At 39.0% G+C, this 144,179-nt stretch overlaps 3 long non-coding RNA genes across 5 annotated transcripts; 1 reads left to right on the top strand and 2 right to left on the bottom strand.

Moving 5' to 3' along the window:
• Positions 1-3,393: 3,393 nt before the first annotated feature.
• LOC115930530 (uncharacterized) lies at positions 3,394-13,272 on the bottom strand. The gene is made up of 3 exons (XR_004067160.3): positions 12,576-13,272; positions 9,781-9,820; positions 3,394-4,413 (listed from the first exon to the last, which is right to left on the bottom strand). It is a non-coding gene; the product is annotated as an uncharacterized lncRNA (long non-coding RNA).
• LOC109023203 (uncharacterized) lies at positions 11,310-103,996 on the top strand. 3 transcript variants are annotated; one of them, XR_008671462.2, is made up of 5 exons: positions 11,310-11,432; positions 38,061-38,189; positions 97,830-97,909; positions 103,029-103,331; positions 103,884-103,996. It is a non-coding gene; the product is annotated as an uncharacterized lncRNA (long non-coding RNA). The 3 variants fall into 3 exon arrangements; XR_010130808.1 differs by lacking the exon at positions 11,310-11,432 and adding an exon at positions 13,345-13,393; XR_002002577.3 differs by lacking the exons at positions 11,310-11,432; positions 38,061-38,189 and adding exons at positions 87,580-87,702; positions 88,275-88,414.
• LOC129526728 (uncharacterized) lies at positions 81,478-88,328 on the bottom strand. The gene is made up of 3 exons (XR_008671463.2): positions 88,141-88,328; positions 86,270-86,348; positions 81,478-81,933 (listed from the first exon to the last, which is right to left on the bottom strand). It is a non-coding gene; the product is annotated as an uncharacterized lncRNA (long non-coding RNA).
• Positions 103,997-144,179: the final 40,183 nt, after the last annotated feature.

Here is a 144,179-nt window from a genome sequence, read left to right on the forward strand (position 1 = left end):
ACAGAGTGAGACTCTGTCTCAAAAAAAAAAAAAAAATTGTTTTTGTGACAATAGGTTGTCTGTTAAAAACCCTTATGAGTTCAGTTGACAAAATGTTTTGCTTTGCTAAAAACATCAGCACGCTCCTGAGACGCAAATAGTCTCCTGAAGACAATTTGTGAGTCTTAATTGTGGAATTTTCTTTTTTTTACCATGTGCTTGCGGCAATCGCAATTGCTTCCTAGCTCAACATCTGGAAGCACATTTGGCTTCATTGTTAGAAAATAAATTAGCATCCCTGTTCATGAGTAAGAGACTGGACAGTGGGGACTGTGTCTCTGGTTGACAGACAAGTCATCCTTGACAATAAGGAAAAAGCTGAAATGCATCTCATTTCTGGCATTCGTGCACATCTCTCAGAACACCGAGTCTACTCCATATAAAATGGACTTTTGCCCTAGGATGTGGAGCAAAAGATGACACTAATTGGAAATTGGCATCCTGGAAAACATTGTCAGAGTCATCTCCTCCAGGAAAATAACCATTATCTTGTGCCAGCACTGAACTGTGGGCTCCAAGGACCTGCCCGTGTCTGCTCACACCTGTTCCAACATGGATGCCAATAAATGGGGGGTCAGGAGGAAATTAGACACACAGAAAAGCCACCAGAAGCCAGAGGGCCCTTTGAAAGTCTTTTGGAATTGTAATAGATTGGACAAATAGGGGATGACCTATGTAGGTGTATTTGGCTGTGGTCATGACCATTGAGAATCCTATATCAATAACTAATCTGAACAAACTGAACTGTAAAAAAAGATTTTTATGGAGCCAGAAATAGATACTATGAAAGAGACAGAGGATTTAAGTAACCAATATGTTTTTAAAAATACTGCAGCCTTTTCTTTTTAAATTAGGTGTGATATACAAATATGGAGATTGAAATATGCATATGTATTTCCATTAGTATAAATAGATTTATACCCACTAGTATCTTGTGCCATCTCATGAATTTGGGCAGATTGTAAGTCAAATCATGTCCCAAGAAACATAAATTATGCACACATATAAAATGGAAAACATCACAATTAGCATAAAAGAGGATGTTAATTCTAACTGTTAAGCACCAGTAATATAAAGTGATTACACATTGTGATCACACTTTTCTTATTTTATCTCCCTACCTTACTCTCATACAGGGTTCCCAAAACTTTTAATTTTATGACTCCATAAGATGCAGAAGTGAGAAACAGATATAGATAACTGTTGGGTAGACAGCAGAGATGCTGCTTGTTTTTCACTGTGGTATATTAATTCTTTTTGCTACTATTTAATTAGTTAAACAAATGTTTAGGTTCAGAGACTGTGCACTGAGCACTTGGGATACAAGGTATACAGGCCACTGTTAGCTGTTTATCAGATTATTGTACCACTGCCTTCGCCAAGGGTCTTGCTTCTGGTCTCACCACTTCATCATTACACCTCCTCCTAATTCGTTCTTTGCATTACAGTTTGTTATATTTAAAAAATGCAAATTCTATTATGTTACTTGCATGAATAAAACTCTTTAGTGGTTATCAGTTGGACTCAGGATACAGTGCCAACTCCTTGGCGGAGCACCTGAGATTCTCGTGAGAGGGCTTTGGCTTGCCCTCCATCCTCACCTTGGGCCACACTCAGCATACCTCTGATTTGATGTCACAGTTAAACAGAACTACTTGCGATTACCTGAAAGCATCACATGGTTTCTTATCTCTAGGTCTTTGAAAAAGGTGTTACCCCGACCTGGGCTGCCTTCTGCCCCTCTTTGTGTAGCTAATGCTTACTCATCTTTCCTGTCTCAACCGAGATACCATTTCCTTTGGGAAGTCTTCCATTACTTTCTTCCTGCATTGCTTCAGTTCACATTGGCTTAATCAAGTACCATCTCTTGGTAAATAAAATGATTTATTTCACAATTCACTAGAACATGAATCATACCTTTATATCTTTCTCAGTTAAGTTTTAGATTAAAATATAATAAATCTATGCACCTCTCCTTATTTGTTTTGTCAGTGTTTGTGCACACACCACCAGTATTTTATTATAGCTTTGTTCAGATTGTCATATTTATTTAGCACTTACTATAGGCAAGAACAACTTTTCATCATCATCATCATCATCATTTAATCATTAAAACAATTCTTTGAAGTAGGTATTATCACTGTCATTGCATTTTCAGCTACATTTAATTAATTTTCCCAGTGTTATAGAAGCGGCAGCACTAACATCAGAGCCTACTCTCTCATGATACAGTATTATAAGTTTCTTCTTCTCTCTCTCACAATTTAAGATTTAACTTTCTGAGGTAAGGAATAATGTCTTAATCATAGTTATGTCTCCCATCAAGCAACACATTTTGAGAGCATAGAGAATGATTGAAAATAAAGTTCTTTGCACTTTTCCTTAAGTTACTCATAGGACTAGAGGGCAGACACCTAAAATAATAATTTGATATAATGAGATAAATGTGTTATTATAAATAGTTGCAGGGCCCTATGATATGAAGAGGAGGGATACATAGCCCAGACTTCAACTGCCTGGCCTTGTAGAAGAGACAATGCCTGAATTGAATATGAATGCACTAACTTATGATAAACATTTTCACTAAATTTGTATCTAGTAGGAATTCAGGTAAAATAATCCCCTTTATGAAAAAAATTAAGGATAAACTTCAGTTATATTTTGGTAAAGTTGACAGATGGAGTATGGAGCTATTGATCATGTTTTTGAAAAAAATGTTTCATAAGCTGATATAACATTGTCAAGCTATTGTTAAAAAATGGCAACATGTTATTATCAAGGGCTAGATTTTTCTCTAGCTTTTTTGTTTTGGCACTTTTTCTTTAACTTTTTTGTTTTGGCATTTTTTATTTCACGAGACTCTCAGGTGCTCTGCCAAGGAGCTAGCACTGTATCCTGAGACCAATTGTTAACCAATAAAGAGTTTTATTCATGCAAGTAACATAATAGAATTTGCACTTTTGAAATATAACAAACTGTAAGGCAAAGAATGAATTAGGAGGAGGTGTAATGATGAAGTGGTGAGACCAGAAGCAAGACCCTTGGCTAAGAGACTGGTACAATAATCTGAGAAACAGCTAAACAAATTATGTACACATATAAAATGGAAAACATCACAATTAGCCTAAAAGAGAATGTTAATTCTAACTGTTAAGCACCAGTAATATAAAGTGACTACACTTTGTGATCACACTTTTCTTATTTATCTTCCTACCTTACTCTCATACAGGGTTCCCAAAACTTTTAATTTTATGACTTCATAAGATGCAGAAGTGAGAAACAGATACAGATCACTGTTGGGTAGACAGCAGAGATGCTGCTTCTTTTTCACCATGGTATTTTAATTCTCTTTCCTCTATTTAATTAGTTCAACAAATGTTTAGTGTCAGAGACTGTGTGCTGAGCACTTGGGATACAAAGGGTTTTTATGGTTTTAGGTCTTATATTTAAATCTTTGATCCATCTTGAGTTAATTTTTGTATAAGGTGTAAGGAAAGGGTCCAGTTTCAGTTTTCTGTATGCGGTTAACCAGTTTTCCCAACAGCATTTATTAAATAGGGTATTCTTTTCCCATTGCTTGTGTTTGTCAGGTTTGTCAAAGATCAGATGGTTGTAGATGTGTGGTGTTATTTCTGAGGCCTCTGTTCTGTCCCATTGGTCTATATATCAGTTTGGGTACCAGTACCATGCTGTTTTGGTTGCTGTAGCCTTGTAGTTTAGTTTGAAGTCAGGTAGCGTGATGTTTTGTTCTTTTTGCTTAGGATTGTCTTTGGTATACAGGCTCTTTTTTGGTTCCATATGAAATTTAAAGTGGTTTTTTCTCATTCTATCAAGAAAGTCAATGGTAGCTTTATGGGAATAGCATTGAATCTATAAATTACTTTGGACAGTATGGCCATTTTCACGATATTGATTCTTCCTATCCATGAGCATGGAATGTTTTTCCATTTGTTTGTATCCTCTCTTATTTCCTTGAGCGGTAGTTTGGTCACTGGCACCTACGTTAAACTGAGAGCTGCTGTCTTTGGTCCTGATGGCAGTTTTTACAGAGATGCTCATGAGGGGTGTGGAGAAAGATGGGAGAGCCTGAACATTTTCTAAGATTTAGAAAAAATTCTCCTCTCTCATTCATTTAACTAGTAAGCCTTACCTTTATTCTGCTAAGCCTATGAACATAACTTGGGAGATTTTTCTGATATTCTTGCCTTTTTAATACTGACCATATTCTTAGATGAGTGGTTCAAAATGCTTTCTCCCTTAGTTTTGCATTTTCCACATTGATTTCTCAATAGTCTTTGTATGTGTATCATGTTAGGGAGTTTCATATTACATTATTCCTTCGTGTTCTTTTCTCCACAGACATCAGTTCAGCCTCTGTGAATTTAAAAATAAATCAAGCTGTAATTAACCTATTTATGTAAATGAAAAATTCTCTATCACATCTCCTTTCCTCCCCTACAACAAGGTATCTGCTCCTCCTGTTTGTTCTCAATAACAAACAAAATTCCTTGTGTCGATGATATTATTTGTCAGCCAGCATGGAAGAATACTGTGAGTCATTGTATTTCCTGCTATCTGTTTCTATCCTTTTTAAATATATGAAGCTTTTGCTCATCTCTTTATTTCCTTAATATTTCCCTCATTGTAGGTCAGTAAGCTTCACACCAGACACTATCTTTCTCGCCAGTTTACTCACTCCTCCTTTAACTTTCTTTAGACAAATCACAGATTTATTTTTGTTTCCCATTCTTTTCCAGTTATCTTAGAAATATTTTTCTCCCTCTCTTTGTTCCACTTGTGAGAAAAAGGGGGCTAATCCAGACTATTCTATATAGAGTATTGCTGGCAATATCTCTATAGTAAAGAGAGTGAAACCTGGAAGCTTTGATGTGGAATTAGGGAGAATAAAGAACCAGTGCCTTGAACTTTTAAACCCAATGAAAATACACAGTAAATGCATTCAGGGTCTTTGAAAGTCAACGTTTGCTTCCTTATCTTTCTCTAATTAAATCTACTCTCACAGAACAGAATCTTGATTTTTGTTTTGTGTTTCTCTTTGCTGTTTCAAGAATATTGTTTGCTACAATTGTTCTAACACAATTGTACAATATTTCAGTTCCCATTGAGGTTAAAAATGCTTTTGCTAAGTGGACCCTTACAGATGATGCATAACATTTCATTTTGTCTTTGAGGTCAAAGCAATCAGCATATGACTTTTTGAAAACATTTATTTCCATCAAGGGACTACTGTGTACTAATTTCTTATGCTTGATGAATTTTATTAAATATTTTATTGCCAATCGTTTATTTTCAAAACTGAATGCCTCCACTTCCTTTGCATCAAACAAATAACCACCTTAATAGGTAGGTTACTAACACTCCAGTTTTTAATGTCTATTCATTTATTCATATGGCAATTCTTTACAACAGTTATTCGTAGAATGATTAGTACATACCAGGCATCATGCTAAGTCCTGAGACAGAGATATTTAAGAAATCCAAATTTCAGGTGCTCACACTCTAGTGGAGGATGTCAGATGAGTAAAAAGAATTATAAGATAGTGACAATTATAATATAGTGAATAAATGATAACAGAGATACAAAGTGCCCTAGGAACACAGAAGAGGGTACTAACTTATGCACTGGGGTCCAGACCTGGAAACTTTACTCTCAGAAGGGTTTTACTTGTATGGTAGGCGGTGGAAAGAAACTAACAATTGTAATGTAACCTTGAAGAATTAACCTCATTGGACTAATAGCTGAGCAGTGATTTCTAGGCCTGATTGTCATACATCTGGTGTAGTAGTGTGGGCTTTGGAATTAGACACTACTTACTAAGTAGTGGCCCCTCTATGATTCAGTTTTCTCATCTACAAAATTGGAATGATGACACCTGCCTCATATAATATGGCTTGAATGAGATAATGATGTTTCTATCTTTTCTTTAAGCCCTTCCTGATGGAATTTAGAAATAACAAGAGTAGTGGAAAAATTGAACTCTGATAATCACACTTGGTAAACTCAAGCCCCAGGTTAAGCAATTTACATACCTAATTCTTTAGATCATCATCACAACCTTATTAGGCACATATTATTATTTCTATTATCTTCAGTTAACAAGAATGAAAATGAGGTTTACAAATTTCAATGATTTGCCCAAAGACGTGGTTAGTAAAAGATATTGCAGGAGCTTGAATTTACACCTACATGGCACTGAAGTCCAGGTTCTTACCCACTCTTTTGCTCTTGTTCCCTGTCTTGGTTTATTTTGATTGATGAATATGGCCACACTTGTCTCACATGTTTTGTTCCCAGACAGAAGATTATGGTAGACATTGGATTATACTTTCCATGGGGACATGCACTATGTGTGTTTTGCTAAGCAGAATTGTCATCATATTGCACAGAATCTAGTACCAAGATGGCACACCTATTTGTAAAGGTGCAGGCTATGCTGATGTAACAAAGGGACTCTAAAACACAGATATTTATTTTCCTCTCACATAATAGTTTATGGCTGGTGGGTAGGCTTGACTTTGCCATTTTCAGTAAGTAGGCAAGAGTGAGAAGTCCAGGTCAAGTATTTTCTTCAAGGTAAGTGATGCTGAAATTGCCCCCACTCTTTCCACTCAGTTGCCATTAGTGCATACTTAGGTCACACACCTGTAAGATCAACTGGAAAATGTAGGTTCTAGTTGGACGCTACCTGCTCAGGAAGGAAGTGTGATGGTTCATTTTAGGTGTCAACTTGACTGAATTCAGGAATACCTAGCAACTTGGTAAAGCATGATTTTGGGGTGTGTTTGTGGGGGTGTTATCAGAGGAGATTAGACATGAGTCTGAAGGATTAGATGGAGAAGATCTGCCCTCAATGTTGGCATGAACCATCCAATCTACTGGGGTCTGGGAGGAAACAAAAATAGAGAAAAAGTGAGTATGTTGATTTTGCTGCTGGGGCTGGGATAACTTCTTCCTCTCCTATTCTAGGACAATAACTCCGGGCTCCCCAGCCTTTGGACTCCAGTGCTTAACAAGAAGGCCCCTTCAGGATTCTCAGACCTTTGGCCTTGGACTGAGAAATACACCATTGGCTTTCCTGGTTCTGAGGCTTTTGGTCTTGGACTGAGCCACGCCGTCAGCATCCCAGGGTTTGCAGCTTGCAGATCGCCTGTCATGGGACTTCTCAGCCTCCATAATCACGTGAGCCAATTCCCCTAATAAATCCCCTCTCATATATTTATATTTATCTATATATATCCTATTGGTTCTCTCTCTCTGGAGACCCCTGAGTAATACAGGAGGTGAGAATAGATTTGAGGATACTACCAGCAATTTCCATTACAGTGCTCAATGAATATTTATGGAATGAATGAATGAAGACAATCAAAGCATGTAAGTCAACCTGGGCCCCAATGAGATCAAGGCAAAGATGTTAGTTTGATCCACTAGCTTAGAAATCTATGCCAGCATGCCAATGTGTCTTTCCAGCTAATTCTTGCCAAAACACATCTTTAGTCAGAGCTACCTATTGTAAATATCTCTTCACTATAGAGTTTTCCTTTAATCTATGGCTGTCAACTTTTCTCCTGAATGTCAGAATGGGATCGAAGCCACAGAAGAGTTTATGTGAGCTCCATGGATTATGCTGCCCTCTTAAGGAAGATAAAGTGACAGGTTATACAGTACTTATCTATATCACCTGTCAGAGACTCTGTATCTGGGGGCAGAGAGAAGATCAGGAGTTTTAGCTGGTTATTTGTGATTCTCTTTCACAACTACCTTGTGAAACTACCTTGTGTATCTCTGACATTGGCAAAATATAGTTTTAGTTCTCCTAAAGAAAGTGCTGGAAGTTTATTCCCTGTGAACTTCTAGACTCTATCAGATCAATATTCTAAGTGGGAAGTCTATCCTAGCAACTTCTTTTCTGCAATGTGACATTATCTTGTTAGAATTTTTTTTTAACAGCCAGTGTAGGAGCCTATATAGTGTGATGTCCAACTGGTGGCAGATAATTTGTCCCACATAGAGTGTGACCACTCTTCTTTGTTGTCCAAGTATATGGCAGAGTTTTTAAAATTTCACTGAGTCAGTAGTCAGAATTACAATAGACTTTGTGAATGTAGAAGAGGCAAAGCCACAGATCTGGGGGGGGCTTGTAAGCGAGGCGGTATTCTTCAAAACTTACCAAGGTGGAACCTTTCTCACTTGTAAGGCTGAAAAAATAAAGAATAACTACGGAAACCTTATATCTCTTTAAGCTCTTTCATTCCTAAGAGCTTAAAGTGACACTCTAGACCTACATCTCATTTATTTTCACAACATCCCTGTGGAGTCAGAGGCTAGTTTTTCTTCACTGTTCATGCTGTTCAGAGGGAAGCAATGCCCTGAGAACTCAAATGACTTGCATTCAAGGTCAAAAAGTGAGAAGTTGTAAAGCCAACGCTTGAATTCAGGTGTTCTGACTCTTCCCCTAGTAGTTGCTTTAAGATGAATCCATTTGGGAAAGAAATTTAGCTGGGAGAACTAAAAATGTATCATAAATAAACATGATGTCATGATACATGAAGGTTCAGATCTGGAAATGTTTCTTAGTCTGCAGATTAAAAAATGCTTTTGATGAGTCCACAACATTCAGTGCTGTGAACTGTTCTTACTCCATCAAGCCATAGGTACAGAGATCATCATTCTGTATTTAGTTTGGAATGATGCCCCAGAATCAGAGTTGCTAAATAGCACTAATGATTTCACAGATTTCTGGAAGAATAGGGGACATTGACCATGACACATAACGATTCTCATTACATGGTTGCAGAATAGAATACTTGTTATTACCAATTAAAAAGTGGGGTGAACAAAATCTAAATTCATGGACATGTAGGGTTGGAGCAGAGTCTCCTTAGCCCTAATGGTAGCTTTATGTGAATCAGAAAATGTGCTTTTCTTCCAGGTGGACACAACCTTAAGCCAGGGTACACAGGTTAGTGAGCAAAGCTCTGGCTGGATTCAGCTTTGTTTATTCATCTCCTCACATGGATGGTCTTTGTGGCCATGTAAGATAGAAAAACACCCTTCAAAGTCGCCTAACTCACTTTCTCACATTCAGGTAATATAATATCATGTCTACCTCACAATAGAAATTAGTTTGCTTTTTAAAAACTCTTGGCAAAAATATTTTCACAACTGCATCATATTGCTTCTCATAATACTTTGAACTCCTTGATGTTAGGATATGTTGAGGAGGAGGAGAAATAGATGCAACTATAAAATAAAAAATGGTTTGAATATTTTGATTAGCTTTTTACTGGAAAAAAAAAAAAGGACTTAAAAGATACTTGAGGTGACCTTGCCTGAGTTGTCTGAAAATTCCTTCTCTTAAATAAAAAAATATGGGTATGGTTCGTCTTTATATGAAGGAAGATATCATGAGTGTCCAATATTGAGAGGAAGCTGACATTTACATGTAATTTCTTAGGAAGTCAACCTTAGGCAGGACACAACTTTCAGCATTGGAAGGCCAGAGAGAGGGAAAACTTACGTTGTAGTAGGTCGATCTGATACATTCATCCTTGTAAGTAAAGGGATAATTTGTCCTACTTTTCTGAAAATCTAAAATTACCAACTTTCACTTGGGACCTGAGTTAGTGTGATCAATCATAAAACAGATGGGACAAAAAGGAGATTAAAAGAAATAAACTACATTAAAAGTAGACACAGCCAATCTCTTTGATCCCACTTACCTCAAATTAAAGCACTATATGATGGACAGTGACTTCCTCTCTGAAAAGACAGCAACAATCAGTTTTATATAGATTATGAATTTGCAGCATATTTAAGAAGCTTCACAAGAGGTGCGTTTATAATGTGCTCCCCGTTGAAAGTGAAGAACAGCAGAGGGAAGTGCTGGGATATAGATATGTAACCTGGACAAACTTCAGACAGCCCAATAAAAGAAGAGGGCCTAAATTTTCCATGAATCAGGATTTTAGATAAATGTAGGCCTGAAGATCAAGAACGACTAGCGCCTCCAAAATATAAGTAGTTGTGATAAACAAAACAAAACAGAACAAAAAAACCCTAGTTCCTACAAAAGTTGCTCTCTTTTTTAGACTCTATTATTTTTGTAAGAATATTATTATAAACATGTGGTCATGCAAATGTTTGATGGGTATATCATAATTCACAGCTTAAGAAAAGGAGGTGGGCAGAAATTAATTGATTTGTTCAAATGGCATTAGCAAACAAAATTTCCAATTTCTGATTTCCATATGTTTCCATAAACTTGACAATTTCTAGAGTTTGCCAAATAAATCCATGAAATACCAATAGGTACTATTTGTTAAGCGGATACAATATACTAAGGTTTGTGTCCCCTCCAAATTCATATGTTAAAACCTCATCATGAATGTGTTGGAACTAATAGGTGGAGCCTTTGGGAGGCAATTAGGTCATTAAGGAGGAGTGCTGGTGAATGGAATTAGTGCCCTTATAAAAGAGATTCCAGAGACCTAACTAGTTCCTTTCACCATGTGAGGACACAGCAAGAAGGCACCATTCATGAACCAGAAAATAAGTCTCACCAGACATCTTAATCTGCTGGTACTTCGACCTTGAACTTCCCAGCCTCCACGACTGTGAGATTTTTCTGTTGTTTATAAGCCACTCAGTTTATGGTATATTGTCATAGCATACTGAACATTCTAAGACATTATGTGAATAATTATTATGTGTATTAATTACTATGCTAAATTCTTTACATAGTATGATGGACTGAATTATGTCCCCAGTAAAATATATATGTTGAAACCCTAGCCTCCAATGTGACTGTTTTTGGAGATAGGGACTTTAGGCAGGTAACTAAGATTGAATGAAGGGCTGGGTGCAGTGGCTCATGCCTGTAATCCTATGCACTTTGGGAGGCTGAAGAGGGTGGATCATCTGAGGTCAGGAGTTCAAGACCAGCCTGGCCAACATGGCGAAACCTCTACTAAAAATACAAAAATTAGCCGGCTGTGGTGGTGAGTGCCTGTAATCCCAACTACTAGGGAGGCTGAGGCAGGAGAATTGCTTGAACCTGGGAGACAGAGGTTGCAGTGAGCTGTGATGTGCCACTGCACTCCACCCTGGGCGACAGAGCAAGACTTTGTCTCCAAAAAAAAAAAAAAAGATTGAATGAGGTCATAGGGGTAGGGCCCTAATCTGATAAGGCTGGTGTCATAATAAGAGAAAAAGAGACTCCAGAGATCTCTCTCTGTCTCTCCTTGCATGAGCACAGAAGAAGAGCCACATAAGGACACTGCAAAACAGAGGTCCTCTGTAAGCCACTACAAGAGGCCCCACTAGAAACCAACCCTGATGACACCTTGGTCTTAGACTTCTGCCTTCCAGAACTGTGAGAGTATATATTTTTGTTGTTTTAATCACCCAGTCTCTGGTGTTTTGTTATGGCAGTCCCAGTAGACAAATATATAATTAGCTCAATTTAGCTTCTTAATGGAAATGTGGTATTATTTTAGAAATTCAATATAGTGACTAGCAGTAAGACTGTAGATCCCAGTTGCCTGACCTCCAATCCCAGCCCTACCACTTTCTACACATGTGATCTGGAAAAGTTCTCAATCTCTCTATTCACATGATTTTTTCATCTGCAAAATGAAAGTAATAAGAAGTATCTTTCTTATTGGGTATGGAGAGGGTTAAATGCATTAATGTTTAGTATGATAGTGACAGGCATAGAGAAAACACTCAATATGAATAAGCTATTTTATTAGCCCCATTTTCAGATGGAGAAACTGAGGCCTAGGGAGATTAAAGATCAAGATCAAGATTATTCAGCTACTAAGCTATTAATCTGGGAAGTACCATTATTAGAGCCAGATTCCTTATTTTTAGAAACCAAGGCCTTCATCTTTATACTATGTTGACCTTCAGGCAAAGCACAATCAAATGAGATATTCAGTTAAATTTTTTTCTAAATAGACTAACAATCTAAACATTTTGCAATTTGCCTGCTTGCATTGCAGAGCCAGAGCTCTAGTGGGGCATTTTGAACCACTTTACCTTGCTAAAATCACCAGGGCTTTGAATGTCAGGCAGGAAGAAATCTATTATTTCTCCCCAACATAATCCCAGCTTGCTTTCTCTTGTTTCAGCAGTTCTAGGAAATGTCCAAAATATAGGCTAAGCACTCTGGTAAGTGCTTAAAGTATACGAGGAAATTTAGCTATAGAAAATGCTACATAAAAACCATGCAGTGGGCACTGAGAATTCCAAGGTAAACTTAGTCTACTAAGTTTATTGTATTTCATTCCATTGGGCAGTGAGACCTAGATGGGTTTGTAAGACATTGAGAGATGTTGGTCTTTTGGCAGCTTATTCATCTCTATGGTAAGTACTGCATACTGGGAACAATTAGGAAATTCCTCCCATCTTTGTCTCAGGTAAACCATTATCTCTGCCCACTTGGTTGGATTTCTATTGGCTCTGGCCTTGGTTCTTTGGTTGCTTATGGTATGATTTGTAAGACATGACTCACCTTCTGGAAAGCTAGAGGCCACATCACTGTCAACTGTTGAATATACTCTTGACCTGAGACCACGATGCATGTTAAATGCTCTTTGGTGTGGCCGGAGGGAGAGGAATTTAATTGCTTTGGCTTATGATGGGCCATCTTCTCTTTGCTCTTCATGTTTTGCCAGAGGCACTCAGTTGATCTTCCATGATCTCGTCTCTGTACACAGTTGGTCCTCCAACTCCTACTTCTCTTCATAGTATATCTTTGTGTTTCCATCATTTTGCACATAATAATTATTTGCTGTACTTCGAGGTCATTGAAGGTAGGAAGTATATATATATATATTGCTATATATATTCATATATATGTACACACACACATATATTAGTGTAGATGCTATGGGCTATGCTGGGCATTGGAGATAGTTTCAAGGCACTCAAAATGTATTTCCTGAATGAATGCACCAGTGAAGGGATTAATGGGTTCTACTCAGTTGCTGTTGAATAAAGAGGACCTAGCAATATACATTTCCATGTTATAGGATATTGGAAGATAAAGGATTGAATAGATATTTATATATGTGCACTTCTTTGAAACATGGCCAGAAGTCAATATCTTCTCAGGCCAAATGGCAATACTTAAGAACTGGATAACTTCCAAATTTGTAGGTGCTGGAAGATACTAAGTATGTTGGCTTAGTGGAAATTCTCCAGCTTCTTCAATTGTCAGAACTAAATGCTATTCTGAGAAGGAGCTCTGATGTCCCCATGGTAACAGGGCCCCATTAAAGGCATGACATCACAAAGCTGTCCTTGTTTGAAGACACTTGGGAATTTCAGGTATAAACGGAAATACTGTTAAAGGCAAATTATACATACATATTCTGTGTAATTATGTGCACATGTATAGATATGTCTAATTTAGCCACATCTCTCATTTAGTTTTGTTTATCATTAGGCTTTTTAGTGACTTAAATCTCAGACGTGGATATAGCTCCAGGTGCTTAAATAAAAGCTCATTTAAATTTTGGAGTAAATATCAATTCCTTTGCTTATTTACTTATTATTACTCTTAACACAGTGAAGAGAATGTTGATTCTTAACATAACCTCTGAAATGGACACATATACTGTCTGTATGCAAAATCACCCAGCACCTTTGCTGGCCATTCATAGCCTGGGCCAGTACTAGCAGCATGCCCAAAGGAGGGTATTTTAGAGTTAAGAGAAATAATTGTCTGGACAACTTGGGCAAGGTCACTCAAATACCATTTTTTTTTTTTTTTTTGAGATAGGGTCTCACTGTGTCACCCAGGCTGGAGTGCAGTGGCATGATCTCGGCTCAGTGCAATCTCTGCCTCCCGAGCTCAAGCGATTCTCATGCCTCAGCCTCCCAAGTAGCTGGGAATACAGGCGTGCACCACCATGCCCAGCTAATTTTTATATTTTTAGTAGAGCTGGGGTTTCACCATGTTGGCCAGGCTGGCCTCAAACTCCTGACCTCAGGAGGCCCGCCTCGGCCTCCCAAAGTGCTGGAATTACAGGCATGTACCTCAAGTATCGTTTAAGTCTTTTTTTTTTCCTGATAAAAGCTAGTCAAAATATTTAAAAAATTATTTTGTAGCTGCATCTACTTTGCAGTGTCAGAAAAAGAACACAATTTTTTTTTTTAAAAGAAAGAAAACATAAGGTCCATGGATTTGGGAAGGGTCTTGATTCCCTCACCAATAGCATTATCCCTTTGCCTAGTTATGGATTCCCTTTCTATCAGAGACAATGCTTTTAATGGTTCCATTTTTCTGTTATACAATGCAGCCAGGAAAGATGTTAGGCAGACTGGATTAGCTCTGAAAATGCGGAAAAATATGACAAGGTGAAAGGCTAGCCATGAAGCTGGTTAGCTCATAAATAATAAAAACTTGACAGAACTTGTAAGAAGAAAATGTGAACAATTTGCATAAGTGTGTTGTAGGAACGAGTGTGTCTAAGTGTTTATGCTGGCTAAAGAGATGCTCTGAGCTGGAGTATTTGCCAAGGTGACTCTTCTCTCTATGGTGCTTTTTTAAAGGTTCTTGATGTACTTCCCTCCACCGGCCCCACTCTCACCCTCCCACTGGCCCAGCAAATTCTTTGGAATTGTTAAAGATATGAAGCTGAATGTTTTTGCCTTTGCTTATGAGCTTATGACATTGAGCCACACTAAATTTTTCTGAATGAAAGTCTAATGGTGTTTTTCTAAATAATATCTATGTATTGTTCCTTCATTGACATTCATATAAGGAAAAATGTTTTACATTTTCTGTATTTCAAATGACTCCAGAGAAGTGGGCTCCACGAGGATTTTCCTGAGGGCTAGCGTGAACAAAATACCTGAGGATCAAAAATCACTTTCTCTATATCTCTTAAATCCCATGCAATTATAAATAAATTTCTGTTTCTTCCCAGTGGAAAAAAGTTCAAATAGGAAGCTAAAGCTGGGAGGAAACTTAGAAAACATATTGTTCAATGCCCTCATTTTCTAAAATGAAGAAATGAAGCCAGAAGAAGAAACTAAGCCATGATATGAATTTGTGGCAGAACCAGAGCAGGAAAATAGGAATCCCAGCTACAAATTTATTGCTAGCATGAGGGAATATCTATATCTATATATGTATACATGTAATATATGCATATGTATGCATACAATATATGATACATATATCCCCGCATGTTCACAATAAACTAACTGTACATGTATATGTGAGTTCACATATATGTGAATATAGCTTAAATTCTAATTTAATCTAACCTCCCTTACTACTCAAAATGTGATCTGGGGACCAGCAGTATTGCTGCCACCAGGAGCTTGTTAGAAATGCAGAATCTCAGGCTGTACCCCAGACCTACTAAATCAGAACCTGCATCCTAATAGGATCCCCAGGAGATCCACATGTATTAAATTTAAAAAGCACTGTTCTAACAATTCCTGATTTTTATGTTAATAAAGTATAGTTATTGAGAGTCCCCCAGATAATCCAAACTTTCATTTTATGTGTTGATTTTGCATCTATCTTTTCTCTCCTTCACTAAATTTTACAGGCACTTTAAACTACTACAAAATGAAATGGTATTGAAATTTGTCACTTCCATTCCATCCTTGCCTTTTAGTAGAAAGGGTTATCTTCAGTTCAGATTTTGCCTCCTCCTATTTAAATAATTGTTAATAGTATTGCATGTTTGTTCTTCTCTCAAAAGTGTGCTAAGTACATTGTACCCATTATCTCATTTAATCCATGCAACAATGGTAAGAGGTAATAATGATCACAGTCTCCACTTTACATAAGAGAAGACTGAGGTTGGAAGAGATCAGCTGACAGCTGCAATGTGTCAGAGCCTGGACTCAAACCTTGATTTAACTTAGTCCAGAGTATGAACAATAACTACAATATTTATTGCTTCTGTAGTACAAAATTCTAATTTTTAAATTTTTTTCAACATTTATGCCTCTAAAAAATTTAGTTATCTTACCAAGTAAAAATTAGATATCAAATTTAGCACAGTTCCGAGTGCCTAGTGGCTACTTGAGCAATATTTGTCAGATAAATGTGTGAATAAATGAAAGACCCAAGTCTCTCTGATAAGAAAGCGCATGGTCTCTTCATAACACCAGGAGAAAGAAGAGATGTCCATCAGAACAGACGTTTCCCATTTGGGGGTTGTGTTCACTTGTTGTCTCTAATCCTTCCACCCCCCTTTCTGCTTTTCCTTACCTCTGACCTATATGTTACTGCAATACCCTATAGTTCTACTAAATTTTCAGGTTTTACTCTCCTATTGTAGAAAGTAGCCTGCCTGGGGAACTAAGGCCAAATCTAGTGACATCCTTCCTTGGAATCCCTGAACTACTATTTTAGGGATTCTCAGAAAACCCTCTGAAGTCTGAATCCTCTTTCATCTCCTGGGAATTTTACAGCTAGAGCATCAGGCTTTAAGGCTTTGAGACCTTTGCACTCTAGTGTCAGTAAAAAGATCAAGAACCAATCTCTGGGGAGGGAATAAAAACATGGGGACCCTGAATGCATAGGGCCTGAGAGGGATGGGGGATGAGGAGAAACCAGGGCTGAACCATTTCAGAGTCATTCCATGAGGACTGATGATAAGTGCAGGGCTGGCTTTGACAGGGTAGAAGGTGGCAGGAGTCAGGGCAGTGCTGGGAAAGCCCTGAGTACCCAACTCTATAGCTGCCACTTTCCAAGGATGTGGTACAGGAAGACAAGGATCATACCTCTCTGAGCATTACTTCTTAATCTAAAAAGCAATGGGCTAGGGTGTTTTCAGTTCCTTTTGTTTGGGAAGGTGTTTGTTTGTTTGTTTTTGGTAAAGGAGCAAGACGCATTCTGGAGACAATTTCCCTGGAGCCAAGTGAGCTGTGTACAGCTCGATTTGTTCTGTGGTCTCTCCTCTGGCCTGGCCTTTTACCCTCATCAGTGGTTCTCTTGATTCTGGCGAACAGCCTCAGCACCCTATGATGCCCATTGCACCAGCTGATTTTCAGACCTTGAAAGGCATTGCAGTATGTATGTTTCCACCTCCTGGGGAAACAAGAGAACAGGTACACCTAGCCTAAAGGGATGTTTCAAGATTTGCTAAAGGAATTTTTTTTTTAAACTTCTGAGCTGACAATGGTGATCTGAATGTCAACCATTATTTTACTATTTTATTTTGTAAATGATTAATATATTAAAGAGTCCTTGCCACATATGCACTCATTGATTCCGTGTGTGTGTGTGTGTGTGTGTGTGTGTGTGTGTGTGTGTGTGTGTGTGTGTTTGATTTGATTTAGTTTCCAGAGTGGAAAAAAACCTCTTTGCTTACAAATTTATAGTCCTTCAGCAAGGAATATATGAGAAATTGATTTAGGTATCCTCATTCATTCAACCCAGATATGTGGAGCATCAGCCATGTGTAGATATTATGCAGGAGTTAGAGATAAAGATAAACAAAAAATACAGCCTCTGGTTTTAAGGAACTCCTACTACAGTGGAGAAGAGATAGATATGCAAACAGGTAATTGTAATACAAAGTCAGAAATCATATAGAGGAGATGGCAATAGAGTGTTGTGGGAACACACAGGAGGGTGGAGCAGGCTCTGGGAAATTAGCTGAAGTTTCATGGAGGACATGCTATCTGCAGATGGTGAAGCTGCAGAAGTGGAATTGTACATTATTTCTCTAACCTTGAGATGACATTTGATGCATAAGGGCTTAGTAATGACTCTTTCTCCTTCTCTGTGCTCTCTCTGTTCAGCAAACAATTCCAATTAGCTGAAATGAAACAAAGTAAATTGTGTAGAGTTAAAAGTAAACGCTACCGTTTGTCAACATAGGTTGGCTCCTGGAAGCTGCAGAGAGCACTCCATTTTATAGTTTTTGTGATTAAAGTTTTCTCCAGCAGTCCCTTTACTGGAAATAGGTAAGCAAAGCAAGTGGGCTAGCATGCAACATCACAGATCCTAGTATTTCATTCTTCCCTGCTTCTGGCGGACTTAGCAAGATGTCATCTGCCCAGCGCACAAGGAAAATAAAATTGCTTGTATGAGGCCCTGGTTACAGTGAAGAAGAGAGGAAGAAGGAGGAATTCAATCTTTGGCTTAGAAAAATCTAATTCTCTCAAGGTATATTGAAGTTTGCAAGGCAGTTATCTTTCTGAGCAGCTGGATGTAACCTGGAAATGTAGCTTCTAATAGCCTTGGTGAGATTAAGTGAAGTTTCTGCAACTGTGGTCATTGCACACAGGTCACAAAGGTTTTGATGCCTTTCTCCCACTCCCCGCAACCCGAGTCAGCTGTACTTGTGGTCTCTTCCAGGCTCCTCCACCCCATGCCTTCCACCTCTTCCCCGCTTCCCCCAATCCACTGACACTCTCCATAGCAGGAAGGAGAAATAAATGGCTAGACAGCTTTGAAGCGTCAGTTTAATAGAAATTGATGGAAGTGGTTCAAGAGGGCCACCATTCTATTATTCTTGCTGCAAGAAAGGTTATCAGGGCTTGATGGAGCCATACTCTCTTTCTGAAGTATTTTGTGACTGAGGAGTCTTGATGTTTACTGGACTTGCAAGGGAATTGGGACAGAAGGGAATTGTAAAGGAAATTGAACTGTAATTGATATAAGGTCAGTCACAGGATGGTGGGAGGGAATAGAGCTATGGGATGGTTTTTGGATGGAGTGGGAAATTACTGCTCCAAAGTTGGCATGAAGACCCTTTGTTGTAAAAAGTGTAATTTGAGAAGTTAATTTGTGGGTCTAGTTTCATGATAGAGGATGTAGTCTTTCAAACTGAAATATATATTGGTAAATATGCAAACAGACTTGGTGGCACTATCTTATGTCTAATATTCTTTGCATGTAAGTTAATCTCTGAAGAAATTTAGGCTTCCTAGACAAAAGGCACTTTAGCAGCCACCGCCTGGAATTCTGTATAATTGTATTTGGATTTTGATTTAAATTTAGTGTTTTTCTTCTTTTGTTTTTACTTATTTCCTTCCTTTCGTCCTCTCTTCCTCACTTCCTCCCTCTTTCTCTCCTACGTCTATGTTTCTTTCTTATTTACTTATAACTTCAGTTGCCCTTTCCAACCATACAGAAGGGATAATGCTTTATAAGTATACCCCCAAAGTCCTTGCCTATACCACAATTCAGGCTGAGAAGTGACCTTCCTGAAAAACGAGATACCCGCAGACTCACAAGTAGCATAGCTTTTCTTTTTTGATCATTTGCAAAACAGGGATAAACTTATTATTACCTAATGATTCTTGTAATTCTCAATGAAGGAAACCAATTTAAACTGCATAAGAAAGACAAAGGGAGAACTATTGGCTTACAAAAATGGGAAGTTCAAAGATAGCTCTGAGGTTCCCTCTGCTAGAGGGAAGGTCTCCAAGTATACTGTTGGGGCTGTCTCTGCCATCGTCTCTAGACTCTCTTTCTGTTTGTATTCTTCATGATGATAGGCTGATGGCAGTGTTAAGCTCATATCCCAGTTTTGGAAGTTTTGGAAGGAAACTGACATGCTCTGACTGGCTAATGTGCCCACGGTGGCTTAGGGAGTGGAGGACAGTGATAGGTCAGGTCTTTATTCCACTCTTACAGCCAGTGAACAGGTGGGCATTGTGATGAACAGTCTTGCTGGAATCAAATGGGATAGGAAAAAGACAGTGCCCAAAAGGAAAGAGCAGGCTAAAAAGACAAATATAGCAGATGTCTACTATTTTACTCTCTTGGTAGTCTCTCTTTTACGTGGCTTTCACTCTGGGGAAGGATAACATTCTCTTGGTAGGAATATACTTTGGTTCTTCTCTTTAGAAATCCAAAGTCTTATATAGACTCTGACCTCAACTTACCTTTTTGCCTTTATTTTCTTTTATTCCTAGAGTCATATCTAGGCTCCAGCCAAACATGATCAGTCATTATTCTCTCAATATTTCCTTTTCCATAGCTTTGTTTTGAGGACTCTAGGTTGTCAGACTAGGGTGCTTTCACAAATTAAAGAATAGAATTTTTAAAAACTTCTATTTTTTTATTTCTGAAATTGTACCAAGGGTTAGGATTTTTTTCAAGATGCAATAACCCTGACTGGCATTTGAATAATGTCATTTTTTTCTGGTTCTTTTGTTGCTCTTCCAGCAAATTAAAGACTGTTGTGTTATATACCGCATTGTCCTAATTTGTTATATGGCTCTCTAATTAATTTTTTTCATATTTCTTTTTAGAAATATTTTTATATCTTTTTTCTTTCATTATAAGTATTCTGAACAATAGCAAAATACATAAAAGACGTAAATTATTGTGTTGTCAGAGGAGACTGAAATAGAGATAGTGCCCATGAATGTCTAAGAACAAAATCAGGCCCTAGATAAGAAAATCCCCCAAATCTTCTGTAGCGTTTTGGCTAATAGTGCCTGTTTTTCACTTTTGAGTGTGGATTGCCACTGTGACAGATGCAACAAAAGAGGTAGGAAATTCAATAAATATATTGCAAAATTAGGATCTGGGGGAACTCCTTGGAAAGTTTGCTTTTTTTGAGTTTTTCAAGCAATGTGAAAATGGGAATATCTTCATTTCCTGTATTGTATTCTTAGATCTTTAATAACCACAATAGTATGGGGGCAGGGAAAACATTTTGCAGTTTTAGCTTATTAACTAGTACCTTCTTTGGTTTCTAATACCCTCTTTCTCTTATTTCCCACGCTGCAGTCTTCAGTCCTTCAAGATTCAATTTGTGCTTGACAGTCTTAGTGAAGCTATCTCTGATAGCCTGGGCTGAAAATACTGTTTCTGTCTGTCATCCTCTAAAACAGTTGTTCTCAAACTGTGGTCACTGTGTCAGCAGCATCAGTAACACCTGGGTACTTGTTAGAGCTGCAAATTCTTGGGCCTTGCTCCAGACCTACTGAATCAGAAACTCTGGCGGTGGGGCTTGGCAATCTGTGGTTTAACAAGTCCTCCAGGTGATTCTGATGCACACTAAAATCCAAGTACCCCAACTCTAAAACTTAGCATTCTGCCTCATATTTACTTGGGGAAAGTATTATATTTGCCCTAGTAGATAACATGCTACCGGGAGGAGCTTTATGTCCTATTGCTTTTTTAGGCCCGTGTAAAAGGTAGAGGACATTGCAAACTGAAAGTCTGTAGACGAGCGGGCATAATAGGGTGTAGGGCTTACATAAGAAAGGGATAAGGGATCAGGATCCTAATCCAGTTTCTCAATTTTCCAAATTGCCTTCTTCTTTGACTGAATGGACTGGATAATTATTAAATTCCTATTAAACTTTATGGCCAAATCCCTATTTTGCTTTATGTGGTGTCTGCCTGAACACAGAATAGATGTGCTCTCATACTGTAGGCACTAGGTATACATTCGTTGATGATAATCTGCTCCATTTTTGTATTCTAGCAATTGCAGTACTATTGTTTAGAGCTTTTGTGGAGTCTGCTGGTCAAGTTTAAGTAAAGGGCAAATCTCCTTTAATTTAAATATATAGAACAGTCTATTAAACATTTTTGTTCTTCAGAAGACACTGTTCCATTCCATCAAAATAGACTTTCACTCATTACAGGTGTTGCCGTAAGGCTACTGAGCTCTCTGGCTGTCTAACCTTGCCTTCTTGTCATCAGCTATTAAAACTACTAAAACAGAAGAATGCTTAACCACTACAGCTGTTAAAACATTAGTACGTGCTTTTGTGAGTGCAAATTTAAATACTTTGAATGGCCCTTTAGGGGATCTTCCTTCTCTTTTTTAACTTACAGTTCCATCAAAATTCAGCCATAATGTTACCTTTTTCACTCCCTGAATGTACTCATATTTCTCCACTATTCCCAGAAAAGGTTCAGTTAGCCATTGGTCTAAGGAATAGTGTTTAAGCTGTTAGTTTCTTATTTAAAATTCATCAGCCAAAACTTCAGTGACTTATTGGCATTGCTTCTGTCTTTGACTCCAAGCTTTTATTACCCTAAAATTTCAAATGATGCTTATAGAATGGGTCAGGATAAGACTAGCAAAAAGGGAATCAAAGGGGATTGTTTTTCGTCTTACCTGTCTTATAGAACTGTAGTGCAATATCCAGCTCACAACCTATTTCTGATTCTTGAATTCTACATTTATCCCTGTTTCTCTCTTCTTATTTTAAATTCACATTCTGTCTTATACAAATGTTGGCTTCTTATACATTGTCTACTAAATTTTATAGGATTTTCTTCTAAACTCTCTGGTTTGCTAATTCTTCTATATTTTCTCAATTAATTTGGGCTTTAAGGAATATATCAAATGTTACCAAATTTTATAACTCAGTTTCTTACCTTTCTATACAGCTCTAGATCACTATTTTAACTATAATCCACTTGGTTAACTAAGAACTTGCTACTGAAAACATGGTCTGTGTAGCGGTATCACTGACATCATCCCAGAAATGTTGTTAGAAACGTTAACCCCTGAGCCCACCGAAGACTTAACTGAATCAGAACCTGAATTTTAAAATTTGAGAAAAACAGTTCTAATGGGCACCTTCCAATTAATGAAGCCTAGACAGAATTTTTGACTTTGTTCTCCATCCAGTTCCCCACTGGGTGTCCTCCCTTCCTTTTCCCCATCTCCCGCTGTCCCAGCCCCATTTCTTTCTTTCCTTCACTCCTCTCATACCATCTATTGAAAAGTCTTATGATATCTACCTGCAACGTACATTGCAAATGCATCCATTTGTATCATTCTTCATGATAACCACTTTCTATCACTGTATGGTATTTACTATATATGGTCACTCATCATGAATTAAAGTTATATTTCTACACTTGTCTTTCATCTTCAGTGCCTCCCTTCCTCTCGTCCCAACTAAAACGTAAAATCCTTCAGAGCAGGATCTTGTCTGCCTTGTTCACCTCTGTATCTCTAGTAAATAGAATGATAAATGGTGTGGAGAAGATGGCCAAAAAACATTAATTGAATTACTAAATGAATTGTGAGGGTTTTCACTTTCTCAAACAGCATCGATCACAAGTTAGATGCTCCATGATAGTAGGGATAGTTGAATTGGGACTCAACAGTGGCTTCTCTCTGGGTCTCATATTCTGATATGGAGAAATGATTCCACATTGAAAAGGGCATTTCCATTATGAGAAAACAAACAAGTAAATTAATAATCAATACAGAGGATAAAAAGATTTGGGTCATATCCATATTTAGTAATGCACCAACTGTGTGACTCGAGATGTTATTTAAGTTTGGGTTTCAGTTTCCTCATCTATAAAAGGAAGACATTGCACTACATGCAGGCTGTTTACCATGTGTCATCCTGACCAAAGGTATTCTATGGTAAATGTTTTACCTACCCATCTCCCCCATTTTTCAAAACTTTTCTGACATACGTCAATGAGTAGGTCATTTGTGCTCATGTGTTATTGCTATCAGGGGTCATGTTAGCAGCTTTGAATCAATTACAATTTTTAATTGCAGCTGAATGTATTTAATTATATAATTTTGAGCTGTCCAGTTTTAATTCCACCAAAATTACCTCAAGAAACTGGGACACTATGAAAGATGACTGACAAAGAGAAAAAATAGCATGACTAAAGCTTTTATATGCACGAACTCATATGTTATGTCCTATTTTTGTTATGTGTGCTAGGGGTGAGATTTCTCTATTTATTAATCTTATCAACAAAATAAGCTTAGTGTAGCCCACATACACAAAGATTACTGATCATCTAGCCTACAGTTTAAAAAACAATAAATTTTGAAGCCTTTGGACTGAAGATTCTCTAGGATCTCTCTTTTGAAACACATAAACATGTACATACATAAACATACAAATTGCTTTCAACGGTTTATGGAATAGCAAATTAAAGATGAGTCTGTTTGTCATTCAATTATGAAAGGTGTTGACGTAAATATATTTATTCATATATTTCAAAAAGTATGTAGGGCTTCCAGCCAAGGTAAAGAAACAGAGACCACATTTACTGTCTTCCCTATAATAAAAAAAACCCAGAAAATTTATGAAATGACTGTTTTTTTAGACATTGGACAACAAAGAACAGTGACCTCTGAGACATAGGATACAAGATGAGCCCTAAAAGTGCCCAAGATTACTGCCTGTTGAAAGCTTCAGGCTGTAGCTCAGGGAAGGGGAGACTAACTAAGCACAATAACCCCCCAGAGTTGAGATGGAGCTGGGAGTCTGGGGAGACTAAGGCAGCTGGAACAATGGAAAGGGGAGAGCTGCATAGAAAGGAGCTTTGGAGATCCAAAAAAGACTCTATCGAGTCTTCATCTGAATATTGAGCAGTGTATGTATGAGGAAACTAGTCAAGACTGGGAAAATAACCATCCAAAACGATTAGCAGGAAGCATGCTGAGAACTGACACAGGACCAGAAATAGTTCCTGCCCCATTAGCCAAAGCAGAAAACTTCATAATTCATGGTACATTGGATAGAATACTCAGAAGAGTTTTGCTTCAATGGTGGGTTAAAATCAGACCTAGCCCTACATGCTGCAATGTTACTGCATAACAAAGCTTAAAAGTGGGTCAGAAAGTTGATTCTCTGTAACCTAACTTTGTCCCAGAACAAAGCTCAAGAATATGTACAGGAATACCAAAGTCTCCAGGACTCAATGAAATAAAATTCACAATGTCTGGCATTCAATAGAAAATAATTAAGCATGTGAAGAAGTAAGGATATACAGTCCATAACCCAAAATGTCACAGAAGACTGAATTAGTAGATAAGAATATTAAAACATATATTTATTTTTTCAAAATAAATTTTATTGGGTATATTTGAGGCTTAAAACATGACGTTATAGGATACATATAGATAGTAAAATCTTATTAAAGTGAAGCTGACTGATACATCTATCATCTGACATAATTCCTTTCTTCTTGTGTAAAGTGCTGCTAAATTCTACTTACTTAACAGAAATCCCTAATGCAATATAATTTTATTAACGTTAGTCCTCATGTTGTACACTTGATCTCCAAACTTGTTCATCCTACATATCTGCCATTTTGTATCCTTTAACATACAGTATTTCATATTTTCAAGAACTTAGAGGTAAGATTGTAGATGTTAAGTAGGAATATAGAAGATATAAAAAGATCCAAATTAAACTTCTGGTCATGCAAACTATAATGTCTGAGATTAAAAAAAAAAGAAAGAAAACTGCCCTGGATGTGAGTAACATCAGATTAGGCATTGTAGAAGAAAAGATAAGTAAATTTAAAGATTTAGCAATAAACACTATCCAAAATGAAATACATAAAAGGCAAAAAAAATGAAAAATTCAAGATAACTTGAAGTTGTTTAATGTATGTGTAACTGAAATCCTCCAAAGAAGAAAGAAAGAATTGAGACAGGCAATTTTTAAATAAATAATTGTGGAGGAATTGAACATGGACACAAACAACGGTCATCAAGTCCTGGAACAGGTAGCCGCTTGAGGCATTTATCTGGCACTGTTTCAGAGAAATCTTTATTTCAATCTATTCCTGTATGTTAGTTATTGAAAAACAACAGACAGTCGCAAAACAAGTTGATCTTTTTGTGTTCTTTGAGCCCAGTCACGAAGGGCCCTAGTGACTGGGCCTCACACCAAGCAAATAGTTACAAAAGAGCTAGGGTCCCAGACTATGCCAAAGCTTCATGAGACCTCTCCTCATCTGTGCACGGACGGGCAGCTGACTCTGGAGCCCAAGCTGTTGCTTCCTGGTCTGGTGATGCTTCCTCCATAGTCTGGTGAGTATATATATATACATATATATATGTGTGTGTGTGTATATATATATACATATATATGTATATAATATATATATGTATATAATATATATGTATATAATATATATATATGTATTTTTTCTTTTCTTCTCCCTTTCCCACTGTGATTTGCTTATTATATCTGTATTGACATATACTTGGGATAAAGGCTGTTTACCCTCATACATTTCCAGCACAGAACAATAATGTCTGTTAATTTTTAGAATTTGAGGAAAACTTTAAACCCACAGATACAGGAAGTTCAAAGTATAAGAAACCCTAAATACGTCATAATTAATTATTTAATGATTTTCCAGAGAAGAAAAATCAGACGCTGGAGTCCTAGAACATTATTGAACCTACAAGTGGTTTGGAGACTCCTGACACAATAAATCTCAAAAATAGTATGCTGAGTGACAAAAGCTAGACCACCCCTCCCCACTAAAAGAGTACATACTATATGTTTCCATAAGTATAACATTCTAAAGAATAAAAACTATAATGACAGAAATAAAATAATTTGTTTCTCGAGATGCAATGTAGGGGAGCGATGGTGAGAACAGAAGGAAAGAAGTAGAGAAAAAGACACAAGGTAACTTTTTGGGGTTGATGAGCGTGTTCATTTTTCCAATTGTGGAGATGGTTTAATGAGCCTATACATATGTTAAAACTCATAAAATTGTGCAACTTAAATATGTGTAGTTTATTATAGGTCAGTTATACCTGAATAAAGCATTTCCTTTAAGCAAAAGTATATGGTACTTTCTATGTGTTGGTTAACATGTTAAGCACTTTATGTGGAGTATGTCATTTTGTCTTTATAAAACCTTGTGAGATAAACACTATTATTATTCTCAGGAAGCTTAATGATATTGTTTGGCTTTGTGTCCCCACTCAAATTTCATCTTGAATTGTAGTCCCTAGGAGTTGAGGGAGGAACCTGGTGGGAGGTGATTGAATCATGGGGGCAGTTTCCTCCATGCTGTTCTCATGAGAGTGAGTGAGTTCTCACAAGATCTGATGGTTTTGTAAGTGTTTGGCAAGTTCCTTCTTCACTTGCTTTCTTTTCCTGCTGCTTGTGAAGATATGCCTGCTTTCCCTTTGCCTTCCGCTATGATTGTAAGTTTCCTGAGGCCTCCCCAGCCATGTGGAACTGCGAGTCAACTAAACCTCTTACCTTTATAAATCACCCAGTCTTGGGTATTTTTTTTATGGCAATGTGTAAACAGACTGATAAACTGAGTCTTGGCTAAGCAAAGTTACTAACCAAAGCACACAAAGTCAGAGAAAATGTCTAGACCTCAACTCAAGTCTTGCAGAATTCCAAAACATCTTCCCCATCCACTATTTTACATTCTAGGGTTAAATAACTGAGAAATTATTTTTGGTAATTATTTAAAAATTTCTCTTCTATGAAAGATCTTCCATTAGCATTTCAGTTTGGGGATTATAGGACATTATTAGTTTCCATTCATATTCTCTAGCTCTTCGGCTTTTTCAACGTTAACTGCCCTGCCATGATGGCCTTGGGCCTTTGGGCCGGCAGAGGCCAGTGGGTTCTGTTTCACAATTTGCTTACACTGACTCCTGCCTGTACTTTATTCAAGGTTTCCTACTCTCCTCTCCTGCTCCTTCTCTCCTTGATTCTATGCTTCAAGCCCCAATTTTTGGTTCAGATCTTCTATTGAATTATTGCCTCATTAGGTCTCATTTTCCCAGAAAACTATCTTTGGCCCTCTCCACCTTATATTTTGACTATTGATTCCATGGGATTCTTGGCGGTGACAGCACACAATGCTCTGGGCAGGAGACCCTGTTTCCACCAACCTAGGCCATGCACAAATCCCATGGCTCAAATATCTCCAGAGAACAAAAGTCAGATACTGGAGTCAGTGAACCAGATAAACTTTCAGAGATTAAACAAATTTGTTTTAAAAAAGAGTGTCTGCTATTGTGTTTTGATGGCTGTGACATTGCTGTTTGGAGCTATGCTGTACATCATCTGCTGTTGTTACATTTGTTATATCAATCAATCAGAGGCAATTATGAAACTGCCATCTCCATCCTTTTCATTTAGCAAGGCTGTCTAATTCTGCAACTATTAATAACCTTTTTATTCCTCTTAGTGTATCATCCTTCTTTTCTCTGCTGCTTTTTTGCAACTTTTTTGCTGGTACTGACTTGGCTTATGAGACAGTTGCATGTAGAGGATGTTAAGAAATTAAAGAAGGCCGGGCACGGTGGCTCTCGCCTGTAATCCCAGCACTTTGGGAGTCTGAGGTGGGCGGATCACAAGGTCAAGAGATTGAGACCATCCTGGCCAACATGGTGAAACTCCGTCTCCACTAAAATTACAAAAATTAGCTGGGCATGGTGGCGCGCGTTTGTAGTCCCAGCTAATCGGGAGGCTGAGGCAGGAGAATCGCTTGAACCCGGGAGGCGGAGGTTGCAGTGAGCTGAGATCGCACCACTGCACTCCAGCCTGGTGACAGAGGGAGACTCCGTCTCAAAAAAAAAAAAAAAAATTCAACAATATTGATTGCACCAGCTTGAAGTAATAGAGAATTATTTTCATAGTGGTGCCTAGTATGTACGTGACACCATCAATTATGTAAAGTATTTTTAGATGGAGAAAAAAAGATAATTTTCTTAAGGTCTGGATCTGAATATGATCATTGGATTGTATAAGAAATAATTTCACTGGTAGAGGAGAGTTGGGTGATTTCACCAAAAATTTCATGTCATGTCATAAACTTGCAGTCTGGCCAAGAAGCAGACAGTTCACATTTATCTTTCTCATATCTAGTATACTAAGGAATAATAATGAAAATAAATGTTTGCTTCAGTAGCATGTGGGATTTTGAATTGGCACCTAAAATTCTGCTTCAAAAAGCTTCATTTCTGTGGAGTCAGAGATTTTAGAGATGAAAGCCAAATGCTAAGTGTGTGCTTACACCTGGGCTGTAAGTCTCTCTGCCCAGTGTTTTGCTTTCACTTATCAAATGCTATGTAGGAAGAGAGGGATGCAACTTCATGGCAGCTGATAGGAAAGAGGAAAAATTGAATATCTAGAATTACAACTGTCCATCTTGATTCTTTTGTTTATAAGCCATTAGACATTAGATGAAGTCCTTAACCTTTATAATTTTGTTTCTTTATAAAATAGTGGTATAATACGAGTGGGCTTCAAAAAGATCATGGGAATATGTATTATGAATGGATTTCAAAAATTTTTTGCACTCAAGTAAACTCATGCTAACATCTTATAACACGTCTGAGCAGAATCTAGTTTGAAACACTCAGGAGGATAAGGCATCAGTTTGAAAAGAGCCCCTCTAAGTGTAATGTGAATTCTGCTAAATATTTTTATTTATTTATTTTTTAAGACAAGTTCTTGCTCTGTCATCCAGGCTGGAGTGCAATGGTGTGACTATGGCTCACTGCAGCCTCAAACTCCCAGGCTTAAGTAATCCTCCCACCTCAGTCTCCTGAGTAGCTGTGACTACAGATGCATGCTACCATGCCTGGCTATTTTTTTTTATTTTTTGTAGAGAAGAGGTCTCACTATTTTGCCCAGGCTGATCTCAAACTCCTGAGCTCCGGTGACCCTCCTGCCTCGGCCTCCCAAAATGCTGGACTTACAGGCATGAGCTACCACAGCTGGCCAAATTCTGCTAAAATTGAAACAAGAATGAATGTCAAATTTATGGTCAAGCTTGGGTGGAAGAGTGGCAAAATCATTGATGCTATATGAAAAGTTTATGCAGACAATGCCCTAAAGGAATGAGAAGTTTACAAATGAATGATTTGTTTTAAGATGTTCACAGCAGCATACCATCCATATCAGTTTTTGAGGAAAAAATTTATCTTTTTCATGTCCTAATTGAGGAGGACCAATGATTAACAACATTAACAATAGCCAACATCATAGACATCTCTGTTGGTTTGGGTTACACAATTCTGCCAGAAAAATTAAAGTTGGGCAAACTTTCCACTCGATGGGTGCCAAAACTGTTGTGTCCAGATCAACTGTAGACAAGAGCAGAGCTTTCAATTGACATTTTAAAAAAGTAGGGTTAAGATTCTGATGCCTTTCTTCAAAGAATTGTTATAGGAGATGAAACATGGCTTTACCAGGATAATTCTGAAAACAAAGCACAATCAAAGCAATACCAAGAGGTGGAAGTGGTCCAATCAAAGCAAAAGCAGACGATCTATGAGGAAAGGTTATGGCAACAGTTTTTTTTAGGATGCTCAAGGCATTTTGCTTGCTCACTTTCTGTAGGACCAGAGAATGATAACATCTGCTTATTATGAGGGTGTTTTGAGAAAGTTAGCCAAATCTTTAGCAGAAGAATGCCCAGAAAAACTTCACCAGAGACTCCTTCATTATGACAATACTCCTGTTCATTCTTCTCATCAAGCAAGGGCAATTTTGCAAGAGTTTTGATGGAAAATCATTAGGCATTCACCTTGCAATCCTGATTTGGCTGCTTCTGACTTCTTTTTGTTTCCTAATCTTACAAAATCTGTGAAAAGCATCCATGTTAATAATGTGAAGAAGACCTCATTGGTTAAATTCCCAGTACCCTCAGTTCTTTAGAGATGGACTAAGTGGCTGGTATGATCATTTATGAAAGTGTCTTGAACTTGATGGAGCCGATGTTGAGAAAGTTTATGTTTACATCTTTCAATTCAATTTTTCATGGAGTTTTTGAAGTTCCCTTGTATTATCTGAAAGATTAAATAAATGAATATATTGTTGAACAGATAATGGGCACTTGATGATCAGTAACTAAAATGACAATCATATTGACCTATCCTGGTGCTTTAAAAAAACAACAACAATTGATTGAATTCCAAAAACACATCCACCATGGAACATGTTTTCTTCTCTACTCACAAAGAAAATGGTTAAAAAGTAGATCTTAGGTTTTTATTCTCTTCTGCCTGATTTACATTTTAGTGATTGCCTCATCACTGATTTTATACTAAATTTAGAGGTGTGACTAAATAATTCTGTTTTGCAGCATAAATTAAAAAATAATATACTTAGAATTGTACTTCTCCTTATTTTTCTCTTACTTCTCCTTATCAACATAAAATACCATTTACTGAACGCCTACGCACAGTGCATGGCAGACCATTCCTTGCTCTTTCTTAATTTTATTGGCTTTTTCTAAAATGTCTTCTATTAGAGAAAGGAAATAAAATTATTGAAATGTATGACATTTCTTTAAATAAATAGGGATTTATATAACTCTTGAAAAGAGATAGTATAAATATGTATTTTAGTAACATTTTTTCACAAACATTGGTGACAGTAGTTTCCTAAACAGTAACCATATATTCAAAATAATGAGCAAAACTGTTAGATGTTGGAAGAAAGAGGCAACTATTGTTTGTTTTCTAGTTTTTTTGGGTACTCATCAAAATATGATTTTTTTCTCCTTAGTGTATCATCTTGCTTTTCTCCTAAAGGAGAATTTTACCAACTTCCTTAAGAAGTAAAAGCAACAATATAAAAATATTATGGTGTGCCTCAAAGTTTGACTGTTTGAAAAGGTAACTGAAGTAGTTTCTGATAAAATAATGGGGGATCAGAAAATGGAGTTTCCTTCTTGTTTGATCAAAAGGATGATTGGGAGATAATATTTAGCTGAAAATATGGAGAACACTAAATGGAAGCTTTATCCTTTAACACAAAATGTGGAAACAACCCATAACATATTGCTTAATTGTTCTGATTATGTACTCAAAACCAAAATTTCACTTAACCTGCAGTGGGTAATCTATGGTCATGTAAAACTTGCTCAAGTAGACTAACCATGGCAGACTTTCCATTTGAGTTTCTTTGGCCTATATTCTCTAAAATCGTGCACCGAAAGGAGAATTGACTATGTCTGCAGGAGATTTTGGCTCTAAAATTGGCTGCCAGTATGTAACTGTGGGAAAATTACCTAGGAAGCAGATCCATTCTCCTGATGATCTGTTAACCAAATAACCAGTTCTGATAGTTTTAAACAACAATGTTAGTCAGCTTAACAGGAATATGAATTAAACTAAGTCTAATTGTAACTGAGAAAAATGGTCAAGAATTTAAAAAACATAAGAAGTTCAATTAAAAATGCTATTTTCCAGCCAACATTTTGACTTTTATACATGTTAGAATTGTTTCAGTTATTTCTTTTGGATGTGAATTTGGATGCTTTTGAATGTCATTTTATATTTTTTCAAACTTCAAGCACTTTTAATATTCTGTTGCCAATATCTCAAATGGCATATCAAGTTTCAGTTTGTATCTGTAACAATTTAAAATTTAAATTTAATTCAAAAGCATGTGAAATAATCACAATTTCAAATTAAATTAAATTTTAATTTTAAATTGAGCTTCTATTTTAAGTGGAATTAAATCTTTATTTTAATTTAAGTTCAATTTTCAGTTATTTTGATTAAGGAAAGATTGAATTACATTAACTGTTTAAATTAAATTAAGATTTTAAAATTAAATCCAAAAGCATCTTAAATAAACATAAATTGGAGAAAAATCTCATCAGATGGGAAATGCAGAAATTCTATTTGCCAATAAGAGACAATTGGGATAGTTATAAGTTAATTGACATACTGGACATAAAAGGGTTAAAAATTTCAAAGTGTGTAAAGAAAGTGGAGCTGTTCAGAATATTTTATTATAGTAGATTACATGATTAGTACCTCTAATATTCCTTGACTATAAATTAATAAATGCAAAGAATTTTAAAAAATGACTGAAAAATTCCTGAAACTGCTAAAATCTGACGAAACAGAAATAATGTTAAAATGGATCTAGAGATCAACAGAAACTGAGAAATTCCCATTATAAATGTTGACATTTCTGTTTTGCTAGATCGTTTATCGTGAGACACCAAAATTCAACCTTCCTTTTAAGTTCTTAAAATATTCCTGTTTGATTTTTAGTTTTCTCATCACTTAAAGGTATAAAAAGCATTTTCACCAAACCAGTAAACTTAGTAAATAAAACGAGTTAGATGTTTAGAAAGTTGGGTTTTGCGGAGTTAATTTTCAGGAAAACATGCTGCCGGTTGCTAACATCTCTAACCACTGGTTTTTGTATCTGTAAAATGAGAATGATGATAACGTTGCCATCTTCCTTCATATCCGACATTGTGAAAATGCTGTACCTAATTAATTGTCTCATTTAATCCTGACCACCAGCCAGTGAGAAAGGTATAAATGAGGAAATAGATACTCAGAAAAGTGATTTACGAAAAAAGAGGCACAGGTAGCAAATGATGGAGCTGAGCTTCAAACCCAAATGGTATCACTCCAGAGATCAGGTCTTTAGGTGTTGGGCTAAGGTCAGGCCATGTTTTTTTTTGTTTTGTTTTTTTGAGACTTTTTTTTTCTCTGTCGCCCAGGCTGGAGTGCAGTGGTGCAATCTCAGCTCACTGCAAGCTCCGCCTCCTGGCTTCACGCCATTCTCCTGCCTCAGCCTCCTGAGTAGCTGGGACTACAGGCACGTGCCACCACGCCTGGCTAATTTTTTTCACCTTGTTAGCCATATGGTCTCGATCTCCTGACCTTGTGATCCACCGGCCTCAGCCTCCCAAAGTGCTGGGATTATAGGTGTGAGCCACCGCGCCCAGCCTCTTGGTCAGTCCATGTTTTCTGTATTGAATTCCTAATGATACCAATAAGCTAACTCTTTTTTTAGTTGGATGTGTATATGCACATATATATATATCTATATATATCCATGTGCCTATATGTATATGTGCGTGAATGTAAATGTACATATATATATACACATATAAAACAGTACTATTAAATTTTCTGGTCATTTTTTTTCTCTTGAGACTAAAAATCTCAAATGTAAGCCCTCTCAAGAGGCTAATATGGTACATGAACACAGACATTTCCTCTGGTGTGTATGTGGACCATGTGAAGATGAGGGAGAGGGAATGGTGGGATGGATGATAGAAGCAAATCATTAATTACAAGGGAAAATGAAACACCTACCAGTGGACAACTACCCAAAAGCGTGTATGCCTTGAACAAAGTAAGATTGGCATGGATTATTCTGAAATCAAGAGAACTTCTGGGCCATTAGTCCTCATTGCTTCTCATTAGCTTCTGTGGAGTTACATAAACTAGATTTGTCAAAGATGTGTGATGAGCTAGGGCCACAGACATCTCTGTTCTCTCTGTTTGCAGGGAGTTTTCCTTTGCCATCTGCAGTTTACTGCTATGTATATGGTGAACTTACCATGTTCTGAAAATTAACAGAGAATACCTGGCTATTTTTTTCTAGGCTGAAAATCTGATGTAAAATGTTAGCTTGACCAGTGAAAAAACTCTTTCATCCATCTATCCCTTAAAAATATAATGTATTAGTACTATGTTTCAGATACTGATAGGCTTCAGGGCTACAAAGATGAAAATGATATAGTCTCTGCCTTTTGGGGTTAATAGTTAATAGGAAAATCAGACAAACAGAAAATTGTAGTATAATCTGATAAGTACAATGTAAAAGATACAAGGTAATAATAATATCTAACGTTTATTGAGTGCTTACTTTGGGTTAGACTGTCCTAGCATTTTGCGGTACTAAGCGGTAGTTACTCTTATTATACTGAATTAAGATGAGAAAACCAAGACACACAGATTTTAAATTACTTGTCAATACAGATAGCAAAGAGATGGACTTACATTTGAATCCAGATAATCTATTACCAAAATCAGGGTACAAGAGACACTTTGCAATATTGCCTCTTGTATCGGAGTATAAATAAAGGCCCTGATAGAAAGCACATTATCATTATGTTCAAGTTAAAATGAAGGTTGGAGACTTGAAATAAATTTCTGCCTTTGGGAAAAGAAATACAAAATTAAAGAAGCATGCCTCAATTCAGACAGTAATGTATAGTGCTTACGAGTCAGACTGGTCAACTGAATCTGGTTCAGCCACTTACTAGTAGCTGTGCGACCAAAAGAAGTTATTTAACCCCTCTAAGCCTTAGTTTGCTCATCTGTAAAATGAGACAATATATAGTATATAGTATATGGTTTGTGAGGATGATTATATGAGATCATATTTGCAAATACTTAGAAAGAGGATTGGAGATTAGAGGGAGTGACCAATAAATATTAATTTTTACTAAATGCAGCCAGTGAATTTACAAATTATTTCTTTATATCACAGAAACTAGTACCATATCCATTCTGTCTGATTTCTGAGGGCAAGTAAAGTATGTCAGTGGTGAAGTAACTTATAAGGTGGCTAGTGGAGCAAAATGTAAAAGAAAAATACTGCAACCTAAGAAGGAAAATGGTTCTAAGATAAATTCTAAGCTAAATATTAATAAGCTAAACTTCACACTTAATGAAACTTTATACATTTGTATTGGCATACATTACTTAAAAGACAGGTGTTCAGCCAATTATTTCCAAAGTGGCAGAATAAGTTCAGAGAACCCCAAGAATGATAAACAAAAAAGATCTGAATCATACATATCACAGTCAAACTGTTGAAAGCCAAAAACCAAAAGAGAAACTTGAAAGCAGCAAGAGAAAAATGACTCAACATGTACAAGTGAACAATAACATGAAAAATGCCTTATAGCTCATCAGAAACAACAGAGGCCAGAAGGCAATGGAATAACATATTCAAAGTGCTAAAAGAAAAAGACCTGTCAATCATGGTTTGTATAATTAACAAAACCATCCATCAAAAGTGAAGGCAAAATTAAGACATTCTTCCATAAACAAAGACTGAGCCAGTTCCTTGCTAGGCACTTTACATACACCATCTGATTTAATCTTGACCACAAACTTGTAAATTTTCTTTTCTTATTTCTCTTTTACAGTTGGGGGAACTGTGAAACCAAAGAGAAGTTGAGTAAATTGCTTGAGGCCATAGAGCTAGTGAATGGAATTTGAAGCCAGATCAGTCGTCCACTGATTCTACCTTCCCATGAAGTTTCATTGTGTTAGATTCTCTGCCTACAAGCGACTTTTCTTTAAATGAGTCTACCTAATGCTGATAGATGGATCCTCCTAAATATTACTTCTTGATGTTACTTTACTAAGAATCCTTGAATGGCTTTTTATTATTTGTAGCGTGAAGGCCAAATTCTTCACTCTGATGGCTTTTAAATTTCAGCACTAAAGTGTCATTTAAACATGATTTCTTAATATTTCTCAATATTTCTCAAGTTGACTGGGTTATTTCATATCTGCCAACCTCTTCTCCTTCAGTTGAAATCCTCCCTGTCATGGGTTGTGACTGACTGGGGCTGGCAAAAGAATTTACCAAGACAGTAGTGAGTTAAAGAAAGCAGGTTTATTAGAGAGAAAATATGTTGCAAGGAAGCAATGGGCAGCACAGCAGAGAAGGGGTTGTTTGAGAAGAGTCAAGGGCTTGAGGGAAGTTTTATAGGGTCACGCTTTAGGGGCCATATGTGGTTAGGGTCATGCTGCTTTGCTAAAAATACATTGGGGTGATTTTTAACTGGCAGGCCTTTCCACCCCAGGCATCCTGTGACAGGGTGTTTGTGCAAGGGTGTTTAGTCAGCCTTCTTGCGAGAAATGGTTTTCCTCTCCCCCTTTTCTTCTTTCTTCTATCTCGACAGCTAGTCTCCATCCTTGTTGCTTATCAGGACTCCACGCTCTCCATTAAAAAAAAGTATCTATTTTTTTGTGTGTGAGTTGGGGCTCATATCTTTTGATTCTTCTCTGATATTTCCACTCTTCCTTTTTACATATTGCCATTCACCTATTGGAGCCTGTATGCTGTCTTATATTGTGAGTTATTATAGCATCTATCTGTCTGTCTGTCTGTCTGTCTGTCTGTCTATCTCTATCTATCTATCTATCTATCTATCTATCTATCTATCTATCTATCTATCTATCTATGTCTGTCTATCTATCTAGCTATATCTATCTATCTATCTATCTATCTATCTATCTATCTATCTATCTATATATTTTTCTCTCTATAGAGTGAGAAATAAAAATGAAATTCTGTTCTATCCAACCAATTGAACTGACCCCCTCTTGGCCAAGGGGACCCTAGGGAAACCTTGAAAACAGAGTTCCTAGCCATAAAGTGATAAGAGGGCAGATTCAGCTCGTTATACACCCTTCTTTGCTAACTGCCATTAGACTTTTTTCCTTGAGGGTTAAACAGAAACCAGCTCTTTTGAAAGATTCACTCTACTGCTGATTTCAACCAACCCCTGAGGCTGCTTCTCCCTTTTTGTGGTTTTAATACAATGGCTGAATGGCATTCCTTGCTGATAAGAGACCAGGGACCATGGAGTGGTTCTGGCCAGTCTATAGAGGGTGTACAATGAGGATTTTTGTGTCCTCTGCTTTATCTTTTGACCTCAGAGGGCTGAAAACTCCATCCTCAGATCATGCTGATGCCATCACTTTTTGTACATGTGACCCATGAAGGGACGTAAATCTCAATTGCACATGTGCATCTTTCTCCATTCATAAATATTAATGACTCCTCCTATAGCTTATTAAATGTGTATACTTGGCCACTCCACTCAGCATAAATTTCTGTTACCTTTAAGTCTCCCTCAAAGTTCCTGTTTTTGGCTTGTGACTGGATGCTACACTTTCTGGCCTGTCAGAATGGCCACCTGCAGGCTGCAACCATTTAGGAGAAATAAAGCTCTTCTTTCCAAATTTGTGAGCGTTATTATTCTTCAGTTGACAATAGACAATAGATATAGATACATATATACGTACACAAAAATGTGTGTGTGTGTATATATGAGTGTGTATATATATATGAATAAAAGTGGCATATTTAAATATTAAATAATTGGATAATGGGACATATATATATATATAGAGAGAGAGAGTTTGCTTCTAGTTCATTTATGCTATCACATATATTTAACTGCATTACATGTATATGAAATGGCATAACTGGATTGGAAACAAGTCATGTTTTATTTTCCTTTACGTCTTCAGCAAGACTTAGCAGGGTACTTTCTATATTATAAGAGCCTATTAAATATTTATTGAATAATGCCTTGTGGTTCCTAGTTAAAAAGTGAAATACTAAAATCAAATAGTAAGAAAAAATCACCATATCCTGGTATTTAAATTGGTCCCACTTGGTTGGAAAATCATGTCAGTCTGGAATCTTGTTAAAATGAAATCTGAGAGAAACAGAAACTTCCTCTCTTTTCTTACTCCAGTCTCATGAGGCCAACACAGTACTTCAAAACCAAACACTTATGAATTTCTTCTCAACCATCATTGCTGCAGCCCCAGGGAAAATCAAGACAGCTGTGAGTGGTCATGGAAGTTCACAGATCATAAATTTGGTAAGCTAAGATGGTAACCAACTGATGGGGCAGATATGTAAGGTTCCTTCAAATTTGGAGTATAAAATATTGTGTAATGCTCATGCTTATCATGAAGAGTGAGCTGATCCAATTAAATGATCCAATGATAGACTCTATCTTAGACAAGTTGGAAGAGTACAGGACAGAGTAAGTTTACTATTCAGGAAAAAGTAATTGATTTCACAGTGGAAGCCAAGGAATTAAAAAATTGCTGTTTGGGAGAGTTTTGTCTGTGGGTCTGCCTGCTTCTCAAAATGTGTTCTATCTTTAAAGATACAACTGGGTCATTTCTTAATACAAATGTCTCTTTCTTTTTTTCTCTTTGATCCCTTTCTCACTTCTTTTTCTCTGAAAAAAAATTCAAATCATTTTGGGAATATTGTTTGTCTCAATATATACCAGTTTCATTTAATATGTTAAATATTAAACATGCCACTTTTATTCATCTAAGTCATTCTTTTAACTCTATATTCATTTAATTTACCAATAGTAAAACACAGTGAGTATTGGTAATAAATATTGGTCCTCTGCTCAGTCCCTGATTGGATTTCTTATCTTCTCAGGGAAAGAGAGGAGACTCGTTAGAAAGGGGAGGGTGAGATCAGGTGAAGAAATGGCAGGGAATGCAGGCTCTTTTTTGGTTCCAGATGAATTTTAGGATTGTCTTTTCTAGTTCTGTGAAGAATGATGGTGGTATTTTGATTGGAATTGCATTGAATTTATAGATTGCTTTTGGCAGTATGGTCATTTTTATACTATAAGTCCATAGTCACCATGACAGCATGGTACTGCAATAAAAATAGACACATAGACAAATGGAACAGAATAGAGAACCCGGAAATAAAGTAAAATATTGACAGCCAACTGATATTTGACAAAGCAAACGAAAACATAAAGTGGGGAAATGACACCCTATTCAACAAATGGTGCTGGGATAATTGCCTAGCCACATGTAGAAGAATGACACTGGATCCTCATCTCTCACCTTATATGAAAATCAACTCAAGATGGATCAAGAACTTAAATCTAAGACCTGAAACCGTAAACATTCTAGAAGATAACATTGGAAAAACCCTTCTAGACATTGTCTCAGGCAAAGACTTCATGACCGAGAACCCAAAAGCAAATGCAACAAAACAATGATAAATAGATGGGACTTAAGTAAACTAAAGTTTCCACACAGCAGAAGAAACAATCAGCAGAGTGAACAAACAACCCACAGAGTGGGAGAAAATCTTCACAGTCTGTACATCCGACAAAGGACTGATATCCAGAAGCTACAGGGAACTCAAACAAATTATCAAGAAAAAACCAAACAAACCCATCAAAAAATGGGCTGAGGACATGAATTGACAATTCTCAAAAGGAGATATACGAATGGCCAACAAACATATAATAAAATGCTCAACGTAACTAATGATCAGGGAAATGCAAATCAAAACCACAATGCAATACCACCTTACTCCTGCAAGAATGGCCATAATCAAAAAATTTTAAAAAATAGATGTTGGTGGGGTTGCAGTAAAAAGGGAACATTTTTACACTGCTGGTGGGAATGTTAACTAGTACAACCACAATGGAAAACCGTGTGGAGATTCCTTAAAGAACTATAAGTAGAAATACCATTTGATCCAGCAATCCCACTACTGGGTATCCACCCAGAGGAAAAGAAGTCATTATATGAAAAAGATACTTGTACATGCATGTTTATAGCAGCACAATTTGCAATTGCAAAAATATGGAACCAGCCCAAATGGCCATCAATCAATGAGTGGACAAAGAAATCGTGGTATATGTATGTATGTATGTGTATATATATATACCATGGAATACTATTCAGCCATAAAAAGGAACAAAATAATGACATTTACAGCAACCTGGATGGGACTGGATACTATTATTCTAAGTGAAGTAACTCAGGAATGGAAAACCAAACATCATGTGTCCTCACTCGTAAGTGGGAGCTAAGCTATGAGAATGCAAAGGCGTAAGAATGATACAGTGGACTTTGGGGACTTGGGTGAAAGGGTGGGAGGGTATGAGGGATAAAAAACTACACTTTGGGTACAGTGTATACTGCTTAGGTGATGGGTGCATCAAAATCTCAAAAATCACCACTAAAGAGCTTACTCATGTAACCAAACACCATTTGTTCCGCAAAAACCTATGGAGAAAAAAAAAAAAAAAGAGACAGTAGAGAAAGTTTTTCTTGGGAAGTGTGGAGCCAGAGAATGGGTCCTCATATTTCCAAAGTTCTTTATTCCTACCAGATAAGGAGGGGAAAAGGTGCAAAGATATGTCTATAATTGTATTTCCCATCCTGGAAATCTCAGCCAGCCAGAAGACCTGGAATCAATATTTAAGCCAGAGAAGATGACAATGAAGTGGGACCAAGTCACAGCCATGGGACTAGATGAATTTAGATTGCACACCCAACAGCCTTGAGCTAGCAAACTGCATAGCCTTTTCCTTAATCTTGCAATAATGCAATCAGGCATTTTATGGAAATCATAAAATGGAATCACATCCATCATTGGAAGAGTTTTGCTATACTTACTAAACTCCTTCTATATTCCAGGCTCTTTACTATGTGCTAGAAATGCCCATTGGTGTACAAGATAGACATAGGCCACTCCTACCATGCTTGAAGTTTAGTGGAAAAAGGAAGTGCTACTCTCCTCTTGAATTTTTTTCTGTATATCTCAAATTAAGGAGAACAAACATGTCTGCTTATAATCAAAGTTTATATTATTGTCTGCATTACTGTAATCACATAGGCATAAAAGCATATTCGGTTGGGGTAATCTAACAGTAACAACTACAACAAAATGCATGTAGAACTTTGGGATTTACAAGGTACTTTCACTTGTACTACCTCTTTTAACCTCACTGAGTTTCTTCTTTCACACTTGAAAGATAAAGAATAGCAATGTCTTTCTTGTACCGATGACATAGCTAGACAGCCAGGCAAAGGTTGTGCCTTCAATTGTGAGGATATGCATTTTATAGATGCTGAACCTGAGCCTCAGAGAAGAAACGTGAATTGTTTGTAGTGGAATATAAAGCTGAAAGAAAAAGTGGGACTTAAAGTATAGTCTTTGGACTCTGAAGTCTATGATTTTTTCATTGTATGTCAGCTGTTGCTCAACTGACCCATCAATCAAGTGGGAGCCAGGAGTATCCCCTCAGAATTTATCCAGACTTAATGTTCCAGGAAAGCTGATCACACTTTACTCCTTTTGGCAGCCCATATAATGATAGTGCAACCAAATAGGAAAAGAATAAAGAGGAGAGACAGAGAATATTAAGGTAGTAATAAAATTCATCCACAAGCTGACCACCCAGAAATAATCAATTTTGTGCATATCCTTTTTGTCATTATTTTAGAATCCATTATATTTCCTGGCTGATATTATTTCCTTAAGTTCTAATCATGGGGAACTATTTTGGTCTTTGTTCCATAGAACATTAGAACAGAAAGTGACCTCTGAGACTATTTAGTCAAACTTCCTTAATATTCAGATGAGGAAGTCACAACTAGAAAAATGTATCTATAGACCAAAGCAAAGTCCTAAGAAGAAAAACAATTAGGAATTTAATGAATTATTTTCTGTAAGTAATTGCTTACAAAATGAATGCTCTATGGCTTGACCATAAGATAATAACTAAGATTTTGCCTGAATGTAAATTTAGATGAGATTTTGATGTGTTACATCATTGTTTTGGGCCCAAAAGAGATTTTTCAGGGCTTAATATACGGTAGGCTTACAGCTGCATGAATGAATGAATAAAGCACATATGATTTACCTGTATACTTTGAAAATAATAAATACAGTTTACTAATCTAAGACCATTATGTTCATATTCAGTCATATTAGCATCGTCATCATCAAGGAAACTTTATTGAATGCATCCCATGTGTGATTGTTATAGGAATGGAAAAGAGAGGATGTGGTGTTGAAATATTGGGCAGTTGAAGTTAGAAAAGATTTGTGTAATGACTATGGTTTGAGTACTTGTGTGTATGTATGTGTGTGTGTGTTTATTGAGTAAGAAGATGGGGGTGGGACTAATTCAGGGGAAGAAAGAGTTTAAAATATTACCATTTGTGGATATGATGGTGACATAAACTGATAAAGAAAATAGAAGTATAATGATTAATATTATGCAGTTCTGTTCCTGTTGTTTGTTGATAACAATTTGTCCACATGTAGGAGTCCATTTACAGGTGACGGTGAGATAGTAAAAAAATGTTAATTATTTTACTATGTAACAGCTCACGTACTGGACTGATCACCATTACTTGAATACCATGTACATAGAATCCTAGTATAATAATTGCAATCACTTACTGAAAACTCATTATTTTCTGTCCTTGATTAGAAGCACTTTGCATATATTAAATTATTTAATGCTCACCACAGCCCTATGTATTGAGTGCTTTAATTATCAACCCCATTTCACAGATGAGAAAAATGGAGCACAGAGAGATTAAAGAAATTTCTGAAGGTCCTTGTGTATTATGTGAAGGATACAGCTTTTGAACTTAGGCAGCCTGATTCCAGAGTCTGTGCTCTTTAACACATTGTTGTACTACCTACTAGAAGTTTGCAATGGAAGGAAATTTGGGTTCATTACATCTGAGAAACCCAAGGCTCAGAGGTTAGTTACTTGCCCGGGGTCACATAGTTATTTTGTGACAGATGTTAAACTATGACAGTTTGTGCTCTTGTGTGCAAGGCTGAATTAACTGGAGACAGGGTATGCTGACATAAGCCTGCAGGTACCATGCGCTTTTATCATCACTGTCCTTCATAAACTAGTCTTGAAAAGATGGGAAATGGGGTGGTCTACAGAAGTTTTCAAGCTTTCTTTTCTTATGAAGCATATACATAATTCTGTGTATGGAAACATCATTTTGGCTTGCTCTGGATAAAATGTCAGTGTCCTTGGAGAAATACGTAGCATCAGTTTATTGGCTACTCAGGCCTCTTGTATAGGGAAAGACAACTTCCTCCAAAACGAATTGGTGGCTCCATGTCAGGGGAATTAACAAAAGATGCAGGAGATTGAACCAATTATCTCTTTCCTTCTTCTCCTCCCAGGTAGTGCCCTCCACCTCCTGTCACTCCAGAGGGAAATCTGTCCACAATCTTCCTGGGAAAGAGATTCTACCACTTTCTTTTTCATTGCTGACAAAATAGTAAGGAAGATGAGAAGGTCATATCTGGTACCATTTCATTCTTCCAACTAGAAAAGCTCCTCTGGTAAATGTCTTGAGGCTAACTGGGACATGCGCATCAAAGAGAATTTGGCTAACCTGAAATGTCATATTTCATGGGGAGTTCAACAGGGCCATTTATCACAATTGACCCCATCAGAGAAGGACCAACCATCCTTAGTAGACCCAGGGTTGCAAAATGCCACCACATTTGGCCATAAAATTTATCATGTCAGGAGATCTATAGTCAACACTACGCACTGTGAAATATGGCAGTACTGCTGGGATATTTATCTTGGTTGGTCCTGACAGATTAGCCCTGCATTTCCACTTAGTCCACATTCCTACCCCAGTGCAATCTATTATGACCCATCATGGCAATCTGCTTGGAAACATGACTTGCAGCATCAATAAGCTAGATGCGTACAGGAAGAGCCCACATAAATGCACATATTTGTGGAGTGCTCCTGTTAAAATGCTGAAAAATTATTCAGTGACTTTCTTCTTTTCCGACAATTATTTTAAGAAAAGTAACACATTAAAAGGGGATTTGGACTCTTTACAAATTAATGCTGTTGGAGACATGTTTACCTTTCGGTTTCTTTTTTTCATTTCACAGAAAAGATGCAAAAGTGACAGACATGGTGAAATTCCTCTTTCATTCCTGAGTCTCTCCTTGGGCAGGATTGTGAAGGAGGCAAAACTGATTATCAGTGCTTCTGTCTTACAGCTCTCTACTTGTGCTGGTGTGGTGCCCTGCTGTCCTTGTGTTCTTGGCATCTCTGCACTATCTACCTTTTCCTAAGCTCTGCTCAAGGGACAGTCACTTACCCTACTACATTGTAAGGGATGGATATAGCTTCATAATCCCCTGTGTGTTTTTATTTTAATAAATACAGTAGATATAAAATCATTTAAATAGAAGAATTTTGGAATCCCAGTCCTTATCTTCTTCCTCTTAGTAACAGTGATCAGATAGGAGGTCTATCAGTTTACCCCAGAGCACGGCAGCTTGCATGCTAGGAATATTTCAGGGGAAACTGCATACGTGGGTGTTATGAATTTTGGGTTTTAACCCTATCTTTATGATTTGTTCTGATTGATCTTGGGCAAGTCCTGAAACCTCTGAGAGTCTCAGATTTGTGAAACATTTGGATAAGTAAAAGCAACTCTTTCTTGGGATTGATGTGAAGATTAAATAGAATTTTATACATCTCTGTGTAAATAGACACAGATATATATGTTTTCATAAATTGAAGAGCATAATATAAATAATTTTTTTGTAGAGGCAGCAGAGAAAGTTGGATTTGCAGTCAGAATTTTTGTGTAAAACTCATTTTTCAATGACTAGTTGGATTGTAGGACTCACGTCCTTTAAATAACTTTCCCAATGACTATAGCACTAAGAAAAGAATACCATCTCCTCCAGCGGAAGATCCTGGTCAAAGATGATCATTCCTTGAGCATGTGGCTTGTATCTCCATCCATGACATTTATTTTATTCTGCCTTTTCTTAGAGTTGTATACCTCTGTTTCTTCTTTGAGTGAAATCTTTTGAGTATAGAGATTTAATTTCATTTATTTCTGTATTTCCCATAAGGTGAACTATATGTGATTGAATAGTAGGTACTTAATAAACATTTGCTAACTGAATAATAGCATGTTGGCTGTTGTGCATTTGAGGAATGTTATACATGTAAAAAAGCCAAAACAGAGACAATGCAATTTTCTTTGTTTTGATTCATATTTTCTGCCAGGCAGTAACATCTGGATTGAGACCCATTTTTGTGAAAATTTATAGCTAAATAAAACAGGGTTGGAACTGCAGGCTTGTAGAAAAGTGGTTACTCTTTGAACATAGTTCAAAATTCTTGAACATAGTTGCATTTAGCCCTGGCTCTGAAAGGGTTTTAACTTGTCTGTTCCTTTCCTTTCAGCCTATTTAACCTTAACACTGGCAAACAGAGAAGAAAGTTATGACGGGAAAGGAATTTATTAAGTGTGCACATCAGCTCCTTTATTTCACAGAAGTAGAAACTGAGGCTCACAGCCTTTAAGCGATTGCCCAAACTTGTACTATCATTTTACAGTGATCCAGGAGTAGAACCTGAGTTCTAGTTTGGTCCAGCATCTGTTCTCCAGGTCAACATTGCCTTCTTGCCTTCTTGGATGACTTCCCTTTCTTTGTATCATTTCTTTTTTCTTTTTCTTTTTCTTTTTTTTGAGACGGAGTCTTGCTCTGTCACCAAGCTGGAATGCAGTGGCGTGATCTCCGCTTACTGCAACCTCCGCCTCCCGGGTTCGAGAGATTCTCCTGTCTCAGCCTCCCAAGTAGCTGGGACTACAGGCACGTGCCACCGTGCCCAGCTAATTTTTTTTTGTATTTTTGGTAGAGCTGGGGGTTTCACCATGTTGGCCAGGACGGTCTCCATCTCTTGACCTCGTGATCCGCCCGCCTCGGCCTCCCAAAATGCTGGGATTACAGGCGTGAGCTACCGTGCCCGGGGTAAACTGTGACACAATCTCTGTGAAGTAATTGAAATAAAGGTACATTTTCCTACACAAAACTTGGAGTGAGTCCTTGCTTCTCAAACTAGTGTTTATATGCACCCTGCAGAACTCCCTGAGGCCACCGTTTAAACATCTTACATTTTCCTGGGAGTATGTTTTTTTTCCAAAAGATTTTTTTGGGGCTGAAAACTACTATTTTCATACTATAACAAACATAAATTTAAAAGAATTACTAGGATAAAGCTAGAGAAAGTTTGTAGTTGTAGGATCCTATACCCCTAGACATGCATAGATTCCCACCCCGTTTTGCTATAAGCAATATTTTGGTGGGAGAGTCTCAGAAGTACTGGGCTAGGTCATACCTTTGTTACATGGTTTGACCTTGCTAGGCAGAAACCTAAGCCACAGCTAAAAATAGTCTATCTTTGCTATTTTTAACTCTTTTACAATCTGACCTTTGCCGCAGCCATTCTTCAGAAATGGCTCTGTAGGTGGCTGCTAAGGAGAGAACCTTACTACTAAATCCAGTCCTTCTTCCTTCCCTCCCTCCCTTCCGTCCTTCCTCCCTTTCTCCCTTTCTCCTTTCCTCCATCCCTTCCTTCCATTTTTTTTTCTAACAATAGAGGGCTTTTATTGCATTTAAAAAATATCATAAATAGGTCTTAGAAATCATCCAGCATCTTCTCGTTTCCATAGCTGGATAACTCTTAGACCTTATTCATCAGACAGCGGAACTGTTCCTTTCTTAGAGACATAGATACCATATCCAACAATTTTTTGGTATTCTTGTTTTTAACTGCTGTAACTTGCTAAATCAAAGAAGCTGAATTTGGTACAAGTTTACTGTTATTACCTTCAAAAATGAACTCCTCTTTCTGGGCTTGACATACTGATGGAACAAGCCACACTTGGCCTCATCTGAACCTTGCAGATGTATTTTTCACTTAAGAAATTTCTAATGTCAACAAGAGACCCATTCTCCTGAATGACAATGCTGAGGAGGAAGTAAGCATACACAGACTTCATCTTGTAGCATACACAGACTTCATCTTGTAATGGAAGCCTAGTGTAATGTTCTGGATCCTGTTCTGTACATGACTATGGATAGTGTGAACCAGAGCAAATTCCTGTCTTATTTCTCCACTGTGTCAACTTGAAGCCTCTGTTTTCTTTCCAAGTAGACCGAGTTCTACATTAATGTGAGTGAAGTCTCTCTGCAGAGTTCCTCTGGGGCCCTTCGTAACTGTGAGTCCATTCAGAGTGATATTGACATTTTCTGGAATGTTTAATCTGATTCCTGAGAATGGTCTTCATTCTCATGTAGAAGCAGCAAAGACAGAATGTCTTAATTCTTTTTTGACCTCTCTACTGTATTTGACACTGCTGACTCGCTCTTCTTTGAAGACGTGCTTGCGTCTTTTGGCTTCACAAGGGTTCATTCTCTTTCTTTGTGTCCAGATGCTGGAAGAAGACTTTTCATGCCTTTTCTTAGAGACAGGGTCTCACTCTGTCACCCAGGCTGGAGAGCAGGGGCGCAATCAGAACTCACTGCAGCCTCCAACTCCTGGGCTCAAGCAATCCTCCCACCTCCACCTCCTGAGTAACTGGAACTACAGGTACACACTATGACATTTGGTTATTATTATTTTTTCTTTTTTTGTAGAGATTGGGTCTTGCTATGTTTCCTGGGCTGGTCTTGGACTTCTGGCCTCAAGTGATTCTGCTGCCTCAACCTCCCAAAGTGCCGGGATTATAGGCATGAGCCACTGTACCTGGCCATGCCTTGTTTTTTAAGGTGCTTTTTCTTTCCTGTTTACTTGAGCTCCATATTCACATACACAACTGAGTTCTGCACAGTTTCTCTTAGAACTTGCAAAGGCATTTTAAACTCAGTAATTGAACAAACACATTCTTTTCCCCCCTTTCACCACCATACCCCCTTGTTTTCTGGACTATATTATTCTGGCCCTTAATTACTATTTCTCTATTGGTTCCTATTTTGTGGTGTAAGTAACCAGTGCCCAGCCAGGTATCTGAGCATTTATCTGCACTTTTCCTTGCCTCTCACTCTCCTCATTCATGCCATCATCATGAACTACTTCCTAAATATTTTTCAAAGCCATTTGCCATAACCACAACAACTAACCCCCATGTTCAGACTTTTATCTTTTACCTTGTTCCCTTCAGCAACCTTTTCATTTATTTCAGTCTCAGGTCTTGCTCTCTTCATAAATGTAGGATTTGGAAGAAGAAAATTTTCTAGGAACTGTTAGAAATGTAATAAAACTGTCAAAAGTGTTAAATCTCAGTCTACTGTTTTGTGACAGTTTGTTAAGAAAGTAACTTAAAAAAAATCCAGGTAGGAAACACAAAGAAAAAAATACAAACATTTTGATATATTAACTGATAATGGCACTTTAATTATACCACCCTGTGAAGACAAAGATAATTATCAAATCCAAGTCATCTATGTATCCATAAAATCTTAAGCACACCCTGTCTATTCTCAATTACACTATGCTCTTCAAATCCAGAGGGAATCTTTCTAATGTGCAAACCATATCTGATCCCCTGCCCTACACCCTTCAGTGGCTCCCCATTGCCCTCAGAAAAAAATTCTTAATGTCTTAATTTGGCTTACAAAGGGCTACATGATTTGGTTCCCACTTGTTCTTTATCCTCATAACCCCTTCCTGCTCTAGCTCAGACAAATGCCTCTCAGTTTCTCAAATCCACCATGCTCCTTGCTTCCCTCCACATTCCTCCTTCAGAATTTGATTGGTTAAAGCAGTGTTTTGCTGGTAAATATTTAACAACTGCCTTTGGGAGAGGGGAAGAAGAGGACCCCAGATTTGCAGCATTTGATGGTTTTCATGGCATAAACATTCTCACCATGACTTTTATCAAGCTACCCATGTGATGTGATTGCACACAAAATTGGGTAGAAATTTGCACAGTGGGTCCTAGAGAGTGGGCGTGTGCTGGCTTCAGTACACCACTGGGTAAAATCCTATAAATCCTTTAGATTTTGGCTCATCTGTCCACTTCCCTGATGAGGCTTTCTTGATCATGATCATGCCATATGCTTCCGTTGCTCCCTGGAATCAGGAAGTCTGTTTGCACACTCATCACATGAGATTGTGATTTCTTGTGCATGTCTTGGACTTTACTGCAAGATGGTAAGCTCCTTAGAGGCAGGGATTATGTCTTGTTGACCACTGTCTCTCCAGAACCTTCCAGAGTGCCTAACACATAGTAGTTCTTCAATAAGTATTTGTTGAATAAATGAATGAACAAGTAAAAACCAATAACAATAACTGAGAACAAGTGCTTACTTTGTGCCAGCTATGGTACTAATTAAGTGGTATGCATTACCTTATTTAATTGTCCTCAAAACCATATGGTAGAGTTATTTGGTTATCATCATGTTACAGGTAAGAATGACTGAGGATTAAGGCAGCTACATAACCTGCCCAAAGTCAGTCAGAAAATAGTGGAGCCATATACAAATTCATGCAGCATCATTCAACCCTGAACACTTATCCTCTAGGTTATACTGACTTCTTTCACTTCAGGTTGAATAAAGCTAGCCCTTTTTGACTAGTTGGCTTCTGTCAGGAAGATTCAACATCTAAGTCACTTTTAATCAGGGTTCCAACACAGGGACAGACTCACTCAAATGCTGTCACTGACATAGTAAATTAGTGCAAAAGTAATGGTAAGTAATTGGCAATAGGGCCCCTTAAAGTATTCATTTACTTTTAATCAGTAATTCCAGTTCTCAGAAAATAATCAGAACTATGGACAACTCTTTGGGGCCAAAATATTATTCTTAATTGTTTAAAACATAACCATTTTACTTTAGAATAGTTTTAGATTTACAGAAATATTACAAAGATAGTATAGAAAATTTCCATATGTACTACATCCATTTTCCCCTAATATAAATATTGATAAGGTCCTTTGTCCCAATGAATGAACCAACATTGATGGTAACTAAAATGCATACCGTATTCAGATTTCCATAGTTGTTACCTAATGACATTTTATTGCTCCAGGATCCTATCTAGGCTATCATTACATATAGTCATCATGTCTTTTTAGGTTCTTCTAAGCTGTGAATTTTTCAGACTTCCCTTGTTTTTGATGACCTTGACAGTTTTGGGAACTACTGCTCACATGTTTTTTTTTGGTTTTTCTTGAGATGGAGTCTCGCTCTGTTGCCCAGGCTGGAGTGCAGTGGTGCGATCTTGGCTCACTGCAAGCTCTGCCTCCCAGGTTCACGCCATTCTCCTGCCTCAGCCTCCCGAATAGCTGGGACTACAAGCGCCCGCCACCATGCCCAGCTAGTTTTTTGTATTTTTAGTAGACACAGAGTTTCGCCATGTTAGCCAGGATGGTCTCAAACTCCTGACCTCGTGATCTGCCTGCATCAGCCTCCCAAAGTGCTGGGATTACAGGCGTGATCCACCGCATCCGGCCTACTGCTCACATGTTTTATAGGATGTCCCTTTATTGAAATTTTTCTGAGTTTTAAAAATGTGATTAGATTGAACTTGTGGGTTTTGGAAGGAAGACCACAGAGATAAAGTGCCATTATCATCACATCTTTTCAAGGGTACTTACTATTAACATGGCATCACTGTTGAGTTTGACCTTGATCACCTGGTTGAGGTAGTGTTTATCATGTTTCTCTACTGTCAAGTTACTCTTTTCTTTCCCCTTCTCCCAGTGTACTCTTTGGAAGAAAGTCACTGAAAGTAGTTCCCATTTAAGAATTAGAAAATTAATTGTCAAATGTAAGGGCAGAATATTTACATAAATTACTTGGAATATTTCTTTATGGAAGATATATCTATTTTTCTCCTATTAACAAATTTATTTAACATTTATTTATAATAGTATAGATGCATAGATAGTTATTTTATGTTTTGAGCTAAAAATCCAATACTACTTTATTTTGTTAGTTAAATTGTTTCAGCTTTGACCGCTGAAAGCTCTTTTAGTTGATGCCTGTGTCATTTTGACATATCATTGTATTTTTTAAAGCTCTTTCTTTGTGGTATGACTGTATGCTCCAGGGTCATCTTGTGTATTTCTTGCCCCAGTCCTAGATTCAGCAATTCATCCAAGGAGCCCTTGTCCTTTTATTGAAGAATAGTATTAGAAACCAAGATTTGGGCACTAGGTGGGCTTGTTGCTACTAAATGTCAGTGTTTCTAGGTTCTTTCAGTTGACAGAGCAAGGAAATATATGTGTATATACTAACCCCGATCATATGCATAACTATAAATAATAAATATGTAACCATCCGTATCTGCATTAAGCTAAATTTGAGTTCATGCTGATGTCTTTAATCTATTGCTTCATGGATCATTTTAGTTTCCACCTCTGGTTTATTTGTAACCTTACACTTTAACAGTGAGAAACCTGATTCTCATCATTCACTATGTATTTATTTAATTTCTTCAATTCCAATATATATATATGCCAGGTCAGACCTGCAGACCCTGAACCAGCGACAGATGAAAGACGTGCACTGACACAGATATTTTGCCTGTCAGTGTAGCTACGGGTCTCTGCCGCCTGCGTCCACAGCTTTGGCCTCAATTAGCCGGCGAAGTTTGCATTTATTTAGTACAGATTAAATGACAAAGGTCTCGGGTAAACACCACTAGAGGGTAATTAACATTGCCGACCTCCTGAGTAGAGAGCAATCATGGGCCCACAGATGATCAAAGGTCAGTCTTAGGACCACATGAGTAAACAAGCTATTTAGATGAACTCCCCCGACATTCCCTTGTTATTTGCTCTTCTGCTATCAACTCAAGATAAAGAGGATTAGGCTGCCTTCAGCCAAATCTTTTACTGAAGCTATGCAAACCTCCTGGCCTTCCAAGAAGATTTGTGTCTATTTTCTGTAACTTTATCCTCATAATTTCTCCCACCACCCTGACTGATCCCCTACATATGTATAGTGGTTTTAGAATTGTCAATTCACAATCCCCAGAGACAATTTTATCAGTGAGAGTAGAATGCTTTTGTGTATTTTCTTTTGACTTCAGTCTTACAAGGTATTTAGGTCATTTCTAATTATTTAGGTCAGAACCTTTCCCCCTACCTATTAGCAAATATACATTATGAATTTAAGATTCATCCATGTCTTTTCAATGACCTTGATATCTGATTCCTTTCATTGCTGGGTAGTGTTATATTCTATAGATGTACCATAGTTTATCCACTCACTTATTGAAGGACATCTTAGTTGCTTCCAGGTTTGGTGATCATAAATTCCCAGTGGTTTTTAAAAAATCATTGTGAATCATTGGAAAGAACAAAAATATTTAACATTGAGCTATTTAACACAATATTACACCCATACCATGATGTATTAAGAGAGTTTTTAATGGCAATGGAAAAACAAATGTAGGACATAAAACTTGTATATTTAATATGTTCTCAATTACATAAAACATGAATATGTATCTATATCTGGAAGGATATACAGCACAGTGTTCATGGAAGTTATCTTTGGGGATTTAAATAATGGGTAATAGTTACTCCTTAAATTGTTTTCCACAGTTTTCACACAGGGGAATTATGACTTTCACAATGAGGAAAAAACAAGCCCAAATTATTTCTAAATCATGAATCATGCTCTAGGTTTGGTAGGGAATTGCAGTTACACATATTCAGGGAAATCTTTGGAATTTTCCTACACTTCTCTCCATGTCTTGCAGGTTGTTTTTCTGCATCAGTTCTTCTATGCTCCAGGTTAATTTTTATACTTCTGGCTCTCTAAAAACTCTAAGGGTTTTTATGCAACTTTGTTTTCCCTTCATACCTTCCTCTCCAACTCTCATTAAAACCATGATGAATATTACCAGTCAGACTCTCTCCTTTTCCCAATAGCAGCAATACATTTGACCTATGTGGTAGTTAGAACCCTCATTTCCTAGAATAACTTACATACCATATTTGTAAATAAGATTCTTCACGTTCTCTTGGCACTGGGTGTCATAGAACTTCTGATCCATTATGTTTTTAGGTATTTTTGATGACTACTTTTGTAGTGATGGGTGGAGAACACAATTTCTACTATCCCGTGGAAAGAAAAAGGATAAAAATGAATTAAAATGAGTACATGTAAACTTAGCATACTACTTTTGAAAGGATAAATGCTTCAGTCACTTCAGCCAGCTATATTTTCCTGTCAAGGCAAAACTAATGAAGAAAATTCATCATGGGTATATAGCTGGATGATTACAAGATTAACAGAAAGTACAGGCTCTCAATTCTTGCACTTTTTAAGGAACTTTTAAATTTCTGTTTGAAATAAGTTTGGTATAGCATTCATTTCCATGGAATATTGCAAAACTATTTAGACAAACCTTATTTCTTATTGTAATATTTATATAAACCTTATTTCTTTTGTAATATTAAAATTTTATTATGTCTTCACCAGATATTAAAACTTTAATTTTAAGATTTCTTCCTTCTTTGTGCTAGAGACACTGGGAAAAAATTTTTACATTAATTTTATCTTGCCAGCCTAACCACCTTGGAGCTTCTACAATCGATGAAAATAGATACATACAGATGCTGTCAACACCTGGGCTCTGCTCTCAGCAGATTCGTTTTGAAAGAACCACTTTGAAATGGAGAGAGAGGGCAGGCGCAGTGGCTCATGCCTGTAATCCCACCACTTTGGGAGGCTGAGGTGGGCGGATAGCCTGAGGTTACGAGTTTGAGACCAGCCTGGCCAACATGGTGAAATGCTGTCTCTACTAAAAATACCAAAAAAAAAAAAAAAAAAAAAAAAATCAGCCGGGCATGGTGTCACATCTCTGTAATCTCAGCTACTCGGGAGGCTGGGGCACGAGAATCACTTGAATGCAGGAGACGAGGTTGCTGTGAGCTGAGATCACGCCACTGCACTCCCAGCCTGGGCTACAGAACAAGACTCCTTCATTAAAAAAAAAAAAAAAAAAAAGAGAGAGAGAAAGAAATGGAGAGAGAACCACATGCCAGTAGGACATAAAATGATTCTTGCCAATTTCTGACTCAGCAGTGATTTTCCACAAAGCCTAATTCTTCTGGAAACCATGATTTCAAGCCAATTTTGGTTGGTTAACATTTTCTGAGCTTCTACTTTGTTACAGACAGTGTGTTAATTGCTGGATTTCACCTGTTGGAAGGTGAAAAAACCTTAGTTAATTATTCCATTCAAGAAGTTTATTGTCTGGTAAGAGAAGTAGAAACACAAATAGCTCTCTATAAAAGTAGGCAATAAATGATATTCTAGAGATGGGAAACTTGGCTCTATGATATGCAAAGGAGACAGACATCCCAACATGCCTCTAAGTCTTTCTTCTATATATATTTTTTGAAGTTTCATGGAAGAAGAAAACTATTCTGTTGTTTCCAGTTCAAAGCTGAACTTTTGGGCATAGGTCATTGCCAGTATTTTACCATGTGTCAGAAGTCAATTTGTCAATGTCGTGGCCACCGTTTCTGAGGAATTAAAGGCACTGGAAAGGATTCCATAGAGCCATTACCAACTTCGCCATTACCAAATAATTACTATGCTTGTCCATAATAATTCTTTAATTTTATATCATTTCTGGTTGATAGAGATGATCTTGGAATGACATGGATGATTTGAGGACTGCTAAGCATTTGAGTAATTTTATAACTAAATGCTGAGAAGTCCTTAAACATTATAAATTGCTTTTGAAGAATGACATCTACTCTTCGGAGTCTGGAGCAGAGACTTAAATTTGTTAGAAGGAAAGGGAGAGAACTACCTTAAGTAATGAGGCTGGTTCATGCTTCACAGTACAAACTCCCCCACCCCAGGCATACACCTTTGTTTGGGCATCTGGGTTATGCTTAGAAGTTCAAAAACAAAGTGCAATGGGAAAACGCTGGCTATACATTACTACACATACATGTTCAGAAATACTTGAAGTGAAAGACTGATGCACAGTAGTTTTAGAGACATCTTCTATTGGTCACAGAAGGCCAGGACTTAGGTCAGCAGGTAGAAATGATTCAGCAATATCAATAGGTAGAGGCTTATGTAAGAAAGATGCTCAATAGGCATAAATGCACCTCTAGGTATATTATGGGCATATCCAATTTCCCGCCTAAAATTTTCATATAACATGTTTCCATTGATATACATTAATAGACATTATTAATTGCTGTAAGCAAGAAATCCTATCATTATTTCAGCTGTGCTTTGACAAGCACTCCCTAACATATAATGCCTCTGCTTTCTAAGAGTTAAAATGAGGGCCACTGTTTGGACTTTATACAAAATTTCCTTTCATTAATAATACTGGAGATATGAAAGTGGAAAGTGGAGGTCCTTATTTACTGGATTGATCTATGCATTAGTCTGTACCTCTCTTAAGTTTTGTTATGCAAATTTAAACATAGCATAAAAGTATAAAGAATATTATTTAGAAAAGCAATTCTGTTTAAGTAAATCATAACATTTTGCCATATTTGCTTCAGGTTTAAAAAAGCTCATTAAACATCATAAGAAAAAGTTGTCTTGGCAAGAAACAAAATTCCTTACTGCTCATGACATATTCAAAAGCAACCTTTTATTGCTAAGTTCCTCCAGACTTTGAAATTGGCTTAAGTGAGCTCTCATGATTTGGTTCTGCATTACCTCTCTACTTTCATCATTTTCCACCTCTGCTTCTTATCAACCCCAAATATACTACACTCCAGCCATATTGCATTTCTTTCAGTTTCTGGAAGGCACATCTTTCTCACTTCCTCACTTTCTCTCTCTGCCTGGACATTCTCTCTGCCTGGAATGTCTTCTCATTTGCCTCCCCTCCTGAGCAATTTCTATCGAGATCTTAGTCAGTATATCTTCTGAAAGTTTCATCTGACATCTAAGTCAGGTGCCTTCCTAAGGTTCTTCCTCCAACGGAATGTTTTCTCTTTTCCAAGTCAAATACTGGCTAAAACAGCGAGGATAATAAATATGGTAGATAACACTTAGTAAAGAAACAAAAATATATGTTTTGGTATTTATAAGCATTTTTTAAAATTTGCTTTTGGTAAGTTTATTTAATAAGCTGAAGACTACTGATCCATTGAAAGTTACGTGTAATATCAACTTATCTTATAATATTCTTGTAACACTTACTGTGCACTACCTTGTATTTGTCTTTCACATACCTGTCTCACATATGTATATACATATATACATAAATGTATGTGAAACCACCTTTGCAAAAATGATAACTAAGGAAATTATAACAGTAAACGAGATCAGACCTGATTGACTCCAACTTGCTTCTAACCTTTAAGCTGTCCTTGTTCATTCTTAGGCACAGGCCGAACTAACTTTGGGAAGGAATCCAGTTCATAGTTTGAAATAAAATTGATAATAGCCCTTTACTGAAAAGACCCCCTTCCTGCCTGGGAACCAGTCTGCCTTTGCAGGACTAACAAATAAGTTATAAGATAGAGAGTATGGATTAGGGGCTATGTAGCCTCTGATTCCAAGAGTCTGAACCGCCCCCCCCCCCCCCCCCCCCCCCACCGCCAGATTGCTCCTGGGGATAACATCACTATTGTAAAACCTAATTTCAGTGCCTGAGATATTTTGCAGACCCTGCACTGGATGGATCAGCTGACACTACCCAGACGGGTAATCTGGCTCAACCAGTTCTGCCATCCCACCCAGGAACAGAAGACAGCAAGAAAACTTTACTTCAACCCCTTATGATTCCATCTCCAACCTGACGAATCAGCACTTCCCACTTCCCAAGCCCCTACCTGCCAAATTATCTTTAAAAACTTCAATCCTTGAATGCTTGGGGAGACTGATTTCAGTAATAATAAAACTCTGGTCTCCCGCACAGTGGGTCTGAATGATTTACTCTTTCTCCACTGCAATTCCCCTGTCTTGATAAATTGGCTCTGTTTAGGCAGCGGGCAAGGTGAATCCATTGGGCAGTTACATATGTATGTTTATATTGTGAGGGGCAAGGCTGTTGGCCTCCTGGAGGTTTGCTGAAAATCACTTACATGAGAGATTGATTAATAGGAGAAAAAGCATACAAATTTATTTAATGTGTATACATGGGAGGCTTCTGAATAAAGAACTAACCCCTTAATGGGGTACAAAACCTCATATACTACCTTGAGGTTACAGAAAAAATTCAGGCTCAGAGCATGGCCAAAACCAGGTTATAGTGGCAAGACAGGTAATGGGAGGGAGAAAGGACGGGTCTTGGCTAGCGAAGGTGGTCTTGTTAGGTAGATGAAGCCTCATAGGCAATAGCCCTCAGAGAGAATAGATGGTAAATGTTTCTTTTCAGACCTTTAAAGGGGTCAGACTCTGTTAAGCTCTCCTAGATCTGGGAAAAGCCTAGAAAGGGAAGGCCTGGCTGCGTTAATGGAAATTCTATACAGATGCAAATTTATCCTGCAAAAGATAGCTTTGCAGGCCCACTTCATTCTGCTGGCTCTATGGCAGCCATTTCAAAATATGTCAAATAAATTTATTTCGCAGTAAGATTATCTATCTATCTATCTATCTATCTATCTATCTATCTATCTATCTAATCTATCTACCACAAAGTTTAAAACAATTGAAGACCTAGAAACATACTGGGTATTTCTCATCCTTCTCCTATGGTACCACAATGCCATCTTTTCTATCTCTAGAATATCATTTACTGCCTTATTTTATAAAGGATGTCTGAGTATATATTATAAATATAAATAGAATGTAAGATTTTGAGTATATATCTCATGCATTTACTAATATTCCATGTAATACCTGTATGATATCAGCACATAATAGTTATTCAATTTATTAATTTACAATTAAATTAAAAAAATGAAAACAAAGGTAACTAAAGTAAAAAACAAAAAACAAAAAAACAGAATTTGAAAATAAATGATTATACTTTTTTTTTTTTTGAGATGGCGTTTCACTATTGTTGCCCAGGCTGAAGTGCAATGGCGCGATCTCAGCTCACTGCAACCTCCGCCTTCCAGGTTCGAGCAATTCTCCTGCTTTAGCCTCCCAAGTAGCTGGGATTACAGGCATGTGCCACCATGCCTGGCTAATTTTGTATTTTTAGTAGAGATGAGGTTTCACCATGTTGGTCAGGTTGGCTGGTCTTGAACTCCTGACCTCGGGTGATCCACCTGCCTCAGCCTCCCAAAGTGTTGGGATTACAGGCGTGAGCCACTGTGCCTGGCTGATTATACATTTTGAAAAGCTTAATAAGATACTTTTTGTAATCAACCTCAGGAACAAGTTTCTCCTTATATTTTTGAACTTGTTCATTCTCTCTCCAAATATTTATTGAGAATTCTGTGGTTTGGTCTTGAATTTACAATGGCAAACAAAACAAATAAAGAACTTTTAATTTAGCACAGACTCAGAGATTAAGAAAATAAATCAATTATTTAGGCCAAAAACAAGATAAGAACAAATAAATAATAAATGAAGTGCTTCTTTAGATTGAATGGTTGGGAAAGGCCTCTCTGAGGAAGAAATATGTGACTTGGGAACTGAGGTAGAATGGAAGAGAAGTGCCTTTAGAGAAGGAAATTTTTTTTTGTTGTTGTTAATTTTTACAAAGGGAGGGAAAAGGGAGCCCTATTGAAGCCAAACAGTATGGAGGTCATACTGAGCTTTTCAGACAAAGTTAAAGAGTATGTAGGGGAAAAACCACAAAACCAATCCTGAGGTTCTATGATTTAATGCTATTTTTCTTTCTGTGGGTGTTTGTGTGTGTGTCTCATATTATTCAAGGTATGCCTTTAGTACAATAACAACCTAATGTATATGTTTATGTTTTTTAAAAGTGACATATACGATTACCATTTGATATAGTTTGGCTTTGTGTCCCCACCCAAATCTCTTCTTGAATTGTAATCCCCATGTATCAAGGAATCACCTGGTGGAGGTGATTGGATCATGGGGGTGGTTCCCCCCATGCTGTTCTCATTATAGTGACTTCTCATGAGATCTGATGGCTTATAAGTATTTGGCAGTTCCCTGCCCTCTCCTACCTCCAAGTAAGATGTGTCTTGCTTCCTCTTCACCTTCCACCATGATTGTAAGTTTCCTGAGGCCTCCCCAGCCATGCAGAACTGTGAATCAATTAACCCTTTCTTCGTCATAAGTTCCCCAGACTCAGGTAGTTCTTTACAGCAGTGTAAAAATGGACTAAGACAGAAAATTGGTACTGGGAGTTTGGGGCATTGCTATATAGATACTTAAAAATGTGGAAGCAACTTTGAAACTGGGTAATGGGCAGAGGTTGAAACAGTTTGGAGGACTTAGAATAAGACAGGAAGATGTGAGAAAGTTTGGAACTTCCTAGAGACTTGTTGCATGTTTTTGACCAAAATTCTGATAGTGATATGGACAATGAAGTCCAGGCTGAGGTGGTCTCAGATGGAGATGAGGAACTTATTGTGAACTGGAGCAAAGGTCACACTCTTACTATGCTTTAGCAAAGAGACTGCTGGCATTTTGCCTCTGTCCTAAAGATCTGTGGTACTTTGAACTTGCAAAAGATGATTTAGGGTATCTGGCAGAATAAATTTCTAAGCAGCAAAACATTCAAGTTGTGACCTGGCTTTTTCTGAAAGTGTACAGTTACATGCATTCACAAAGAGATGATCTGAAATTGGAACTTACGTTCAAAAGGGAAGCAGAACATAGAAGTTTGAAAAATTTGTAGCTTGACCATGTAGTAGAAAAGAACAACTCCTTTTCTAGGAATAAATTCAAGCCTGCTGCAGAAATTTGCTTAAGTAATGAAGAGCTGAAGGTTAATAGCCAAGATAATGGGGAAAATGTTTCTAGGCATTTCAGAGATCTTCATAGCATCCCCTTCCATCACTGGCCTGGAGGCCTAGGAGGGAAAAATGGTTTCCTAGGACCCAGGTGCTCTGTGCACCCTTGGGACATGGTGCCCTGTGTCCCAGCCATTCCAGCTTTAGCCATGGCTAACAGGAGCCAAGATACCACTCAGGCCATTGCTTCAGAGGGTGCAAGCCCCAAGCCTTGGCACCTTCCATGTGGTGTTGGGCCTGTGGGTGTGCAGAAGACAAGATTTCAGTTTTGGAACCCCTCCGTCAATTTCAGAGGATGTATGAAAATGCCTGGATGTCCAGGCAGAAGTCTGCTGCAGGGGCAGAGCCCTCATGGAGAACCTCTATCAGGGCAATGCAGAGGGGAAATATGAGGTTGAAGCCCCCATACAGAGTCCCCACTTGGGCATTGCTTAGTGGAGCTGTGAGAAGAGGGCCACCATCTGCCAGGCCCCAGAATTGTAAGTCCACTGACAGCCTGCATCATGCGCCTGGAAAAGCCACAGGCACTCGATTCCCACCTGTGAAAGCAGCTGAGGGGACTGTACCTGGCAAAGCCACAGGGGTGGAGCTGCCCAAGACCTGGTAGCTCACCCCTTGCATCAGCATGTCCTGGATGTGAGACATGGAGTCAAAGGAGATTGTTTTGGAACTGTAAGATTTAATGAGTGCCCTGCTGGGTTTCAGACTTGCATGGGGCCTGTGGTCCCTTTGTTTTGGCCAATGTCTCTCATTTAGAACAAGAACATTTCCCCAATGCCTGCTCCCTCATTGTATCTTGAAAGTAACTAACTTGTTTTTGATTTTACAGGCTCATAAGTGGAAGGGACTTGCCTTGTCTTAGATGAGAATTTGGACTTGGACTTTTAAGTTAATGCTGGAATAAGTTAAGACTTTGGGGAATTGTTGGGAAGGCATGATTAGTTTTGAAATGTGAAAAGGATATGAGATTTGAGAGGGGCTGGGGTGGAATGATATGGTTTGGCTCTGTGTCAGCTCATCTCGAATTGTAATCCCCAACATGTTGAGGGAGGGACCTGATAGGAGATGATGGGATCATGGGGGCAGTTTCCCTCATGCTGTTCTCATGATAGTGAGTTCTCATGACATCTGATGGTTTAAAAAGTGTTTGGCAGTACCTCTCAACCACCTCCATATAAGATGTGCCTTGCTTCCCCTTGTGCTATGATTGTAAGTTTCCTGAGGCTTCCCCAGCCATGTGGAACTATGAGTCAATTAAACCTTTTTTTCTTTATAAATTACCCAGTCTTATGTAGTTCCTTATAGCAGTGTGAAAACAGACTAATACACTATTTTTATGTCTAAATGAACTGAGACCAGATATTAAAGCCAATCTCACGGGGTTAACAAGAATTCTTGACAGAAATTTAGTTATGATTAAGCATTAATGAGGCTTTACTTTGACCCACTTCCTTGGAACTGAAAGTCAGGTAATGTTAGATACTAGCCATTTGCATCCCCGTTGTTCCCATAGATAAGATTTCTGATGTTAGATAGATAGATCTCTGGTGTTAGAATCGTACAGCTTTTGTTTAAGAATTGCTTCAGTGGATCTTGAATTCCAGCAGAACAGCTGATGGATGTTTAAAGACCCTCACAGAAAAACGGACTCAGCATGAGAATGCAGTTTCTTCGTCTCCTTGTCCTATGACTTTACCCTGCACTCCTCAACCAATCAACAATCTCCACACTTGGGCCCATTCCCAGACTCTTAAAAACCCTGGCCCCAAACTCCTGAGAGAGATGGATTTGAGGTTTCCTCCCATCCCCTTGTTCTGTGGCCCTACAATTAAAACCTCTTTCTCTGCTGCAACTCTGTCTTGGCATATTGACTTGCCCTGCACATCGGGGAATGGACTTCTATTATGGTTACAATAGGAGGAGTTTAAATGTTGAGGAGAAAATCTCATTGATAACCATTTGGGAAGTCGCATCAGAGTTCTCAAAGATGCTCCCAATTTTTGTCTTTGTTATGTTGTATGTGGATTCCGCCACATTCAACAAATTGATGAGGGTTTAGAGCACTCTTGGTAATATAAGAATGTTTTAATGACTTTTGATAGAATGTGTTTTGACTTCTGCTAGTAATTAATGCAATCAAATTAGAATACCTGTATTGAGTATTGGTAAGGACTTTTAAGGTCTTGTAAACCCAACAACAGATCTGTTTAAGAATCCCCATCAGGTCTCTCAGTTTCTACTTTTATGCTTCTAGTATTAGAAGCTTATTACTTCTCAAGTTTGTCTGTTTTATCACCTGGCAACTGTAGTTTGAAAGCCTTTTTTATGTTAGTGTAAAATCTGGCCTTTTGTAAACTCCACTCATTTTCCTCTTGGGGCAACACAAAACAAGGCTACTTCTTCTCTTACTTAGTGGAATTTCAAATATACAAATGCAATTCAATTTCTACATTCTTTCTTTCCTAGCTAAACATTGTCTTAGCTCCTTTGAATTTCATATGAAATGGTCTATCTCTTACTGGGTAAATCATCTTCCTGTATCTTACTCTACTCTTGAGTTTTATAGAATTACCCTTTTCAGTCACTGTAAAACCTCTGGTTAGCTCCAATTATCATTCACAAGTCTCAGGCACTTGCTAATTTCCTCCTAAGGAAATGTATTTTATTTCCAAAGGAAATGTAAATATTTTCACCTGTAGAGAGCTATGACTTTTTAAAGAGTTTTGTGGGTTTCACAACAATAAGTCCTTCCTTGATGCTTTTTCTTTTCTTCAATGCTATAATCTTCCAGTGTGTTCACAGGTTCTACCAACTTGAGATTCCTGGTGGAGAATCTCAATCTCCTGGTTTTATCAATGGGTATGTCTAAAGACATAAAGGCAATATTTCCCATAAAAGTGTATTTCAACTGTCATCCAGTGAGTGAAATCTTATTAGATGGAGATGATTTTCTGTAGAATGGTTTTAAAAGGAAAGTTAACGGGCCTATTGTCAGTGAGCATAAATACTTCATCCATAAGACAACAATATATTGTGTGTGGTTTAAATCATTGGTTTCCAAACTGAGCTTGGCAAGCACCCTGAGAGTTCCTTGAAGTTGTTCACACAATCACCCATGGGGAATGGATGTGTGTACAGTGGGTAGCGTCTGTCTTAGCTGGGCTGCTCCACTTCTCCACTGTTTTTTTTTTTTTTTTTTAAGAGAGAGATAGGGTCTCACACTCTCTCCCAGGCTGGTATGCAGTGGGATGATCACAGCTCATGGCAGCCTTAACCTCCCATGCTCAGGTGAGCCTCCCACCTCAGCCTTTCAAGTAGCTTGGACTACAGGGGCCTGCAACCATGCCTGGCTACTTTTTTGTTATTTCTTGTAGAAATGGGGTTTTGCCATTTTGCTCAGGCTGGTCTCAAACTCCTGGGCTCAAGTGATCTGCCACCCTTGGCTTCCCAAAGTGCTGGGATTACAGGCTTGAGCCACTGTGCGTGTCCCGTTTTTTTTTTTTTTTTTTTTGGTTGTTGTTGGTTTTGTTTTATTTTGAGGTGGAGTCTCACTCTGTCACCCATGCTGGAGTGCAGTGGTGCGATCTAGGCTCACTGCAACCTCCACCTCCTGGGTTCAAGCAATTCTCTGTGTCAGCCTCCCAATTACCTGGGATTACAGTTGCGCACCACCATGCCTGCTAATTTTTGTATTTTTAGTAGAGACAGGGTTTCACCATGTTTGTCAGGCTGGTCTTGAACTCCTGACCTTGTGATCCACCTGCCTCCGCCTCCCAAAGTGCTGGGATTACAGGCATGAGCCACTGTGCCTGACCCTTGTTTGTTTTTTTAATTTGTCATAAGATTTAGTTGAAGAGATGCTAAAATATTTTGAAAACTACTGGAATCTTTTGAATATTTTGGATACTGTCTTGGGGCTTTTTTCCTTATAATTAGTGGAATATTTTCATTAAGTATCTTGCTAAACCTGGGATCCTTTGTGACATTGAAGTTTTATGTGTAACAATTAATAAAGATGCCACCTACAAGGGCTAATGATGCTAAAGGAAGAAATAAGGATTAGGAATAGGTAAACTCAGGAACTGTTAGGGCCCTGCTGTCATGCAAATGTCCTTGATAATGAAGAAAGGGGAATGAAATTACAGTTCACATGGTTGTGTAGAAACAGAATTGTTCCTATACAGAGTGCTTTCTAAAGGCTCCCCAAGGCTGTGCAGCTCTTTAAATCAGCAAGCCCTTTTTATTTTCAACCACAAAGTGGAAAAAAGCACCTTCTTTTTTCTTTTTCTCTTTCAAGAAATCCAAACTGTAAGTATTGTTGAGTCACCTTATCTCTTATTGAGGAAGGAAATGCCAGTCCTTTGTAGGTGAATGTAGAAGATTTATGAGGAAAAACCACCAAGAAAAGAGTAGAGAAATGGATCATAAGAGCATTGGATTTAATATTTTCTTCATTTTACAATGTTCTGTTTTGCTTGACATGTTTACTTTACAAACACTTATATTCCTGGCTTGGAGTTGCTCTCTAAACATCATGGTGCATAATTAATGTCAAGGTGGAAGGCGATTATGCTGCAAATGCTGCTCCCTCAGCTCTAAAAAGCATTTTGAAAGCCAATTTAGGTCACACATGGTTCAGTTTCTTAGAAATTTTTCTTAATTGTTCAGCTAAAGAGAATGCCTCAGGGTGTTTATTAACAGACATTCCAATGAGTTGTGGATACTGGGGTGTGTGAATGTGTTGGAAGGAGAGGACGGTATCTCATGGGGTGCGGTGGGGTGGAATGTGGCTGGAGAGAGAGACCCCAAGGAGGTTTTTTTTTTTTAAGTCTTATAGAAATCTAAGCAAAAGAACAGAGCAAGGAACATAATTTAGCTAAAAAGTGTATGAGAAGTTGTGCACTGATTTAAAGAAGAAAATTGTACTTATGTTCTTCACCCCAGTAAGTTTCTAAGGTCGACATGGCAGGAGGCACGTCAGGCTGGGAAGCAGATACAAAATACATTTTTAAGTGGATCATTTTTTTTTATGTTCAGTTGTCATTTGCCTCTGTTTCTGAGCCTGCTGCTGACTGGGGGTAGCCTGACAAAGCTTGCAGCATCCGTCAATGTAGTCAACCTGATGAAAGCTTCTTTGGAGTCTATGGTCATCAAGCCTGGAACCAGAAAATGTGCTGTCCTAGGGGTGACAGTTAATGTTCCTGGTGGGGAAAGGAAAGAAATAGAGGATTGCAACAACTTACAGTAGGATAGCACTAGGCCACATCTCCTTCCTTCCATCTCTTCCTTCCCAACTCCATTGCATAATACACATCATATCTCCATGCATTTCTCTTAAATTATGTATAGACATAATAAATACTTCTCCTACACACGGACACAGGGAGGGGAACATCACTGCCTGTCGCGGGGTGGGATGGAATTAGGAGAAATACCTAATGTAGATGATGGGTTGATGGGTGCAGCAAACCACCATGGCACATGTATGCCTATGTAACAAACCTCCACATTCTGCACATGTACCCCAGAACTTAAAGTATAACAAAAAATAACCAAATACTTCTCCTATGTAGTCACCAGGTGTATTAAGCAGGTAATTAAGAAGTGGAATCTACAGCTGGGATTCTTCAGCAAGGAACTTGGTGAGGAAGGGCTCCCAGGTGAAACCCGTAAAGAAATGAAAGAAGCAAGAGAGCAGGAGACCGTGGGGAGAAAGCTCTGCCTGATTCCCCAGGAATCTCTGGATTTTGGCACCACAGGCTTGTCCTACTTTGAGGCAAGGAAGAGCTAGCGTTTTATATTCTGTTATTCTAATATCCATTCATCATTGGCGATGGGCTACCCCTGGAAGGAGAACAAACCTCTCAAGCATTTTTGAGGGGTGGCTCCACTCAGGTTGCTAAGGGGGGTTCTCATGAGAAGAAAGCATTTGTGAGCTGCTATTAGTCAGACTCAGAACAGCCGGAGGATGAAGACACTACTATCAGGTAAAGCATATCTTGCCAAGGGCATCAACAGCATTAACTACACCATGCAAAATATCCATTTTGTTTAGCAATTTTGTTTATGGCAGGGATACCCCAGGACAGAGAAAAGCTAAATCTTCATGTGAAGAGAATTACTGGAGATATGGGGCAGGGGTTTTTTGTCCCACACGGTTTTCTGTCTGTATCTTTAGTTTTAGTTTTATGAAATCCTAGAGCAAACATTTACTGTACGGGACAAGATAATGATTATTTTATACTTTGCAGGCCAGATGTTCTCTATTAAGCTCTGCTGTTGTAGCATTAAAACAGCTATATAAACAGCTATATAGAACACATATAAAGTAATGGGTAAGGCCATGTTCTAATAAAGCTTTATTTACAAAATCAGGTTGTGGGCTGGATTTGGCCAGCAGGCTGTAGTTTTCTGATCCCAATATAGGAGGTAACGCAGAGAAGAAGGATCACTTTTTAATTCATCTAACATAGCATTAACTTTTCACTTCCGGCAAAAGAGTTTATAACTAACATATCTTCCAATTTGGGTTAAGAGTATATGCTTTGCAGTCATAAAGACCAGAAATGCATTTCTGCCCCTTTCTAGGTCACCCATTTCAGAGGGTCATACTGAGGAATATATAAAAGAATATATTTAGTGCACTTATAATATGGTGGCTGGCACTAAATAAGTGCCTAAATAAGTGGTACTTTGTTATTATTATTGTTCTCTTCCATGGAACATTGTTTTATAATTAATGTTCCCTAGAATGATTATTATTTTCGTTCAGTGTCTGATTTACTTCTGAGACCTTGTGAGTTTGATAATTAAGTTTTGCAGAACAAATATGGCTACAAAGGAAAGGCCTGTTTTCTCACATCGAGATCAAGACCAAGACCTGTGCTTTGTGATTTTCTAATTTCTCTCTTCCTTTTGCTTGGCAGAGATAGATGGGATAAAGATTTATAAAATAGATCCTCATCTAGAGATGGAATTGATGTTGTGGAGGAATTAAACCAGATGGGAGGCTAGTAGAAAACTGCACATATAAATGGGTCCTATTTGCTATAACAAATAACTACTAGAGGGGCAAAATGAAAATGACCTGTGATAGCATCTTATTTTGGCCATTCCTATGATCACCACTTGCCTCAATGACTCACTGAATGCCTGAATGAGTTTCGAACTCCATTGGGTGTAAGTCAAAACAATTTTCACTTGTTTCATTTACCTTCCAATATAGCATGCAGGCAAGCCTTGGATTGAAGGCTTGATCCAAAACAGAGCTGTCTCTCTGTGTTTCTCAGGGAGGAAAAAAATGTGAGCAAAAATGTTTCTTGCCTCTAAGGAGACTCTGAAGTTGGCCCCTGTTCCAGGGAAGAAGCTGGAAGGCCCAGCACTGCTGATACAGATTCATTGAGGAAGTATACTCTCCTCAGAGGCAAGCCATCCATCATTACTTACTGGCTGGGCTTTCCCTTCCCAGACGACTACACAATGTCCAAGTTGGACTTACAACTTTGCATTAGCTCAGGGGAAACAAATGGCACACCTTCCGTAGGTTAAATGGATTGGGCCATCCAAGAAAATCTGTTTTATGGAACCATTTGGCTTACTGAACAGCCTCATGTTACAGATTAATGAAACCCTACAGCAAAGGAGCCAAACCTGCATTTTAGTTATTTTTGCAGAAGTGGAGCCATTTGTTGCCAGAAAAAGTTTGGCTTCATGAAAATGGACTTTGAGCAAATATCCTTTGCTTTTCAAATAAAATCCCTATTTCTCATTATGGCTATAAACACCTCAGTCTTATGCCACTTTTCCTCTTATGCATACTCTCTAGCCACACTGGTTTCTTTGTCCCTCAATTCTATCAGATGTGTGCCATTCCAGGGACTTTGCATCTGCTGTTCCTTTGCCTGGAACATATTTTCTTCAATTATGCATAAGACTGGTTCTTTGTGATCATTGATTCAGCTAAATGTTGCTTTCTTGGAGAGGTTTTGGCTGAAAATTCCCTCTAAAGAGGTACCCACATTACTCTCTGGCACTTTTTTTTTTTTTTTTTTTTTTTTAACAGGGTCTCACTCTCTTGCCCAGACTGGAGTGCAATGGCCTGATCTTGGCTCACTGCAACCTTCACCTTCCAGGCTCAAGAGATTCCACCGCCTCAGCCTCCCAAGTAGCTGGGATTACAGGCACACACCACTACCGCCTGGCTAATTTTCATATTTTTTAGTAGAGACGGGGTTTCACCGTATTGGCCAGGCTGGTCTCAAACTCCTGACCTCAAGTGATCCACCTGTCTCGGCCTCCCAAAGTGCTGGGATTACAGACGTGAGCCACCGCGTCTAGCCAGATTTTTATCTTTATAGCACTCTTTATTTTCTAGATATTTCCAAATAGTATTTATATTTATAGCACTCTTTATTATCTGGATGTGTCTCTTATTTATTTGTTTACTTATGGTAACATAAGTTTTATGAGAACACTGTCCTTTTCTGTCTGCATCTTTAGCATTTAGAATAATGTCTAATACAAGATGATACTTAAGTGATATTTGGTGAAAGAAAGAGTCAGATAATCTGGATCATCTTCAAAACTAGTCCTGTAAAAATTGGAAATTTTCGTATTCTTTATGAGTCTCAGTTTTCCCAAAATGATGGGATTGGAATATTAAGGAATTTATACTTATGCTTTACACTTTTATTTTTTATTCCAATGAGCTTTTTCTTTTAACTGATTTCAAATTTTGCTAGACATTAGAATATATAATATTGGGATCAGGAGTTAGTACTCTGCATCTTTCTCTGTGGCTGTGTCCTCACAATGCCAACATAACCAATTAATTCTATCAATTCTGTTATTTGACATCAAAAAAACCTGTTTATTTTCAGGTTGTGTAAACACAATTCAAAGGAATAGTTAGGATCACACTAGAATAGTTGATCCTTAAAATCTTGGGATTTGAGACAAATATTAATTTTCTCAATTGTTAGCAGATTATTTTTCATTGAGAAATGATCTTTAGTGGTGATTGTAAAATATGGCATGCTCACTAGAGCTTATGTCAATAACATTTAAGAAATGACCAGCTTTGACTTCAATTTTGATTATTTGAGGATGATAGAAAATCTCTTGTAACACACATCCTCACACATAGTATCAGCCCTGCCATTTATCTTGAAGATCACACTTTTATCAGCAGGGTGTTGAATTTCTCTTTCTAGAAGACTGTAGTTGTCTTGTCCAATTGCTCATGTCTGTGCTGCAATCACATGCTGTGTGGTAGTGGTTGATATTATTTGGTTGACTCCATTAATTCACATTTTTTATTCCATGCACATAGGAGTGTGTATGATAAAGCATTTCTATCAGTATGTTTCACTGTTACTCACTGATATGGTTTGGCTGTGTCCCCACCCAAATCTTATCTTGAATTGTAGCTCCCATAATCACTACATGTCATGGGGAGGGACCTGGTGGAAGGTAATTGAATTGTGAGGGTGGGTTTTCCCCATGCTGTTCTCGTGATAATAAGTCACACGAAATCTGATGGTTTTATAAAGGGGAGTTCCTCTGTATAAGCTCTCTTGCCTGCCCCCATGTGAGATGTCTCTTTGCTCTTCCTTCATCTTCTGCCATGATTGTGAGGCCTCCCCAGCCATGTGGAACTGTGAGTCCATTAAACCTCTTTTTCTTTATAAATTACCCAGTCTCGGGTATGTCTTTATTAGCAGTGTGAGAACAGACTAATACACTCACAATTATTTATTAAGTGTCTCCTGTGCTCAGCACTTTGGGGAGTGTAGACAAGAAAATAGATGACATGGACCCTGCCCTGATTTATACTTTATATTAGATGTAATAAACATTAATTAAATACCTACTGTTTACTGGGTGTCAGCTGGATACTTTTCCATTAGTTTTGTCATTTATTCCTCAAAACCATTATGCTTTAAAGGTGTTATTGTCCAAATCTGGCAGATGAGAAAACTGAAGGTTAAAAGTTTTTCCAATTTTCCCAAGATTAAATTATGTCAAAGCCAGAACTTCAAATTAGTTTTCCAATTATAAGTCTGGTGCCTACTTCATTAGACTACAGAAAGACAAATGATATACAGCATTAGTGAAATGACTATAGAATGAGGCAAGCTACTTTAAGTACAGCAGGGGAGGAAAAACATGTACTTTAATATCCTTACTTTGGAGAGGTGAGTGTATTAGGGTTTTCCAGAAGAACAGAACCAATAGGAGATCTATCTATCTATCTATCTATCAATCAATCAATCATCTGGAGGGAGAAAGGGGGAGATAGAGAGAGGAAAGTATGTATTATAAGGAATTGGCTCATACAGTTATGAAGCCTGAGATATCCCAAGATCTGCTGCTGGTATGCTGGTGACCCAGGAAAGTTAATGGTGTAGTTCTATTCTGAATGCTGTCAGGCTTGAGACCCAGAAAGAGCCAGTGTTTCAGTTCAAATCCAAAGGCAGGGAGGAACTGATGTCCCAGCCCAAGGCAGCTGGGCAGGAGGAGTTCTGTCTAACTTATGAGAAGGCCAGCATTTTCTTTTTTTTTTTTCAGGCCCTCAGTGACTAGGGGAGGCCCACCCATGCTGGGGAGGGTAATCTACTTTACTCAGTCTATGGATTCAAATGTTAATCTCATCCAGAACCACCCTCATAGACCCAACCAGAATAATTCTCCACCAGTGTCTGGGTACCCTACAGTCTAGTCAAGTGGACACATAAAATCACAGTGGGTTTGCCTTACTCTCTCTTTATATGTATCTGTCACAATAGCTCATAATTGGTTTTGCATTAAAATTCTTACATCAAGATTAAAAAAAATTGAGTCAGGTGTTTGCTTTTGTTTGTTTCACTCCCAATATCCATCATCCTTTTATAACAATTTCTGATATCCTTCTATAAAACTCTCTCTCTTTAATGGACTGTTCTTAGAAGGATTGTAAGCCAAGGTGGCTCCACTTTTCTCTATCAGAAGGGCACACATGTGACCCAAGCTAACCTCAACAGACTCTCTCTGGGACTGGGAATATTGAGTAAAGCAACACAAGGTGGGAAAAATGATTGTATGCAACTATTTCAGTGGCAGAAGCTCTTTGAGAAATTTCTGCTGCTTAGATACCTGGAACTGCCAAATTTTAAGCCTGGTTTCTGCCTTCTCTTCAAGATCCTTCTGATAAATTTCCTTTTTGCTTAAGCTAGCCACATTTGTTTCTGTTGCTTGCAATGAAAGTATCCTATCAGATACAAAAACATTATGTGATTCCCCAGCCTTTTCTATCTAGTCTCAATGGGTATGAACATCAACTGTTTTAGATTTACCACTGGGATGAATTTCCCAAAAGATTAAGTATTTATCTGAAGCCTGGACTGCCACTGAGAATTTTGTAGCAAAGCCATTTTCTGAAGTGCTTTCATTTTTACATTATCAAATTTGGCTTCCTTTGACTTGCATGGTCTCTACATCCTGAGACCAGGACTAAAGCCATTATTTTTGCTTACTCTTTTTTTTTTTTTTTTTTTTTGAGACGGAGTCTCGCTCTGTCGCCCAGGCTGGAGTGCAGTGGCGCGATCTCGGCTCACTGCAAGCTCCACCTCCCGGGTTCACGCCATTCTCCTGCCTCAGCCTCCCGTGCAGCTGGGACTACAGGCGCCCGCCACCACGCCCGGCTAATTTTTTGTATTTTTTAGTAGAGACGGGGTTTCACTGTGTTAGCCAGGATGGTCTCGATCTCCTGACCTCGTGATCCACCCGCCTCGGCCTCCCAAAGTGTTGGGATTACAGGCGTGAGCCACCGCGCCCGGCCTTTGCTTACTCTTAAAATCTTATAATGCACACTTTTCAAGTGGGATTCCTGGGGTTATTTAACCTTTTATATTGTCTGCTTTAGCAAGGATTAAAATGGCTGATTATACACACTTTTTCTATACCTTGGTAGAGTTTGGGTACAGTAAGAACCCATTACCAAACCTCTCCCTCCATGATGAAGAAACAAAGACCACAAGAGCCCTAGTGACTAGGTGAGAACTGAACAGTGTGGAAGAGGATCCAGGAACTTCAAGTTTTCTCCTTCATTGGCATTAACAACCTGACTGTGTAGTGTTGATCTCTCTTCCTTTCTCTTTCTCACTGAGCTATACAGTTCCTAGAAGGCTCTGGGGTGTCCCCCATCCAGACTCCCGCATTGGTGAATTGCATGATGTATTTTAGAACTGAATCCAGTCAGGAACATGGGCCAGAAACCAGAAGCAGCATCTGTTTTATAAAACCATAGCATGCCTGCCATTTTTCCCATTGTTCTGCTTTGTGTTGGCAGATGAAAACGTTCACTTCTGGCGGTTTCATTTTGCTCTTTTCTAGCCTTACAAATCCTCAAGTTCTGTCTGGGTTCTCTCTGATTGTTATCAAGTGGATCTCAACATTGCTGCTTTTTTTGTGTTCAGTGTATTACACCTCTGTCTCTTCATTCTCTTTGGCTCCTGTTTTAGCAGTGTTGATACTCAGTACCCAGTCTCATCCTTACTTTTCTCTTATGCATATAGAGTGTGTCATGGATAAAACTTCAGCTCTTATGATCACATCAGCAAACATTTAATGCTGCCTTTTATAACCTGAACATGCTTTGTTATTCCTCTCACATTTCATGCCTCAGTGGTGATTGTTAAGTTCCCTGCTGTATTCTAACGGCCTGTTCAGGCACTTAATCCTCATATCCACTGGGACATCACATATTGCTAAGGTCAGAATTTTCCCTTCTGTGAAAGTGTGCAGTTTTACCCTTTAAGGTATACCAGGTGCTTAGGGTAAATGCTTTAAACAAATTCAAGTAACTTGCCTCTCTTACTTGAAAATATTCACAGGTCTACAGGGCCGTGTGCTTAGGGTAAATGCTTTAAACAAATTCAAGTAACGTGCCTCTCTTACTTGAAAATATTCACAGGTCTACAGGGCCAATTCAGATTTTCCGACCCATCCAGAAAATGAATGAGTAGGGTGCTTACAAGTCTTGCTTCTTCATTGTCTCTTTCCCACCCTTGTCTCATATCTAATAGCATCTACAACACATTTATCTTTTTTTGAGTGTATGTTTATGCTTTCATTTTCAGGAATTACATTTGGCATTTCAAATCAAGCATAGGAAGCTTTTTATATGAGCATTTTCAACAACCTGATTTAATTCGGCATAATTTTCACCTTTATACCTCTGAGGTAGGAATGAGTGTTTTCTTCTCAACCTCACATTTCTATTCCCATAAGCAAGGTGAGAAAATGTCTTTTTCTTGGAAGTGGCTGTGGGAGGTCAGTGGGTATCCAAATTTCTCAAAGTTGTTTAATCCCTTGTAGGTCTTCACCCTAGGATTATAGTAATCTCATCTTCTCCTTTCCAAGACTAACTCTTCCTTCTGCTTTTGTGACTTGAATTGCAGACGACTTCTACCTTGCTTACTTTTTTGATCTTCTTCTCTTTTCTAACATATGGAACCCAGCTTCCATCTGTCTACAAATGTGCTCAGGGTTTTTCTTATTAAAAAAATCCACTTCTCAAGGGCTCTGGTCTCATTTTCTGTTTACCACCCACTGATTGATATTTGAGCTTGGACTCAGTGTGGGGAAGGGCACCTCAGAGAGATGGAAGGTCAAGGACAGAACCTGGAGGCAAGATTTAAAAGATCCCTTTTGTCAGAATTGAGTGCAATGGTAGGACTTTCTGTTTTAAAGAAAATCGAAAGCAAAGCAAAAGTCTGACTTGCTACACAGAGAAAACTGAGCAGGCAGGATGACCCTGTCCTTTCTCTGACATCTCCCTTCCCAAGATTTATTCATTGTCCAAATGATGATTAGAAAACTCACCTTTTAGACTCCATGAACGTGTGCACTGGTTTCAACAACCCTTGGGTGGCTACCTTTTAGGTGGACCCTTGGTTTATCTACAGACACAAGTCACCAACTGCAAACCCCTCTGGTTTATTGATTTTACTGTATACTTCTTGTTAGTAGCTTTACTTTGCCTAACAGATATGGTTGCCTCTCTCTCAGCAATATATAGTCTGGAAAAATGTTTCTTGTCTTCTGGACACGTATAAATGGAATCCAGCTTTATTTTGGAACCACAGAAGTGGCAATGTGCATAAAAAAATAAAATTTGACGGATAAAATTTAGAATGGCCATGTTCAAATGTGGCTCTGTTCAAGTCAGATGTTTGTTTAACAATCATTTATCTTTCTTTGATGACTTAGGGTGTCTCCAGTTGGAATTCTGGCTTCTCCAATTAAGCATAACGGTGTCAGGTTATAGCCTCTCCAAATATGTTTACCCATGTTGTCATGTATTAGTTTTTTTCTAATACTCAATGTGTAGAATCCATGTGAGCAAAGACCCTCAAATCCGACAATCAATAGCCTGGCTCATGGGAAATAATAGTTTGATGACTAAGAACATGGACTCTTGTGCCAGATTTCCAAAGTGGAAACCTAGCCCTTCACTTACTAGTTTTTTAACCTTGATCAAGTTGCCTTACCCTTTATGCCTCATTTTCTTCATTTGTAAAACAGTAACAATAGTGATTTTTTGACATATTGTTGTGTGAAGGTAAAGTGAATTAACATGTGCACTGTGTTTAGCACAGCACTGTGAAGTAGTAATTTCAAGGTCTTATGTTATTATTTGTATTATTATTATGGATGAGTGTCAAAAGATATCAAGAGCACTTGATGGGTTTGAAAGTAACTTTCTAGGACAAAGAGAAGAGTTCATAGTGGCAAATCACCAATTGATCCCATTCTTCTCTATGATACTCTCCATTCCCCCTACATGTCATAAGATGTGGGTAATTATATTCCTTTCTTGGAAGACAGCAGGAATGGAAAGATAATTAAAATATTCTGTGCTGGGAAAGACATTTCTTGTAGTATCTATATATCTTGAGAAAAATGTTGTAGACCTTTGAGGTAGGCATGGAATGCCTCAGTGCCTGTTTCTCAAATGCGTTGCTGTCCCTCACTCACCTCACTGTAGGTTAATAACGGTGAGTCAGTAAACAAGACCTACTTTGGTCTTTTAAATTATCCTAGGGCCTAAAGGGATATAACTATTGTGAAGGAAGCCCTGGTACAAATAACATGGTATTCACAGGTTAAATTAATACCAAATCCTGAGCCCTTGGGACTAACAAGTATAGTTAAGCTTCAAAGATATTTCTTATTTATCTTGGAAACAACTAAGAGGACAGGTGGCTAGACAATTCTGAGGAAAAATTGGGAATGTCAGTTTCATGGAGTTTCGAATCTTTCTTTTCTCTTTCCCCTTCCATGGATGGATTTTCATCCTTAGAACAAACTCTTGATTTAGAATTTCTTATACGTGGGCTTCGGGATTGTTTATATTACATGTTCTATAAAAAGTATTTGATACTTCTCTTCCCTTTCCTGTCCTCTGCCCCTAGCTTAATTTCATTTTTCCCTTATAGCGGGAAAATCTGAGTGGCTGTCAGCACTCAATATTGCTCTGAATGGCCATGGTTAATGATGGCACTGATAGGAAGTTCTGCTCAGCTGAACCTTTGAAGCACAGATGTTCCTCTAAGATGTTGCTGAAGCTGGCAAACCTCTCCAATTTTGTAGGCAGAGAAAGTCTTCCAGCATTTCTGGCTTTCCTGCTATTAGAAAGAGTTGGAAATACTGTAGAGGCAGCCTCTCTGTTGAAATTTCTGCATTTTGCTTTCCCACTAGTGGCTTAGATATGCAGCTTGACACTTTGATACCAGCAAGAAGGTCAGTCAGTACTCCATGCTGCACTGTAATTGGGAGGTTGATTTCTTCTGTCCATCCAGCTCTAACTTTACTTTTACTTTTTCCTCTCAGTTATTACAGTTGTGCTGTATTGTCACTGTAGTCTACAGTAATATATAGAGAGCATTAAATGCTGTAGATGTTCTTTGTCATGCTGCTTATATAAAAAAGTACATGATATTGAAGCATTCTTGAGACTTTGCTTTTCAAAGCTGAAGACTGTGATCTCGTATCTCTGCCATCTAAGCATGGGAAACAGGTTTAGCGAGAGTGAAAGAGAATTGTGTGACCTTCTCTCAAAACCTTGAACTGAATCAAATATGCTTTTGTTGGGAGAAAGATAATGACTGAACTGAGGTCATCTGAAAATGTGTTACAGACTGTGTTGTCAGTACAACACTATGCCCCATTCTTGGGAGAGATTATAAATTCTCCACCTTTGATGACAATTTTTCCATGATCATTTTAAAAAATAATTTCCATGATAACTTTTCTATGAAATGATGTTTTTTTCTAATTGCATCACTTGTTCTGATTTATATTCAGAGGAAGGAAGATGATATTATAAAATAAGAATTTGGAGGTTTCTGAGAACTAAAAGTGAACTAAATATGTTAAAAGTTTATGATGAAACCCCTTGGGAAGAAGAATTTCAAATAATTTATGTAAATGCCCTTTCCTTAAGGAGGTGAAGCATAACTCTCTATTCTTTAAGTGTGAACTTCACATTGTGACTTCCTTCCAAAGAGTACTGTATAGAAAGGAGGAGAAAAAACGACTACACAGTAGAGAAACCTGAAAATCACTTCAGCTAGAAAATCAAGGTCAACATCAACAGTCATAAATCATATTGATAGCACGAACCCTTGATATGATGTGATGAGAATGACATTTTACCTCTGTGATCTTCCTCTCCCAAACCTATAAAATCCAGTCTAATCATGAGAAAAACATCAGACAAATTCCTGAGAGGCATCCTACAAAACCTGACCAGCTCTCCTCAAAACTGTCAAAGTCTTCAAAAATAAGGCAAGTTGGACAAACTATCACCGTCAAAAGGAGTTTAAAAAGTCATGACAACTAAATGTAATGTGGCATTCTGGATGGAATCCTGCAACAGAAAAAAGAACATTCAGTAAAAACTAAGGAAATCTGAAGAAACTATGGATTTTTCTTAATTAAAAAAAATTATGATACACCAGTCATTTCCTTATATCGCAACTGATTTAATTCTAATAGTGAAACTATGTCTTCTTTAAGGAATATAATATATGGCTGGGAGCTTAATATCCTAAACCTATGCTTAGAGAGAGGTAAAGTGACTTGTCCAAAGTTACACATTTCCTGAATAAGCCTAAGACTACATAACAACAGAGAATTGTAGGATTTGCCACAACCCTATGATGATTTATATATTAATTTTCTATTGCCACTGTAATGAATTGCCATAACTTTAGCAGCTTAAAACATCATCCATGTATTATATCACCATCTATTATATCATCCATCTATTATATCATCTATTATATCACCATCTATTATATCATCCATCTATTATATCATCATCTATTATATCTGTATGTCAGCATTCTGGGTATAGCATGGCTCAGTTGGGTCCTTTCCTCAGAATCTCTTAAGGCTGAAATCAAATATATCAGCAGGGCTACCTTCCTTTCCATTTGTTCTGGGATAATTTGCCTTTAAAGTCATTCAGGTTTTTATCGAAATTCAGTTCCGTGTGGTCATAGAACTGAGATTCCCATTTCCTTGCTGGTTGTACGAGAGAAACATTTCTCAAGTCCCAAAGGCCTCCTGCATGCCTCCTCACAATGCCTTCTCCATCATAAAACAAGCGGCACAGTGAGTCTTTCTCATGCTTTGAATGTCTTCCACTTCCTCTCTGGTCACATCTCTCTGTCCTCAGCAAGGAGTAAACATTGATTTTTAAGAGCTCATGTAATTATATTAGGCTCACTGGATAATCCAGTATAATGTTCCTATCTTAAAGTCAACTGATTAGTAATCCCATATCTACAAAATCCCTTTTTCCATATAGTGTAACATATTCACAGGCTTCAGGGATTAGGGCAGGACATCTTGCAGGGGTGGCATTCTGCCTACCCCAGTTTAGTAAGAGTACTCTTGGCTGTTTGATGTTGATTACTATCTTACCATCACTATCTATTACCTCTGACACTCTCTGAGATATACCCATACATTTATATTCAAGGACTGGTCTCAAGTACATCCTAAGGTGGTCAGTTACCTTTCCTTGACTACATTTCAGAATCCTGCCATTTCTTCTCCCTAATATTTCAGTTATCACTATTTTAAATAAAAACAAAACAACACTCCTTTTTTTTTTTTTTTTTTTGAGACAGAGTCTCGCTCTGTTGCCCAGGCTGGAGTGCAGTGGCGTGATCTCAGCTCACTGCAAGCTCCACCTCCCAGGTTCATGCCATTCTCCTGCCTCAGCCTCCCGAGTAGCTGGGACTACAGGCGACCACCACTGTGCCTGGCTAATTTTTTTGTATTTTTAGTAGAGACGGGGTTTCACTATGTTAGCCAGGATGGTCTGGATCTCCTGACCTCGTGATCCGCCAGCCTCGGCCTCCCAAAGTTCTGGGATTACAGGCGTGAGCCACTGCGCCCGGCCACAACACTCCCTTTTTTGTGTATACCAACTAACCAGTGAACCATCCACCTGGCAAAAAATTTCTTTTGAAACTCTGCAATATAATTAAGAAATACTCAAATGCCTGATAAAGGCCCCTCTCTCTTTTGCTCTGTCTTTCTCTTAAAGTTAATATGTGCATGATGGAATTTGGATATATGTCCCGTCCAAATCTTGTGTTGAAATGTGATCCTCAGTGTTGGAGGTGGTGCTTGGTGGGAGATGTTTGGATCATGGGGGCAGATCCTTCATGAATGGCTTGGTGCCCTTCCTGTGGTAATGCTTTCACTTGAGCTCTGGTTGCTAAAAAGAGCCTTCTACTTCCTCCTTTCTCTCTCTTGCTCCCTCTCTCACCATGTGACATGCCAGCTCCCTCTTTGCCTTCTGTCATAACTGTAAGCTTCCTGAGGCTTCTCCTTTCTTTCTCTTGCTTCCTCTCTCTTACTCCCCCTCTCACCATGTGACATGCCAGCTCCCTCTCTGCCTTCTGACATAACTGTAAGCTTCCTGAGGCCTCACTAGAAGCAGATGCTATCACAATGCCTGTACAGCCTACAGAACTGTAAGCCAAATAAACCTCTTCTTTCTAAGTTACTCAGCCTCAGGCATGTCTTTATAGCAATGAAGAATGGACCAATAATTGCATATCTGTGCCCAACTCAGTACCTGATGCATTGTGGTATTTAGGAAATATTAGCTTAAGGAACTTGCAAATCCTTGCTCTAATTTGTCCCTCATAGATGGCTAGGAGTGAAGATCTCATTAACCTTACCTTACAGAAGAGCAAACTGACGTTGAGAAGTCAAGCAGCTTCCCCATTCCCACTTGGCAAGTCCAGCCCTCTGGGGAGCTTGACACAGGTTTAGAGAACCAGGTCTGCATCCCAGTTCTTTCTACTACAAGACAACATCTTCCTTGAGGGCTAGGATAAATGCACAGTGTGGCCACTCAGGGCAATGAATTTACAGGCCATTTATTGCATTCAGATTCTACCCCTGGATATTTTGAAAATGTTAAGTCCATAATTTCTCTCCTTTAAGATAAAGTTTTTCAGCTTAAAGTTGCTGAACTTAGAAGTTGTTTTCCAATTCTTGTGTAGGTGGTAATATTCCCTGCCTCCAGAAGCTGTAAATACATTCCTTACAATTTCTCTTCTGATTTTCTGCCCCTTCATCAGATTATTACTTCCTCACCTTTCCCTTCTCTAGTGGACTGGAAGCACCACAGGAGCAAGAGTCATATCTGTTATGTGCAGCTGGAGCCTGGTATAGTCTCAGTCTCAGTCATTGTGGAACGGATGAACGGGGCAGCACCTTAGAGTCAAGGAAGTGGGATATTCTGAGGGTTTAAGAAGTCCTCACTTAAATTCACCTTGTGTCTGCCTCCTCCCAGGAAAAAAAGAGCCGCTTAATCTGAATGTTGGGTCCCAGGAACCCAAGTGGGCCACATTTGCAGGGCTGGTGTCACTGTGCACTGAGGGTTATGAGCCTGGGTATGAGGCTCTCTTCCTGGTGCTCAGGACTTTCTTCCCCTTTCTCATGGAAGAAGTTGTAAACTGACATAGCAAAACACTCCTGTAACCAACTCTCCAGCACTCTCTTTCCTAGGGTTTCTTCTATGTAGCAGGGCTGGAGGGGGGTAAACTTTAGTTTTGAGCTTAAGGGGAGATAAGGAGTTTTTAAAGGAAGATTGGTTTTAATAGTCAAACTGCCTGGGTCCATACCCCAATTCTGTCCCTTAATAGCTATGCGAGCTTGGGAAAGCTGGTTATCCCCTGATTTTTTGGTGAATTTCCTAATCTGTAGAGTGATCAATAATTGTTGCTAGATTTTCAAATGTTTTATAGGGGTAAAAATTAGATCATGCCTATGAAGCATTCAGCACAGTGTCTGGCATCTAGAAAGTGCTTCTCCCTTATACCTACTTGGCTCACACCTTCACCAAATAATTATTTCTTTAGATCTTCCCTTCTCAGTGATGCTTTCCCTGAGTATTCTACTTAATACCTCAAACTCTTCCCACCTCATGATCCAATTGGCACTTCTGATCTATCTTGCTCTTGGTTATTCCCTTCTAATAATAGCCATTTTATAATATTCTGATATATTACTTTCTTTTTTAATGTAGGTTACATTTTGGAGATAGAAGAGGGGCTGAGCAGGGGAGAAGGCTACTCTTCATGAAAATTTTATTTTTCCCTTTTAGAGATTAAAAACAAAAATTCTCTAAGTTGACTACATCCCTATGGCATCATACTTGAAGCTTCTACTGAGCTTTAATTTAAACATCAAATCGCCCCCACATGGTAAATAAACAGCAGACAAATATCTGGCGGCTTTGTAATGTCTTTTATGTTTTCCACAAGTTCAACTCCTCCATTCCTAACTATGGTTGCCACTAAGCACAGATTGTACCCACATTATAAATGAGTCATTTTGTGGATTTACTTGAATTAGAGATGTCAGCAAATATTCCCCTTGGTCCTAGCCTGTCATTAGGGGAGGCCCGTTTGGAACCACAGGGACTCTACTAGTCCTACACATTTTTCCGGGGTTGAAACTCTGCTTACTTGGTATTTTTCCTGCAGCACTGTGAACTTCTTTCTTCTATAACTCCTCTTATTGATGGTTAAAACACAGGCACCAACCCTTCCCCCTCCATCTCTCTCCATACACATCTTTTTCTGTACTCTCATCCTACTGATGCAGCAGCATCTGCCACCCTTTTTCACTCTACCATTGTGTCATTTAGAAACCCACTTCAGCAACTCTTCCACCTGGTCATCATGAATGAAACGAAATTTTCCTCTCACAATTTCCTGTTCCTGGTAATTCTCTCCAGGGTTAAATCTTATTTAACCTCTACACATTGTTAATTGTCTACCAAGGTTTAATTAATTAATTAATTTTTGAGACTGGCTGGAGTGCAATTACGTGATCTTGGCTCACTGCAGCCTCTGCCTCCCAGGTTCAAGTGATTCTCCTGCCTCAGCCTCCCGAGTGGCTGCGATTACAGGCACACGTCACCATGCCCAGCTAATTTTTGTAATTTTAGTAGAGACAGGGTTTCACCATGTTGGCCAGGCTGGTCTTGAACTCCTGACCTCAAGTGATCCACCCACCTCAGCCTCCCCAAGAGCTGGGATTACAGGCGTAAGCCATTACGCCTGGCCTCAGGTTTAATTTAAATTTCAAATTACCCCCATGGCAAATAAATACCAGAAAAATATCTGGTAACTTCTTCTTACAATCCCTTGGTGTTTCCTAGAACTTTAGGGATCAAGTCAGGATTTGGTATATTCCTTGCGACATTCAGTTCAACCTTCCTTGCACTTCTCAATAGACAAATCCTTTATTAAAAAAATGACTTTCCCAAAATTCCTGAAAAGCTGTGGTATCTGCATTTAGTTTAATGTCTTCATTCAGAATTATGCCTTTTTTGACGTCCTTGCTAGCCACTTCTCTCTTTTCTCATTTTAGTCATCTCTAGTGTTTTAAAATGTAGGTTTGGTTATTATTCAGACTATTGAAAAGACAGTTTGTTGTTTGTAATTCTCGAGAGGATAGAGAGGTCATGCCATGTAGTGCCACACAGGGAGGCACTGCGGTCAGGAGACAGAAGGAGTGAGGGCAGAACACAGTCACGTGCCATTATTGGGGTTTCTGTGGAAAGAAACAAATAAGGCCGAGTTAACATTTAGAAATGGCTAGTCTGAATAATTTCAACAGACTCTGGAGTATGGGGCTGTCCCTAGTTGCCTGGTCCCTGGCCCTGGGGTGATTAGAGCCAGTGGCTTGTGGCCCAGAGTATAAGAGCCCGATAAAGAAAATAGCTGAGGGGTTTGGGCTCCTGATTTGTTGGTTTGCATGTGAAAGACAGTTGCAGGCGAGTCCTTTACTATTTTTAGGAATTGGCTCACCCAGGGAGGAGCAGACTCTCAAGGATCAGTAAGGCCCGAATGTGAAAGAAAATACAAATAATAATAATAATTAAAAAAACGCAGTTAACACATCTAGTCTCATATATTCTCTCCAACTTACCTAATGATTGGATTTCTGTCTTCTTCCGCACATAACTCTCTCCTTTCCATTTCCCACCCAGTTAACTTGATATTCTGTTTTTATACTTGGCAATTTAGCTTTCAACCAAGTCCCTAACCCCTCAGTTGTAATGATTGCCATCTTTACTAAAACCACCCAGATGAAGCACTATATTAGATTAATATGCTTCACATCAGTTTGGTTCTTGTTTTCCAAAATTGTCCTTTCCATCTGCATACCTCTTTTATTTTCCATTTGTTTACCCCACTCAAAAAGTTCTTCCTGTTTATTCAAGCCCACGACACCTGGGATTTCTCTCAATCTACCCTCTCCATTTTGAGTTCACAGACTTCTCCACCACTTCCTATTAATTTCCAGATGCTACCGACTGACCTGCATGACATCTTCAGTTTAGCTACTCCCTTACACTCTCACTTCCATCATGTAGTGTGTAGGCCTGGTTGCTTCCCTTTATCTAGGACCAACAGGCTTATCCCTCCAACTCTCTAAATAGTTTACCCATGGCTGCTAGATTCATATTCCTTAAATAAAATTTCTGTTATGAGACTCTCCTGTACAAATTCCTTCACTGACTTTCCTACATCCACTGAGGAAAAACAAAAAAACAAAAACAAAAACAACACAAAACAAAACAACAAATAGATTATTCCCGGATCAGGATGAGTGGCCCTTCATGGTGTGGATTTTTAACCCTCTTCTTTGATGAAGTTGGCTTTGATTTTCCCTGGCCAGATACAAATTTTCTCTCCAAAGAACTGTGTAACTTTATGGAGGCACTCGTATTCTGTCTTGCTTCAATTATTTTGTATACCATTAGACAGTAAGCTTTTTTATGACAGGGGCTTTATCTTATTCATCTTTGTGTTTTCTGTAGTGATTAGCAATAAGCCTTATAAATAGTAGGTGTTAATGATTATTTTTAATGAAATAGCATCTCAAAATACTATGGTAAGAATCCTGAACACTCAGCTAAATCCTTAATTAGGTATCATTTAAAAAAATAAAGATAATTTACAAGTAATTGAACATACCCAAGCAATTACTCTACAAATGTTAGTTTGAATCAGTTTGAACTTCCAAATTGCCACATGCACCTTAGTTTGCTCTATATTTTGTATTATATGTGCTCCTTGTGCTTTTAACTGCACATTTAATATTTAGAAAAGGGTTAAACAAATGTGATGTGTTATATCCAAGGAAGGAGGGAAAGTGAGACAAATTAAGTCATTTATATAAAACCAAGTAATTCTAAGACACAGAAATAATCAAATACATCATGAACTCCCACACATTGCAGCTTTTGAGGGGGTAGCCACATTATCTTGCCTAGAGACAGTGAGGGGGCAGAGAACAGTGGAAAGTCTCATTTATGTTCCTGTATTGGGTAGACTGACCACTCCCTAGTTATCCATCAAGTGGAATCAGTGCAGGTGAGAGCAAGTAAGAAACAGAGTAATAGAATTTCAGAAGTCAAAAGGCTCTTAGAGGTCATCTGGTTCAATCTCCTGCCAGTAGCAGGAATCTTTTCTAAGTGCCATGGACGTATGGCATGTTTTGAACACCCCACTGAGAGAGATGATTGCCCTATTGAGGGATCTCATTTCACTTTAGGACAGAGCTAATTATTAGGAAATCCTTCTTTCTATTGAGTTGAAATATGCTTCCTATAACTTTTACCCAGTGGCCCTCGTTCTATCCTCTTGAGTAACGCAGAATAGATTAAATTTATCTTTCTTATAATTGCGCTCAAAATAGCTGAAGCTCACTATCATGTCCTCTATCAGTCTTTTCTAGAGGCTGAATAAAAATCTCCATTTCTTACACAAACAACAATTCCAAAGCACTTTATTTGCTTCTTGCATTTAGAATTTATATCATGCTAATTAGTGTATTAATTTGTATGTATTTCTCTTCTCTTTCTTCCTATGCTTTGTGCTGAATTGAATTGAGGAGAAAAGATATTTTCTGAATCTTTTATTCTTCAGTCACCTTTCTCAAGATCTACCCCAGGTCTGCTATGTTTCCTTTAAATATAACTTCCAGAAGAGAAAGGGAACAGGGGGAGCAATATTCTCTTAAATGAATGACTTTACAATGATTTTAAAGGGAAATGTGGTGATATCAAGGGAGTTAAGACTATGATGAAATTATTTTAGAGGTAATAATATGGAGAGACCAGGAAAGACTTAGCACAGGACGCAAAGCCTGGAGGCCTCAAAAGAGGGCTTGCCCAGGCATCTTTCCACCTGGGGTGCTGCCTTTCCCTCCTCTCTAGGCTATAAGACTCTGGCTGTCCCTCTGTCTGAATTCTAGGTAATTTGGGGTGACTATAATTTCTCCTGATTATGCTGCTGTAGTTTCCTCTAGTTACAACTTGATTAATAGAATGAAGCTGGTATTCATGGCCTACAGAGAGGGCAAGGTCAACTAGGGCCTTTAGGATTTGACCTCCTGAACCTCACTTGACATAGTGATACAAATTGAAGAAGTATCCCAAAATACTAAATGGAGTGCTTGACTTTTATTTCTGCTAAATTTTATCATGTTAATTTTTGTCTTTTTTTTTTTTGTTCAATCCCTTAAGAATCACTTATGGCTTGATTCTCTTCTCCAGTGAAAATTTCTGTCATCTTTCTTCTGATAAGTATGACATGTATGTCTTAATCTAAGTGTTAGATAAAGTCACTGAATAGGGTGGAACCAAGAACTAGATCCATGAGTCTGCCATTTGGGACCTCCTTCAAGACAGACGTAGACACTTTAATCAATATTATTTAGGTTTCATTGTCCTGTTCTTTGTGAAAAGTTGTGACAGTGTTATTAGTCAGCAAATATTTCCTCATTTTGCCAACAAGGATGTCCTAGAAGCTTTTGTAAAAGCCTTGCTGAAGTCTGGGTATGGTGTGACTACAGCATTGTTTTAAAAATTTTCTTATGAAAAGGAAAAATGTGTGTATTTTGTTGGAATAAGCCTATTCTTATACCTAAGAATCATTACATTTTCATCTTTATGTGTACACCAATGCCACATGTGCATCATTTACTCTATTGGTGTGCAAGCAAAACATATTAATTTCAGTCTGGCCTGGTGTGGTGGCATACACCTGTAATCCCAGCATTTTGAGAGGCCGAGGCGGGCAGATCACCTGAGGTCAGGAGCTCAAGAACAGTCTGGCCGACATGGCAAAACCCTGTCTCTACTAAAAATACAAAAATTAGCTGGGCGTGGTGACATGTGCCTGTAATCCCAGCTACTCGGGAGGCTGAGGCAGGAGAATTGCTTGAACCCGGGAGGTGGAGGTTGCAGTGAGCAGAGATTGTACCACCACACTCCAGCCTGGGTGACAGAGATGCTGTCTCAAAAAAAAAAAAAATTTCATTAGTCTGTCATTTCTAGAATCTTTTCTAATTTTGAGTTTTTATTTTCATGTAGTGATTTTTGCCTTCTGAACATCTTTAGGCAGTAACTTCATAACTCAAGGTTCATTTAACATCATGATTTAACTTATTGTGGACTGGAAATTTATTTAATTTTTTATGGTGCACTCAGATTTCTAAGTAGTTCTAAAAAATCCCCATTGGCTGGAACTGTACAAATAGAACTTTTTATGATGTTGAAAATGTTCTATTACTCTGTCGTCCAACACAGCAGCCGCTGGTAACACATAGCTATTGAGCACTTGAAATATAACTAGAGCAACTGAGAGAGTGAATTTTAAATTTGATTAATTTTAATTAAACTTTAAATAGCCATGTGTGGCTATTAAAACTGAAAAGCTTCTGAATAAAGGTGTTGTTCAACACAGTTCTAGAATGCTGGACCTTTTATGAACAGCATGTTTATTCAGAAGCCTCTCGTCTGATTACTGGAATTCTTTGTGATTGTATAGTCAGATTTTTAAAATTTTTTAGCAAGGCTCTCTCATCATGACATTACCTCTATTCCTGGAGATGTTTAAAATCTGCTTTTCTTGGTATATACAGATATTTCTACTTTCTGCTCCTCTTCAGGCTTCCTAGAACAAAAATGTTAACATCAGGCACGGTACTCAGGAAGAAAACCATTTCAGCCACAGATGGCTGAATTCTACCAAAAGGAATTGGCCCCCGCTCTTCATTCTTTCAATTTGCAGAGATAAATTCCTAAGATTTCAGGGGCTGGATACAGTCTTGAGAGTTAGAGAAATATCTTCAATTAGAAGAGTACAAGATGTTAATAAGAAATTAATGCTTACTACAGGTACGCGTTTCTTACATAAATTATTTAAAGATTGGAGCCACAGAGTGTTATAAAGAGAAATTATTGCTTTACCAGGGCCCTGATATAATAAGAACTGGAAAAGTTTTACACAGGGTTATATTGGGAAACATAGCTTACATCCACATCTTTGACTTTGTAGCCTAGGTTGCTAGATGGGCATGTCTTATAAGACGTGTGCGTATGTACATAGCAACACATAGAATCATTTAAGCATGTGTAGGCAAATCCATGTCTATAATGGCATAAGTTTATTCCTACATCTGAGTTTATATTCCACATTTTTTTATAAATAATTAATTCTTGTGACAAGAAAACCAGGAGTCATCCCACAATTTGTTAACTGTGAAACAGTTGTGGGAACTGAATATTTTATCCTCAGAAATTCACAGATTGACAACAAGGGGCAATAATCATACCCTGCTTGGCAGTTTTGACTGTGGAGAATGTCATGCCGCCCTGGACTCCCTCCGATGTGACTTTCCTATGTGAAGTAGAGGTTAGGTCAGTCTTTAACTGCCTAGTTGTGACAAATTTCAGATGCCACATGCCCTCAACCTCTGTTTTCCTGCTAATAGACTTGAGGGATTAGCAAAGTGACCAGACCAATCTCCTCAGGATGTTTGTGGGAAAATGTATTGGTAAGTGGTCAAGCGTTCTGAAAAAATAATGCCTAAGTAAAGTGCTAAGTCTTGTTTTATGCCTCCTGATACAACCCACTTACTGGTTCAGTCCCCTTATTTTTTGACACAGAGGAGGAACAATTAACTCTGGCGACTGTATTCTAAGTAATTACTGATTACCCCATAGCTTCTCAGAAAATTATGCAGAATGGAAAATGAAACCAGTGACCCATAGGTGTTTTCTAGTGTTTGTGGCGAACACACAGCTACACCCCAGCTCTCTTTACACCTTTGTTGCTTTACTGTCTCTAGCCAGGGAGGATCGATCATAGTACTTGAATTCAGAGAAAGGAGCCTGAGGCCTATATCTTTGCATCACAACACTAACGGATCCTGAATTTGAGGAGAGAACAATTAATTCTTAGGCCAGCTAGGCAGCAGAGGCTTCCAGAGCTGACTTCTTTTGTGTGTCCTGAAACCAACCATCAGGTATCTATCCTTGGCTCCTTTTTGAAAGGGAAAACATATATAGAGCAGGAGGAAAATAGAGAATGTGAGTGAGCTCCCCTCCCACCCAATGTCTTTATGTCCTATTGTTTGGCATATACTCAACCTCTGTGGTAAATGTCCCCCAAGAAGGTGGGCAAGCCTCTTAATAAGGAGTACTATTTCTTTTCTTCTCCCTTCCTTCCCGTCCTCCCCCCGTCCATCCCTCCTTCCTTCCTTCCTTCCTTTGTTCCTTCCTTTCTTCCCTCCCTCCTTCCTTCCTTCTTCCTTCCTTTCTTCCCTCCCTCCTTCCTTCCTTCTTCCTTCCTTTCTTCCCTCCCTCCTTCCTTCCTTCTTCCTTTCTTCCCTCCCTCCTTCCTTCCTTCTTTCCTTCTCCATCCTGCTATCCTTCTACTTCCTAAATATTGACTGAGTACCTACCATGGGTCAGGCATCATGTTAGATGGTGGTGACTGTATAAAGGACATAGAGATCAAGAAGGTGTCCTCATGAAGCCAATATTCTCTGAACTGTTGCTGTTCCTTCTCCGTTTTTCTCCTGTCACCCCAACCCAGGACCTTGAAAATAAGAAGTGCTGATTTTAGTCGAGGGAGGAAGATTTACTAGAATCACGACTGAATTTGGGATCGGAGGAGAAGCCCAAATGAATAAAAGGAAGCAAGGCATTAAGAGTCTTTAAGTAGCACATTTAAAGGTTGGCTGCTTTTGTGTTAAAGCCATTAGACATGATTAACACTCTGGCAACTCAGTAAATAAGAGCTTTAGTTCTTTTCAAAGAACTCTGGGTGGTGGGTGGAGAGAGAAGAAGGAGAAACATAATTAGGGGGTAGGTGAAGAGGCAGGAGGGCCCTTCCAAAGCCTTTACTTGGGGGACTTGCTTTCTTAACATGCAACCCAGCCAGTTCACCCTTACATTGTTACATGCTAAATGATGCTTTATTCTTGTTCCATAATTGAGGGAGATTATAGTTTAGAAGTAATATTTAAAAATGGATTATCTAAATGTATACTGCTTATTATGTTGGCTCAGTACATTATGTGTATAGGTTGCAAAGAATTTTAGGGATTAAGTTGTAATTAATTTTTTATCACTTGAATTTTGTATATTGTTTCCCATGCCCCTGTGGCTGTAGTATTCTCTAACAGGATTTTTTGGAAGATAACAGAATCTTTTTATCCAACAGCTAAGAAATATCACTTGGTACAACTCATATAAAGCCAACCTAGATGAAGATAGACTTAGAAAAAGGAACAGTTTTTCTTGACAAAATTCCTTTCTAAATTTATTGTAGGAATACTTGAACTAGCTCTTTAAACTATTTTTTTTAACTGAAAAGTTGGGCCTGAAAAATGAGTAGTGGTGGAATTTGTCTTCATAAAAATGTAAGTAATAAGCTGGATACACATCATAGGCTCTTAATATTTACCAAATTGGTCATAAATGAGAGGTTTCTTTACCATGACAATTACTTTTTACACTATAATATATTCAAATTGAGGGCTTTGTTGGATTAATGCAGTATTCTAACGGCATCCTGGAAAGGTTCTATGTTGTGGACTTCTATTTTTATAAAAGAAATGTCCGGTTACTGAAGAGCCACAACACCATACCCAAACACTAAAAGAAATTGTATTCAAACTGGATTTTTCTGCGATGATCTGATTTTAAACAAACAGCCCTATTATCTCTATAATTACTCTATTGACAATCTTAAATTTGACCTGAGCCCTGTGCTCTTAGAAAAGAGCAAAGTGTGACAAATCCTCTCATTCTTTGTGTTCCCAGAAAGGGCTTAGTGCAAAGAACCACCCTTTCCCGTATGACTTAGACTCATGAAAACATGCCTTGTTTACCTTTGACAAGGCCAGACATAAACCCTCTAAATTCCTGTTCTTCACCACGTAAATGATTAGCTGAATTGTTCTGCCTGCACTAATCAATCAAAACAATCTGTTGGTTAAACCAACTTTAGGTTAAGTTTCCCTCCTTCTATCACATTACTAAACTATGGCCCATCCTCAGCCTGAGCTTGCACACAACCCCTCCTTGATAGCCCCTACCCAACTGAGGATAGGGGATACTGAGGCCTCATGATAAAATGTTCTCTGGCCCAGTGTCCCATCACACCACCTTTTATTCAGCTTCCCCACACTTGGATTTTTGTAGCTATGAGCCTTAGTCTGTTTTGTGCTGCATACCTGAGACTGGGTAATTTATAAAAAACAAGTGTATTGGCTTACAGTTCTGGAGACTGGGAAGTCTAAGATCAAGGCTCTGGCAGGCTTGGGTCTGGTGAGGCCATTCTTTTCTCCCAAGATGGTGCCTTACATGCTGCATCCTCTGGAGAGGAGGAGCACTGGATCCTCACGTGGCAAAAAGCAGAGGAGCCAAGGTGAAAAGGGACTGAATTTGCCCTTTTATATTGGCATTACTCCCACCCTCCATCTCATGAGCTAACCACCTTTTAAAGGTCCTCCTCTTAATACTGTTACAATGATAGTTAAATATCAACATGAGTTTTAGAGAGAACAACCATTCAAACAGTTCCACTGTGTTCACTCCTCTCTATAAAAGAAAAATCCTTTTTGCCTAACTCTTGAGGTGTTTACAGATCTTATAATCAGAATGTTCTTCCTATTGCAATAGTACCCCTCTCTCTATTGCAATTGTTGCCCCACAGGTATTCCTTGCAATAGTTCTTTTGAATAAAGTTTCCCCTTACCAAGTTCAGATTTATTTTTTATTTGACATTATTTATACTTGTCAGATATTATATCCTCCAAAACTCAGAGAAACTAAAATACTTCCAGAGGACTTTCAGGAAAATGAATCAGATATAATTTTTTTTTGCGGTATTTAATGTTTTAGAATAAATTAAGATGATAGGGTAACAAAAACCCTAGTTTCTCATATAGTCTACACTCAGAAATTCCCCATCCTGCCTCTATCTGGCCATATTTTGTTTACTACTTTAAACTAATGGGCTCTGTGTACCCATTTTCTTCTTGAAAACAGAGTATATAATAGGCCTTAGGCACTGAGGATTTGTTTCTAGTTTTATTATTAAAACCATTAAAACCTATAGAATAAAGTAACCTTTGGTTTTGCTAAGGCACCAATTTGAAGCTTACCTTCTCTGAAACTGGTGTGAGTGGAGTGAGAAATTTAGCCACCAGAACTTCACTGTGTCTTTATTATCAAGAAACAATGTTAATGGGGAAATAATATTTTAGTTGTGTTCACATATTTTGGTATTACATTGGAATGTTGACTTTCTGCTGTAGTGGAGAAAAACATTTTATTCCACCCTCCTAGGTTCCGTTGTTGGAGCCTGTGAATTAAACTGACAAAAGGTGGTCAGGCCAGTGGTTCACACCTGTAATCCCAGCACTTTGGGAGGCTGAGGCGGGCAGATCACCTGAGGTCAGGAGTTTGAGACAAGCCTTGCCAAAATGGTGAAACCTCTTCTATACTAAAAATACAAAAAAAATTGGTCAGGCGTGGTGGCGGGCGCCTGTAATCCCAGCTACTCGGGAGGCTGAGGCACAAGAGTCACCTGAACCTGGGAGGTTCAGGTGCCCAGCATGCATTAGCTATTTTTCCTAATAACAAAGGGTGATAAATTTATGGAGAAGCGGCTTGGAGTGAGCTGAGATTGCGCCACTACACTCCAACCTGGGCGACAGAGCGAGACTCCATCTGCAAAAATAAATAAATAAATAAACTGACAATAGGCAAATTTGTAGCAGAAAAGGCATATACCTCTTATTTTTAACTGTATGTGCACAGGAGCCCGCACAGAAAAGGAGTGGAAACCTAAAGATGTGGTTAGACCTGGGGCTTATATACCACTTTAACAAAGGGCAATAAACTTTTTTTTAATTTTAAATTTTAATTTTAAGTTCTGGGGTAAATGTGCAGGATGTGCACATGTTAAAAACATAGGTAAACGTGTGCCATGGTGGTTTGCTGCACCTATCAACCCATCACCTAGGTATTAAGCCCAGCATGCATTAGCTATTTTTCCTAATAACAAAGGGTGATAAATTTATGGAGAAGCGGCTAGACAAAGGAAAAGAAGTTTGGGCTCCTAGGAGCAGTGAATTGTGAAGAATGACTAGAAAATATATATGAGATAAGGGTTGTTTAGTTAAGTTTGTTATACATGTAAGAGTCATTGCTCTTTTCCTGGTACAAGAAAGAGAAACACTTTTGCAAATAGAAATTTATGTCACTTTTACAAAGGGTAATTTATGTCCTGCTTTAGGCAGAAAACAGGGAGGGCAGAGGGGAGTGATCTCTTCCATGTCTGCTATTTCTTAATTACCTTTAACTCAAAATAATCCTTTTGCCAAAGTGGCATATTTTGGAGTGGTATGTTCTAATCCCCTTCAGTGCTATTTTCATTACTTCCCTCATCACTCAGGACAGTTCTTTATGTGCCAATATACATTTCCTTCAATGTTTAGTAAAAACAGCAGACATTTCCTTCAATATATTAGTAAAAACAATTTTATTGCAGGGCCTCTCACTGCAGATCTAGAGGTAAAACCATTTTGTGGCTCTTAGTATTGGGTTGATAGCACAGCAGACAATAGGTAAATAAGGAGGATTTTCCTCCTGATTCCTTCCCCAAGGTCAGAGCAGGAAAAGAGTGCTTTTACTTTGCAGAACATTCTTCATATGACTGTTACCTATCCCGTTGGGCTTAATTCTGTTCTTAATGAGCTGCACACCTGTGTCCCTGGCTGGCTGCCCTCCACACAGTGGGAAGAGGTGAGGGAGGGTGGCTTCCTCCTTCATCCTGAGCCCTAGGATTCAGAGCTGTGTCTGCCTGTATTTTGTTGAACATCCCAAGCGTGGGTGGTATTCTGAATATCTTCCCATTATGCTAAGCAGCTAACATCGACTTTGTTATGCAGATTGAGGTTAAAGACAGTGAAATTTCTTAGTCATATCCAGGCTTACCACAACCAAGCAAACTTTCCAATTGCACAACATATTGAAGAAAACTATGCCTGAGTTGTTTCTGTTTTTGTTTTTTAAATTTCCTGGCTAGTGGATACTGAGCTCAAGTCAAAGAAGATGGTGGTAAAGATTACCCATGCCTTGGGGTTTGGGGAAATGGCCTCACAATAAAAAATGCAAAATGAGTCCTGAGAGCTGTCACAGACTTACCCCAGCCCATCATTCTTTGTGGGGCATTCAAATAAGGATCTTGGGTGAGGATGGAGAGGAATAGTAGCAACTCAGATTTCTATTTGACCATTATCATATCTCAAGAAAATGCCTAGATGGATTTTTACCAAATTTAGATGGTATATTTGGGATAGTAGAACCCAAAATGTACCCTATGTGAGACATGCATAATTTACTTCAGGGGGCCTTGAGAGGACCTTAAAAAGATGAACAGTCTTTCTCTGGAGAACCCGAAACTGGGTATATTAGTCCGTTTTCATGCTGCTGATAAAGACATACCTGAGACTGGGCAATTTACAAAAGAAAGAGGTTTAATGGAGAACTCACAGTTCCACATGGCTAGGGAGGCCTCACCATCATGGCAGAAAGGCAAGGAGGAGTGTCACATCTTACATGGATGGAGGCAGGCAAAATGAGGGAGAACCTGTGCAGGGGAATGCCTCTTTTTAAACCATCAGGTCTCATGAGAGTTATTCACTATTATGAGAACAGCATAGGAAAGACTTGCCCCCATGATTCAATTACCTCCCACCGAGTCCCTCCCACAACATGTGGGAATTCAAGATGAGATTTGGGTGGGGATGAAGTCAAACCATATCACTGGGGCATAATTAAAAGTCTGGTGGTGGACCATATCTGTAGAGACTTGCCAGACGTGTTAAAATGTGGAGGGAAAAGAAAGCCTGGTGTCAGCAGTGTGACCCCAAAATCTGAAGTCCTAGAAGGACACTGATTGTGACTGCTGGCTTGTGAATGTGTTTCTCCCCAAGGGAGCAATGCTATGCAGCATCATTTGCAGAGAGGGACACCCTGGGTATAAAATAAACCAGTCTATGCCACTTCAAAATACATCTCTTTGGCATAGGACTATTTTGCCCTCTTCCCATCTACCTAAAAGCAGGATATATGGTTCCTTTTGTGAAAGTATTGCCTCTGCCCTCCATTATACCAAGATCAAAACAATACTTATCACTGCAGACAGAATGTCAGCATCAAAATAAGTCTGCACAGACAAACTTTACAAAAATCACTCTTATATTTTATTATTTTCTCTTACATGTTTCTTCCCACCATTTATTGCCCTTAAATGTTCAACCTCTTCTCTTTTGACTTGTCACTTCTTCACAAATTTATCATCCTTTGTTAAAATGGCATAGATGCCCCTGTGTCTACTCATTCTTTGGGTCTCTACTTCGTTTCTATGAAGGCTTCCATGCATGTAAAAATTAGAATGTTATTATCAAATAAAATTGTTGTGCCTTTCTCTTGTTAATTTTTTGTCAGTCTAATTCTCAGGCTCTAGCCCTAGAGCTTAAAAGGGTAGAGGAAAGGTTTTTCTTTTCCCTCTATTACATATAACCATCTCAAATTCCCCCCTCTCGTTTTCTCCATGGGCTTCTAACTTGCCTGAGCTATTGGTTACCTTGTATTTTTTGATCCTGTGCTCTTATCCTTTTATCAATGAGGACACACTTCCAATACATGTTTGTTTATATGTTAATATTATATTTGTAGTACTGCACTAGTATTTCTTGTGCATTATAAATATGCATAAGAATAGAAGTTCTGATTAAAAAATACCAGTATTCTGATATTTCCTTTCTCACTCACCAATGGATCTTTGAGCCTTCATCCTACTCTAGAGTATCTCCTCCAAGCTAATTTTATTTCAAGAGTCAGAGAGAACTTTTTGAAGTGCAATTTTAATCCTATTGCTCACCAGCTTAAGCCAAGTTAGGTGTTTGCACTGAGAATAAAATTTTATTCCTGGTGGCCAACGAGCCCTCCCCTGCCCTGCTGCTACCTAATTTGTGTCCTGCTTCAGTCCCTCTCTGCCACTTTGTCCCTGGCTTATTAGGTTTCTGCCATATTGAACTCCATTTGGTTTCTCAAATGCTACAAGCTTGTTCCTGTCACTGAGCCTTCATGTAGGATTAATTTTGTAGAGGAAAAAGTATCTTTTCCTTGTATTCTTCAAAGTTCTCCTCTGGAGTCCTTGAAACAAAAGGCACATCAACAAGAGAAAAAAATATACATTTATTTAATATATGTTTTATGTGACACAGAAATGAAGATTCAAACAAGAAATGAAGATTCAAAGAAATGCTTAAACCTGAGCGTATTTATGCTAGGTTCCACAAAGAGTAAAAAGGCGTGGAAAATGTGATAGGACAAAGGGTATGAGTGAAGGGGAGTAAACTAGGGGTAACTTGCCGAGACCTGTTCATGCAGGTTCCTATCGGCATGCCTCCATCTTTGGAGCAAAGGATGGTTTTTACTTATGGCACTTCTCACATGAAGGTCTTATGACCTGCTTCAGGGGAGAAGTGCTAGGGAAGGTCACAGAGTCCTTTCTGTCATTTCTCAAATTTCTTCACCTTAATTTAAAATATTCAGTATTCCAAGGTGCCATGTTTTGGGGTAGCATGTCCTGAAACCCATCAGTTTGAAGACCCAGACTTTTAGTCCTCTTCTGAAAAATTTTAACTCATTTGTTGAATCTCATCTTTCAAGTTATTTCCTCAAAAAAAGCTTCTCTGACACCAGCCATCTCCTTTCTCACTATTCCCAATCAGTTTTTCCTATATTGACCTCTCATCTCGTTGTAAAAGTTTTTCTTTATAGCACTTACTACAATGGATAAGTTTACATATACTCATGGCATTGTTTGATTAATAACTATTTCTATCAATAACTTCTGTATACCCTGAGATTGTGTCTTTTTTTTTTTTTTTTAAATCGTATCCCTGGTTCTTAGACTGTATTTAACACATAGCAGCTACTTGATGTAGTTTTGATAATTGAACAAACAATGACCATATATTCCATATCATGGCATGTGGTTTTGAGGAATGAGGGCTCAGCCTATATGGGGCAGAAACTTTTCCATAAAATTCAGAGTATAGGACTGGTGAGTTTTCTCTTCGTTCTTGTTAACCATATATCGAGTTGTTATTTGTAGCTATAGTGATATAAATATCAGAAAGAGATTATATTCAAAGAATGAGCATATTGCAGAATTCTGTGGGATAGTGCTTTTTCTTCTAAATGTGCCTATCACTTTCCTTATTTTAATGCTGTCATTTTTGGCAGGGAGCTGCTGATACTACAAGTCCAGCTCTTACTGCCATTCAGTTGTCTTGATTAGGGAACAACTCAGCATTCCTAAATTATTCACAAGTCTCAGGCATTGCTGAGGCCTAGCAAATGTCAAATATAGTAATTGTCCCCATCCAGGCAGAAAGAAGAAGTTGATTTGAATGTATGCATTTAAATTAATAGGAAAGCAGAACTGGGAAAGTGACCCTACCTCTTAAGTGCCCAGACAATTAAATGCAAATGGATTCCCAGAGGAGTCTCATGCCAGCTGCTCCTCATTCCTCTCAAACAGAAAGGAAAATGCCATTCACAGTGTCCTTCTAGGGCAGAGGGTCTGACATTGACTGAAACCCCTATAGTGCTTGACCAGTGCTAATCTGCATAAATACATCTAATGGGAGCATATTTTGAAGCATCGATTGGGGCTTTTTTTTTTTAAGTGCTGTCTGTGATAATCAAATTCCTGGTGACTTCCCAACAGCCCAGGCAGCTGTATACTGCTTTCAGGAGAAAAAGGGAGGTACCATATAAATCAGGGCATAAAGGTCAAATAAACTTAGACATTTATTCATTTATTTTTTTAAACAAATCTTATTAAGTCTTACAGGCAGTTCTGGTTCTAGAGCTACCGTGTGAATAAAATAGGTTGTCTAACTCATGGAGCTTACATCTACTCAGGTGGATACATAATAAACTAATAAGCAATTAATATAAGTGCAATAACAGTAATATTAATAATAGCATCAGGTTAAAAAGACAGAAAGTGAAGGAGGTGAGGGTGTTTAGATACCTCATTGAATAAATGTCATTTGAATAAGATGGCCAGAATTAGCAAATAAATATACAGGATGCCTAGTATGTATATTCATGGAGTTATTAGAAAGGGGTCCGGGTCCAGACCCCAAGAGAGAGTTCTTGGATCTTAGACAAGAAAGAATTCAGGGCGAATCCATACAGTAAAGTGAAAGCAAGTTTATTAGGAAAGTAAAGGAATAAAAGAATGGCTACTCCATAGACAGAACAGCCCCGAGGGCTTCTGGTTGCCCATTTTTATGGCTTTTTTTTTTTTTATTACATGCTTAACAAGGGGTGGATTATTTATGCCTCCCTTTTTTAGACCACCTAGTGTAGCTTCCTGACATTGCCATGCCATTTGTAAACTGTCATATTGCTGGTGGGAGTGAGGCAGTGAGGACAGCCAGAGGTCACTGTTATCGCCATCTTGAATTGGTGGGGTTTAGCTGACTTCTCTACTGCAACCTGTTTTTATCAGCAAGGTCTTTATGACCTGTATCTTGTGCCAGCCTCCTATCTCATCCTGTGAGTAATAATGCCTTAACTTACTGGGAATGCAGCCTGGCAGGTCTTAGCCTTATTTTACCTACCCCCTATTCAAGATGGAGTTGTTCTAGTTAAAATGCCTCTGACAATGGGATATACTTATAGTAAAAAAATTATTCATTGTTAATATGAAATTCAGATTTCACAAATGTATTCAACTTTATCTTGCTACCCTACATTCAAATCACATCTTAAATAATATGAAGCAGCTGACCATGGGAAGACCTGGAGAAAATGCTGTATGGGCAGGAGATTGTTGTGTGTAAAATGCCCTAAGTCAGAAACAAGGAGGAAAAGATGTTTGTAGATAGGGTTGGGAGTTTGTCCAGATCAGACTGCAAAGGGCCTTGCAAACCATGATGTGGATTGTGAATATTATTTTAAGTGTGTGGAAAGCCACTGAAGAAGCATTTGGGAAAAAAGTGTCATGATCTGCTTTTTGTTTTAAAAATAACACTTCGGGTTTCAGGATCGAGAACATCCTGGAAGTAAGAGCGGAAGCAGAAAAGCCAGCAGAGCAGGCCATCACAATAGACGTGGCGTGAGATGGTGAGTGCTGAAGGGGGATGGGAGTTGCAGATGTGATGAGAAGTACTTCAATTTGGTATATATTTGAAAAACAGAGCCAAAAAGTATTACTGAAGGATTGCATATGGGGTGCTGGGAAAAGGAGAATCAATAATGATTCCAAAGTTCCTGGCCTGAGTAATCATTTCAAAAGTTGCTAATGTTGGTAGGAAGAACATCTTCTTATTCAAATTTCTAGAGCTTTCCCAGTTCTGAATCAGATACAAGATAGGCTGGAGAAAAAATGGGGAGAGAGGGAGAAATGGTTATTTGAAATGAAAAGATGTTAAATCTCATGGATTATTCAGCATCAAGAACTACCTCCAGGGATCTGCATGAAATCTGAGTCACACTTGTCCTTCTTGTAGCCTTCTGATGATATCAGACTATCCACTGACAAGGGGTTTGCTATGTTCTGAGACTTGAGTTTGAAGACTTAGTTCTGCATCCAAACTACTGCACTATCTACATCCAATTGTTTGAGACACTCAGAAATATTTCCTCTCTTTCACTCCAAATATTTAGTGTATGGTAATGTGTCTGGAATTGGTGGGTTCTTGGTCTCACTGACTTCAAGAATGAAGCTGTGGACCCTCGCAGTGAGTGTTACAGTTCTTAAAGGCGGCGGGTCCAGAGTTTGTTCCTTCTGATGTTCAGATGTGTTTGGAGTTTTTTCCTTCTGGTGGGTTCGTGGTCTTGCTGGCTTCAGGTGTGAAGCTGCAGACCTTCGCAGTGAGTGTTACAGCTCTTAAGGCAGCGCGTCTGAAGTTGTTCATTCTTCCTGGGTTCGTGGTCTAGCTGGCCTCAGGAGAGAAGCTGCAGACCTTCACGGTGAGTGTTACAGCTCATAAAGGCAGTGTGGATCCAAAGAGCTAGCAGCAGCAAGATTTATTGCAAAGAGCAAAAGAACAAAGCTTCCACAGTGTGGAAGGGGACCCAAGCGGGTTGCCACTGCTGGCTCAGGCAGCCTGCTTTTATTCCCTTATCTGTCCCCACCCACATCCTGCTGATTGGTTCATTTTACAGAGAGCTGATTGGTCTGTTTTACAGAGAGCTGATTGGTCGGTTTTGACAGGGTGCTGATTGGTGTGTTTATAATCCCTGAGCTAGACACAAAAGTTCTCCAAGTCCCCAGTAGATTAGCTAGACACAGAGCACTGATTGGTGCATTTACAAACCTTGAGCTAGAGACACAGGGTGCTGATTGGTGCATTTACAAACCTTGAGCTAGACACAGAGTGCTGACTGGTGTATTTACAAACCCTGAGCTAGACACAGAGTGCTGATTGGTGCATTTACAAACCTTGAGCTAGATACAGAGTGCTGATTGGTGCATCCACAATCCCTTAGCTAGACATAAAGATTCTCCAAGTCCCCAGGAGATTAGCTAGATACAGAGTGCCCATTGGTGCATCGACAATCCCTTAGCTAGACATAAAGGTTCTCCAAGTCCCCACCGGATTCAGGAGCCCAGCTGGCTTCACCCGGTGGATCCTGCACCCGGCTGCAGATGGAGCTCCCCGCCAGTCCTGGGCCATGCACCCACACTCCTCAGCCCTTGGGCGGTTGATGGGACGGGGGGGCCCCGAAGCAGGGGGCTGCGCTCGTGGAAGAGGCTCAGGCCGTGCAGGAGCCCAGGGCGTGGGGAGGCATGGCAGGCTGCAGGTCCTGAGCCCTGCCCGGTGGGGAGGCAGCTGAGGCCAGGCGAGAATTTGAGCACAGCACCGGCGGGCTGGCACTGCTGGGGGACTCGGCGCACCCTCCGCAGCTGCTGTCCCGGGTGGTAAGCCCCTGACTGCCCAGGGCTGGCGGGGCAGCCAGCTGCTCAGAGTGTGGGGCCCGCCAAGGCCACATCCACCCAGAACTTGCTCTGGCCTACCGCGAGCAGCCCCAGTTCCCGCCCCGCGTCTCCCTCCATACCTCCTGGCAAGCTGAGGGAGCCGGCTCCGGCCTCAGCCAGCCCAGGAAGGGGCTCCCACAGTGCAGCGGCAGGCTGAAGGGCTCCTCAAGTGTGGCCAGAGTGGGCGCCGAGGCCGAGGAGGCGCCGAGTGTGAGCGAGGGCTGCCAGCAGGCTGTCACCTCTCAGTAATAATGGCATGAAAGCAAAGCTTACATCCCTGTGGTGGGCAGAACAATTGTCCCCCCAAAATGTCTGCATCCTAATACTCGACTTTTAAATGCGTTATGTAGCAAAGGAGAATTGAGGTTGCTAATTGGCTGATCTTAATACCAGGAGGTTTTCCTGGATTACCTAGGCAGGTCAAGTGTAATCACAAGGGGCCTGTAAGTGTGGGAGGGGGAGGCAGGAGAGTTAGTATGAGAATGATGTGACATGGGAAAGACTTAACCTGCCATTTCTCTGGCTTTGAAAGTGGAAGCTGGCAAAGAGCCAAGGAATATGGAGTGCCTCTAGAAGCTGGAAAAGGCAATAAGGCAGACTGTCTCCTAGAGGCTCCAGAAAGGAAGACAGTCCTACTGACATCTTAATTTCAGCCTAGTGAGACTCATTTCAGACTTCTGGCCTCCATAACGGTCAGATATAAAACTTGTGTTATTGTAAGCCATTGAGTTTATAGTAACTTGTTATAGCAGCAATAGAAAATTAATACACTGACCAAGGTAGAAGTAGATAAAACCAGCTGGACATCTTCACTGAGGGCATCAGTGATAGAACATGTTCCTTATTTCGTACACAGAGGAGTCTTCAAATTTGCCCTGGCAGAGAGAACTGAAAATGAGAGAATTACCTGGATGATTGAGGAAAACATATCAAATGCCACATTTCTTCCAAACAGGTTGTTCCTAGTCCTTGCCTTAGTTACCAGCTAAGCTTTCCAGAATGAGTCTGAAGTTTTTGAGTATAGATTATTCTATGTAGAACATTGACTTTTCTGTGATCCTTACCATTATACTGTAAGCTTTTTCAAAGTGCAAGAAGCTATGTCTCATTCAACAGTGTGAGCTTAGCACTCAGCAAATAATTGTTGAACAAATGAATGAATGAATGTCTGCTTCCATTTCCTTTCAGTTTTGACAGTGAATATGGTAGATCAATGTCTTAGTTCATTCTCACACTGCTATAAAGAACTGCCTGGAACTGGGTCATTTATAAAGGTTAAATTGACTCACAGTTCCACATGGCTAGGGAGGTCTCAGGAAACTTACAAGCATGGTGGAAGGTGAAGGGGAGGCAAAGACCTTCCTTATGTGGCAGCAGGAAAGAGAGAGCTAGCAAGAGCAGGGAAAACTGCCTTATAAAACCGTCAGATCTCGTGAGAACTCAACTCACTACCATGAGAACAGCATGGTCCAATCACCTCCCACTGGGTCACTCCCTCAACATGTGGGGACTATAGGGATTACAATTCAAGATGAGATTTGGGTGAGGACACAGCCAAACCATGTTAATCAGTGTGTGTATAGCAACTATTGAGTTGGAAGATCACAAGTTAAGCTTGAATTCATCCAAGTCATTTTGCAAGACCTGTTTTGACAGACCAATTTGTTAAGCAAGGTCATATTGTTGTAATTATTGTCCCTCAGCATGTACATGGGCCAGGAACCAAGCATTAAAATGCAGTAAGTCCTTGGCATCTAATCTGTTTTTTTTGTTGCTTGACCTGATCTGTGACAGACTAGAGAGCGAGCCTGAAGAGTCATCTGCAGCCCTGCCAGACTGCAGTAAGAATGACAGCTTTGGCTCGCCACTGGGAGCAGGATAACATGAGAGGTGATGCAATCAGTCTGCAGGGGAAATTGGAACTCAGTTGTCCAGGAAGACTTGGACTGAGGACAAAGCAGGGAAGAATGAGAGAACATTAAGAGAACTGTGGGAAACCTTGGGTTGTTTAAGGTTAAGTTTGAGATGCATTCATTCAGTGATTGTTTGCTCTATAGGATGTTTTATGTAAGGCATCATGCAAAATACCAAGAGGGAGGCAATGACGAATAATCACAGTTGACATTTATTTTCTGTTTATTATGTGTCAGGCACTGTGCTAAGCATTTTAAAAGCAGTATCTCATTTAATCTTCAAACCAATTTTATGAGGGAACAACTATCATACTCATTAAGTTGATGAGAACAATTAAGCTTAGTGACAATAACTTGCCCAAGGGCACCCAGTAAGTGGCAAAACTGAATATTCAAACTGAGGTCTGGTTTAAAAGTCTATTCTTTTAACCACTACACATAATGGCCTGGTCTTTAATCACTGAACCTAATAATCTAATTGCTCCACTTTCATTCTTGGAGAGGAAATAAGATACACAAATAGAGAAGTTATAATATGAGAAAAATGCGGTAAGTGCTGTACAGAAGGACTGAGCTCAGCATTATGGAACACAGTACTTCTGAGAATGTAATCCAGACAGGATTTAAGCAGCAGGAGTTAGCAAATAACAGTAGAAGCCATTGAGTATTTATTGTAAGTTAGGTGCTTTACCTCCATTTATTCATTCATTCAAAAAATATTTACCAAGTACTTGCTAGTCACCTGGTACCCTTCTAAGTACTTGGGACCCATTAAAAAATAAGAATTAGTATACCTGCCCTCTTGAATCTTGTATTCTAGTAGAGGGAGAAAAACAGTAAAGAATAAACTACACACGTACAGTTTATACACACAAACACACCTGTGTGTATACATGTTCACACAAACTCACACCCACACCCACAGTTTTAAATGTTCAAGGGCATTATATGCAATGGAGGAAGAAAAAGTGGAAGAGTGCAATAGATACTTTAAATGGGGTAATCATGCTTTAGGGTATAACCAAAATATCTCACTGAATCCCCAAACTCTTTTGAGGCACATATTATTTTTGTGCCCCCTTTTCAGAGAGTGAAACAGGCTTACAGAGGTTAACTAGTTTGTTCAAGAAAGTAATGGAATTGGGATACCAATCAGGTATATGGACTCCAGAAGCTGTGTCCTCAATCCCTCTGCTATTCTCACTCCCCAAAATGTTGTCTCCTCTTCTTCCTCCCCACTCTCCTTCTCCTCCTTCTCTTTCTCCTTTCTTCCCTCCCTTCCTCCTTCTTCTAGAAACTGCGTTTGTGGCTATCAGGATTAACATTCTAACTACTTAACATTCTCCAGAACTTGCTGAACTTGAAGACACTGACAGCCCTTCCTCTACTGGCCCAGCTTACTCTTAGTTATGGAGACCCCAGCAAAAATCACAAGCGCTTCAGTCACTTCACCCCTGCCTCCCACCATCTGCCCACCAGAAGCCACCTCCAGCACAGCAGAACCACATCATGTGTAGCCTCGTGGATTTAGCATTTGTTTCTCCATTTTTTTCTGCTTTTTTTTTCCTTTTGTCAGATCTCCTGATTACTGAACCATATCTATACTTACCATGTCCTTGGGAAACTGGGTCTTGGGTCAGCAGAGGCCAGGGTAAGAACCAACTTTTGAAGCTGGGCTATTGCTTTCCAGCCTAGGGATTAAAGAGTCTTTCCTGTCCTCTCTTTCACAATGACTCAAGTCCAACAGATAACTTGGGGCCATGACAAATCTGCTCCTATTATGAGGTGGATATAAGTGAAAGAGAATTGGATTGGAGATCTCCAATTAGCACCACAACATGTTCTCCTAAAAAGCCTGTTCTTTGAGACCTCTGCCTAGTCTGGTTTCCGAGGTCTCTACTAGTATTGTTATTAATCTTTAGTGTACAAGCAAGTACTTTTGTTGGTATTAATCGGTCCACCAGGGCTAGCCAGGTACAAGATTATCAAGAAGTAGATATTTTTATTTATTAATCAAGCAGTATATTTTGTCATTCAATTCTTAGTACTCAATGAGATAGGCACCATACTATTCCCCCTTCTTTATAGATGACAAAACTGAGGTACATGGAGGTTAAGTTGCCCAAGGCTACATCACTAGGGAATAGCAGGGCTGGACTAGAAACTGAAACCTGTCGTAACTCATTTGTGATATTTTCTCTAGATGCTGAGGATCTAGGCAAGAGATCCCTGATTTCAGGAACCTTCCAGCCTAGTGGGGGAGACAATCAAGTAAACTCAAAATATTAATAACAGGCCGTTTCTTAAAAGTCGGGTAGAGGGCAGGTAGAATTGTGGGATAGAGCAACCAGGGAAACCAGTGGTATTTCTTTCTTCTTCCTCACCCACACCATTTTTATCTTACCAGTGGCACCATATGCTTCTACGACTTAACGCTTTCCATGAAGTGGGTCTGGCTGTCTCTCACCTCCTCATGATTCTGTTAGAAGACCATCCTGAAACATGTCCATGAGGATTGTAGCCAGTCATACCAGCTAATTTGTTGCCCTAAGCTCTGGTTATCTATTATTGCCTAATAAACTACTTTAACACTTAATAGCTTAAACAAATCTATTTTATTATCTGTCATGATTTTCTGGGACAGGAATTTGGAAAGACGTGGCTTTGCTATTCTGCTCCACATGGCAGAGACTCTGGTTACCAGGTGGTATATAACTGGTGCCTGGATTCATCCAGAGGGCCCAAGATGAGTTCATCCTACATCCTGGCACCTTGATGGACACCTGAAAAGCTGAGATCCCTCTCCACATACCCTCAGGTGATCTCTTTATGTACTCCTCAGGTGATCTCTCTAGCAGGTTGTCAGAATTCTTATGGGGTGAGTCAGCTACCAAGAGATGCCAAAGTTGAAGCTGCCAGCTCTCTTAAAGTCTAAGCCTGGAAATGGCATCGCATGACTTCCATCAGCCTTCATTGGTTAAAGCAGTTCCAGTCAGCCCTATCCAAGGGAAAGAGAAGCACACTCCACTTCTGGATGGAGGCATGTGAAAGAATTGGTGGCTGTCTTTTATCTATTACTGTTTCTAGTAGACTTTGCATGAAAGTTTCTATGTGTATATGTGTGTGCATGTATATATATATAAAATATGTGTATATATATATATGTATTTTTTAGACAGGTTCTTACTCTGTCTTACTCCCAGGCTGGAGTGCAGTGATGCAATCACAGCTCATTGCAGCTTCAACCTCCCAAGCTCAGGTGATCCTCCCATCTCAGCTTCCCAAGTAGCTGGGACCACAGGTGCATACCACCATGCCCAGCTAAATTTTTTTTTTTTTTTTTTTTGTAGAGATGGGGTCTCACTATGTTGCCAAGGCTGAGCTCTAACTCCTGGGATCAAGTGATCCTTCCACTTTAGCCTCCCAAAGTGCTAGGATTCCAGATGTAAGCCACTGAACCTGGCCAGATTCAAAATATTTCTGATAAAAATTGCCTATTTCTGAAGACTCATTGAAGCTGAGGTGCCACAACCTTCAATATTAAAAATATTGAATTCAATATTCAAATATATTGAATTCGGTATTCAATATTGATATGATTTGGCTCTGTGTCCCCACCCAAATCTCATGTTGAATTGTCATCCTGAGTTTTGGAGGTGGGGTCTGTTGGGAGGAGATTGAATCATGAGGGTGGTTTCTAATGGTTTAGCACCATCCCGCTAGTGCTGTTTCATGATAGAGTTCTCATGAGATCCAGTTGCTTGAAAGTATGTAGTACTTCCCCCTTAACTCTCTCTCTCTCCTGCTCTACCATGTGAGGATGGTGCTTGCTTTCCGCTCTCCTCCCACCATGATTGTTAAGTTTCCTAAGGCCTCCCCAGCCATGCTTCCTGTACAGCCTGTGGAACTGGGAGTCAATTAAACCTCTTTTATTCATAAATTACCCAGTCTCAGTTATGTCTTTATAACAGTGTGAAAAGGATCTTATACAGAAATTTGGCACCAGAGAAATTGGGCATTGCTATAATGATACCTAAAATGAGCAGAGATTTGAACAGTTTGGAGGGCTCAGAAGATAGGAAGATAAGGGAAAGTTTGGGGCTTCCTAGAGACTTTTTGAATGGTTGTGACCAAAATGCTGATAGTGATATTGACAGTGAAGTCCAGGTTGAGGAGGTCTCAGATGGAGATGAGGAATTTATTGGGAACTGGAGTAAAGGTCACTCGTGCTATGCTTTAGCAAAAAGACTAGTGGCATTTTGCCCCTGCCCTAGAGATCAACTTACGTTTTAACTTGAGAGACATGACTTAGGGCATCTGGTGGACAAAATTTCTAAGCAGCAAAGCATTCAAGATGTGGCCTGGCTGCTTCTAATAGCATATGTTCATGTGCATTCACAAAGAGATGGTCTGAAATTGGAACTTATATTTAAAAGGGAAACAGGGCATAAAAGTTTGGAAAATTTGCAGCTTGACCATGTAGTAGAAAAGAAAAACCCGTTTTCTGGGAAGGAATTTAAGCTGGGTGCAGAAGAGGAGCCGAATGTTAATAGCCAAGACAATGGGAAAAACACCTACAAGACATTTTGGAGATCTTTCTGGCAGCCCCTCCCATCACAGGCCTGAAGGTCTAGGAGAGAAAAATGGTTTCATGGGCCAGGCCAGGGACCCCACTTCTCTGTGCAGCTTTGGGACATGGTGCCCTGCATTGCGGCTGCTCCAGCTCCAGCTCCAGCTATGGTTAATATGGGCCAAGGTACAGCTTGAGCCATTGCTTCAGAGAGTGCAAGCCTCAAGCCTCAGTGGCTTCCACATGGTGTTGGGCCTGCAGGTGCATAGAGAGTGAGAATTGAGGCTTGGGAGCTTCCACCTAGATTTCAGAGGATTTATAGAAATGCCTGGATTCCCAGGCAGAAGTCTGCTGCAAGGGTGGAATCCTCATGGAGAACCTCTATTAGGGCAGCGTGGAAGGGAAATGTGGGGTTGGAGCCCCCACATAGAGTCCCCACTGGGGTACTGCCTAGTAGAGCTGTGAGAAGAGGGCCACTGTCCTCCAGACCCCAGAATGGTTGATCCACCAACAGCTTGTACTGTGTGCCTGGAAAAGCTGCAGGCACTCAACGCCAGCCTGTGAAAGCAGCCACAGGGGCTGTACCCTGTGAAGCCAGGGGGTGGAGCTACCCACACCCACCAGGCATCAGTGTGCCCTGGATGTGAGACATGGAGTCAAAGGAGATTATTTTTGAGGTTTAAGATTTAATGACCACCCTGCTGGGTTTCAGACTTGCATGGGGCCAGTACCTCCTTTATTTTGGCCACTTTTTCCCTTTTGGAACGAGAGCATTTACCCAATGCCTATAACTCCATTGTGTCTTGAAAGTAATTAACTTGCTTTTGATTTTATAGGCTCATAGGCAGAAGAGACTTGCCTTGCCTTACATGAGACTTTGGAGTTGGACTTTTCAGTTAATGCTGGAATGAGTTAAGACTTTGGGGGATGTTGGCAAGGCATAGTTGTGTCTTGAAATGTGAGAAGCACATGAGGTTTGGGAGGTGCCAGGGGTGGAATGATATGATTTTGTTCTATGTCCCTGCGCAAATCTCATGTTGAATTGTGATCCTGAGTGTAGGAAGAGGGGCCTGTGGGAGGTGATTGGATCATGAGGGCAGTTTCTAATGGTTTAGCACCATCCCCCAGTGCTGTCTTGTGATAGAGTTCTCGTGAGATCGGTTGCTTGAAAGTGTATAGCACTTCCCCCTTAACTCTCTTTATCCTGCTCCACCATGTGAGGATGGTGCTTGCTTCCCCTTTGCCTTCCACCATGATCATAAGTTTCCTAAGGCTTCCCCAGCCATGCTTCCTGTACAGCTTGTGGAACTGGAGTCAATTAAACCTCTTTTATTCATAAATTACCCAGTCTTAGGTATGTCTTTATAGCAGTGTGAGAATGGACTAATACAAATATATATTCAATATTCAATAATATTCAATGTTTAAATAAGACAACCAGACTTTCTTAGACCAGTGAATGTACAGTCATTGTCTTTTAATATTCATATGTAAATTTTGAATTTCAAATGGTATTATGAAAACTAGTGGGGGATATTTAGATCTCCCTTGCAATTTTGGCAGCAGGAGTGACTGTTTTCATAAGCCATGGGCTGAGGATTAAGATGGACAGCAGGCAGGTTTGGGAATCATATGAGCTGTTAAAGGAAAACTGTGGGAAGATATTCAGAGAGAAAGTGGGCTACACTCATTCCAAGAGGAGGAGTTGTGGAAATTTCCGAGAAAGGCAAAGAGAGCAAAACTTGAGAAAATAGGATTCCTAGGACCAGTGCCAGGGAAAAGCAACTTCTAGAACCATTCCAGAAACACTATAGGTGTCAGTAGGTATTTGTTTAATAAGAGAAATAATTAGTAAAGGGATGACTGTGGACATGTTCTAGGCCAGGGGCCTCAGAGAGAGTGGACCTGGGAATAAAGAAACTCTTAGACTACTTTGGGAGAATTAAATGAAATTATTTGTGTGAACTAAGGGCCCATGCCTCACACATGACAGACAGTCAAAAAATATTAGTTTCCTTCTAGTCCTTAGTTTTTTTTTTTCAAAAGTAGAAAAAAGGCGAAAGCTTTGCATTGAATTGTGAGAATAGGTAGATAACAAGAGTGAGCTTAAAAGATAATTTTACTTTTGTGGGTTAAGGTGTAGAGCAGAACTGTCTCATAGAGCTTTCTGCAGTGATGAAAATATTCTATATCTGCACTGTTCAATATGTTATCCACAGACCACATATGAATATTGAGTTGTTGGGATATGCTAGAGTGGCTGAAGAAGTAAATCTAAAACTTTAATGTTAATTAATTTAAATAGTTTCATGTGGCTGGTGGTTGTTATATTGGACAGAAGGATTTACTTAATATTTATTTGAAGCAAAGTCCATAATATAACATAGTACTTATTAACCTCAGATATATAATATCTGCATCTTGAAAGCAAGTTTAATTGTTTATTGAGGTACATTAAGCAGGTAAGAGAAAAAGTTAGGCCTATGGCTAACAGGGAGCAAATGTAGAGGCCTAAATACAAGCATTAAGACAAAGACTGAAGGACGGGTAGTAATTTAGGGACCAGTTGGTTGCCCTACACAAACAAGACCCTGGTGCATATCAGTAACTATGTATCAGAATACTATGGTTTGGATTTGCAAAGAAGTTCAGAGTGCTTTCTAGCCCTGTTGCAGGTAGCAAATTGAACAAAATGAGTACTATTTATATTCACCTGGCATAATTTGTTATTCGACTTTTTCTGATGGCAGTAATGGAACTGGAGCAGTTAAACCTCATTCTCCAGGGTACTGGTGCTACTGCCAAGAGCAGAAAACTTTCATCTTCCAAAACCTCAATCAGCCAGTCTCTCATCTGCATCCCATAAATCATCAAGAAAGAACAAGCTCATTATCTTAGCACCAGGGACAAAAGTCTTTTACATGACACTGAACTTCTGACTACTGCAAAACATGGCAGCTTGCTGTCATATGTTTAACAGGTGTGTTGGTCCCTTTAACAGACTGGGCCAGAAGTTTGAGGATATGGTCTGAAATTTCAATTTTGTTACGTGTTGTGACTTGCACTGGGCCCAAGTCCAGAGGTAATTGGGCTAGTGGTCTGAAGAGTTACTTGGGTGTTCTGTAATTTTAGTAGATTTGGGGAAAGAGAGGTGGGGATGTCTGTCCCTGAAGATATTTTCTCACAGAAGCAAGGAATTACAGGAACTTCTCTGTTGTGTTTTGGGTAAGTGTTTCCATGCTGCTACTCTGAATAATAGGGTAGATATTCCCAGGTACAGGCTGTTAAAATTTGCTATATTACCTCCATTCTGTATGTAGTTCCTTCTCTACATAACACTGTTGGTTAGGTAGTGGAACCTTCTAAGTGACGCACTATGTGATTCCTGTGTCATATAGAATGTTCTATGATTCTTAGCCAGATAATCATATTCCCAGAAAAGGCCTCTCAACTTTCACCTGCCTTTCTAAGGACAGAAATACTCTGAGTGTTGCATAAAGGGTGTTCCAAATATGGGCATTCACCTGTTTCCTGATTAAAAAAAGATAATTTGGTATGAATAAAAAAAAAAGGGATGCTTTGTAATGGGTTTGGTAAATCTTTCCTGTAACAGGTTAGATAATAAATATTTTAGGCTTTTGGGATATGTAATCTCTATTTTAACTACTCAAATGGGCAGCAAAGCAAAAGCAGTATGTAAATGAATGAGTATTGCTGTGTTGCAATAAACTTTATGGACTCTGAAATTTGAATTTCATGTAATTTTCACTTGTGATGAAATAGTCTTTCTCTTTTGTGGTTTTTCAGCTATTTAAAAATGTAAAAACAATTGTAACCTTTCAGACTGTTAAAAAGAAAAGAAAAACAAAACAAAACAAAAACAAAAACCAACGAAAATGGCAGGCCAGGTTTGATCTGTAGGCAGTAGTCTAGTGACTACCAACTCTAAGATACACACATAAGTAACTAGAGTGTAAATGTTTCATACAAATTATTATAGATGTTACCAGGTTGTGGCCTTTTAGAGTGAAGGAAGACTTTATATTTCCACCTTTATTTATAGAATTCAGAACCACAGTTTGTTTATAATGAGTACATTTGTGAGTATTTTTTTAAAAATGAAAGAAGAATAAAGCGTAGTTTTATGGCCCAGTAGAAAAGATAACTGAAAAGATAACTGTCTTAGGAGTCCAGAATTTTTTGCTCAGCTTTGACTCTAGGTAAGGGCTTATAATACTGAATTTTCTTATCTCTAAAATGAGAATGATGCTGGCTCTCCCACTCTCATAGGGCTCTTATAAAAACCAAATGAGATTGTGCTTTGGAAAATGCTTGCAAAAGATCAAGTGCTACATGTGTGTAAAATAATTTTCTAAGAATATCCCCAAAGTTTTTGGGCTGGTATATCATATAATTTCTCTCAGTAATTGTGTGGAAAAATACTTTATAAATGCATAGATATAGATAGATATTTTCATATAATACATGCAGTGATGATCTGATGAGAAAAATGATGTACCCTTAATGTTTTATCTTTTAGTAGCACTAGCAATCTTGATATGCATGAATCTTTTAAAACCATGCTACAAACCTCTGTTTCATTTAGAATATTATTTCTTTTTTGACTTACCCCAAACCCCAAAATGACCAAATGGGAATGAAATATGCCGGTATGCACCTCATGCCTGGGAAGATACGTAAAACAATGGGTTGAGGATTGGATTAAAGAAAGACAAAGGCCTTCACACAAGTGATTCTTCCTAAAATTGAAAGGTTACCAGCTAACAAGATAGGAAGGTAGTCTCTTTGACCTTCTGCTATTCAGAGAGATATTGGCAATAAACAATTATATGTGTGTGTGTATGTGTGTAGTGTAAGTGTAAATGAAAGTGAAAGGACATATACAATATACTACAATGAGGGAATAATTTCAAGTGTAAAAAATGTTCATCTTAAAATCATTCAGTTTGTTTCATTTTAATTTAATCAATTTTGTCAATGGCTTTTTTTTTTACCTGCAAGGAATAATTCACTGAAGACCAGAAAATATTTTGTAAAGGGTAAATTTTTGTTTATGTTTCTTAGGATATGAAATCACTTGTCCCCTAAATGGAGAGTTTTAATTAAAATAAACGAGAAACCAGGGAAGCAAAGGAGAAAGACATTTAAGCATATTTTTCTTGTGTAAGGTTTTTCATGTTTCCTTCATAAAAGTTGAATTTCCCTTCTGGGCTTTGCAGTATAGTTTGTATAATTATTCTGGAGAAATGAGAAATGTGAGAAGGAGAATGGTGTATTTGAAAACTAACCCCAAATATTTGCTACATGCGGCTGATTTCAGTTAACTCTCCAAGCACCACAATAATGGTGTAGATGTCATGAATGATGATGGTTTAAAGTTTTATATTACCCACTTCTGACGCTCATTTTCAGTTGGTTTCTGTAGCATTACAGTTGGTTTCTGTAGCAACTTGTTTTTACTCATTCTGCTGGAGATGTATATATATATATATATATGTATACACACACATATATATGTATACACACACATATATATGTATACACACACATATATATGTATACACATATATATATATATGTATACACACATATATATATTCAAATATTCCTTATCCTTTTTCATTCTTCTGTATTTTTAATCTTAATATATTTTTAACAAGGGTGATACATAACATAAGGTAATATAAGGTAATATGTAATTTAATGTAATATAAGGCAATATAATAACATGCCTAACATTTTCTGATTTGGATGCATGTCTGCGATACTGGCAGCCACACTCAGGAAATTTGATTTCAGGTGAGACAGACTTAATGCTTGTCTGTAATGCACAGTGTGATGAAAGAGCCTTTAGTGATGGGTCAGTGCTAACGAAAGTTTTTCTCATTAGGTATACACTGCAGAGTCTGGCATAGCTGTTGCTTTAGCTTTAATGGGAGAAGACCATAGCACACATTAATCTCAGATTCAAAATTTCATAGTGTAGAACTTGTAGAGACTATAAAACCTAATGATGCCAAATATATGAGTTCAGAAACCTCCAACCACTCTGCCATCTTGTTATATCAGAAACCCACTGAAGGATCAGTGAAACAGTTCAAAAGGGGGGCACAATATATTAAATTCCAAATCCTTAGGCATAGTTTGAAAATTTGAACCCAATTTAAACTAAAAGAGTTTCATAAATTTTTCTGTTTACCCTGGGTTCGTAGTCTATTAAGGTCAATGTAAAGTGCCTGTACCAGAAAGAGAGAGACACCACTTCCCCAGTGGATGAAAAATAACTATGGAGTCAGACTTACGTGATTTTAGTCTCAGCTTTGTGCCCTGCAAGCTGAGCAACCTTGAACAAGCTACTTGTTGTTTTAAACTTTGGCTTCTCCCTATTTAAAATAGGGATTAAAATGGTACCTTCTGGGGAAAATCCAATGAAGTAAAGCATATATAATACTTAGCACATTTAATGTGCTTAGTACAGTGCCTGGCTCATAATGAACACCCAGCAAATGCTATTAGATATTCAAAGAATAGTGTAAGTCCTTCTGGGGCAGTACAAAAAAAAAAAGGTTCTGCCTGCTTTCAAGGAATTCGTGTGTGTGTGTGTGTGTGTGTGTGTAGAGACAGAAGCCTTAATCTCAGGAATGATCACAGGAACAGCGTCAGAATGTGTATCACTGAGGGACCCCAGAATAGATGTGGCCAACTGGGAGTATATTAAGGATTCCAAGGAGAGAAAAATCACATGGGGATAGAGTCACCTGGAAGACTTTCTTAAGGTGGTAATTGAGCTGGGCCTTGCAAAATTTAATAGGCCTGGAGAAGGCAACTGAGTTGAGGGTATTTTAGGCTGGGGAAGTGGAAACCATGTCCTAATAATGTCTGGCTGATATAGGTCTGAACTTTATGTGAGAGGCAACTGCCTTTAAACCATACTCTTTTTTTTTTTTTTTGAGATGGAGTCTCGCTCTTGTTGCTCAGGCTGGAGTGCAGTGGCACGATCTCGGCTCACTGCAACCTCCGTCTCCCAGGTTCAAGCGATTCTCCTGCCTCAGCCTCCCGAGTAGCTGGGATTACAGGCATGTGCCACCATGACTGGCTAATTTTGTATTTTTAGTAGAGATGGGGTTTCACCATGACCAACATGTTGAAACCCCGTTTCCTGACCTCAGGCGATCCACCCACCTTGGCCTCTCAAAGTGCTGGGATTATAGGCATGAGTCACTGTGCCTGGCCCACATTCTTTTAAACAAGCAGACCTTGTGTGAACTCAGAGTGAGAATTCACTCATGACCAAGCCATTCATGAGGAGTCCACCCCTGTGACCCAAACACCTCCCACTAGGCCCCCCTCCAACATTGAAGCTCACATTTTAGCTTCAGATTTGGAAGGAACAAACATCCTCACATATCATTCCACCCCTGACTCCCCAAATCTCATGTCCTTCTTACTTTGCAAAATACAATCATGGTTTTTCAATAGTCCTCCAAATTCTTAACTGGTTCCAGCATCACTCAAAAGTCCCACGTCCCAAGTCCAAAATCTCATCTGAGACTCAAGGCAAAGTTCCTTCTACCTATGAGCCTGTAAAATGAAAACAAGTTATTTACTTCCAAGATACAAAGGTGGTACAGGCATTAGGTAAACCTTCCCATACCAAAAGGGAGAAATCAGCCAAAGGAAAGGGGCTATAGGCCCCCTGCAAGTCCAAAACCTTGTAGGGCAGACATTAAACCTTAAAGGTCCAAAATAATCTCTCTTGACTTCACATCCTGCATTGTGTGTACGTTGGTGTAGGGGGTGAACTCACAGATAAGGCATTCTGTGAGTCCACAGATGGTAATCTTGACAGAAGCATTGCCTGCAGGATAGGCAAACCCATATCCAAAGTAAGTGTCTACACCTGTGAAGACAAACCAAATCACTGCCCTTTCCATGATGGAAGAGGTTCAATATAATCACCAAGTGGCTGGCTGCCACCAAGTAGCTCGCTGCTCACCATGAGGAATGGTGCCATATCGAGGGCTCAGTGTTGGTCTCTGCTGCTGGCTAACTGGGCACTCAGCAGTGGCTGTAGTCAGGTCTGCCTTGGTGAGCGGAAGTCTATGTTGCTGAACCCATGCACACCTCCATCCCTGCCACCATGGCCACTTTTTTATGGACCTATTGGGTGATGACAGGGGTGGCTGGGGAGAGAGGTTGAGTGGTGTCCATAGAAAAAGTCATCCTATCCACTTAATTATTAAAATATTCCTCTACTGAGGTCACCCTTTGGTGAGCACTCACATGGGATACAAACATCTTCAAAGTTTTTGACCACTCAGATAGATTTATCCACATACCTCTTTCCCAAATTTCCTTGTCACCAATTTTCCAATTATGCTTCTTCCAAGTCCCTGAACATCCAGGCAAACCACTGACTACAGTCCATGAATCAGTATGTAATTGCACATCTGGCCATTTCTCCTTCCAAGTAAAGTGTACAACTGGGTGCACTGCTCAAAGTTCTGCCCACTGAGAAGATTTCCCTTCACCACTGTCTTTCAGGGATGTCCTAGAAAGTGGCTGTAGTGCTACAGCTGTCCACTTTCGGGTGGTGCCTACATATCGTGCAGAACTATCTGTAAACTAGATCCTAGTCTTCTCTTCCTCTGTCACCTCATCATAGGGAACTCCTCATGAGGCCATCAGTGCAGGTGGGAGAGAGAAGGCAGGGTGGCAGGAATGGAGACTATGGGCATTTGAGCTGCTTCCTTATGTAACTTGCTTGTGCTTTCAGGACCTGCTTGAGCCTGATCACTTATATTCCACTTCCATTTGCTGATGGAATGCTACTCTGCACATCCCACTTTATGGCTAAATGAGTCAGAAAGCATCCAGTTCATGATAGGCAGTTCAGGTCGCGTGGTGACTTGATGACCCATAGTCAAACATTTAATTTCTACCACAGTCCAGTAACAGGCCAACAGCTGTCTCTCAGAAGGAGAGTAGTTATCTGTAGAAGATAGCAGGGTCTTGCTCTAAAATCCTAGAGTACTCCATTGTGATTCACCTATCGGGCCTGCCAAGGGCTCCAAACAGCATCCCTATCTGCCACTGACACCTCAAGAACCATTAGATCTACTGGGTCATATGGCCCAAGTAGCAGGGCAGCTTTCACAGCAACCTGGACCTGTTGCAGAACCTTCTCCTGTTCTGGACCCCACTCAAACCTGGCAGCCTTTTGGGTCACTTGATAAATGGGCTAAAGTAACACACTCAAATGAGGAATGTGTTGCCTCCAAAATCCAAATAGGCCCACTAGACATTGTGCCTCTTTCTTGGTTGTAGGAGGGGCCAAATGCAGCAACTTATCCTTCACCCTAAAAGGAATATCTTGACATACCCCAAACCACTAGACTACTAGAAATTTCACTGAGGTAGAAGGTCCCTGAATTTTAGTCAGATTTATTTCCTATGCCCTAGCATGCAAATGTCTCACCAATAAGTCCAGTGTGTTTGCTACTTCTTGCTCACTGGATCCAGTCAGCATAATGTCACCAATGTAATGGACCACTGTGATATCTTATGGAAGGGAAAAGTGATCAAGGTTTCTGCAAGCAAGAGTGTGACACAAAGTTGGAGAGTTGATATACCCCAGAGGTAGGACAGTGAAGGTATATTGCTGGCCTTGCCAGCTGAAGGCAAATTTCTTCTGGTGGGCCTTATGGACAGGAATGGAGAAAAAAGCTTTTGCCAAATCAATGGCTGCATAGCAGGTACCAGGAGATGTGTTAATTTGTTGAAGGAATAAAACGACATCTGGTACAGCAGCTGCAATTGGAGTCACCACTGGTTAAACTTATGATAATCCACTGTCATTCTCCAAGATCCACCTGTCTTCTGCACGGGCCAAATAGGAAAGTTGAATGGGGTTGTGGTGGGAATCATTACCCCTGTGTCCTTCAAGTCCTTGATGGTGGCACTAATCTCTGCAGTCCCTCCAGAGATGTGATATTGTTTTTGATCTAGCATTTTTCTAGGTAGAGGCAGCTCTAATGGCTTCCATTTAGCCTTTTCAACAATAATAGCCCTCACCCTACCAGTCAGGGAGCCAATGTGGGAATTATTCTAGCTGCTACGTACATCTGTGCCGATTATGCATTCTGGCACTGGGGAAATTACCACAGGATGAGCCCAGGGACACACTGGACTCACTGTAAGTCAGACCTAAACTAAAACTCCATTAATTACCTGACCTCCACAAACCCCTACTTTAACTGGAAAACCACAATGATGTTTTGTGTTCCCTGGAATCAACACCAGCTCAGAGTCAGTGTTCAGTACTCCCTAAAAGATCTGATCATTCCCCTTTCCCCAGTGCACAGTTACCCTGGTAAAAGGCTGGAGATCTCCTTGAGGGAAGGTGGGAGAAAGATTAACAGTATAAATTGTTGGTAGTGTAGTGTGTCCTTCCTCAAGGGGACCCAAGCTCACCTTCATTTAAGGGGTTCTGGGTCTTTAAACTGATTCAAGTCTGGAGATTGATTGAGGGCCTGAAATTCTCTGTTTTTATAATTCAAATTAGTCTTTTGTCCACTCAACCTGGAAGTTTTCTGCTTATACAAATTAAGTAAGAATGTGGAAGGCTTCCTATCAACTTCACTTCTAGGAACACCATGATTAAATAGCCAATGCCAAAGCTGTACACAAGTCAGACTAGTCTGATTGCTGCTTTGCCTCTACTTTCCATTATAGTAACTATCTCATCTTGCTGTTGATGGTTGAGTGCCGCCACTTGGCCCCTGTCACCTCAGGATTTAATTATTCCCATTGTGTTTAAGTTTTCAATGGAGTGACTGCAGTTCCCACTGTAAGATCTGGCATACAGAGAAGGGAAATCACAGAGCTCTTCAAGGATGCATGTGCTGCCCTCACAAATCTATTTTGCAAGGTATTGGTGAAGGGTATGTCTTCTGGACCCTCCCAGTTGGGATGAGTAGGTCTAAAATGACTAATCCACTCACATTACAATCTCCCTGAGCCTTTGGATTTCTTTCTTTACATTAAGTCAATGGAGATAGGTATTTCCAGCCCACTCACAATGGGCCATCTTTTGATCCATGTTTCAGCTAGCCAAGCAAATATACTATTATAACCTTTTTAACTCCCTGAGCTGCAACATTAAATGCAGAATCTGTGCTTAGTGAGCCCATATCAATAAATTCAGCCTGATCCAATTCTGTGTTCCTTCCACCATTATCCCACACCCTTAATATCCATTTCCATCCCTGTTCTCCAGATTTCTGCTTATATAAATTAGAAAACTTGAGCAGTTTTTTTAGAGTGTAGCACACCTCATTGTGGGTCACACTTTGAACTTCACCTCTAGGAGTCTGCTGGGTCTTGAGTCTAGTTATAGGTCTAGAAGTAAACAGGCATGTTGGGAATGGGTCCTGAGGAAAATCAGCATTGTTTTGCCTGGCAACTGCATGAGCCATCACTGTTGCCTCAGGCAGTGCATGGTTAATCTCCTCAGACAAAGGTGAAAAGGCTGATGGCAGAGTGGGCTGGGGAGGGGATATTGCCACCATTGGGGTTGGGGAGGCTGTCTCCTCTGGGAAAAAAGTCTCATCAGAATGTAGGAGCTCAGTGCTCTCAGCCTGATCTGGGTCCTCCCACACGTCTCCATTCCAAGTTATAGGGTCCCATTCTTTTCCAATCAACGCCCTCACCTTAACAAATGGTAGACACCTGGCAAGACTGAGCATGCACCTTTCATTGCAGGTCAGTCACTTTCATGATAAGAACTTGTGTCTGATCTTCCACATTTGCAGGTCTTTGTCTGCAGGAGATAGGACTCTCTCACTCAGGGCAATCTTAGAAGATTTGAAGCTCGGTACGTGCTTCTGGAGCAGGGAGTTAGAATCCCTAAGCTCATCATTTTCTTTCATCACTTTGTAAACTTAGGGGAAACCCACCAATTTCATAATATTCCTTGGTTCTCCACATATGGTCAAAGATATGTATAGAGTCACTAAATTTCTTGCCTCTCAAGAGCAGTGAATCAGGAGTATCAAATGCACTTATTTTGCATAACTCTCCAAACAGTTCATGCCAAAGACTATCAGTGTTCTCTATACTATTCGAAGTACAGTCCTTAACATTTTTGGGTCTAATCAGATTAAGCAGTCAATTCCAGAAACCCCAAAACCGATTAAAAAAATCCATCCTTAAAATTCTGTTCCTCCAGAACCACTTCTGGTACCAAAATCTGTATTAGTCAGGGTTCTCTAGAGGGACAGAACAAATATTATAGATGAATATATGAAAGAGCATTTAAGGAGTATTGACTCACATGATGACACGGTGAAGTCCCACAATAGGCCAACTGCAAGCTGAGGAGCAAGGAAGCCAGTCCGAGACCCAAAACCTCAAAAGTAGGGAAGCTGACAGTGTAGCCTTCAGTCTGTGGCTGAAGGCCTGAGAGTCCCTGGCAAACCACTGATGTAGGTCCAAGAGTCCAAAAGCTGAAGAAATTGGAGTCCAATGTTTGAGGGCAGGAAGCATGCAGCATGGGAGAAAAATGAAGACCAGAAGACTCAGCAAGTCTGCTCTTTTTACCTTCTGCCTGCTTTTTCTAGCCATGCTGGCAGCTGATTAGATGGTACCCATTTAGATTGAGGGTGGGTCTGCCTCTCCCAGTCCACTGACTCAAATGTTAATCTATTTTGGCAACACCCTCACAGTCACACCCAGGAACAATACTTGGCATCCTTCAATCCAGTCAAGTTGACACTTAATATTAACAATCACAGATGGCAAGGACTGTCCAGAAGACTTCTGAAATGCCTTTAGGGCCTTTTCCCCATTGTTTTGGATATTAGCACCTGGCTCCCTTTTAGTAATCTCCATAGCAAGTGGTTGCTCTGGAGCCTGCTTGGATTCCTCTCCTGACAATGCTCTCTCCTTCTCTACCACATGGCCAGCCTGCAAATTCTTTAAACTTTTATGCTCTGCTTCCCTTTTAAATATGAGTTCCAACTTTATGTCATTCCTTTACTCCTGCATCTGAAGATATGATATTAGAAGCAGCCAGGTCACTTCTTGAATACTTTTCTGCTTAGAAATTTCTTCCACCAGATACCCTAGGTCATCACTCTTAATTTAAACCTTCCACAAATCCCTAGGGCATGGACACAATGCAGCCAAATTCTTTGCTAGGGTGTAACAAGGATGACCTTTGCTCCAGTTCCCAATCATTTTTTTGTTTTCATCTGAGACCTCATCAGCCCTGGGCTTTCATTATTCATATTTCTATCAGCATTTTGGTCACAACCACTTAACAAGCCTTTAAGAACTTCTAAACTTTTTCTTGTTTTACTGTCTTCTTCTGAGCCCTCTAAACACTTCCAACCTCTGCCCATTACCCAATCTCAAAGCTGCTTCTGCATTTTTAGATCTCTTTAAAGCAATGCCCCACTCCTCAGGTCCAATTTTCTATTATTTGTCTGCTTCTGCATTACAATAAAGAAGTACCTGAGGCTGAGTTATTAAAGAGGTTCATTTTGGCTCATGATTCAGCAGTCTGTACAGGAAGCATTATGCAAATATCTGCTCCCAAATAGGGCCTCCTTTGCTTCCACTCATGGGAGAGGGCAAAGTGGATCCAGTGTATCACATGGTAAGAGAGGAAATGAGAGAGAGAGGAGGGGGTAAGTGCCATACTCGTAAACAACCAGATCTCATAATGTTAACAGTGGAGTGTGTCCAGGTTCTTGGTGTCTTGAATAAAGAATTGAACAAAATGCACAAACAAAGCCAGGAAGGAATGAAGAGTTTTACTGAAAATGAAAGTACACTTCACAGTGTGGGAGTGGGCCTGAGCACACAGGCTCAAAGGCTCTGTTGCAGAATTTTTTTGGAGTTTAAATACCCCCTAGAGGATTCCATTGGTTACTTGGGGTATGCCCTATGTAGTTGGAGAGGATGAAGTAAAGTTACAAAGTTACTAATGGCATATGCCCTATAGAGAGGATATTTCCTGTTATAGCTGAAGTGTGAATTGGCCTATGTTCCCTGCTTCCAGACCCTATTTTTCTGCCTCATCTCCCCACTGAGAGATGTGATCCCCATAAATCTTGATGGGAGGCAGAGGGACCAATGGTCTTTTTTCTGTAACCACTTCATGCTGGCTTGGAGTGTAGACCCTACCTATTAGGGATTATAGAACTCTCACCCTGCTGTATCTAGTGGAGGCAGGGTAGCTTCCTGATGGCCAGGAGTGGTATCTTCACCTGGAGGTGTCTGAAACCTTTGTTGCATGATCACTTGAAACTTGATGGTTTCTAGGCGAGAGGAAATGAATTTGATTAAAAGATTTAGTGGAGACTTCAGGTGGTGGATACCTATGCTGTTAGAAATGTTTGTTACAGAGATTTGCAGGAGAAAAAATGTGGTTTGTTCTAGAATCTATGTGTTTCTTAGCACAAGCAACTCCATTTTGGTTTGGTTTGTTGGGGCCTAGTGCATGAGATTAGTCAAAAACTATGGCCTCCCAGAATTTTGTTTAAAAAATTCTCCTTTTTTGGTCAGGTTTGGTCAGGTGAGAGTGTGACCAAAACATAGGGCCCTAGTGCCACTCTCAGTTACCATCATTTTGGGTTTCTGGTCTCAGCATGTCATTTGTAGGTTCTGGTGTCCTCATGGTTGCACATTGCTTTCAGCTCCATTATTCCAGTTGAAGAGAGACCCATTTGACATTCTAGAGATGGCTGCAGGCAAGCATTTAAAACCTTTGAGACAGCACACCAGGGAGATTATTATTATGACTATTGGGAAGATAATACCAAGAGTTCAGAGTATGCTCCTTACCCAAGGTCCTCCTAAACCAAACCTCCTAAAATCAAATAGATCAAAGAATGAGCTAGATAAAGAGTTTGCTCACTTTACTAAGCAGTCTCTTTGTTAATCTCCTACCAATGAATTTCTATAATCTTCGTTTGGTGTATTTCTCCATAGGCCACAAGTGCCAGCAGCTACACAGATATTTCTCCATTTAGCCAATTTTATCAGAACTTTCACAAGAGAATTTAGAGTCTATTGTATAACTGTAGCCTTTACAGTAGAATTTGCTATAGAACCTATCATGAGGGATACATTTCTAATCATTGCTTGTTTTATTTTAAACCATGGAACTAGGACCTAACAAATGATGCCCCTTTAGAATAGTGAAGGCCTTCTAGCAATATTTTCTTTAACCCACGATGTGGGTTAAGAGGGGTGAACCAACGTTTTGTTTTTGACTGATTATGAGGCCACATATATACCATTAAAGTTTCTTACCTACATTGGGCCTTCATCTTTTATTGATCAAAGTATAAGGTTATCCATGTATAAGGCTGGCTGCAAACTCCTTCACAAATAAAAGTACACCCCATTAGTGCACATAATAGGCCCCATTTCCACATCTATTGTTCGTAGAGGCATAAGCAAGAAAAAAATATTCAAAGATAAGAGTTTAATGACAGTAGAAGTCAATCTGTGGACTTGGGAAAAGCTGTTCACATCAAGGATGCCATCCTTTTCTTGGGAGAAATTTTCCTGCTTTGCTTTACCTCAAGGGTTCCAGTGGGTGCACAGTTCTGAAAGTGTGGAGGGACCTTTCTCATTGTGAGATTATGAACCCAAAGTTCAAGGTCTTGAAGTTTTGTTGTAGTGTGCATGGCAAGGACAGTCTTCTTCTGATGTTTCCAGAAGATTCAAACTATGAAAAGCTTTCTTTACCTGGTGAAAATACACTGTAGCATTATTATTAATCTACTGTTATAATATCAGTCCTCTTCCATGGGATAGCTTTTATACAACCAGAAAACGTGCATTGAAAATAACAATAGAATGAAATCTCTTTATAAAATGTTTAAATGGCCCATCAGGTGACCAAATGTACCTGAAGCTTTAATTGTTTTCCCAGGAATATGATATCAAGAATTGGTTATAAACCATTTTAAACAATTTGTAAGTCACTACACCAATGTATTCAACTTGGATCATTTTATCTTTTCCATGATGAGTCGTGGAATGCAGAACTCTTAATAATAAAATCTTTAAGGACTCAGGAAGAACAAGGCGGCCATCCTGGTTCTCCATGAGTCCATGCTTGATTAACATTAGACTTATATCCTCTTGGATACCAGTTGTTTTTCCAAATTAGGTGCATAGCACTGACAAGAAAATTTGTTTACTTTTATGATTTACAATAACATAATAACCATAATTATAACTAATAACATTTACTTAGACATTAGAATGTTAGAAATCCCATATAATCTTGGAACATATATTAGTATTACTCACAAAAATATAACCTAAAGAAGATTGAGCATCATTTTGGCAATCCCATCTATCTAAACCAGTCAAATAATCCTGTTTACCTCTCTTCTGGACACTTCACGGGCCCTCTGAAGTATTTGAAAAGTCAGGTGCCAGGGAGGGCAATTTTGAAACTGAAGTTTGATTTTGGAATTCCAGATTACCATAGTTTTTTATTTTGCCAAAATGGTGACTTAGAAATTTTAAAGAAGCAAAAACCTTTTATAACCCTCTTGAATGTAGTCAACATGTTCTCATGGTGAACTTCTTCTACAAGATTAATTTCCACTATTTTTCCACCACTTCTTCAAGCCTTTAGCTTTCCCCATCTAACTTAAAACAATCCTTTAACCCTAGGCAAAATTTACATTTCCATACCTTCTTATAACCTTTTAAAAAACACATTTTACTGTTCTTACACACTTTGCATGTAAATCTATTTCCAGTAGTCTTAATTGCATGTCACAGTGGCGACTCTTAGCAATTTTAACTTTAATGTGAAACCTGGTAAGTTATGTTCTGATAAAGTTTGACTGTTTCCAGCATAGCTAGGGTGTGGCCAACTCCACACATCCCCAGGGCATACCTGGAAAAGCAGGTAAGTTAAACAATTTTCAAAAGCCAAAGAAGTAGCTTATGACCTTAAAGCATTTAGCAAACCTAATATTTGAACATAATTTAGACCACATGTTTACATTTTGAAGACAGTTGTATTTCACCAATAATCTTTAAAACTGTCTTTATTTTCCAAAGATTACTCAAGTCACATGAACTAAATAAAAGGCATTATGTTTTTCGCTTTTCAGAGAAAATATGTGATTTAAGATCTTATTATCACTAAACCAATTAATTTAAAACTTTACAGAGGAGCTATACAGTGACTTTTACTTTATATTTAACCAGTTTACATGAAGAGAAAGAGGCCAGAGACTGACTGGTAAGAAATTCTTACCCTTTTGCTGGCATACCAGGTTTCTGGGTTCTCTCTTCCTTAGTGCCCTGGTGACCCTGCTTGACTGTATGCAAACAAACACATTGCCATGAATTAAGAATATTCACATATACTTCACAAATTTTGGAGAAATTAGGCAGAGAGAGAAATATTACTCAAATTCTATTTGTCTTCTTGTCTTCTTTTACTTTAATCAAGACTAAGAGCTTTAACTATGAAAATGTTAATTAGCCAAATGTTTCCAATTCTTTATCAGGTTTTAAATAATATTTTATTATTTAAACTTTTTCCACATCTTCCTCCCCTACTTAATGCTTCCTTACTACGTTGTTTTATAAATAACCTTTTAAAATCTGAAATTTGAACTAACTTTTACATAACTTCTAAATTAGACAAAATTATTTTTTTTCTAATAATATAACCCCTTCTGGCATATTTTATATACAGAATTATGTGTTAACTAAAATTTTTATCCTTAGTAACATAAAACTTTAGTGAAACCCTAAAAAGCAAGAAATCCTGAGCTATTTGATATAGGCATTTATAGATAAGAACAATTCTACAATTTTAGAAACATATTTCCCCATATTACAACCCTTCTTAACTGGAAATAACCCAGATATTAAATGAGCATTAAAAATGACTTTAAAATTTTAATTTACACAAAAAGTCTACCTAAAATGTTTATCTCATGCACTGTACTTAATTTTTACTTGTCACAAGGGAGACATTAATCAACATATGTAAAATGAACATTGATTTGGTCCAGAAAAGCGGAACACCTCCAGGCAGGAAGGGGGCTTGGGGGCTTTCAGACCACAGGTGGGAGACAAACTGTTGCATTCTTCTGAGTTTCTGATTAGTCTTTCCAAAGGAAGCAATCAGATATGCATTTATCTCAGTAAGACTTTGAATAGAATGGGAAGCAGACTCCCCCTAAGCAGCTCACAGCCTGAATTAACACTGACATTTTAAAATATCTAGCAAAGACAAACATAAAATTCAGACAAAATTTATGCTGACAATTATGAAGGCATTTCTATTTTAATTTCACCAACAATTTTAAAGCTAGCTTGTTTAGTAAAGTTATACTTAGGTTATGTGAACTTGAAAATCACTTAGACTTACTAATTTATGAGTGCTCTTTTACTTATAAGCCAGTTTGGTAGATACAATGTATAACAGTAAGTGTACATACAAATAAACACATCTAGACATGTATACACACACATAAACGAAGACCCAATAGCTGGAACCTTAGCCATGAGATAGCCATACAAGCTTGCTGGTTTTACTTTGCCCCAGTAGATAATCCAAGTGTTGGAAATAAGTGCTCGGTGCCACCAAGTGAAAATAGCACTCAGGCAAAAGTTTTCTCAGCAAGGCAATTTACTTCTATAGAAGGGTGCATCTCATGGATGGAGCAATGGCAAGAGCACACCGGACAAGGGAGGGGAAGGGGGTTTTTATTCCTGATGCAGCTAGTTTCTACTGCTGTGTCTTTCCCCTACTGGCTAGGGTTGGACCACACAGCCTAAGCTAATTCCAATTGGCTATCATAAAGAGAGCAGGGGTATGAGCCAGAGTGGCAGGGTGAATAGTTTCAGCAGGAAGGACAGTTACAAAGCAGGTGACTAAGGATGACTAAGGACAGAGCAGGTGAATAAGGGTGACTAAGGACACAGCAGTAGATAGAGGGGGTTGTTTACTGAAACTAGGGGCAAGGAGACTTAAAGAACGAGGAAGTTAAACTTAAAAGTGGAGAACAAAGAACAGGGAAGCTGAACATACTGACATATTTGTTCTTTGAAGAGGAACTGAGAACTCATTGTATTTAACAATTGTCCCCCTCTTGAATTTTAAAGGAAGTTAACAGGCTAAAACCTTTGAGTAGGAATTTACTGTATCCTACACAAGGAAGGCTGTGAACCAAAATTTTGGGTAAAGCAGTCTTGGTGGCTTTGATTTTTAGAGGCTAAACTTCCCCAGACTCCAAAGAGCACTAGGGCCAAATAGTACCAAAGGAAGGCATCACACGTTAACCAGGCCCCCTGCTTACAACAGCAGCACAAAAGCCTGGATACATGCAATGCCATTCCACTTTCCCATTAGACAGTAAACTTCAGATTCTAAACAATTCTGGGGCCCAGCCAGCATTGCAACTGCGAGAGAAGATTCTAATGAGGGTTTAATACTAGACCTCAGAACCTCTGCCAAGGGCAGCCCCTTTGAAGAGTTTGAGGTCCGCAGAACCCATGGAACATCCTCCTGTGGGGTCCAATCTTAGAATTCTAGATGTGTCTGGCCTTAAGTGCACACTCCACATGCAGGTTTCTCCTCCAAAACATACTATGAGATTTATAAGAATAGCCATGAACTGTAACAAGAACTGGATGCCGGGTGGGCCTTTTTGTTCCTTAGCCAGTTGAGTACAGTAAAGGAAGAATTTAGCTTAAGAAAGGTAAGTTTTAAGTCCCCTGAAACCTGTGCGAATTTGCTCCCAGCTGTGAGCTCCGCTGCCGCCATAGGGATTAGGGACCATGCATAGAAAAGATCCTTCACCCTTCGGGCCAGGGCAGTTATTCCCATTCATTCCTAGGCCTTCAGGCAGTACTGGGGAGTGACCCCACCCAATTGCCCTTAATTTCCAAGGAACTACTAGGAAACAGCTGCTCAAAGACTGAAAAAGAAAGAGAGGAAAAGAAAATGAGAAAAGACCCAGATTCCTGAAGTGAACTGGTGGTGGCAGTCAGGCTTCTCCACATGGAAACCCCTTAGTTTCACTGGCCATGGCCAGAAACCTGCAGTTGCTTCCATGTTTAGGTCCTGCCCCGCAAGGCTTTGGAAAGGAAAAGAAGAGAGAGAGAGAGAAAGAGAGAGAGCCAGAGAGAGAGAGAGAGCCGGAGAGAGCGAGAGAGCGCCCTTGTATGGAGCAGAAAGGAAAGAGAGAAAAATGAATTCCAAACTTTGGGCTTACCGTTTTCTCCTGGCTGGCTCGCCAAAATATGTTAATGGTGGAGGACGTCCAGGTTCTTTGCATCTTGAGCAAAGAATTGAACAAAATGCACAAAGCAAGGAAGGAATGAAGGGGTTTAATTGAAAATGAAAGTACACTCCACAGTGTGGGAGTGGGCCTGAGCATAGGAGCTCAAAGGCCCTGTTACAGAATGTTTTGGAGTTTAAATACCCCATAGAGGATTCCATTGGTTACTTGGGGTACTCCCTATGTAAATAGAGAGGATGCAGTAAAGTTACAAAGTCATTTATGGCATATGCCATATGGAGAGGATATTTGCTGTTACAGCTGAAGTGTGAATTGGCCTTATGTTCCCTGTCTCTAGACCCTATTTTCCTGCCTCAAGGTGAACTCAGAGTGAGAACTCACTTATCATCTTGAAGAGAGCACTAAGCCATTCCTGAGGGATCCACTCTCATAACTCAGACACCTCCAGCTATGTCCCACCTCCAACATTGGAGGTCACATTTCAACCTGAAATTCAGATGGACAAACATCCAACTGAAGTTTGGTCATGGATAAGTTGTGTGACCCTGAGCAAGATACTCTCTTGCTGCTTCAATGTGCTTATCTCTAAAGTGGGGGCAACCATTTCTCTTTCAGAGGAAGGTTATAAGAGTAAAATTAAGTATGACAAAAGGAGATGCCTAGCATGACACTCTAAATAACTAGACACTGTACTTGCCTAATGATTATCTGGAATCTTTCAAATCTTCACTTCCCTGTTTAGACACTGGTTACTTGGGGAAACACTCAGAAAAAATTGGAATTCACTTCACTAATTCTTCAAAGATGATAGCCCCATTTTTAGAAAGTTTTGGCAATTAGAGCCCTACAACATCATCTCATTTGTTCTTCACAATACTATAAGGTGGACAGGGAATTCCACAAAGGGAGATTCAACAGAGGGGACAGGAGTTGGCTTCTTGAGGGACAGTGGGGCTATCAAGAGAGACACAGGCCTTGCTCACCTTAGCCTCAAGGGTATTTGGCTAACAGCTTGTCTCATTTACTCTGTGAGTGCTGCATATCTGAGAACTACACTATCATCAAAGCAACACAAGGGCTGGGGTTTTAGCTTTTCATATGCTGAAGAGCCCCAAAGACTGGAACACAAAGGATAATTGTTTTGGTAGATACATATTTTATTCCATAGACAGCCTTTTAAAACTCCTGTGAGGCTGGGCATGGTGGCTCACACCCGTAATCTCAGCACTTTGGGAGGCTGAGGCAGGCGGATCACCTGAGGTTGGGAGTTTGAGACCAGCCTGACCAACATGGAGAAACCCCATCTCTACTAAAAATGCAAAATTAGCCAGGTGTGGTGGAGCATGCCTGTAATCCCAGCTACTCAGGAGGCTGAGACAGGAGAATTGCTTGAACCTGGGAGGTGGAGGTTGCAGTGAGCCAAGATCACGCCATTGCATTCCATCCTGGGCAACAAGAGTGAAACTCCTTCTCAAAAAAATCAAAACAAAACAAAACAAAACAGAACAAAAGCTCCTGTGATTATGTGAAGTTTTACTTGGAAGGCATTGCACAACTTCAAAAAATACATTGTATAGCCTAGGCAGACCATATTAGGAAAATGGCTTCCAGAAAAACAGCGTATATATAACTGGGCTCATGTCATTCCCTTTGGGCTGGGGGTGTTGAATGGGAGTGACCAGAGGGAAGTACACATATAAATAGGTGTTTTCACTGGTGTGAAGACCAGAAGGCAATTTGACAAAACAAAGAGAGCAGCATATACCTGCTAGGATGTGATTTCAGGCCTGGCATTGTCCTTGGAGATTTTCTTGTTCTTCCATACTGTTTAGTTCATTTTCTTCCCAGGGCACACCTTGACAAGCCATTTGTTCATAGAAAACATCTACAGAGCTAACCTTCAACAATTACAATGGAGATCCATTCTCTAGAGGAAATACATGCAGAATATTGCTATGCTCATTAAAGAGCAAATGTTCCGTTCTGAGAGGGCAAGAATCAGTTTCTCCTTTTGCTCTCGGCACACAGACTCATCACCACCACCTACCCCCATGCTGCCTGTTGCTTCTAGGGGGCCATGCAGAGTTATTTACTTTATTACATTATTTACATTTTCAGATTATTCCTGGGATTAATTGTTATGGAAGCCCAGATTTAATTAGTGTAAACTTCAGTTACAGCTTAATATAAATTAAATTACAAGCCATTTCTCTTTGAGAAATATTAGGATTTATTAGCAGTCCCCCCAAAACTAATTAGTTTGAATGAATACATTTCAGCATTAATGGATGAGGGAAGCTTTGTTTGCTATTGTTTGTAATTATATTAGCATATTACATCCCTCCTCTCTCCCCTCTGTGTGTCTACTTTGATGATTAGCCTGGATGGGAGAAGCCTTGTCTGTTCACCCAAGGCCTTAAGAAAGCAATAATGGTCACGGAGAGAGAAATTGGCTCCACTGAGATAAAATGGAGGGGAGGGAGAAAAAGCCTGAGTATAAGAAAATGGTCAGATCACAGCTCATGATTTAAATTAAAAAAAAAAAAAAGCCGAAGCCAAAAGATGTGTGAAATGAGCATTTTAAATCCAAGAAGTATGAAATGACTCTCTCATAAATCTCTAAATGGGTAAAAGAAACTGTAGTTAAGCATTCCTGCTTGTGGGCCAGGAAAAAGACAGTGCATGCTTCGTGCTGTTGCCAAATTAATCTTCCAAAAGAATAGCTTGATTATGTAATTCTCCTGCTCAGGAACAAACAGTTAAGGGAATGGGCCTTGGAGTCAAACAAGTTTGTTTGAGTCTATATTCTTCTATTTGTCCATTTGACCTTGGGCAACTCACTAACCTCTTGTTACTTTGGTTCTTTCATGTATAAAAAAAGAGAATGATAGAACCTACCTCACAGGGTTATTATGAAGATTACATGGGCTGGGCACAGTGGCTCATGCCTGTAATCCCAGCACTTTGGGAGGCTGAGGCAGGCAGATCACCTGAGGTCAGGTGTTTGAGACCAGCCTGGCCAGTGTGGTGAAACCCTGTCTATACTAAAAATACAAAAATTAGCTGGGCTTGGTGGCAGGCGCCTGTAATCCCAGCTACTTGGGAAGCTGAGGCAGGAGAATTGGTTGAACCCCGGAGGCAGAGGCTGCAGTGAGCTGAGATAGTGCCACTGCACTCCAGCCTGGACAACAGAGCCAGGCTCTGTCTCAAAAAAAAAAAAAAAAAAAAAAGATTATGTGAAATGATGTAGCACATTAGGCACAGGGATATATAATAAAATCGGTTTGTTGTTGGTAATAGATAAGGTCCAGTTCCCTTGGCATAGTATTTGAGGTCTTTCATCATCTCTCTTCCACCTATCTTTAAGTATAATGCCCTGCCGGTCCATTCTAGGATGCTTACCCTCCAATTAAACTAGTGTCTTGGATTACAATTTGCTGTGTCTTAATTCCTCTATTATATGGTAGATGCTGTAGGCGCTGTGTGAGTTGGAGACTAGGTCTTTCTCAGCTTCTGAGCCCCCAGTGGCCAGGAGAGTCCCTAGAAAATGCAGAGGTATCACTACTTATAAAAAGATTAGGTTTGCAAGGTCTGTAAATTTACATCCATGTGTTTGTAAATCCACAGTGTTTTAGGAAGGATTTAAGTTTGCAAGTAGGCCTTGAGTTTTCCTGTATTTAAAATGAAAGAGTTAGATGATATGGTTAATCAGTAGGGCTCTCTCCACTTAAAAATGTTGTGATTTTACTTAATCTGTTTTAACTTTATTGTTGTCATGTTTTCATGATACCAAACATCACCAACAAAAAGCTTAAAAGATTAGAGAAAAACATGATATTTTTCAATACCCAAATGTTTCTCATTAGATGGATAATGTATCTTTTTTTCCCAACATATTTTTCTGATTTCAGTAGGATGCCTGAAACTATTCTTTATTATGAATTTGGTAGGTGAAAGCCAGCCAAAGTGAAGCACATGTTTGGAGGGTTTTGAAGATGTAGGTAATTCTTTTTTTTTTTTTTTTTTTGAGGTGGAGTTTCACTCTTGTTGCCCAAGGTGGAGTGCAGTGGCGCGATCTCAGCTCACTATAGCCTCTGCCCCCCAGGTTCAGGCTATTCTCCTGCCTCAGCCTCCCAAGTAGCTGGGATTACAGGCATATGCTATCATACCTGGCTAATTTTTGTATTTTTAGTAGAGACGGAGATTTCACCATGTTGGCTAGGCTGGTCTCAAACTCCTGACCTCAGGTGATCCACCTGCCTCGGCCTCCCAAAGTGCAGGGATTACAGGCATGAGCCACTGCACCTGGCCAGATGTAGGTAATTCTTACATATTTTTTTTTTCCTATTTCTTGCCTTCTTGAATATTACATACAAGAAAATCGTAAAGGCCAAGATTTCTGGTCATGATCAATTTTCCTTGACTTTAATTTAACAAAGCTAACCTTTATTTGTGGAAAAACTTCAGAGAGAATGTTGATATCAGAATAACACTCCCTCTTAAACAGGAGATGGGTTGTTGGTCACACAGGTAATAGCTCTGCAAAGTTGCAGAAGGTATTAGTTTCCCAATCTGCAACTGATCTCATCTTCAGAGGTGTGCTGATGAATCAGGTGAGAGGAGTGTTTCCTGCAAACTGGAGTAAATACCTAATGTTTAGTAAATTACTTAAATTACTAAATGGAACACTGGCTTCCCTGAAGAATTAAATTCACCTCATGTGACTGAGTGAGAAATTTTTTTTTTCGGTATAGGTAATTTACTCAAGAGCAATCTCAGCCAGTATATGGTAATACAGGTCAAATCTTATTGAGGGAAATGAATTTGCATTTTAAAAGTCTTTCCAATTTCTCAGCCAGTGGTTTGATTCTTTCACACAATATCTGAATGCATAAAGCCAGTAAACAAGCCCTTTGGTCAGCTGCTTGCAGGTGGATGAAATGGTGTTTGACAGGTATCAAAATTAGTCCCCATATAATTGTTCCATTCTTATGGTAAAAGCACTGAATGATTTATTTCAGACAATCTTTTTTGTGTGGGTCCATGCACTCTTTAATTTGAAGTTTAAAAAAAGTGAGAAGGCCAACTAACACAAAATGTGAATTATAGAATAAATTTAAAGAAATTGAAAGAAGCTGTTTTAGTTCCTTCACATTTTGTGGGTTGGTGTATTTGAAATAGTAACTGATGTCTCTTTCCCTGACATCTCCTGTCGCCCAACCCCTCCCACAATTTAAGATTCAGTCAGAAGATATAATAATAAAAGTAGTACCTATTTTTAGTTCTTATTATATGCCAGGTTCTATGCTAAGTACTTTACGTGTATTAACCCATGTACTCATAACAAAAGCCTCAATCTGAGGCAAATACAAATAGCACCTTTATTTCATAGATGTGGTAACCTAGGCATAGAGATGTTAAGCCTCTTGCCCCGAGTCACACAGCTCATAAGACCGAAGAAGTCTGACTCTAGAAGCTAAGCTTACACTATGTTTGTCAAACTTGAGCTTGCATTAGAATCACCTGGGGGGCTCCTTAAATCATAGATTTCTGAGTGCCACTCCCAGAGCTTTGGAGTCAGTAAGTCTGAGGTGAGGACTAAAATTGTACATTTTAACAAGTTCCCAGGTAATGCTGATGCTGTTGCACTGGGAGCGCCACTTGAAGGTGACTGCACTATGACTCGGTGTATCCAATACCCATGACCTAGAAAAGGGTTGTTATGGCAGAAAAAGTCAAGGCTTTTGCATTTTGGAAATTCAGGCTGGGTGTGGTGGCTCACGCCTGTAATCCCAGCACTTTGGGAGGCTGAAGCAGGTGGAAGACTTGAGGTCAGGAGTTCGAAACCAGCCTGGCCAACATGGTGAAATCCCATCTCTATTAAAAATGCAAAAAATTAGCTGGGCATGATGGCGGGTGCCTGTAATCCCACCTACTAGGGAGGTTGAGGCAGGAGAATCGCTTAAAGCCAGGAGGTGGAGGTTGCAGTGAACAGAGATTGTGCCACAGGACTCCAGCCTGGGAGAAAGAGTGAGACTCTGTCTCAAAAAAAAAAAAAAAAAAAAAAAAAAGAGAAAAAGGAAAAAGAAAATTCAAACTGTGAAACGACTGAGGATATAGAAAGATATGTAACCACTTATATCTGGCACTTTTGGATCCTGAGACTAGAAAAGTTTCCCAGAACAGAGGGAATGAAGGAAAGTGTAGATATTGGTAGGTTTCTGAAGAAGGGACTTGGAACCTGTCTTCCCAGGGGAGGATGAGAATATATGGCAAAAAAAAATAGAAGTCTTAAATAGGCTTGGTGGAGCTGAGCAGAGAAAGCCTGTGTCTTCTGCTAGACAGAGCCCATGGAAGCTGCGAGGCCTTGGAGTTCCCATTGCTTGGCATCCTGGAGAAGCAGCTATATGAAATGCCTCAGTAGACAGGTGTGGCCTATCAGTACAGAGTTCCTGGAGTCTCCACAAGGGGCAGAAGCAGGAAAATTGTCTCTGCTTGTGTTTAGGAAGACTTGGATGTGGTTGCCAGAGGGCAGCGGATTTGATGAGACTGTGGAGTTGCGTTTAGGCTGACCAGCATTGATCTGCACTTGATCAATGACAAAAACTGTAGGGGGATGAGGATGTCTCATAGATGCAGTGTGGAGAGACAACTACATGACGGACTAGAAGCACACCCTCTGCCACCTCTCCCACCTCATAGGAACCGTATAACCCTCGGCTCCTGCAAAAACAAACAAACAAATAAAGAAACAAACAGAAAACCTCAGAGCCATCCCTGGAGAAAGGAGATGGGTGGGTTATTCTCAGCATTTTGAGATAAAGAAGTATAATAAAATCAATTTAGTTCTATAAAGAAAGCTACATTCTTGCGTACGAGTTTATCAGATGAAATCTATACCTACTACAAATTGGTTGCTGTGTGGAAATTTAAAGAATTCTAGTGCAGGGGACATATATGCCATAGACTGAATAAGAGACTCAGGGGGAAGATTTAAAGCCAATTCATTGTGAATCAACAGAGGTGACCCTGTGGAAGAATGGGTATCCAGAGAAGTCAGGGTAGAATTTAGAAATATCATTCCTGGACCATAAAGAAACATAGCTTGAAAAAGAACAACCGCATGCTTTAAATTTACAAGGCACATATAAAATACGTGTCTGAAAGGAGACAGAAGGAGCAAAAGTAGCCTTGTAACAGTTTATTGACACAATTCATCTAGGACGCAGTCTTTCTTTCCTTGGGAAGCAAAAGGAGCTTCCAGTGCTATTAGCGCAGACCAAGAAGGTAGTGAGAGGCCATTACCCAGTTAAAATAGCATCCATCTTGACCTTCAGTAAAGCAGTGAATTGGAGCCTGTGTGGAAAGCCTATCATTTGAAAAGAACACTAGACCCCGAATCTATCAAGTTCTGGAGGGTTAGACATTGGCATCCCTGAGCTACAGTTTTCTTGCCTATAAAATGAAAATAATACCCCCCGATAGAGTATTAACTTTTATATGACTCCATACACATCACACTTGACATGTAGTTGCTACCCTATTGCTTCTGTCTTTTTGCAAATATCGACTATTGTAGTCTTCCCTTATCCACAGAGCATTCGTTCCAAGACCCCCAGTGGATGCCTGAAACCATAGGTAGAACCCAACCCTGTATACATGTTTTTCCTATATACATACCCATGATAAGTTTTGGTAAACTAGGCACAATAAGAGATTAATAATAAGGAAATATAATAATTATAACCATATATTGTAATAAAAGTTATATGAATGTGGTCTCTCTCTGTCTCAAAATATCTTACTGTTCTATATCCACCTATTTTTGGACCACAGTTGACCATGAGAAACTAAAGCCATGGAAAATCAAATTTTATAAGAAGAAACTACTGTAATATGTTTGGCATGTAAAAGGCCAAGTTATCATACTTGGAAGCAACAAAAAAATTTATATGGCAAAAAGAGATATTTGACACTAAAACTTTCTGTTAAATAAAAATTATTTGCTTTAAAACATCAAGATTTCTAATTTTGCTTATCATATATTATATATATATATGAATGAAGAATTTTTATTACTGTAGATATTTTGCAGTGTTTTTATAGAAGGTAGATTTATCGCAGTGTGTGAGCCCATTATTTGTCTCTTTTTAAGTAACAGAACCTGATTTATTAAGAGTAGAAACATACCCAGACAAAAGACTACATTTTCCAATCTCCTTTGCAGACAGATGTGTCCATATGACTAGGTTCTGGCCAATGAGAAGTGAGTAGATGAGTTATGTGGTACTTCTGGAATGTCCATTTAAAAAAGGAGAGTGTAAGAGTTCTGGCTAATTATACAGTTTAGAGGGAGCACAGATAACATGACTTTCCTCACATTTGACACCAATTTTAAATTTGGAGGTTCCCAAATCATCCTCAGGTTTAATAATTCACTATAAGCAGTCACAGAACTCATGGAGTAAAGTAGCCATAGTTCCAGGTATGGTTTATTACAGGGAAAGGATACAGATTAAAATTATTCAGTGTAAAAAATGTGTAAGACAGGGTTCAGGAGAGGTCCAAATACAGAACTTCTAAATGTTCTCTTCCCATAAAGTTATGGACAGTGTTTACTCCTTCTGGCCATGATGTGTGGCAATACACTTGAAGTATTGCCATCCAGAGCAGCTCACTCAAGCCTTGGCATCCAGAGTTTGTTTTTTTGTTTGTTTATTTTGAGACCCAGTCTTGCTCTGTTGCCCAGGCCGGAGTGCAGTGGCATGATCTCGGCTCATTGCAACCTCTGCCTCCCAGGTTCAAGTGATTCTCCTGCCTCAGCCTCCTGAGTATCTGGGACTACGGGTGTATGCCACCACGCCTAGCTATTTTTTTGTATTTTTGGTAGAGACGGGGTTTCACCGTGTTAGCCAGGATGGTCTCCATCTCCTGACCTTGTGATCCACCCGCCTTGGCCTCCCAAAGTGCTGGGATTACAGGCGTGAGCCAGTTCAGAGTTTTTATTTGGGCTCTATCACATATTGCCTGTGTGACTGATCTGTAGTCTCCATCCCCTTGTAGAGGTTGTTGGCTAATACCTCCAGCAATCAGAATGGATACGAGGTGGCCTTCATCATATATCACATTGTTAGACTGTCCAGTGGCCAAAACGCCCAGGCAAACAAACACAGTCCTATCACACAGAAGATTTCAGGGACCAAGAGATTACCTCCCAGTAACTGAGGGCAAAAGCCAGACTCCTCTTTGGATAAGGTTAATTCTTCACTACACAGAGTGTCAGGACTTTCTTCCTCTCTTCATCTTGTTGCCTAGAACTCCAATTTGGTGGCTGAAGCTCCTGCAGTCATCTTTATAAGGGAAAAACCACATCCTAGAGATGTTGGAATGATGTCTGAGAAGAAACCTGGACCTTTGATGACTTTATGTGGCTGAAGTCATCCATCAGCATGGACTTTTTAATAGAAGTCAAAAAAAAAAAAAAACGGTCTTAAGCAAGCGATTTATTTTGACTATTTTTTCCTCAGAATCATTATATATAATCCTAACTGAAACTGCATGTTCTTGACTTTCCAATTTAGAAAGATAGTGCCTACTCTTCTTTAAAAATGTCCTCATTAGAAAAAATCTCAATAATTGTCAGGGACACATGATTTCAATTTTCAACCTCAAAATACACATTCTTGAGATGTATTTTTATTGCATTTGGAAAGACTTCTTTGTGAAGGCAAAAATTCTCTCCATGCTCAGTGTGTGGGTGGCTTTAAGCTTTCATCAGAGTATTCAATGTCCATTTTACTGAGGACACTTATGAGTGCATTAGGCAGGCTTAGTTTTGGGAATTTTTACTTTTATACCAAAACTAACATTTCCCGTATTCCGATTCACTATATACTTATATCATGTGGCTCCCCTTCCCTTCTTATTCATTGTAAGGGGAACCTTTTAGTGACAGGTTGCAATTGTTTTCTCTATAGTCACCTTTTGGTGCACTTGTGTACTCTGTCCCCATCCAACTGTGTCTTTCCCCACTACCACTCATAAAACAGAGTTATGATAGCCATAATTCTTTTGTAATCAGTCAATTGCTGCAGTTAACAAATGGTTTATTAGAGTGTTAACCTCCATTAGCTGAGAGGCTAGGTCATTAGCTGCCTCTGATAATCATTTCTCAAGGTTTATGACTTAAATAATCACTTAAATGATGACTTTTATTCTTCTATCTGTATTAAAACAAAGTTTCATAAGAACTTAGAATTCAGGGATCAAATAAGTAATATTTGTTGAAAATATTTGTAGACTTGGGCCCTCATTTTGCTTTGGGGTCCTGGTGTTTGTTTTAGAGCCTCTAAGCAAAGATGAGATACAGATTCTGTTACTACCGTGTACCAAGGAAGCCTTCTCAATAACAATATGCTTTCGTTTTCTGTGGATTAGGGTGTATGGATAAATAACTGTTTTCTTTTTACCTCCTAATTTCTTGTCCTGGAAATACTAGTAGTTTTAACTCAATGTTTTGTGACTTATTCATTGCTAAAAGCTATTGTACTTGACCTGTATTTAGTTTTCTCTTGGTTAGAAGAATATTCTTATAGGAGTGAAGACAGCTGTTATTGCTAATCTCTATTTGGCATCTCTAGTGATTCAAGATAAGCCATAAAAAGGACAGTGAAATCACAGGTTTGATCATGCCACACCACTGCTCACAGACCTTACCAGTTTTAAATTGCCTACAGAATGAAGATTTTATACATAGAGAAGGTGGTAGGTTTAGGTTGCTAACTCATGGAGTACCAGTTTTCCTATTTCTGAGGTGAGTATGACAGTATTAATACTTTTATTCCTAGTTATTTTGAGAAAATAAAATGAAATAGCACCTATGAATTTGTGAATGAGATTAGAGATAAAAATACCACATCTATTTCCATAGTGCTAATATGCCTAGAAATTAATACTTTAGAAAAGGGAAATGCATATTATTTCATTGCATTTTCACTGCATTTTCACATTAAATTGTTTAGATACTTTTAACTATACAAATCATATACAACTTTGCCATGGGACTACTAGGGCTATTTTCACAATTATTAAGAGTATTGACAGTCTGTTTCTCTTTGTATCCCCGATAATCCTAACGTAGTGTAATATTTCCCAGAGGGTGTTTCATTCAAGACTAACACAATAGGGTGTTGTATTTGTTTCTCATTACTGTTGGAATAAATCACTACAAATTTAGTGGCTTAAAGCAACAAAAATTAATTATCTTACAGTTCTGCAAGTCAGAGGTTCCAAATCAATCTTATTGTGCTAAAAAAAAAAAACAAAAAAACAAAACCCCACAAACCAACCAACCCGAGGTGTCAGAATGGCTGGTTCTTTCAGAAGCACAAGTGGAGAATCTATTTCTTGCTTTTTTCAGTTTCTAGAGACTCCCCTCATCCCTTGCCTTGTGGCCTCTTCCTCCATCTTCAAAGCTAGCAGTATAACATCTTCAAATCTCTCTCTGTTTCCTTCGTGTTATTGCCTTTTCTCTACTTCTGACCCCTCAGGGACTCTTGTGATTATATAGTTTAGTTACCTAGTTAATTCAGGATAATCACCACATGTCAAAATCCTTAATTTAATCACATCTGCAAAGTCCCTTTAGCCAGTAAGGTAATATATTAATAAATTCTGGGAATTAGGATATGGACATCTTTGAGTGTCAGTATTCTGTCTATCAAGATGTTGCTAGGGAATAAAAGGATTCCATAGTCAGATAAGTCTGGGAAACACTTGGTATAAATAACATGAACATGTGACTTTCAATGCAGGATTTTTCTCAGCCTTTATTATAACTAGCATACATTTTGATTTTTGTTAAAGCAATATAGAACCTAATATTTCCTAAAGTTTTTGGTAAGGGACATATCCCCCCACCCAAAGAGTATTAAATGGACTAGCATTTGTGGTAACATTATGGGAAGTAGCGTGGAAAGGAAATCTGGAAACTTTTGTTACTTTCCATTAACTACAGATGGAACTTAAATACCAGAAATAATAAAGTTTCTAAAAGGACCTCAGTTCTTTAAACTTTGACTATGTCTTGTTAATCAAATTTTAATTTATTGTTTATTCTGTTTCTTACCATAGTGCCCTTATCTAAAAAGGATGATTCCTTTCAGTTTTAGCTCTCACATGTAAAGAGCTTAGAAGTTGTCACTCTCATCCTTACAACAACAACAACCAAAAAAACCCTGGACAAACTGAAAATCATTCACATTGCTTGGACTCATTAGAGAACTGAGGCTTCAGATTTACCCTGAATTCTCGAGAGGCAAGAAGATACAGAACGATGCAGCCACTGAGTTTTCTTACCTGGAGCAGAAGGCACTGGAGCTGTAAACTCATAGGAACACTTAGATGAGATTTTGACAATTTGCTCCAGGATGAGTGTGGACTTTCTTGAGAGTAGGGCTTAGTCTGGTGTATGTTTGTTGGGGTGGGGTTAGGCCACACTTTTCTGGGTTTTTCTTTCTGGAACCCCACCGGGTTTACATAGTAAAGATCCAAGAAATATCCTCTGGTGACCCTGACAGGGAGAGGGAAAAAGTAATCATTTTGAAATATGCCCTGAGACTTTATGATACAGGCACATTCTGCAGAGGAAAGGACTTTGGCAGAGCACAATTCTGAAATCTTATCCCAGCAGGAGGAAGGAAAATTATTCCTATTCTCTTAAACTTCCTTCATTTTTCTTGTTTTAACTAAGTGAAGAACTAAAAAGATAGTCAACAGGAGACAAGGTTTGGAGGAAATAGATTGGGAAGGGAGTAGGGAGCAGGGGAGAAAAGATATACCACTGTAGGAGGGAAAGAAAAACTTGTGAAGGCCACAGTCCTGACATACAAGCCTGCTCACAGATGGAGAGAGATTTTAAGCATTATAGAAGCCCCTCACCCCCATACCCTAACACTGCACCAAAAGGCTTCAGTGGAATAACAGTGATAATAGCTGAAAGCACTTAGAGAAGCCCCACAGCCAAGATGGGAGATAAAAAGAAGGATAGTTGAGGAATTTGAAGACTCTGGTGCTTATAGTTATAGCAAATATTAAACACACCGAATTCCTAACCAGATGATGTAGTTTGGCTCTGTGTCCCCACCTAAATCTCATCTTGAATTGTAATCCCCATAATCCCCACATGTCGAGGGAGGGACCATGTGGGAGGTTATCGGATCATGGGGGTGCTTTCCCCCATGCTATTCTCATGATAGTGAGTGAGTTCTTATGAGAGCTGATGGTTTTAAAGTGTGGCACTTCCTTGATCATGCTCACACTCTCTCCTGCCGTCTTGTGAAGAAGGTGCCTGCTTCCCCTCCTGCCATGCTTGTAAGTTACCTGAAGCCTCCCCAGCCATGTGGAACTGTGAGTCTATTAAACCTTCTTTGTTTATAAATTACACTGTCTTGGGCAGCATCTTTACAGCAGTGTGAGACTGGACTAATACAATAAATTGGTACTGCAGAGAGTGGGGTACTGCAATAAAAATACTTGAAAATATGGAGGTGACTTTGGAACTGGGTAATGGTTGGAGGTTGGAAAAATTTAGGGGGCTCAGAAAAAGGACAGGAGGATATGGGAAAGTTTGGGGCTTCCTAGAGACTTGTTGAATGGTTTTGACCAAAATGCTGATAGCAATATGAACAATGACATCCAGGCTGAAGTGGTCTCAGATAGAGATGAGGAACTTATTGGGAACTGGAGTAAAGGTCACTCATGCTATGCTTTAGCAAAGAGACTGGTGACATTTTCCCCCTGCCCTAGAGATCTGTGGAACTTTGAACTTGAGGGAGATGATTTAGGGCATCTGGCAGAAAAAAAATTTCTAAGCAGCACAGCATTCAAGATGTGATTTGGATTATTCTGACAGCATTCAATTTGTTGTGCTCACAAAGAGATGGTTTGTAATTGCAACTTATGTTTAAAAGGGAAGCAGAGCATAAAAGTTTGGAAAATTTGCAGCCTGACCATGTGGTAAAAAAGAAAAATCTATTTCCTGGGGAGAAGTTCAAGCCTGCTGCAGAAATTTGCATAAGTAACAAGGAGCCAAATGTTAACTGCCAAGACAATGGAGAGAATGTTTCCAGGGCATGTCAGAGGGCTTCATGGCAGCCCCTCCCATCACAGATCTGGGGGCTTAGAAGGAAAAATGGTTTTGTGAGCTGGGCCCAGGGCCTCTGTTCTGCATAGCCTCAGGAGATGGTGCCCTGCATCCTGGCTGCTTCAGCTCCAGTCATGGCTAAAAGGGGATAAGGTACATCTTGGGCTCTTGATTCAGAGGGTGCGAGCCCCAAGTTGTGGCTTCCATGTGGTGTTGGTCATGCAAGTGCACAGAAGTCAAGAATTGAGGTTTGAGAACCTCCACCTAGGTTTTAGAGGCTGCATGAAAATGCCTGGATGTCCAGGCAGAAGTCTGCTGCAGTGGCAGAGCCCTCATGGAGACCCTCTGCTAGGACCATGAGGATGGGGAAGGTGGGGTTGGAGTCCTTACACAGAGTCCCCACTGGGGCACAGCCTAATGGAGCTGTGAGAAGAGGGCCACTGTCTTCCAGACCCCAGAATGGTAGATCCACCCACAGCTTGCACAATGCACCTGGAAAAGCCACAGGCACTCAATGCTAGCCCATGAAAGAGCTTCCCAAAGGTGTGGGAGCCCCCCGGCTTGCATCAGTATGACCTAGATGTGAGACATGGAGTCAAAGGAGATTATTTTGGAGCTTTAAGATTTAATGACTACTCCGCCTGATTTTGGACTTGCATGAGGCCTGAAGCCCCTTTGTTTTGACCAATTTCTCCCTTTGGGAATGGGTGCATTTATCCAATGCCTGTATCCCCTGGTGTCTTGGAAGTAAGTAACTTGCTTTTATTTTACAGGCTCCTAGGTAGAAGGGACTTGCTTTGTCTGCGATGAAACTTTGGACTTGGATTTTTGGGTTAACGCTGGAATGAATTAAGACTTTGGGGAACTGTTGGGAAGGCATGATTGATTTTAAAATGGGTAAAGACATGAGATTTGGGAGAAGAGGGGAGGCAGAATGATATGCTTTGGCTCTGTGTTCCCACTCAAATATCACCTCGATTTGTAACCCCCATAATCGCCATGTGTTGAGGGAGGAGCCAGGTGGGAGGTGATTGGATCATGGGGGCAGTTTCCCCCAGCTGTTCTCATGAGAGCTGATGGTTTTAAAGTGTGGCACTTCCTCAATCATGTGCACACTCTCTCCTGCCACCTTGAGAAGAAATAGCCTGCTTCCCCTTCTGCTATAAGTTTCCTGAGGCCTCCAAGCTATGCAGAACTGTGAGTCAATTAAACCTCCTTTGTTTATAAATTACCCAGTTTTGGGTAGTATCTTTATAACAGTGTGGGAATGAAATAATTCACCAGATTAACCAAAATTATCACACTAATGACCTATTTGATTCTTCAGTTTCTATTACTTGATAATATATCTCCAGCCTTCAACGAAAAATTACAATGCATGCCAAAAGGCAAGAAGTCTATAGAAAAAATAATAATCTGAAACAAACTTAGATATGGCACAGATACTAGAATTATCAGGCAGTGTATTTAAAATAACTACGGCTAATATGTTAAGGGGTATAATGGAAAAACTAGACAATATGCAAAAACAGGCACAATGTGAGCAGAGGGATAGAAACTACAAGCAAGTATCATAAGGGAAAAAATACAGTAACATAGATGAAGAATGCCCCTTGGGGACTCATCAACTGATTTGACACAGCTGAGGAAAAAAAAAATAGCGAAGTTGAAGATACGTCAATAGAAACTTCCTAAGCTATAAAGCAAAATTGATAAAAAAAATTGTGACTCAATATCAAAAGATATAACATACACATAATTGAAATACTAAAAGGAGAAGGAATAGAGAATAGAGCAGAAGTATATGAAGTAAAAATTGCCAATCATCTTCCAAAATTAATGACAGACATCAACCTACAAATCCAGGAATCTTAGAGAACCACCAAGCAGAATAAATTTCAAAAAACCCCTTCCAAACCTAGATGTGTCATATCAAACTGCAAAAAGTCAAAATTTTGAAAAAAGCAAGATAAAAAATATTCACCTTTTCTGCAGAGCAATAAGGCAAAAAATTATAGCATAGTTCTCATCAGAAAACATGCCAGAAAGAAGAGAGTGCAGTTAAATATTTAAAATGCTGAAAGGAAGATAGATAGCACCAACCTAGAATTCTATATTCAACAATATCATATTTCAAAAAGGGAAGAAAATAAAGACTTTCTCAGACAAACAAAAATTGAGGGAATTCATTACTAGGAGAACTGCCCTGTAAGAAATGTTTTAAAAACTTCAGGCAAAAACAAAAAATAAAAATTAAAAAAATAAAAAAGATACAGGTGAATAAATTGGATCTATATTAAATATAGAGGAGGAAAAGTTTTTCCTGTCTCCTCTTAGGTTCTGTAAATTGGGCCTGTGAATTAAAGTGACAAAAAACAGATCAACAGGAGGAGAAAGCAACTTATTTACATGTGCAATGTGCATACACATGGTAGATCTCAGTGATGAGTTACTCAAAAGGGTGGTTAGAATTTGGGGCTTATACCATCTTAATAGGTGAAGGGTAGTAGGAGAAAAGCACTTATGGGAAAGCAAATGACTATTTAGAAAGATTATCAAATTTTCAGCAGAACAAAAAGGAGATAAAAAAATCTGTGATAATATTTGTCTATACAAGTTTAAGTGGTCTGTCTCCTTTAGGGCCATGAATCCAAATTGCTGGAGGTGGGTTTTGGTTTAGGTTCTCTTGTCTAGGAGTAAATCTGCCCTGAAGAAGAATTTAGGGCAGACGTATTTCCAAGAAGTTCCTCCTTTTGTTTAGATAATGGAAGCTCCAAGAAGGCTTTATTTTTTGCACCTGTTGAATCTCAAATGTCTTCAGCTTAAAATAATCGATATGCCAAAGTGGCATATTTTAGGGTGGCATATACTGATTTGCTTCAGAAATAAGGGTGTCAGAGCAAGAATAAATGAAGGTAATAAAACCTTTCATTTTTCTTATTCTTTATTAATCTAAACGATAAAATTGTATAATAATAGTAACAATGTGTTGATTATAGCACACGGATAGGTAAAATGAAAGACAGTAATGTCACAAAGGATGGGAAAGTGGAATTAGACATACTTTCTTATATGGTAGCTATACTACATGTGAAGCAGCATAGCGTTATTTGAAGGTTGCTTTAGGTTATTTAAAAAATACATTGTAAATTCTAGGGTAACCATGAAAAATTTTTTTTAAAAAAATGATATGTTAAGAGAGGGGATATAATGAAATTTTAGAAAATGCTTGGTTAAAACCAAATAAGGCAGTAAAAGAGGAAAAATTAATCATAGAACAAATGTAACAAATAGATAACAGTTACAAAGATGGTAGGTATTAATACAATTATATCAATAATCACTTCAAGTGTAGATGGATTAAATCCACCAATTGAAATATTGAGATTCTCAGAGTGAATAAAAAGATAATGTCAACTATATGTTGTCTTTGAGAAATCCACATTGATCATAAAGATTCAG

This window comes from Gorilla gorilla, chromosome 15 (genome assembly GCF_029281585.2).
Source record: "Gorilla gorilla gorilla isolate KB3781 chromosome 15, NHGRI_mGorGor1-v2.1_pri, whole genome shotgun sequence".
In the NCBI taxonomy this organism is placed as follows: domain Eukaryota; kingdom Metazoa; phylum Chordata; class Mammalia; order Primates; family Hominidae; genus Gorilla; species Gorilla gorilla.